Source organism: Dendrobates tinctorius, unplaced genomic scaffold (genome assembly GCF_039654945.1).
Source record: "Dendrobates tinctorius isolate UK_male_01 unplaced genomic scaffold, ASM3965494v1 ptg000138l, whole genome shotgun sequence".
Classification (NCBI taxonomy): domain Eukaryota; kingdom Metazoa; phylum Chordata; class Amphibia; order Anura; family Dendrobatidae; genus Dendrobates; species Dendrobates tinctorius.
The window spans coordinates 2,390,314-2,526,027 of NW_027361806.1; the positions used below are offsets into that span (position 1 = coordinate 2,390,314).

At 47.9% G+C, this 135,714-nt stretch overlaps 2 protein-coding genes across 2 annotated transcripts; one reads left to right on the forward strand and one right to left on the reverse strand.

Annotated features, from left to right (window-relative positions):
• Positions 1–16,778: 16,778 nt before the first annotated feature.
• Positions 16,779–97,831, reverse strand: LOC141048624 (cytochrome P450 4A6-like). Its single transcript, XM_073544397.1, has 12 exons — positions 97,556–97,831; positions 94,800–94,944; positions 92,313–92,357; positions 92,018–92,145; positions 91,818–91,942; positions 48,900–49,051; positions 48,073–48,179; positions 31,357–31,547; positions 30,740–30,873; positions 29,538–29,602; positions 24,818–24,900; positions 16,779–24,489 (listed from the first exon to the last, which is right to left on the reverse strand). Exons 1-12 carry the CDS (start codon positions 97,745–97,747, stop codon positions 24,300–24,302), a joined length of 1,557 nt encoding a protein of 518 aa, XP_073400498.1. The 5' UTR covers positions 97,748–97,831; the 3' UTR covers positions 16,779–24,299.
• Positions 66,255–68,064, forward strand: LOC141048622 (uncharacterized). Its single transcript, XM_073544389.1, has 2 exons — positions 66,255–66,487; positions 66,598–68,064. Exon 2 carries the CDS (start codon positions 66,833–66,835, stop codon positions 67,988–67,990), a length of 1,158 nt encoding a protein of 385 aa, XP_073400490.1. The 5' UTR covers positions 66,255–66,487; positions 66,598–66,832; the 3' UTR covers positions 67,991–68,064.
• Positions 97,832–135,714: the final 37,883 nt, after the last annotated feature.

Genomic DNA, 135,714 nt, shown 5'->3' on the forward strand with positions numbered 1-135,714 from the left:
ATTACCTCCTGCCACCACCAGAGGGAGCCTGGAAGAGAACTCACAACTCCTCTGTCAGCACAAACAGTTCCCTCACCAGAAACCAGAGGCAGACCAGAAAATGAGTTCACAACACATTACTTTACTGTGTTGTCTTGCCAGTTGGATAAATACACTGAGCTGCTATTGGGTCGCCCTCCCAGGGCTGTGGGGTACTCGGTACCGGGCCCGATGAGCTTCAGTGGGAGTTGTCATAGCAGCTGGGACCCGACCTGTGGCCCTGGGCGCCCATTGTAAAAAGGGGGAAATGTTCAGTGTGCTTATGATGATTAGAGTCGTGACGCCACCTGTGGTGTTTGGCAATGAAGATGTTAAGCCGACACTGCAGACAGATCCTCTGGGACAGATGGTGTGGTGCAGCAATGATGTTATAGCCCTACACAGGCAGGGCTGTAGTGCCAGGGCAGAGTAGGAGCAGTGACACGTAGATGGTGTAGTGTCGGGCGCAGGGGATGTAGCAGTGTCGGGCAGGTTGACGCAGGAATAAGTGGAGAACACCAGGGCATGTAGTTCCAAAGCTTTACTCACAGTCTGTTGTGGCACAAGAGCCCGCATCCGTGCTGTGTCCTCCGGGTCAGGAGCTCAGCAAACTTCCAGGCAAGATGAAGTACTCCTTTCCAACACTCCGCCAACATATGTGCCTTTTCTTAACGTCTTCCTCTTAGCGCATTTAGCAAAGTACTCACAGTACTGAGTTACACTGGAGTTCCTCCTGTCAGATGTTCCTATGAACTCTACTTACGGCAGACAGCTGTAGCCTGCTTCGGGGACTCCTTGCTACCTAGTCCCGATTCACACACGTTGCTGTTGTGCCCCCAAGTCTTGTGTGGGAATAAAGTGATGACAACTTCTATTCCTCCGGTGTCTGCTGCAGGACCATTAGTATCTATACAACCTCAGGGACCGGACACTGGACTTGCGCTTAGAACTTGGGAAGGGTTCTCCTCTAACCCTGATCCTTAGTTCTCTTCTCCTCACGTTCCGTACTAATTCTTTCCTTCTTATGGAGAGTCAGGCTTTCTATCAATGTCTCTCTCCTGTGCCAGCGGACCCAGGTCACTGAGGTCGGCTGCAGCACTTCCTTCATCCATCCCACTCAGGGGATCTCCTTTCACAGACTGACCTCGTCAGACTCCTGTGACTAACTCTCTCAATCCTATCCTCTTCTCGCTCTTTTTGGGCAAAACTAAACTTCACCCGCCTCCCAGCACACTTCGTGTTCCAAGCCGGGAGCCACCAAAGGGTGCTTTGCTACACTACATTGTTGTGTGGGATGCAGGTGTTGGAGTGTGGTCAGGTGTCTCCACCTTACCTGAATGGTGGGGTACCACACCTCAGGAGGAGGTGCAGTACCTCTGTGGCGACTGAACCCTCAGGGGTGCCACATAATAGTTGGTGCTCCGTGCTGTTTGACGGCCCAGCTAGAGACTATATTAAATTGTCTGTTTTCATTGGATACCCCTGTTTCTGCATTCCTTGCCTGTAAATAAATTAACCCTTTGTTGTTTGCACTTCATCTTGTGTACCGTAGTCTCCCTGCATTGTGGTGGTCCCCCGGTCATCGCTTCACCAGCACAAACATGAGGCAGAACCAGGCGGCCCAGGACCACAGATCAGAGGGACTAAGGGGAAGCACTCCAAAAAATACAGAGGATGACATGGCCGAGACGAAGCCTGAGCTCTGCTTTATTTCTCTGGATTGTGTTGCAGCAACAGACAAGCAGAGGATCCTGCTCTGATGAGGCAGGTTCATAGGACATTGTACAAAGGAGGAGGAGGCGGAAGGCAGCATGCCAGAGGGAGGGAAGGAGCCATAAACAGACACATGGTGATACATGTGTAAGGGGATGAGGAAAATCTGTTTGTAACGGATGTCTACTTATTGGTAGTGCTACACCACTATGGTGTGTTACCACTAGTTCCTTAATGGTATTGCTACACAGCTACGTGTATTACCATTTACTGTAAAATGTATGGGATATTAGAGTACAAAGATTCCACATCCATGGTGGCCAGGATGGTTCCTTCTGGTAGAGGACCTATTGCTGCCAGTTTATTCAATAGGTCAGTTGTGTCCTGAATGTAGCTGGATGTATCCTTCACCAGTGGTTTAAGAATACCCTCTACCCATCCAGATACCTGCTCAGTGAGGGTGCCCACACATGAAATAATTGGTCTTCCTGGATTTCCAGATTTGTGGATTTTGGGAAGCATGTAGAATGTCCCTGTTCTTGGAGTCTCTGGTATCAGGTCATCGCCAGCTCTTATGGACTGGTCAGGCAGACAAGAAACCAACTTGTTTAGTTCCTTGTAATAGTCCTGTGTAGGATCCGACTCCAATTTTCTATAGAGCGTGTGTCCATAAGTTGCCTGATTGCTTCCTTCATGTAGTCTGACGTATTCATCATGACTATTGCACCTCCCTTGTCAGCAGGTTTAATGATGATTTCTTTGTTGGTTTTTAAAGACTGTATGGCCTTTCTCTCCTGGGCACTGATGTTGGATGCTTGTCTCCTGTTAGTGTCTATGATTGTGGATTTTATCAAATGTCTGAAGGAGTCTATATATTTATCCAAATGAGGGTTGCGTCCAGGTGGAGGTGTCCAGTCTGACCTTTTCCTAGTTGTTACGATCCCTTTTCCTTCGGTCTGAGTGTTTTAACCCTTTGTTGTTTGCTAACACGGTACAAAGATATACATCTTTCCTGTAAAATGTATGACATGCATAATTATTTTATTCTTTGTTCTGCATGTATATCCTTTGTAATAATACTGTTTAATGTATTTATGTTCATTAGATAGGGACAGTGTACTACCCCGGATCGGCCACTAGATGGGGGGCATGTTTATGTTTATAGCTCACAGATAGTGTATGTCAGGATCCTAACAGCGCCAGCGTACAGCCTTCGCTGCGCAGGGACTCATCCGTACTGTAGGGGCCTTGGGGACAGGAACAGCTGGAAAGTACAGATGCACAGGACCTGAACGCTGAAGTTTTAGCAAGAAGGCACAGGACCTACAGTCATGTGACCACAAGGGGGCGGGGCTTAGCGTCCTGCTTACTGAGAAGGTAGAACTCTCAGAGTCGGGCAAACCGGAGGTCATACACAGTACGGGCAAACGAGGTACAGGAGGGATAAGCAGACGGGAGGTCAGACGAAGCCAAAGGTCATACACAAGAGGGCGGTGCGGTACCAAAGGAATGAGCAGAGAGCAGTCGAGTCACAAGCAGAGAGTCATACATGAGAGGGTGGTGCAATACAAGAGGGTCAGGCAGAACTCGTAACAGGGACAGAACCGGATCATAACCAAACAAGCAACAAGTTATCAGGCACAAGGCACACGTATACAAGAGGTCACTTAACTCAGCCGAGGGCAGGAGTATAACTGACACCGGACCTAGGTCCAGTGAGCATTAAATAGCCGCCCTCTGCCAGAGAGAGGCAGAAAAAATTAGCCCCCTGTCTGACCAGGACGGGCCAAAGCGAAACCCCATCCTGGATCATGACAGTACCCTCCTCTCAATGGGGGGCCACCGGACCCCCAGGTCTCTCAGGGTCCTTGGCGTGAAAGGCCCGGACCAACCGATCCACATGAACCGATCCAGCAGGAACCCACGAGCGTTCCTCAGGATCATAGCCTTTCCAATGTACGAGATATTGAAGGGCATGACGGACCAACCTGGAGTCAACAATTTGTTCCACTTCGTACTCAGACTGCCTGTCTACCAAAACCGGTGGCGGGGAAGCTGAAGATCCTTCCCCACCAGACCTCACAGGTTTCAAAAGGGCCTTATGGAAAACATTCGGGATCCGCAGAGATGGCGGGAGGCGGTAATTTCATAGGGACCTACTGTATAAACTTGGGTCCAAGCTTCGCCGAGGGGACCTTGAGCCTTATATTCTTGGTGGATAACCATACCTTATCCCCAACCTGAAACACCGGTCCCACGGATCGTTTTTTGTCTGCAAAAAATTTAAATTTATCCTGAGTCTTCTATTGTTACTCTGGACCTCCCGCCATACCTCCCCCAACCGCTGGATCGTCTCATCCGCCCCAGGACACTCAGAATTCAAACGGGAAAATTCTCCAAAATGAGGATGAAACCCATAGTTGCAGAAAAAGGGAGATGTACCCGTAGACTGGTTAATGCGGTTGTTAAATGCAAACTCGGCCAACGGTAACACATAACACCAATCATCCTGTCGGGCTGAGGTCAAGCAACGCAGAATTTGCTCCAGAGACTGATTGGTCCGCTCGGTCTGCCCATTAGACTCTGGGTGATAAGCAGATGAAAAAGACAGACCAATACCCAACCTCTTAGAAAAAGCCCTCCAAAATCTGGAAACAAATTGTACTCCTCTATCAGACACCACATTCAAGGGTACCCCATGCAACCGTACCACATGCTCAACAAACAGTCTGGACAATGTTTCTGCATTAAGTAGAGCTGCCAAAGGTACAAAATGTGCCTGCTTACTAAACCTGTCCACCACAACCCAAACGACGGTATTACCCTTGGAGGGGGGAATGTTGGTGATGAAATCCATGGACAAATGGGTCCATGGTCTCTCAGGAATTGGTAGTGGTACCAATTCCCCGGCCGGTCGGTTATGGGGGGTTTTTGCATGGGCACAAACATCACATGCAGACACCTATTCCCCAACATCAGAGGCTAAAGAAGACCACCAGAATACTCTAGCAATGGCCTTCCGGGTAGCCGAGATTCCTGGATGTCCACCCAGAACTGAGTCATGGAACTCTCGGAGGACCTTGAGACGAAACTGAGCTGGCGCGAAAAGTTTATCCACCGGCTTAGCCGGAGGTGCAAGAGACTGGGCTTCCCGAATCTCCCGTTCCAACATGTTAGAAACACCTGCCACCACCACCCCAGGCTGAAGAATGGAGGATGGAGGTTCTGGGGGGGACACCGGATCTAGACTGCGTGAAAAGGCATCAGCTCTGACATTTTTGGAACCTGGCCGAAAAGTGATCGAGAAGTTGAATCGGGAAAAAAAAAGTGACCATCTAGCCTGCCTGGGAGTCAACCTTTCAGCTGACTCAATGTAAGCTAGGTTTTTGTGGTCCATAATTACGGTTATAGGATGGACAGCCCCCTCCAAAAAATGCCTCCATTCTTCAAAGGCCAACTTTACAGCCAGAAGTTCTCGATTCCCAACATCATAGTTTATCTCCGCAGGGGAGAATTTCTTCGAGAAAGGCGCAAGGTCTCAAATTGGTTAAAGTGGTGGGTCCCTGGGACAATACCACCCCCACCGCCACCTCGACAATAAATGGTTCAGACGGGTCCGGTTGAACAAGAACCGGGGCAGACATGAAACATTTTTTCAAAAACTGAAACGCTGCTACCGCTGCGGCTGACCAATTCTTGATATCAGCCCCCTTTTGAGTCATGTCTGTGAGGGGTTTAACCACCTGTGAGAAACCCCTTATAAATTTACGATAATAATTGGCGAACCCTAGGAAACGCTGCAGAGCCTTCAAATCACAAGGTTGAACCCACTCGACAATGACCTGCACCTTATTAGGATCCATGCGATACCCTTCAGCAGACACAATGAACCCCAGAAAAGAAAGTTCTTGAACAAAAAATAAACATTTTTCAAGTTTAGCAAAGAGACAGTTATCCCGGAGCCTTTGGAGAACTGTCCGAACATGACCAATGTGAGCCTGTTTATCAGGAGAGTAGATCAGTATGTCATCCAAATATACCACCATAAAACGTCCAATAAAATCAGAGAACACATGATTTATGAAATTTTGAAAGACCGCTGGAGCATTGGTCAGGCCAAAAGGCAAGACCAAATTTTCAAACAACCCTTCAGTAGTGAGAAAAGCAGTTTTCCACTCATCTCCGTCCTGGACTCTGATAAGGTTATACGCTCCCCGTAGATCTAGTTTCGAAAACTACTTAGCTCCGGACAACTGGTTGTATAAATCAGGAATAAGTGGAAGGGGATACGTATTCCTCACAGTTATCTTATTTAACTCACGAAAATCGAGGCATGGGCGTAAACCACCGTCTTTTTTTTTTTTACAAAAAAGAACCCCGCCACCACAGGAGAAACAGAAGGACGAATGTGTCCCTTACGGAGACTCTCGGAAATATATTCCTTCATTGCAGCCCGTTCTGGACCTGAAAGGTTATACAAGCGGGCTTTGGGCAATTTAGCACCTGGAACCAGGTCAATGGCACAATCAAATGGGCGGTGTGGTGGCAAAACCTCAGCCTCTTTTTCGGAGAAAACGTCCGTATAGTCTTTCAGGCACTCCGGAATACCTTCCAGACCCACGGACGACACAGGCACAGTACCAAGACATTTTTTAGAACAATAGGGACCCCACTTAACAATGTCCTGAGATTCCCAATTAATCACTGAATTATGCACTTGTAACCAGGGGAACCCCAACACCAGCCCTGCAAGCAGGTTGTCCATAACAAAACATGAAATATGTTCCTGGTGTAAGGAACTCACTTTAAGGAGAAACTCTTCAGTATGAAACATAACGTCATTCTTAACCTTTGGTGTTTTGTCAATGGCAGCAATGTGAATAGGAGTCTCCAACCTAACTGTCCCTAACTTACACCTGGACACCAAGTCAGAGTCAATAAAGGTCAATGACGATCCGCAATCCACGAAGGCAGAAGTGGATGTGGAGGCACTCCCACAACAAAGTTCCACTTGCAATAACATTTTTGAAAATGCAGAAAAGGGTACCTGAGAGCCTGGGTGATCTCCACGATAATCACCCGGGCTCAGTCGCTTGTTGGTCAGTGGACAGGAGGGGCAATCCTTTTTCCAATGTCCAGAATCGCCACAGAAAAAACAACCTTTTCTCACGCGTCGTTGTCTCCTTTCTTTTTCTTTGAGGTCGATGGTTCCCAACGTGGGACTGGCTCCCCCTCCTTGGGAGAATAACGGTCTCTCAATCTGCATCACTCCCCTCTCCCGTAGCCTGCGATCCATTCGGATGGCCTGTGTCATAGCCTCCTCCAGGGAATCAGGCGGAGGGTGGACAGCCAAGACATCTTTCAGATGTTCAGACAGGCCTCTATGGAACAAAACCCCGGAGGGTGGCATCATTCCAGCAGACCTCAGCAGCCCAGCGTCTGAACTCTGAACAAAACCTCTCGGCTGAGTGCTTCCCCTGGCACACACTCATCACCATGTCCTCAGCCATACGTACCCGATCAGGCTCATCATAAACATGCCCCAGGGCCTCAAAAAAATGCATCCACAGTCATACGCACAGGGGCCGTGCCCAGAAGGAAGAAAGCCCAAGCCTGGGGGCTCCCCTTAACAGAGACATAATGACCCCCAGTCTCTAGCTTTCATCACCAGAAGAGTGTGGTCTCAAAGAAAAAAAAAGCCTTTGCTGCGCAGGGACTCATCCGTACTGTAGGGGCCTTGGGGACAGGAACAGCTGGAGAGTACAGAGGCACAGGACCTGAACGCTGAAGTTTTAGCACAGTTTTGGCACAGGACCAAAGGTCATTTGACCACAAGGGGGCGGGGTTTAGTGTCCTGCTTACTGAGAAGGTAGAACACTCAGAGTCTGGCAAACCGGTGGTCATACACAGTACGGGCACACGAGGTACAGGAGGGATAAGCAGACGGGAGGTCAGACGAAGCCAAAGGTCATACACAAGAGGGTGGTGTGGTACCAAAGGGACGAGCAGAGAGCAGTCGAGTCACAAGCAGAGAGTCATACACGAGAGGGCGGTGCAGTACAAGAGGGTCAGGCAGAACTCGTAACAGGAACAGAACCGGATCATAACCAAACAAGCAACAAGTTATCAGGCACAAGGCACACGTATACAAGAGGTCACTTAACTCAGCCGAGGGCAGAAGTATAACTGACACCTCACCTAGGTCCAGTGAGCATTAAATAGCCGCCCTCTGCCAGAGAGAGGCAGAAACAATTAACCCCCTGTCAGACCAGGACGGGCCAAAGCGAAACCCCGTCCTGGATCATGACAGTGTAGTTAGTGCAAGCACATAGTTAATTGCTAATTGCAGGAGGGGCTTCTGTTTCTTAAGCTTGAGAGAGTCTGAGGAGAAGAAAAGAAAAGTTTCAGCAATAGTTGTGAAATGGCATTAAGAATAGTCATTACACCAGCCAGATGATCTATTGTGCAGAGGTCGCTGGCATGAGGCTTCCCCTGGGCAATATTGTATATTGTATTGTACCCAGGTTAAAGGTAACAGTGCCAATTGCTAGTGAACTGGGTGTAAGTCAGCCAATGTATTCTAAAGCTGAGTCTATTCAGAACTCAGCAGTACGCCATATTAACAACATGTCATGAAACGTGTAACAAAAACCCCCCCGAGGAAGCGGTTTTGTATACCGCCAAACGCGTGTAGGGGTACACAAGTCGGCGCCTGCTACACACTAGGACATGATGGGTATGTTTATCCAGCTTATTTAAGCTTATCTTTGACCTTTCCCACAAGGTTTTTTGTTACACGTTTCATGACATGTTGTTAATATGGCGTACTGCTGAGTTCTGAATAGACTCAGCTTTAGAATACATTGGCTGACTTACACCCAGTTCACTAGCAATTGGCACTGTTACCTTTAACCTGGGTACAATACAATATACAATATTGCCCAGGGGAAGCCTCATGCCAGCGACCTCTGCACAATAGATCATCTGGCTGGTGTAATGACTATTCTTAATGCCATTTCACAACTATTGCTGCAACTGTATTATAACCTGTGGTATTTGTTTTTGGGGTATTCACACCCATCACAGGTCGTCCACTTGTTTTTTCTAGGATCGGGCCTCATGTGATTACCCATTTTACTGGTTTCTCTTATTATCCTGTATCTCTGATGTGTGTCTTCTTTTTGATAAATAAATATATGGTTGAAATGGATCTGGATTCTATGCTCTCCTTTTTTCTTATCTAATTGAGAATCGTCTCCATATTAATAGATTTAATGAGGCATTATCTATGTATTTTACTAACAATGGAATAAGGATGTTCTTTTGGAGTATTTTTTATATAATTGAGAGAGTCTGAGGTAGAGGCAGAGGGCCAGAGGTGCCCGAAGGGTCCACATGGGCTATAAGCCCAGGACTCGACAGCAGTCGCGCAACATTACAAGTGAGAAGCCCAGCCTTCCTCCGCACCAGCACAGCACAGCAATGGGCTAGTACAGCAGAATGTGGCAATTCAATGCTTGGGCACACACTTTTAAGACCGGGGCAAAACGGTCTGGGGAACCCACAGAATCAGTAAGTACAGATGGAGAAGAAGCAAGGCCAGTACAGAGAGCAGTACATCAGACCAGGGCTCATCCTCAGTGGCTACTGATTTCGGCGACTAATGATCTTGTGTCTGGGGGGAAACAGACCGAGGGATGCTTGGCCGTGGCTGAGCTGAATAGAGAGGAGACTGGGAAACTGTCAGGGATGGTCTGACCCGGGCCCGTGCAGAGTAACTATGAACGAAGGGTAGGGAAAGAGAAGGAACCTCGTTATGTGAAGTCTGTTGTAAATGCTGTGAAGTGTTTGGAAATGCTGTGTAATGAACCAACTAAAGAAGTCTTTGTTGAAGTTATGATGGACTATGTCTCAGTTGATGTGAATTTTCCTGGAAACAGTCTCTCACTGCATGGGGAGGACCCTGAAGGAGCTGAATCTGGAGACACAGGTATGCTGACTAGCGAGCATGATTTTTCTGTAAGGATAGGCCAGGACACCAGAGCCCCAGTTTCCTCGGCTACGACTACTCTCCTGGACCTCTCTTACACTTGGCGTAGTTGGCAGGATGCGACTACCTCGCAATGAGGAGAACCAGCGAAGAAAAGAGATAATGATGTTGTGTGTGCAACTTCTGTGCCCCTGAAAGATGGCAAGGAAGATGTGCAACTTGTTCCTGTGTTTAGAGAATTGAAAGAAGATTTTGTGAATATCGATGAAACACTGGATTTGACTGCTAAAGATTCTGTGGCTTGGCTTATTTTGTGAGAAAGTCTGACACCATTATTGCGACTAAGATGGCAGCTGTGGAATTGGCGGGAAATGGCGACGAACAAGGAGACAACAACAAGACCCTCACACTGCGTGGGTGTTACCATAAGGTCGTGGTGCCAAATCCACTTGTCAGTGTCCCCTGGTCTGCCCCTGGTGGGTGCAGATGAAGAAGAGTAAGCCTCGCCCTCCCCTTCAAAATTGCAGCAAATGTGTGGAGTTGTCAAAGGCATCCCCACCTGGAAATGGGTGGGGCCTAGAAGGAAGAGCCCGGCCTGCCAGACAGTGGGAAGAAATCACAGAGCACCCCACTTACCAGCGCCTGGAGAGTTCTTCAGAGCAGAGTCGGCAGCCGGCAGAGTCTACATCGTACCGCAGGCCAGAGACATGGTGAGCGGAGCAGTCCTCTTCACATTCACTGGAGCCGGAACATCTTGTGGAACCAGCGGCATGGCGCCAGGCAGAGGGAACCTGTCATCCGAAACCTTAATTGATAGCTTAGTGAAGACCAGAACTGGCGTCTGCCACAGAGGAACCGCTACCGGAAGCTGGGGATGAGCCAAAACTTTATCTCGCAGCCGTGGAGGGATCCGGCCCTGACTGAATGGGCGCGGCCAATGCCACAGCTGCTGAGATGGTGAGTGCACCTCAACCCCTGACCCTGGAGGCATGGTCCTCGCCACAAGTCCCTGTGGTGGAGGCTGTCGTCTTTCCCCGTGTCCATGAGTGGGGTTCTGCACCTCGGCCTTGTCCCTCAGAGGTTTGTCCTGTCCCTAGGTGCCTCCCACTTTCATTTGCCTGCGGAGGAGCCCGTACTGAAAGCCCCCACCGCAGCTACTACACCATGACAGCCTGTGTGACCTCTGAAGCTGCAGAGTCACCCCAGTCCCAAAACTGGGTCTGGGATTCTGTCTCTACTGGAGCAGGATGTGACGCGTGCCACTGAAGAAAAAATAAATTCTTTGAAACATATATCTTGTTGTGCCATTGCACTTAGGAGCATAAAGAAGGACTGTTCTGCGTCCTTCAGGGCAAAGGCAAAGCCCTCATGTTTTCTCCTCAGAGTATGGGGGAGTTGCTAAGCCAAAACTGGTCATAAGGACATTTTCTTTGTTTTTCATGTTTTTGGTTTTGGCCTAGAGGACTGCGAGCTGGGTGTTTTTATCTGGAGCCTGTGGACTCTTTTTGTTTTGTTGCACCATTGTGCCCATTCTGCTGAAAAGCAGGACTTTACTTAGGAACTGTGTTCCAGGGTACAGACGTACTATTTTCAATGGAAGTGGGAGGAACACCTCCCTTTGAGAAAGTTTATGGACTTGACTCATACGGAGTCCTGTTGCTATCATTATCGTTTGCATACTTGTTATATTTAAATTAAAGTTTTACCATGGTTGGGGACAACCACATTAAAATGAAGGGGGTATGTAAGGGGATGAGGAAAATCTGTTTGTAATGAATGTCTACTTATTGGTACTGCTACACCACTATGGTGTGTTACCACTAGTTCCTTAATGGTATTGCTACACAGCTACATGTATTACCATTTACTGTAAAATATACTGTTTAATTGATTATTTGTATCTTTGTTCTGCATGTATATCCTTTGTCCTAATGCTGTTTAATGTCTTTATGTTCATTAGATAGAGACAGTGTACTACCCCGGGTCGGCCACTAGATGGAGGGCATGTTTATGTTCATAGCTCATAGATAGTGTAGTTAGTGCAAACACATAGTTAATTGTAGGAGGGGCTGCTGCCTGTTAAGTTTGAGAGAGTCTGAGGTAGAGGCAGAGGACCAGAGGCGCCCGAAGGGTCCACATGCGCAATAAGCCCAGGACTCGGCAGCAGTCACGCAATGTTACAAGTGAGAAGCCCAGCCTTCCTCCGCACCAGCACACCACAGCAACGGGCTAGTACAGCAGAATGTGGCAACTCATTGCTTGTGCACACACCTTTAAGACCAGGGCAAAACGGTCTGGGGAACCCACAGAAGCAGTAAGTACAGATGAAGAAGCGGGGCAAGTACAGAGAGCAGTACATCAGACCAGGGCTCATCCTCAGTGGCTACTGACTTCGGCGACTAATGATTTTGTGTCTAGGGCGAAACAGACTGAGGGATGCTTGACCATAGCAGAGCTGAATAGAGAGGAAAATGGGAAACCATCAGGGACAGTCTGACCCAGGCCTGTGCAGAGTAACTGTGAACGAAGTGCAGGGAAAGAGAAGGAACCTCGTTATGTGAAGCCTGTTGTAAATGCTGTGAAGTCTTTGGAAATGCTGTGTAATGAACCAAGTAAAGAAGTCTTTGTTAAAGTTATGATGGACTGTGTCTCAGTTCATGTGAATTTTCCTGGAAACGGTCTCTCACTGCATGGGGAGGACCCTGAAGGAGCTGAATCTGGAGACACAGGTATGCTGACTAGCGAGCATGATTTTTCTGTAAGGAGAGGCCAGGACACCAGAGCCCCGGTTTCCTCGGCTACGACTACTCTCCTGGACCTCTCTTACACTTGGCGTAGTTGGCAGGATGCGAGTACCTCGCAATGCGGAGAACCAGCGAAGAAAAGAGATAATGATGTTGTGTGTGCAACTTCTGTGCCCCTGAAAGATGGCAAGGAAGATGTGCAAGTGGTTGCTGTGTTTCAAGAATTGAAAGAAGATTTTGTGAATATCGATGAAACACTGGATTTATCTGCTAAAGATTCTGTGGCTTGGCTTATTTTGTGAGAAAGTCTGACACCATTATTGCGACTAAGATGGCAGCTGTGGAATTGGCGGGAAATGGCGACGAACAAGGAGACAACAACAAGACCCTCACACTTCGTGGTGGTTACAACAAGGTCGTGGTGCCAAAATCCACTTGTCAATGTCCCCTGGTCTGCCCCTGGTGGGTGCGGATGAAGAAGAGTAAGCCTCGCCCTCCCCTTCAAAATTGCAGCAAATGTGTGGAGTTGTCAAAGGCATCCCCACCTGGAAATGGGTGGGGCCTAGAAGGAAGAGCCCGGCCTGCCAGACAGTGGGAAGAAATCACAGAGCACCCCACTTACCAGCGCCTGGAGAGTTCTTTAGAGCAGAGTCGGCAGCCGGCAGAGTCTACATCGTACCGCAGGCTAGAGATCTCGTGAGCAGAGCAGTCCTCTTCACGTTCACTGGAGCCGGAACATCTTGCAGAACCAGCGGCATGGCGCCAGGCAGAGGGAACCTGTCATCCAGAACCTTAATTGATAGCTCAGTGAAGACCAGAACTGGCATCTGCCCCAGAGGAACCGCTACCGCAAGCTGGGGATGAGCCAAAACTTTATCTCGCAGCCGTGGAGGGATCCGGCCCTGACGGAACGGGCACGGCCAATGCCACAGCTGCTGAGATGGTGAGTGCACCTCAACCCCTTACCCTGGAGGCATGGTCCTCGCAACAAGTCCCTGTGGTGGAGGCTGTTGTCTGTCCCTGTGTCCACGAGGGGGGTTCAGCACCTTGGCCTTGTCCCTCGGAGGTTTGTCCTGTCCCTAGGTGCCTCCCACTTTCATTTGCCTGCGGAGGAGCCCGTACTGAAAGCCCCCACCGCAGCTACTACACCATGACAGCCTGTGTGACCTCTGAAGCTGCAGAGTCACCCCAGTCCCAAAACTGGGTCTGGGATTCTGTCTCTACTGGAGCAGGACGTGACGCGTGCCACTGAAGAAAAAAATAAATTCTGTGAAACATATATCTTGTTGTGCCATTGCACTTAGGAGCATAAAGAAGGACTGTTCTGCGTCCTTCAGGGCAAAGGCAAAGCCCTCATGTTTTCTCCTCAGAGTATGGAGGAGTTGCTAGGCCAAAACTGGTCATAAGGACATTTTCTTTGTTTTTCATGTTTTTGGTTTTGGCCTAGAGGACTGCGAGCTGGGTGTTTTTATCTGGAGCCTGTGGACTCTTTTTGTTTTGTTGCACCATTGTGCCCATTCTGCTGAAAAGCAGGACTTTACTTAGGAACTGTGTTCCAGGGTACAGACGTACTATTTTCAATGGAAGTGGGAGGAACACCTCCCTTTGAGAAAGTTTATGGACTTGACTCATACTGAGTCCTGTTGCTATCTTTAATATTATCGTTTGCATACTTGTTATATTTAAATTAAAGTTTTACCATGGTTGGGGACAACCACATTAAAATGAAGGGGATGAGGAAAATCTGTTTGTAATGAATGTCTACTTATTGGTACAGTGTGTTACCACTAGTTCCTTAATGGTATTGCTGCACAGCTACATGTATTACCATTTACTGTAAAATATACTGTATAATTGATTATTTGTATCTTTGTTCTGCATGTATATCCTTTGTCCTAATGCTGTTTAATGTCTTTATGTTCATTAGATAGGGACAGTGTACTACCCCGGGTCGGCCACTAGATGGAGGGCATGTTTATGTTCATAGCTCATAGATAGTGTAGTTTTTGCAAACACATAGTTAATTGTAGGAGGGGATGCTGCCTGTTAAGCTTGAGAGAGTCTGAGGTAGAGGCAGAGGACCAGAGGCGCCCGAAGGGTCCACATGGGCAATAAGCCCAGGACTCGGCAGCAGTCGTGCAATGTTACAAGTGAGAAGCCCAGCCTTCCTCCGCACCAGCACACCACAGCAACGGGCTAGTACAGCAGAATGTGGCAACTCATTGCTTGGGCACACACCTTTAAGACCAGGGCAAAACGGTCTGGGGAACCCACAGAAGCAGTAAGTACAGATGGAGAAGCGGGGCCAGTACAGAGAGCAGTACATCAGACCAGGGCTCATCCTCAGTGGCTACTGACTTCGGCGACTAATGATTTTGTGTCTAGGGCGAAACAGACTGAGGGATGCTTGACCATAGCAGAGCTGAATAGAGAGGAAACTGGGAAACCATCAGGGACAGTCTGACCCGGGCCTGTGCAGAGTAACTGTGAACGAAGTGCAGGGAAAAAGAAGGAACCTCGCTTATGTGAAGCCTGTTGTAAATGCTGTGAAGTCTTTGGAAATGCTGTGTAATGAACCAAGTAAAGATGTCTTTGTTGAAGTTATGATGGACTGTGTCTCAGTTGATGTAAATTTTCCTGGAAACGGTCTCCCACTGCATGAGGAGGACCCTGAAGGAGCTGAATCCGGAGACAGGTATGCTGACTAGCGAGCATGATTTTTCTGTGAGGAGAGGCCGGGACACCAGAGCCCCGGTGTCCTCGGCTACGGCTACTGTCCTGAACCTGTCTTAGGCCCTGTGCACACGGTGCAGATTCTGTGCAGTTCTGCAGCAGATTTGGCCCTGTAGAACTGCAGCAGAACTGCACGTGATGTACAGTTCCATTTAAGGCTATGTAAAAACGCTGTGCACATGCTGCAGATTTTTCCGCACAGATTTGGTGCGGAATAAAAGAAGCAGCATGTCGCTTCTTTTGTGCGGTTTTGTTGCAGTTTTCCACCTGCTCCATTATAGAAATCTGCAGGTGAAAACTGCAGGGGAAATCCGCACAAAAACTGCACTAAAATTGCACGTAAAACGCAGGTCATTTTACCTGCAGATTTAGCAAAATCTGCGTGGAAAATTCCACAGCAGAATCCGCACCGTGTGCACATAGCCTTACACATGGAAAGTTGTTTATTTTTGCATCTTATGTGCAGATATTTCCTACAGAATTGCATTAGATGCAGAAAATCTGCAGGTAACATAATACATGTAAGCTGCAAATGACTGAATAGACAGAGTTTGTCAAGAATCAAAAAGGAAGCAGCTTTACTTAAAGCATGATAAAGAAAAAGAGACAAAAACTATAGCATTAAAAACATATAAAAAAAACCCCTCAATAACGCTATGAAAAGAACAAAGTATATCTTCAAACACTTTAATTAAGACATAAAAAGTGTGTACAGGGCAACGCGTTTCAGTCCTGATGCCTTCCTCAAATCAGTATACAACCACTAGATTACCCAAGAAGCATTAAAGGGAATCTGTCACCAGGTTTTTGCTGCCCCTTCTCAGAGCAGCATCATGTAGGGCAGGAACCCTGCATTTGTGCGATAAGACGAATACATGAGGTGTTGATGATGGTGATATGAATAAATTGAATGGTATGAAATCTAATAATAGTATGACTTAAGATAATTTTCATAGTTCAGGAGATCTAAGCTAAAAGACAGGTCCAATACACCATAATAATAATAATAATAAATATATGAAACATAAGGAATGACATTTTACAGTACTGTATACAAGTGTCTGGAAGTGCATTGGGGAGTGACGATGCATTTACAGCTCCTCATCCTCACCCTGTGTTTCCAACTTAGTAACATGCTCCTCTGGCTGATTAATAGGTCAGGGGCCATATACCAGAGCAAACCCTCTGTCAATCAGTCAGGGGAATGCTGCTAAGCAGGGAATACAGTGTGAGGCTGAGGAGCTGTAAGTGCATCGTCACACCCCAATGCACCTCCAGACAAGTATACAAAAGTTCAAAACGTGATTTCTCGCTGCTGGAGCATCGCTTTTGGGCTTATCTTTTAAAGGGCTACACAATTATGTTAATGGTTTTAGAAGGAGAGGGGGGAGAAGTTTCTGACAAGTTCTCCTTTAAGCCCTTTTGAGACTAGACAAGCCAACTTAAATTTCCAGCAGACATCTCACTGGTGGAGTTTACACAGTATGTTTGGGACGTTACATGGTATCCGTTCAATCGATGTTATGATGGTTTTGCTGAAATCATATTCACGTTCTAATGCAAAATTTCTGGAGACACAATGATTCAAAACAACTTTTATTGACCTTCGAGCAGTGTGTGCTCATGTGTTACCACAGTTGCTGGACAGTGCGGCCTACGTATTGAAGTGACCATGGACGACACTGCAGGAGATAGATAACATAGTGTGTACTACAACTAACAAATGTTCTGGTACATTCACGCTCATACGACTTGACCAAGGAAGGAAACTGACCTAGGTTTTGGATTTCTTTTTCCACAATGTGCTTGGGACCAATAAATTACAAAAGGGTGACCTTGTTCTTTATAATAATAATAAATTTTATTTCTATAGCGCTGACATATTCCGCAGCACTTTACATTTCAGAGGGGACTTGTACAGACAATAGACATTACAGCATAACAATAATCACATAGATCATAACAATACCAAGAGGAATGAGGACCCTGCTCACAAGCTTACAATCTATGAGGAAAAAAGGTAGACACGAAAGGTGGGTGATAAAAATTGCCCTGATTGTTTGGATCAGCCATATTGTTAAGTGTGTAACTGTTAGGAACGGCGGAACGCACTAAATAAAATAAATAATAAAGTGCGTTCGCCGCTCGGGGTCCACCGTGCCGTAGGTGTGAACACTGCTGCTAAGAAGTGACAGACGAGCAATATGGCAGAAATGCGCACGTGGGTTAAACGTCACCTAGGTGCGCAAAGCAATCAATGTTTACTCACAGAGATACCAGCAGAGGTAAGCACAAAAGGCTGAGCCTGTTAGCGTCACAGGTCTCAGGTAAATGCACACACGGTATCTGGTCACAGGTGCAGAACCCAAGGCAGAGGAACTGCGTCCGTCTAGACCTACCGTGCGTGCGGCGTCGCCACTGCGGACGCCAAAGAGAGCTGCAACTGCAGCGCGGCGTAGGACACTGCCGCTAGACAATAGTGCCGTGAGGCGTAGCACAATCGTACGCTAGTGTAGAGGCGCGGTGTGCACATTGGCCTAAGGCTTGCCACTGACTGGCGCTGACTGCTGCCAGGGCCAGACTGGGACTAAAATTCAGCCCTGGCATTTGAAGTTACACAGGCCCACTAGTCACATGGTGACTATATAATATCTTTGTCCACTTGTAGGTTACAAGAAGTGAGAGGAGATTAGCATGACTATATAACATGTAGTCACAGCTGTGCCCAGTATTTCAGCTCAGTCCTATTTATTGCTTTTAGGTACAGTACTGCGCCCAAAACCCTGTCCCCTTTTGTACGCATGGTAACAGAATTCCTGGCAGAACTGCTATCCATTGGCAACCAGACCCCCTGGTCACAGCCGCCCCTATCATACCTCCCAACTTCTGAAGAAGGGAAAGAGGGAGAAAGACAGCGGCGCGTGCAAATTTTAGGCCACGCCCCGGCCACATCCATTTCGCAACTAGTCACACCCATGTCCACACCCAACCGCACCCATTTAGCACTGCTGATCACACTGACTGGTACTGAGGGCACAGTGGCTGGCATTGTGGGCACACTGACTGGCACTAAGGAAGAGAGAAAACAGAGAGAGAGAAAAAAGAAAACAGAGAGAGAAAGAAAGGAGAGCGAGAGAGAAAGAAAGAAAGAACAGAGAAAGAAAGAAAGAAAGAAAGAAAGAGGGGAAAGAAAGAAAGAGCAGAGAGAGACAGAGAAAGAAAAGAAAGAGAAAGAAGTAAAGAAAAGAAAGAACAGAGAAAGAGAGGAAAGAAAAAGAAAGAAAGAGGGGAAAGAAAGAACAGAGAGAGAGAAAGAAAAAAGAAAGATTAGAGAGAGAAAGAGAGAACAGAGAGAGAGAAAGAAAATGAGGGAAAGACAGAACAGAGAATGAGAAAGAAAGAACAGAGAAAGAAAGAAAAAGAGAGAAAGAAATAAAGAGAGATTCACACGGCCAGCATCTCTGATTCCAAGGCGATCCTGCTGTCTGCGCTGTCGGGGGAGGACATGGTGATGGAATTGAAGCATTCCTAGTTCCGTCACAATCTCCTCATGAAATTGTCTAATTTCCGGTCAGCTTCCAGCATATCACTTCCGGTGGAACGTCATGTGTGAGTTTTAAAATGCTCCTCGGGGCTCTGCCGTGTACTCCTGTGTCTGTGGGAAAAGCCTGCTTTGTAGGCTTCGTACACACTTGGCTCCGCTCCGTACATCCCGTACACATAAGGCTCCACTCCTTACACACACGGCTCCGCTCCGTATACCCCATACACACGGCTCCGGTCCGTACACCTCGTACACGCGTGGCTCCTCTCCATACACCCCGTACACACACGGTTCCTCTCCGTACACCCCGTACACACACAGCTCCGCTCTGTACACCTTGTATACACGCGGCTCCTCTCCGTACACCTCGTACACAGCCTGCTCCGCTCCGTACACCTCGTACACACGCGGCTCCGCTCCGTACACCTCGTACACACATGGCTCCACTCCGTACACCTCATACACACACGGCTCCGCTCTGTACACTTCATACACACACAGCCCTGCTACATCTACCCTGTAAACCCCTCCTGACCCCACACATACTTACCTCATCCAGCACCATGACAACCAGCACAGCAGAGTCTGGCAGACACCAAGAGGCAGGGCTGTGCGCACAGGACCTGTGATGAGGTCACAGGAGGAGTGGAGTCAGGGGTCACATGATCAGTGGTCTGGACAAAGGCTCCTGATCATGTGACCCCCTGACTCCTCCCCTCCTGTGACCTCATCACAGGTCCTGTATACAGTGAAGAGATCAGGCAAGCGACGCTGTGAGTGGCGGCGGCGGCGAGGATGGCGTGCGTGGCGGCTTATCTCCCTGCAGTGCGCGCAGAGGGCCGGCGGCAGGAGCAACAGCCAGGCCAGTGGCCGCATCAGCTGGCAAGCGGCCAGATGAGTAGGCGCTGCCGCCCGCAGCCCACATGACAGCGGCCCAGTGGGAAAATGCCCGGTTCAGCATATTGCCAATCTGGGCCTGACTGCTACTCTAATTCCCTATCCACATGCGTAATATCAGAGGGAGGGGAATCTTAATGAGTTAGTCACCAGAATCATACATCCGTCACCATTCACACATCTAGCAAGTAAAGTCTATACTAGCGCATGGCCGAACGGCCATGTGGGCCTTTTATAGCTGTGCGCTGCCGGGACCGTCCAGATCTGAGATGGACCAATCAGATCTGGAGAAGGACCTGAGCATGTGACTCCCGACCTCCAATGGGACATCATCTCGTGAGCACGCTCAGTGGAGCGGCAGAGGAACTTAGCCTCAGGAATGGCTTGCTGCAGAGCAGCATGTGAGGCTCTGGATTCCTGTTGTGTAGCTTCAGGAATCCGACGCCTAACATTACCCCTCCTAGGGCCCCCTCCCCCCTGAGCCTTCCAATCCACCACCTTGTGCCCATCAGAGGCATAGACCTCAGACTCGGCCAAAGGCAAGTCTGATGTCCCGGCAGGTGACAAAACCGGGACACGTGGAAGGCATCAGAGGCGGCAAAATCTCCAGGTTTGAGAAGGGACACCTGAGAGACAACGGGAGCGGCAAAATCGCCAGAAACCGAAGTTGAAGTGGAACGCCGCAGAGTATCGGCAGGCGTCTTCACTCTCTGTTTAGGGGAGGTATTCCGAGCACAAGAGGCGCATGCCCAAATATATTTTTTAGTGTCCCGAACCCTGTGCGGCCACCAATAAGACCTTGCCAGGAGTTTTGTGGTCTGCATGTAGCCACAGTGACCACCCACCCTGGACGCATGTTCCCACGCGAGAATCTTCGGCCGAAGGCGAGGAGGGACAAAGGTCTTGCCCGGCGGCACAGAGGTTGGCCACTGCGGGACCCTGTTATCGTGGGGAACAGAGTGTTGACAGTGGTAACCGCAAGTGGAGCTAAGTGCCGGACGCGCCTCGAGACCGGCGCGAGACACCTCCATGGGCTCTGGCAGTGAACACTCTGGCCCGGGTGGCTCCAGAGGTTCAAAGAGGTTGGGAGCCGAAGTAACCTTCCGTCTGGATTGAGCATGCTCCAGCCCGTGCTCCGTAAAACGGAGGTCAATGCGGGTGGAAATGGCAATCAGCTCCTCCAGACTTGCAGGAACCTCTCTGGTAAATAGAGCATCCTTAACATGCGCCAATAAACCTCTCCAAAACACAGGGATGAGAGCAGAGGTAAACACAAAAGGCTGAGCCTGTTAGTGTCACAGGTCTCAGGTAAATGCACACACGGTATCTGGTCACAGGTGCAGGACCCAAGGCAGAGGAACTGCATCCGTCTAGACCTACCGTGCGTGCGGCATCGTCACTGCGGACGCCAAAGAGAGCTGCAACTGTAGCGCAGCGTAGGACACTGCCGCTAGACGATAGTGCCGTGAGGCGTAGCACAATCGGACGCTAGTGTAGAGGTGCGGTCTGCACAGTGGTCTAAGGCTTGACACTGCCTGGCGCTGACTGCTATTCTAATTCCTTATCCACATGCGTAATATCATGTGGGGAGGGGAGGGGAATCTTAATGAGTTAGTCACCAGAATCATACCTCCGTCACCATTCACACATCTAGCAAGTAAAGTCTATACTAGGGCATGGCCGAACGGCCATGCGGGCCTTTTATAGCTGTGCGCTGCCGGGACCTTCCAGATCTCTGAGATGGACCAATCAGATCTGGAGAAGGACCTGAGCACGTGCCTTCCGACCTCCAATTGGAGATCGTCTCGTGAGCATGCTCAGTGGAGCGGCAGAGGAACTTAGTCTCAGGAATGGCTTGCTGCAGAGCAGCATGTGAGGCTCTGGATTCCTGTTGTGCAGCTGCAGGAATCCAACGCCTAGCAGTAACAATACAGACACAGAGGGCTGATAAATGAATAAAGCATGTGGGAACATGATGCGGGGAACCTGGTTATGGTAAAACTTTTGACTGTGCCACACAGGGATAGTTAGGTTAATGTGTTGAGGCGGTAGGCCAATCTGAATAAATGCGTTTTCAGGGCACGCTTAAAATTGTAGGGATTGGGGACTAATCGTATTGACCTGGGAAGTGCATTCCAAAGAATTGGTGCAGCATGTGTAAAGTCTTGGAGACGGGAGTGGGAGGTTCTGATTATTGAGGATGCTAACCTCAGGTCATCAGCAGAACGGAGGGCACGGGTAGGGTGGTAAACTGAAATGAGGGAGGAGATGTAGGGTGGTGCTGAGCCATAGAGTGCTTTGTGGGTGAGGGTAATAAGTTTGTACTGCATTCTGGAGTGGATTAATATTAATTAATATTAATGGGTAGCCAGTGTAATGACTGGCACAAGGTCGAGGCATCGGTGTAACGATTGGAAAGAATATGATCCTGGCTGCAGCATTCAAGACAGACTGGAGGGGGGAGAGTTTGGTAAGAGGGAGACTGATTAGAAGGGAGTTACAATAGTCCAGACGAGAATGAATAAGAGAAACAGTAAGAGTTTTTGCGGAGTCAAAAGTAAGAAAAGGTCGAATTCTAGAAATGTTTTTGAGATGCAGATAACAAGAGCAAGCCAGTGATCGGATGTGGGGAGCAAAGGAAAGCTCGGAGTCAAATATGACCCCAAGACAGCAGGCATGTTGCTGGGGAGTAATAGTGGGACCACACACAGAAATGGCAGTGTCGGGTATAGGTACATTAGTAGCAGGAGGAAACACAAGGAGTTCAGTCTTTGACAGGTTCAGTTTCAGATATAGTGAGGACATGATGTTAGACACTGCATTTAGACAATCACTGGTGTTTTCTAAAAAGGCAGGCGTGTTGTCAGGAGAGGAAGCATATAATTGGGTGTCATCAGCATAGAGATGGTACTGGAAACCAAATCTACTGATTGTTTGACCAATAGGGGCAGTGTACAAAGAGAAGAGGAGGGGGCCTAGAACCGATCCTTGAGGAACCCCAACAGTAAGTGGAAGATCAGAGGAGGAGGAAACAGCAAAAGATACAGTAAAGGAGCGGTCAGAGAGATAGGAGGAAAACCATGAGAGAACGGTGTCCTTGATGCCGATGGAGCGGAGCATAGTGAGGAGGAGCTGATGATCCACCGTGTCGAATGCTGCAGAGAGATCCAAGAGAATTAGCATGAAAGAGTGACCATTAGATTTAACTGTTTATAGAGCATTAGAGACTTTAGTGAGGGCAGTTTATGTAATTTTGTATTTTTAGACTGATGCTCCTTTGGTATTGGGTGGCTCCGTTAGATGTGCCAATGCCGTGACAACATAGTTCAAATGAAGTTGTGGTCTGAATTATACGTGGTCAGAAAATGTATGCTGAAAAAGAGCGGTTTCACAATCACTCATTATGCATATGGTAGCTAGACACTAAGCCTGAGTATGTTTTTTGGCTGTATTAAGTACATCCGTGATGAGCTTGGAAGGATAATGTTTCTCCTGAAAGGAGTTGTGTAGCCTTGGGGCTCAAGTCTGCTATCACTTTATGTGATTTCAGACTTGTGAATGCTCACAGCGTGCAGTGTGTGTGCTGTCAGGAGTCTTCTAAGCTGATGGTGGGCGGGAGCTTGACCACAAATATGTGATTTGCATACATGTGGTCACAAGACAACTAGTCGTGCGTGGCCTCACTCAAGACAGGGGAATTGAGAGAGGCCAGACACGTCTAGTCGAATGCGGATGGAAGTATGAAAATCGCATACTTGCAGTTACGTGACAGCCAACTTCCGGCACCACAGATTCCTGACATCTTGCACTGTGTGCACTGTGAGGATTCACAAGTCTGAAATCACATATAGTGACTCTAGACCTGAGTCCTAAGTTTTTAAAATTTGCACCCTGTTCAGTAAATGTTTTCTTATTTGCTGATTTTTGCTGCACACTTTTATGTGATCAGATAGAATATTAAATAAGCAGGATGGGTAGTGGGAACTCCCTTGTTATGAGAAATAAATTGTCTGCACATGAAAAATTGGCCATCAAATTACATTTTTAGTACATGCACATTGTAGTGAGGGCAATAGAAAAGCGTGGTGGTGTGGTCATACAGGAAAGGTCAGAATACATGTCTGAGTCACTCAGATTCTTACAAACTACTTGACAAGAATCCCTGAAGACTCTAGCCATCTCTGGTTGCCAGCATCTGTTCTGCAGCTGAACGATCTCCATGCAGTTGCTGACTCGGCAATGCTATTCAAAAAAGTCATTGCAGAGTCATATGCAAGCTATATATATGTTCTAAGTCACTGGGTGCTCTGCAAGTAGCTAATACATTTCCCACATAAAGTAAAGGTAAAACTCTGGCTGCCTGCTGCCACCACTAGGGGGAGCAAAGCAACTAGTTGCATACATGGAACTCAATAATAAGTATCAGTAAGCTCCTAAACGCCCCCTAGTGTTGGCTGCAGACAGGCAGAATGTTATCTTTTAATGTTATCTTTTACCCTTATGTGTACACAGAGGATTTGGATCCCGGTAGGATATTTAATATTCATTTTCATTCATCCAGCTCATACTGTGAAGTTTTACTATAAACTTATCCTTGAAAATTTCTAAATTAAAAATAATTATAAAAATGATATAATGATATGAAGAAATGTATAACACATTAGATATTTTTTGTCTTGTCACAGTTTATCTTCTTCAGATAGATGTGTATTCCATTTATGGAGCGTAAAATTATTTGGTCTCGTTGCAATGGTTCCCTCTTAGGGTCCGGAAGTAACTCAAACTTTTGTAAGGTCAAAGCAGTGGCAACTTTCATTTCATTCATTGCAAAATTCTGTCCAATGCAGTTTCTGGGAGAGAGAATATAAAATTGTAAGGTACAGATGTATGTAATACAATGTATGATACATGAAAGCAGTGAGGAACTATGGGGGTACTAGACAACACTTGTGGGGGGGCTGGCAATGTTATGTCACAGTAATGGCTCCAATATCATCAGCAGAGGACAACCCCATTTGAAACTGGTTTTGCAGACATTCATGCCTTTTTGGGCCATGGATGCGTAGCAGAAGAGATAATTTGTACAGTCCCCCCTGAACAACAATTCATTAACATGCAAGTCTTTGGGGTTTTTTTCATTATCCAGGCTCCTATTTTTATTTAGCCTTCTCGTATTACCTTGATCCTGAAGAGAATGGCAGGAAGGCATGAGAGTGTCTTGACGCCGAATTTTCTGGAGAGAACCTCAGGGGTTCAAACACCTAAAGAGACACAGAATGAGTAATGTGAACACCAGCGCATATCACCCTTTCTGGACAAGTTAGCAACATGGAACTCTTGAATCGGACCTTTCACCAGTTTCAGTATGCTAAATGGGCCACATTATGGAATAGTGGCTGCAGAGCTGAGTAAAACACGTGCTTTATTTTTAATTCCTACACTCCATTGTGGGGATATTTTCTTGTAAAATTTAGGTTATAATGCATCTTATAGATCAACTGAGCATTAGATTTGTCACTGTGGGTGTGCACTTCTTCCCCTGCATGAGATTGACCAATCACAAGCAGGCAGTATCATGTAAGGAAGAAAAGATCACGCCCACCTCTCTCCAGTGATCTCTGCAGCTGCTGTGTAGAGATACAACAGAGCACAGTTTATCACCATATGAACAATAAGGTCCATGATCATCCATGATCTTTTTGTTACTACCAAACTCTCCTTCCTCGCCATCACCGAAACCTGGCTCACCCCTTCTGACACAGCCTCTCCTGCTGCACTTTCATATGGCGGCTTCCACCTTTCGCACACCCCCCGCCCCAGCAGCAAACATGGTGGAGGAGTTGGTTTTCTCCTGTCAGATACCTGCTCCTTCACCCCAATCCCACTGCCACCCTCTGTTACCCTCCCTTCCTTTGAGGTGCACTCTGTGCGCATCTACTCCCCCTCCAACCTCCAACTGGCTGTCATCTACCGCCCCCCAGGGCCAGCCACCACCTTCTTTGACCACTTCACCACCTGGTTACTTCATTTCCTTTCCGCGGACATCCCTACTATCATCATGGGCGACTTCAACATCCCCATTGACACTTCCCTCTCAGCTGCCACTAAACTTCTATCTCTCACTTCCTCCTTCGGCCTCACTCAATGGTCTTCTACAGCCACCCACAAAGATGGCCACACACTGGACCTCATCTTCACCCGCCTCTGCTCCCTATCTAACCTCTCTAACTCACCTCTTCCTCTCTCTGACCACAACCTGCTCACATTCTCTTCCCTCTTCACTCCATGTCTACAATCCCCACCCCACAAACTTTCACACCCTCGCAGGAATCTTAAACACCTTGACCTACACTCATTCTCTGAATCCCTCCTCCCTCTTACAGATATAAGTTCCTTACACAATGCGGATGATGCTGCCGCTCTATATAACACCACAATAGCTGTAGCTTTGGAATCCGCTGCCCCACTTACACATACCAAAACTCGCAAAATCAACAGACAGCCCTGGCACACCAGCCTGACCAAAGAGCTGAGGCGAGCTTCCAGGGCTGCTGAGCGCAGATGGAAAAGATCCCACTCCAACGAGCACTTCATCGCATTCAAACAGTCCCTCACTACTTTCAAGACCACACTCGCCACAGCTAAACAAACCTACTTCTCATCTCTCATATCCTCCCTGTCTCACAACCCTAAACAGTTATTCAACACCTTCAATTCTCTCCTCCGCCCCCCAGCACCTCCTCCCTCCCCACTCATCTCAGCTGAAGACTTTTCAAGCAGAAAATTGATAACATCAGGGACAGTTTTGGTCAACAACCCCCAGAGCCCTTCCTCCCGACTTCCCAGCCCTCCACCTTCAAAACCAACTTCTCCACCATTACAGAAGATCGACTCTCCACTCTACTCTCAAGATCACATCTCACCACCTGTGCACTCGACCCGATCCCATCCCACTTCATCCCAAACCTCACCACAGTCTTCATCCCAACCCTAACCCATCTCTTCAACCTATCACTAACAACTGGTGTTTTCCCCTCAAGCTTTAAACATGCCTCCATCACACCTATCCTCAAAAAGCCCTCTCTTGACCCATCCTCTGTATCTAGCTATCGCCCTATATCACTTCTCCCATACGCCTCCAAGCTACTGGAACAACACGTCTACCTTGAACTGTCCTCCCATCTCTCTTCTTGCTCCCTCTTCGACCGCTTACAATCTGGCTTCCGGTCACACCACTCCACTGAAACTGCCCTTACTAAGGTCACCAATGACCTCTTAACTGCCAAGAGCAAGCGACACTACTCTGTCCTCCTCCTCCTGGACCTGTCGGCTGCCTTTGACACAGTGGACCATTCCCTATTATTACAGACCCTCTCATCCCTCGGCATCACAGACTTGGCCCTCTCCTGGATCTCATCATACCTAACAGACCGGACATTCAGCGTCTCCCACTCACACACCACCTCCTCACCTCGCCCCCTATCTGTTGGAGTCCCACAAGGTTCAGTCCTAGGGCCCCTGCTGTTCTCTATTTACACCTTTGGCCTGGGACAGCTCATAGAATCTCATGGCTTTCAGTATCATCTTTATGCTGATGACACACAGATCTACATCTCTGGACCAGATATCACCTCCCTACTAACCAGAATCCCTCAATGTCTGTCCACTATTTCATCCTTCTTCTCCACTAGATATCTGAAACTCAACATGGACAAAACAGAATTCATCATCTTTCCCCCATCTCACGTGACCCCCCCTACGAACCTATCAATTACAGTAAATGACTGCCCACTCTCCCCAGTCCCACAAGCTCGCTGCCTCGGAGTAATCCTTGACGCTGATCTCTCCTTCAAACCACATATCCAAACCCTTTCCACTTCCTGCCGACTTCAACTCAAAAATATTTCACGCATCCGTTCATTCCTCACCCAAGAATCTGCAAAAACCCTAGTCCATGCCCTCATCATCTCTCGCCTTGACTACTGCAACCTCATGCTCTGCGGCCTCCCCTCAAACACTCTCGCACCCCTCCAATCTATTCTAAACTCTGCTGCCCGACTAATCCACCTGTCCCCCCGCTATTCCCCAGCTTCTCCCCTCTGTCAATCCCTTCACTGGCTCCCAATTGCCCAGAGACTCCATTACAAAACCCTAACCATGACATACAAAGCCATCCACAACTTGTCTCCTCCATACATCTGTGACCTCGTCTCCCGGTACTTTCCTGCACGCAACCTCCGATCCTCACAAGATCTCCTTCTCTACTCCCCTCTTATCTCCTCTTCCCACAATCGCATACAAGATTTCTCTCGCGCATCACCCCTACTCTGGAACTCTCTACCACAACATATCAGACTCTCACCTACCATCGAAACCTTCAAAAAGAGCCTGAAGACCCACCTCTTCCGACAAGCCTATAACCTGCAGTAACCACCGATCGACCAAACCGCTGCACGACCAGCTCTACCCTCGCCTACTGTATTATCACCCATCCCTTGAAGATTGTGAGCCCTCGCGGGCAGGGTCCTCTCTCCTCCTGTACCAGTTATGACTTGTATTGTTTAAGATTATTGTACTTGTTTTTATGTATACCCCTCCTCACATGTAAAGCGCCATGGAATAAATGGCGCTATAACAATAAATAATAATAATAATAATAATAATAATAAGGTCTGAACATGCTGGATCCTTTTTCCCTCAACATTATCTGTTGGGAAAGAATTAGAAGACCCCCAGACACATTAGACTGTCAGCCAATCCTACCTACATCGGTGGTTTCGGCCAACTTTAGCCTAATGTGTACAGGGATGTGAGCCCAGAAAAAAATTTATACTTGGTTTGCTAACATCCGGTTATGCTTTTTTTAATGAGTTCTAAGTCGGCGAAATGGATTCTAATACAAAGCAAGGGCAATTAGTGGCTTACTGCAAAGGATTGAAAGTATATTCAGAGATGAGAATTACATCCTTGGAAATTGGTGACTTTTCAGCTATTCAAACATTTAGCCCACATTCACATGTGCACTATCTGGTCAGTATTTTACATCAGTATTTGTAAGCAACAATCAGCATAGGAGCAATCAGAGGAAAAGTTTAATAGAAACACGTCACCACTTCTGGATTTATCACCCACTCCTGGTTTTGAATAACAAATACTGATGTAAAATACTGACCAAATACTGAATGCGTGAATGTGGCCTTATAGTAATAATCCAGGGAAGGCTTTTAAGGCAATGGATTCTCTTTGGGCTTACAGATGACATTGAACAAATTGTAACATATTAAGGAAAGCGTGATATTAGAAATTTTAAAGAGGCTGTTTACTACTTTTATATTGATGAGCTCTCCTTATGATAAGTCAATCAAATAATATCAGTGGAGGTCCGGCACACCCATCAATCAGTTCTTATCACCCCTGGAAGCCGGATGTATACAGTGTGGAACCGCACAGCTCTGTACCGAATGTAGTGGTCACTGCCAAGAACTTATTTCAATAGGGGCTGATCTGCAGCACCCGGCAGTGACCACTAAAAAGTGAATGTCAGTGCCGTGTTAGGCTCCATATACTACATGCAGATAACAACTGATCGGTGCAGCCAAGATCTTATATTGATGACCTATCCGAAGAATAAGTCATCAAAACAAAAGTGCTGGAAAAAAAACTTTAAGCATTTTCTTTATATAATGTTACAATAATTCCCCAGGACTGTGGGGAATTACTCACATCATGTCCAGACACAATGACCAACAACATCCCATGTAACACCTGTCCCATTATTGGGGCAGTGCCTGTGACATTTGGCTAAGGTAACGAATACTTATAAATGCCAGGTCCTGTTTAATAAAGCAGAATGGAGTTATAGGAGATGGATGGGAATATTACACATTTATAGTATTACCTCTGGATCCTCCCAGATACTGGGGCACCGGTTTATAAGATATATAGAGATGAGAACAATGGTACCTGTAGAAAGAAGACATAAAAATTCTCACATAGATAGATGATAGATAGTTGATAGATAGTTGATAGATAAATAGATAGATGATAGATTGATAGATAGTTAGATGATAGACAATAAATAGATAGATAAAAGATAGATAAAAAATAATATGTAGATAGATAATATATAAATAGATAATAGATAGATTAATAGATGTGTGGTACTAGCAGGTACGCAGGATGCAGTGTCGAGAAGCGAGACGGTTTTGTGTTTTTGGTAACAACTTTTATAGGTTTATAGGTTATCTGCAGGGATAGTCTAAGCAACCGACCAAAATAACAGGAATTGTCCTCGCAGGGACTCAATACAAGCCAACACGGAAAACTAAGAACACGACTAAGTCCGGCAAAGCCGGTCACTATAGGGCCGCGGTATGGCCGACTACGGGTCCTATATAGTGTCACTTAACCGACTCGACGTCCCTCGGCATCCCGGACGATGGCCCGGAGATAGGCCGCAGCCTCGGGCTGAAGTGAGGCGGCAGCGGCCGCTGGTGTCCGCGGGCAGTCCGCAGCCGCGGGCTAGAGGAAGGCGGCAGCGGCCGCTGGTCGATGCTGGGCAGCGGTTCTCGGACGGTCGTCTCGGCGCCATTCCACTGATGTCCAGGGGGAGTATCTCTCCTGTCTCTGGCCTCCTTCCTGGCTCCGGTGAGTCGCTCTGGCTCTCAGTCGCTCCCACGGTCTCCTGCTCCTTCTGTCTCGTTCTGCTGACTCACTGTGACTCGCGTTCCTCGCCCCTTTTATATTGGCTCCTCCCCCAGCCCACCTGTCAGTCTCCACGGTCCGTCCCTGAACTCTGTCCCCCGGAAAGAGTTTCCCCCGGAACCCAGGTGACGGTCCCCTTGGTTCCGACCCGGACACTCGGCGGGGACCCTCTCTCCCACAGATGGATAGATAGACAGATAAAATGCAGTACTTTTCCATGCAAAGATGAGTGCAAAGTCCCCAAAATTATCACTAAAATCTCTTGTATACAAAACTAGAAAAAAAAATAGAGGCAGCGTTCTAAAGTTAGATCATAAAAGAAAGGGTGCAGACTCCTTTTTTGGGAGTTTTTAAATGTAGATAAATAGAGTCACTTTTTGTCACGATGTCACCCACCTTTGGGCAGGCTCCGTCCATCAAAGAATGTGATTGGTTCTTTAAGTTGGCGAGAAACATGCGGTACAGGAGGAAAGAGACGCATGCTTTCCTTAATGCACATGGTGGTGTATGGCAGCTTTCCTAGGTCTTCCCTGGCATGCAAAATAAATAATAGAATATAACTTTCAGTCATGCAGACAGCTTTACATGATAAGGAAACGGGTTGAAAAAGATTTAGGCCATTTAGTTGGACAAAGTTTACTAAGGATTCATCATAATATGTCTTCAATTTTCAGGCAATTCCAAAAAACAAGGGTGTATGTACCATAGAGGCCGCCTAGTGGAGTGCATGGGTCATCTGGAGAAAGATGGTCCAGGTACGAGATCTGTCCAGCTTTAAGGGATGTATAGTACAAATGCCATAGGGTTATTTTACATAGAACTTGGCCTTTAAACTGTTAAATATTGGGTGGGTTTCATCAATACAGCTCATGAGAACAAGCAGAGCTGCAGTATAAAGCACAGGGAATGGTAGAGGGAAACATATAGAGAAAACGTGTGAGCCCCCTGACCTCCTCCGATATAATATATGACAGTAATCATGTACATAAGTGCTGAAAATGGGAAACACTCACCAGTCCACTGTGGTCCGATCTCCCAGGACCTCTCTGATCTCCTCCCGACATTTCTCCTGGTGCTCAGGATATTTAGCCATACAGTATAATATCCAGGAGATGCCGCTGGCTGTGGTGTCATGGCCTTCAAACATAAAAGTATCCACCTCTGCCCGCAGGTCTTCATAGGATAGACCCTGACCATTTTCATCCTGATAATAATAATACATGTTACGTATGAAGCTCAACAGGCTCCAGGCAATGATGAATTAGAGATGCTGGATCCCCGGTGACTGGAGAATGGGTTGTTCACTTGCAATAGCAAACTTTGGACCTACTATACAAACTAGGTTTTGAACTGTAGCCCAGCGGTCCAAGTCGTCAATGTCAATCTAATGAACATTATGGGGGGCACACAAGTTGCGTGAGGGAATAGGTCACATAGAGGATGTTGACCACAAGCCGGAGAGTACGGTAGACCCACACTGTGTGGTTCTTCATAGGGAGGAGGAAGATTCCCATTCCCCTTCTATCTAGGTCAGCTTCTTTTCCTCCATGACTAATGGACGATGCAGTCAATGTTAAACGGAGGGCGGTAGTAATTACCAAACCGCCAAGGGAATAACTACAATAAGTGCAAAGGTTGCAAAGTCTCTTTTGCCTATATAAAAAGACCAATGCTATTAAAGACTATGCAATAATTTGGAGTCCGATTGGAGCTTTTGCATTTGGACCCATCAGGTTCAAGTTAGACCACTGCTAACAGGACTAGTATCCTGATGAAAGGGAAACCCAAAATGCGTAGGTTTGACTTTTAAATGTGTTGTAAACGACTTTTTATCTAACAAACCCTGTTAGGTTCCTGCTTTGCTTGGTAATTACCTTCGCCCACGCATCCTCCATTGTTCATACAGGAGGAGAGGCTCACCTGGATGGAAGGGGGATAGGAATCTTCCTCCCCTCCCAGCTTGCATCTATCGCGGTCTCCGGCTGGCACTCCGGTTTTTGGTTTTTAGCTGCCTCATATTACAGCCCCTCATTAAGGATGTCTGGACCTGGTAGCAGCAGGCTGATTGAGTTTTAGCATGGTTGTTCACATTCATCATATCTAATATCCTTCCTCCAAAAGTGCTCCGTTTTAAGCCTCTTTTTCTTGTTTTTTTCTAATAAAAGCTATTATGTAGTGTGAACTGGCAAACTGTAGGGTGAGAGTACGCTAGCTGGACAGTAGAGGCTAGTTAGGAAATGTATACAGCTCAGATAAAAAATTTTCTCAAGCAGTTAGTTTGTGCAGGCAGCGGTCTGAAGGCCAGAGGTTAACCTGACAGTAAAGAGGGTTCTTGAAATTCATTACTGTAATTGCCAGCTATGCTATGCTAAGAGCTGCACTGAACTGTCAAAATAGGAAAGTATGCTGAAGGCGATGCCTCTACCGAAAAGTGGCCTGAGACACATCGAGGAGTTATGGACTGCTGTCTGATGACTACTTTGTACGGTGTAAGAGCAAAGCCCTGGCTTAAACTGTCACCCCTGGAAAAGTACAGCGAGTCTCACCCTGATCTACAGTGATTAACCATGCCAACCTGTTTACTCTTAAACCACCTTTGGTGAATTTAGCCTGGCCTGACAGTAAAATGGATGGTGTGATAGCAGCTGTGCCCTATGATGACTAGCTTTGCTTTCCCCAGAGATGGTGGACTTCATTATGGCCTGTACTGGGAGCATGCTATGACCTAAGAGAAAGAGGAGGGCCGTGGCCTAGGAGTGCGACTCCAAATTCAATTGTATCCTGCACCTATAGAGACACTGCTTCTAGATATAAGCCACTGTGGACTTCTAACTCTCTTTGCTAGTGAAAAGGTTCCGGTTGTATACCACAACCACCAAGCTCAGTGCTCCAGTATGTCTGGGTTATGACCAAGTTCAGAACTACTATACTCTTGTGTAAATGCTAAGCTCAGTTCCACTGTATTGTCCTTAAACCTTCAAGCTCTGTGCCTTAATGTTGAAATGTAAGCATAAAGCTTTACATTTTCGCTTTTATGCAACCACTGACAGCTCTGTGCTACAATAAAATGCCTAAAGAGTGGGTATTGTGTCTCTATGTGGAGAGTGACTCCTTAAACCGCAATAAGAGGCCTCTCATACAATTAAATCAAACCTCTTAGGCTATGTGCATGTGGGAGGAACGGCCCCCGTCGAGTGTGACAGACAGATGGGCTGGGGGAGGGACCAATATAAAGAAGGTGGGAAATTCCCGGGGCGATGAGTCAGCAGACCGACACAGAGAGAGCAGGAGACAGTGGGAGCGGCTGCAAGGGAGAGCGACTCACCAGTGCCAGGGAGGACGCTCACCGAGGACTCCAGAAGGACGGCACCGAGGTGACTATCCGGGACTTGTTGCCCCGCTCCAGCCGGCGGCCACTCCGGCCCCAGTCCAACCCGCGGCCGCTGCCGCTTCCCCTCAGCTCGCGACTGCGGCCTGCTCGCGGTCACCCGCGGCCGCTGCTGTCCTGCCCGCGGCTGCGGCCTGTTCCCCGCCGCCAGCAGCCGCCCTGTTCTCACGTGTGGCCACGGCAAGTACAGCACCGCCGACGGCCATCACTGTCCCGCTCCGGTCCGCAGCAGAGGCCAGGCCTCTGCTGACCGTGGATTCCCCATTGCAGCCATTAGCTGCTCAGGTGGCCTGCCCTTCGCCACCACACATCGCTGCCGCTTGCCCCAGGCCAGGGGCTGTGGCCTAACCGTCCAAGGACCCCGCCAGAGCCTGTGGGGCTCCAGTGTCATCAGCGCGCCGGAGTGCGCGAAGACTTCGTCATCGTCTCAGCAACTGGGCCCAGCAACTACTACGCCGAAAGACCACCAACCCGAACGGCGAGGGACATCTGGACGGCTAAGTTGACTTTATAATTAAGGACCCGTAGTCGGCCATATCGCAGCCCTATAGTGACCGGCTGTTGCCGAAAGTAGTCATGTTCTGTTTTGTGTGTGCCTGTATAGAGCCCTTGCAAGGGCAACCCTTGTTACCCCTGTTTTTGGTGATCAGGCCGGGACTGAGGAAAGTTCCCTCTGGCCCTATAATCGTTAATACAGACTCGTCACTGCATCCTGCGCTCCTGCGAGTACCACATGCACACGCTGCGGATTCACCTGCTGGTTTTTCCACACGGATCCACAGGTAAAACCGCATGTAAAGTGACCTGCAGTTTTCCTGCGGTTTTGCCCTGCGGTTTCACACCTCTACTATGTTAAAGGTGTGAAATCGCTGCGGAATCCGCACAAACAATTGATATGCTGCGGTTTGTAAACCGCAGCAAAACCGCACGGAAAAAAATGCAGCGTGAGCACAGCGGATTTGAAATGCCATAGGCTAACATGGTACTGTACCATTTCTGCGGAACAGCTGCATTTCCGCAGGGCCAAAAACGCTGCAGAAACGCAGCAGAATCCGCAACGTGTGCACATAGCCTCACTGTGCACGGAGGAGGGGCAAACACCCTGAAACACATTTCTACAAATAGACATTCTGATTTGACTTGTATCCCAAATCATGTGGCAAGGCTCGATAAAGGGTTATTATTATTATTATTATTATTATTATTTATTGTTATAGCGCCATTTATTCCATGGCGCTTTACATGTGAGGAGGGGTATACATAAAAACAAGTACAATAATCTTAAACAATACAAGTCATAACTGGTACAGGAGGAGAGAGGACCCTGCCCGCGAGGGCTCACAATCTTCAAGGGATGGGTGATAATACAGTAGGCGAGGGTAGAGCTGGTCGTGCAGCGGTTTGGTCGATCGGTGGTTACTGCAGGTTATAGGCTTGTCGGAAGAGGTGGGTCTTCAGGCTCTTTTTGAAGGTTTCGATGGTAGGTGAGAGTCTGATATGTTGTGGTAGAGAGTTCCAGAGTAGGGGTGATGCGCGAGAGAAATCTTGTATGCGATTGTGGGAAGAGGAGATAAGAGGGGAGTAGAGAAGGAGATCTTGTGAGGATCGGAGGTTGCGTGCAGGAAAGTACCGGGAGACGAGGTCACAGATGTATGGAGGAGACAAGTTGTGGATGGCTTTGTATGTCATGGTTAGGGTTTTGTAATGGAGTCTCTGGGCAATTGGGAGCCAGTGAAGGGATTGACAGAGGGGAGAAGCTGGGGAATAGCGGGGGGACAGGTGGATTAGTCGGGCAGCAGAGTTTAGAATAGATTGGAGGGGTGCGAGAGTGTTTGAGGGGAGGCCGCAGAGCATGAGGTTGCAGTAGTCAAGGCGAGAGATGATGAGGGCATGGACTAGGGTTTTTGCAGATTCTTGGGTGAGGAATGAACGGATGCGTGAAATATTTTTGAGTTGAAGTCGGCAGGAAGTGGAAAGGGTTTGGATATGTGGTTTGAAGGAGAGATCAGCGTCAAGGATTACTCCGAGGCAGCGAGCTTGTGGGACTGGGGAGAGTGGGCAGTCATTTACTGTAATTGATAGGTTCGTAGGGGGGGTCACGTGAGATGGGGGAAAGATGATGAATTCTGTTTTGTCCATGTTGAGTTTCAGATATCTAGTGGAGAAGAAGGATGAAATAGTGGACAGACATTGAGGGATTCTGGTTAGTAGGGAGGTGATATCTGGTCCAGAGATGTAGATCTGTGTGTCATCAGCATAAAGATGATACTGAAAGCCATGAGATTCTATGAGCTGTCCCAGGCCAAAGGTGTAAATAGAGAACAGCAGGGGCCCTAGGACTGAACCTTGTGGGACTCCGACAGATAGGGGGCGAGGTGAGGAGGTGGTGTGTGAGTGGGAGACGCTGAATGTCCGGTCTGTTAGGTATGATGAGATCCAGGAGAGGGCCAAGTCTGTGATGCCGAGGGATGAGAGGGTCTGTAATAATAGGGAATGGTCCACTGTGTCAAAGGCAGCCGACAGGTCCAGGAGGAGGAGGACAGAGTAGTGTCGCTTGCTCTTGGCAGTTAAGAGGTCATTGGTGACCTTAGTAAGGGCAGTTTCAGTGGAGTGGTGTGACCGGAAGCCAGATTGTAAGCGGTCGAAGAGGGAGCAAGAAGAGAGATGGGAGGACAGTTCAAGGTAGACGTGTTGTTCCAGTAGCTTGGAGGCGTATGGGAGAAGTGATATAGGGCGATAGCTAGATACAGAGGATGGGTCAAGAGAGGGCTTTTTGAGGATAGGTGTGATGGAGGCATGTTTAAAGCTTGAGGGGAAAACACCAGTTGTTAGTGATAGGTTGAAGAGATGGGTTAGGGTTGGGATGAAGACTGTGGTGAGGTTTGGGATGAAGTGGGATGGGATCGGGTCGAGTGCACAGGTGGTGAGATGTGATCTTGAGAGTAGAGTGGAGAGTCGATCTTCTGTAATGGTGGAGAAGTTGGTTTTGAAGGTGGAGGGCTGGGAAGTCGGGAGGAAGGGCTCTGGGGGTTGTTGACCAAAACTGTCCCTGATGTTATCAATTTTCTGCTTGAAAAATGAGGCAAAATCTTCAGCTGAGATGAGTGGGGAGGGAGGAGGTGCTGGGGGGCGGAGGAGAGAATTGAAGGTGTTGAATAACTGTTTAGGGTTGTGAGACAGGGAGGATATGAGAGATGAGAAGTAGGTTTGTTTAGCTGTGGCGAGTGTGGTCTTGAAAGTAGTGAGGGACTGTTTGAATGCGATGAAATGCTCGTTGGAGTGGGATCTTTTCCATCTGCGCTCAGCAGCCCTGGAAGCTCGCCTCAGCTCTTTGGTCAGGCTGGTGTGCCAGGGCTGTCTGTTGATTTTGCGAGTTTTGGTATGTGTAAGTGGGGCAGCGGATTCCAAAGCTACAGCTATTGTGGTGTTATATAGAGCGGCAGTGTCATCCGCATTGTGTAAGGAACTTATATCTGTAAGAGGGAGGAGGGATTCGGAGAATGAGTGTAGGTCAAGGTGTTTAAGATTCCTGCGAGGGTGTGAAAGTTTGTGGGGTGGGGATTGTAGACATGGAGTGAAGAGGGAAGAGAATGTGAGCAGGTTGTGGTCAGAGAGAGGAAGAGGTGAGTTAGAGAGGTTAGATAGGGAGCAGAGGCGGGTGAAGATGAGGTCCAGTGTGTGGCCATCTTTGTGGGTGGCTGTAGAAGACCATTGAGTGAGGCCGAAGGAGGAAGTGAGAGATAGAAGTTTAGTGGCAGCTGAGAGGGAAGTGTCAATGGGGATGTTGAAGTCGCCCATGATGATAGTAGGGATGTCCGCGGAAAGGAAATGAAGTAACCAGGTGGTGAAGTGGTCAAAGAAGGTGGTGGCTGGCCCTGGGGGGCGGTAGATGACAGCCAGTTGGAGGTTGGAGGGGGAGTAGATGCGCACAGAGTGCACCTCAAAGGAAGGGAGGGTAACAGAGGGTGGCAGTGGGATTGGGGTGAAGGAGCAGGTATCTGACAGGAGAAAACCAACTCCTCCACCATGTTTGCTGCTGGGGCGGGGGGTGTGAGAAAGGTGGAAGCCGCCATACGAAAGTGCAGCAGGAGAGGCTGTGTCAGAAGGGGTGAGCCAGGTTTCGGTGATGGCGAGGAAGGAGAGTTTGGTAGTAACAAAAAGATCATGGATGTAGGAAAGCTTGTTGCAGACAGAGCGAGCGTTCCACAGAGCTCCTGTTAGTGGGACTGGGGAAGCGGGGGCTGGGTGAATGGGTATAAGGTTGGAGAGGTTACGGAAGGTTGTGATAGAGTGTGGATGGGAGGTAGAAATGACTGTGGGAATGTGGTGAGGAGGACCAGGATTTGGAGAGATATCACCAGCAGTGAGAAGGAGCAGAGAAAGTGTTACCAGGTGGGAGCAGGAGAGGGCATGAGGGGGCTGTCTGTGTTTGGAGACAGAGGATTGTATGTTAAGGAACAGTTTTGAGGCGGAGGTGAGGTGGATGGGGAGGATTGAAGAAGAGATGAACAGTTCCTTACTAGGAGTAGGGATTAGGGGAATTAGCAGAAAGTGAAGGATTATTGGGGTGAAAGTGAAAACAAACAGAAACATTGTTTACAGTGACTGTGTCCAGTTACCTTCAGTTCCCTTCTGGTTCAATTCTGGTTTTAATTCTTAAATTAATCTTCACACTTCTAGCACACACTTATAGCAATCACAATGCAGACTGAAGTCTATGCAGACTTGTACTCTGCAATATATGTACAACTAAGTGCAGTCAGGTGTGAAGCAGAGCGGAGTGGTCTCTGCTCATCTTGGCCAGACAATTAAGAGTGGACCAGATGTATATGATCAAGCCAGAGTAAACAAGGTCATAAATAACACTGGGGTAAGCTGGGGTTAGCTGAAAGGCATACCATGTGAATGCTAGGTGCAGAGGCAAGTCTATGTGCAAAGCTGGGTGATGCACTGTGTGTCCTTCATAGACAGACAGCAGGAGAGCAGGAGAGCTGGGTGGATGGACATACCATGTGAATGCTAGGTGCAGAGGCAAGTCTATGTGCAAAGCTGGGTGATGCACTGTGTGTCCTTCATAGACAGACAGCAGGAGAGCAGGAGAGCTGGGTGGATGGACATACCATGTGAATGCTAGGTGCAGAGGCAAGTCTATGTGCAAAGCTGGGTGATGCACTGTGTGTCCTTCATAGACAGACAGCAGGAGAGCAGGAGAGCTGGGTGGATGGACATACCATGTGAATGCTAGGTGCAGAGGCAAGTCTATGTGCAAAGCTGGGTGATGCACTGTGTGTCCTTCATAGACAGGGTTGATATTGACTTTTAGGATTGCTACTTCCACTAGGTGGCACTAGAGTTCTAGTCTCCTTTTTTTTAAAGAGGCAATCTGCACAATCAAATGTGTAACCATCAAGTGTGTGGCCTCATTGGAAGACTGTAACAAATCACTTTTCTGCCTCAAGTTCAGTAAAAATCAGTTTCAGTTTCTTCTTTCAGTGTCTGTGTCCATCACTGCGCCAGCCTTATGTGGAAAGGGGTCCAAAGCCACGCATAGAAAACTGACCCAATCGGCAAAGGGAGGGGAGAGGGTAGTAATCACACACTTAGTGCTGACATAGAAAAGACCGCTACATTATTTTACTGCCAGCTACCTGGACAAACAGGATCAAGAGAGAGACTCTTTTCTCTAAAGATAAAAGCCTGATATTGCCTGGGTATGTTTAGTCAAGCCAAGCGTTTGTAATGGTGTTCTGGGGTCAAACCATGCCCTGCATCCCTTCCTGGTAAAGTGGGTACGTTTTAGGTGTAAGATGGTGTATTATGTGAAGAATCTATAATTAGTGAGAATTACTGTGTGATATCTGTGACTGAACTAAACTTGCTGAGTAAAGTTTTGTTAAAAATGGACTTGAACTCTGGTAATCAGTGTGTGACGATATCTGGAACTGGAACCGTGCAACCTGAGGTGAACTCCAATCTAAAAGTGAGTGACTTGTGGGTCGCCCTCCCAGGGCTGTGGGGTACTCGGTACCGGGCAGGTGTCAGCGGGATGTGTCACAGCAGCGGTGACCCGGTCCGTGGCCCTGGGCGCCCAAGTAATGGGGGAATGGAAATGGTGGAATGTAGTTAATGGAATAGTTTGTGACGCCACATGTGGTGTTCGGCAAGTGAGATGTTAAGCCGACGCTGCATGCAGATCCACTGGGATGGATGATATGGTGCAGCAAAGATGTAAAAGCTCCCCACAGGTGAAGCTATAGTCCCAGGGCAGTGTAGATGTGGCTGGCACGGAGATGTAGCAGTGCCGGAAGGGTAGGAAGCAGACAAAGACACAGCGGGGTGCAATTTCTGTACCTTTACTTGATAAACGCAGTCCAGGGTCCTGATTACAGATGGTACAAGAGCAGGCTAGCCTTGAAGCAGCTCAGGATTCTCTCTCAGCAGAAGGGCTGTGCAGTCTCCTTCCTAGCGCCTATTTGGATGAAGTACTCCTAGTACTGAGTTACACTGAAGTTCCTCCTAATTCTCTTCTACTAGCACTCCTCGTATGGCAGACAGCTGTAGCTGAATTCCTCTCTTGGCTCACTCCGTGCTGTTGTGCCTCCGAGTCTTAGATGAGAGTAGGGCATTTACAGCCTCCTACTCCTCTGGTTTCTGTTGCAGGACCGTTAGTATCCGTACAAATGTGGAGACCAGGCTCCAGTTCATGCGCTCTCACTGTGAGGGAGCTCTCTTTCCTCAGCTCAACCTCCAGCTTCTCTCCCCACGTCTGCACACGTGGACCTCCTCACACTAACTGACCACTCCTTCCTCTTGGCCCTCAGAGGGCACTCCTACCCTTAATCCTGGTTCAGAGCCCCCCCTGCTGGCCTGGAGTGGAACTGTGTTGTATGCATAGGTAAACTGCTGGAGAGACCCTTCACTGCTTCCAAGCATGACCTCACCCTCCCTGGAGGAAGGCAAAGTCACTGTGGCGGCCATACTCCTGGGGGCACCACATTCCCCCCTAGTGCAAGTCAGCACTCCTGGGCTGAACAAAACATGAAAACATATGAACAATTAAGCAATAATAATTGTACAAGATTTAAAAAAAATGAAAAAGTTACAAAAACCAAATGCTTCAAAAATGGTCCTACGATGATAAGTCCAAGCATCAATGTCCATGGTCCATTCCTGGACAAATGGTGAAATATATACAAGTTGGTGACCACACAAGTCCTGTGGTACAATGTCCATAAAACAAGGGAAACTCTTACAGGTTACCTGAAGGCACAAAACTTGAAAAAAAAAAAAACAGTTCCATATATACACAATTTCAATAGTCATATCACTTTATATGCGGAACCTAATGGGTGGTATACCTTGTGTGGTGCGGGTAGACCTGTGTAATACTGGTGTAGTGGGTAATGTACACTACTGGGGGTTCTGCATGGCACAGGGATCCTAGATTGTCTGTGAGCTCTTAGACTCACCATGGGCATAACAGGTTCACCACTGGCAGGGAGAGGGTTCTCTGGCTCCACTGCTGGTGTGGCATCTGCTGCCTGATTTTCCTGATCTTCAGGATTTTCTTGAGTCACGTCCTCCTGTGCTACCAATTGGGGAAATGTCAACACCGGCACCACTATAGCATCATTTACTTTAGTCCAATTCGCAGGGAATTCTCCAAGTATTGTGCTGACCTTCTCTTCTTCCACTATGGGTTGGATGTTATCTGGTTCTTCCACTCTTTCCTTCAACAGGTCAGGACATAGTTTCAGGTGATCTCTTGATATTGCCGCTGAGATTTCTCCTCCATCTTTGCTAATAAGGCATACCTTGGTATTATCAAAGTTTGAGGGTAGAATGGTATAAGGTTCAGCTTCCCATTGATCGTCCAAATTGTGCAATCTTCTGTTCCTTTTTAAGACTTGTTCTCCCGGTGACAGAGGAACAGCAGGTGCATTTTGATTGTAAAGCTTCTCCTGCTTTTGTCTTGCCTGGGCCAAACTCTTTTCCACACATTCTTGTACTCTTCTGTACTGTTGCTGCCTCTCTGTGTCCCAGTCAGCATCTGGTGACGTTACATCAGGTGTCAGGACTCCCATGTCCAAATCAATAGGCAGCTTACCAGGCCTCGGTCTCATTAGGTAGGCTGGGGTACAGTTAGTGCAGTTCACTGGAATATGGTTGTAGAGGTCTACCAGATCAGGCAACTTCTCTGGCCACAGATTTCTCTCCTCCAAGTGCAAAGTCTTCAGGAGGTCAATCACTACCTGGTTCATCTTCTCACACATGCCATTGGTCTGTGGGTGGTATGGCATTGTCCGGATCTTCTTACAACCATACAAGTTACAGAATTCTTGGAACACTTCTGCCTCGAAAGCTGGACCTTGATCGGTAAGCACTCTTTCAGGATACCCATGTGGTCTACAGAAGTGCTGTTGGAATGCTCTGGCTGCTGTCCTGGCTGTTTGATCTTTGACAGGCACAACTACCAGGAATCTTGAGTAGTGGTCCACAATGGTAAGAGCATAGATGTAGCCTGACCGACTTGGAACCAGCTTCACATGGTCCAGGGCTACCAACTCAAGGGGCTGTTTGGTGATGATTGGCTGTAGAGGAGCTCTCTGGCTGTTTCGATCCTTTCTGTGCAGGTTACATTGTCCACACTCCCGGCACCATCTCTCAATGGCTTTCCTCATACCAGCCCAGTAGAACCTCTCCCGGAGCAAGGATTCCAACTTCTTCCATCCGAAGTGTCCAGCTCCATTGTGGTATGCTTCCAGGACCATTGATGCCTCTCTCTTTGGGACTATCACCTGCCACACCAGCTCATGAGTGCGAGCATTGATACTCCTCCGACACAGCTTTCCTTCATAAATGAACAGCCGACCTCTCTTCTTCTACAACTGCTGGGTTTCTTCAGGAGCATCCGACTCCGGGCGTGAGTCAACTTGTGACAGCAGCTCCTTCCAGGTGGACAGCAGGGTCACTATCTTGTGTTTCTGCCCAGTCATGATGGGGCAATGGATTCAGAGTGACCTCCTTCAAGCCAGACCATCTGTTTCTCACTCCTTGAGCGCGCTGGGCTGCAAGTGGCCAGTGGAAGGGAGGTAACTCTATTTCTTCAAGAGCCTCAGAGTCTTCTCCTGCATCTGGCAGATTAGGCATCCTGGACAGCGCATCAGCATTGGCATTCTTGTGCCCTGCTCTGTACTTGATAGTAAACTCATAGTTGGACAGCCGAGCCATCCATCGCTGCTCCAGTGCACCTAGTTTTGCAGTGTCCAAGTGGGTCAACGGGTTGTTGTCCGTGAAGATGGTAAACTTGGCTGAAGCTAGGTAATGCTTGAATCTCTCAGTCACAGCCCAGACTATGGCGAGGAACTCCAGCTTAAAGGAACTGTAGTTGTCTGGGTTCCTTTCAGTGAGACGCAGCTTCCTACTGGCGTAGGAGATCACTCTCTCTTTTCCATTCTGTACCTGCGACAGTACTGCTCCTAGGCCCACATTGCTGGCATCTGTGTACAGCACAAAGGGTTTGTCATAATCTGGGTAGGCCAGAACTTCATCTCCCGTGAGAGCCATCTTCAATCTGGTGAAGGACCTCTCCAACTCCTCAGTCTATTCAAACGTGGAATTCTTCTGTTTGGCTTTCTTGGACTGCCCCACCAGGAGATTTTGCATAGGGATGGCTATTTCAGTAAAGCCTTTGATGAATCTTCGATAGTAGCCTACCAGTCCAAGGATTTGGCGTATTTCATGGAGGTTGCTGGGCTTCGGCCAGTCCCGGAGGACTGTGACTTTGTCCGGATCTGGTGCCACACCTTCTGCACTCACCACATGTCCGTGGTACTGTACCTTGGGCTTCAGGAGGTGGCATTTGGAAGGCTTCACCTTCAGGCCAAAATTGGACAAAGCTTCAAACACTTCAGTCAGGTGTTCCAGATGATCTTCATAGGTTTTGTAGAAAACAATGCCATCATCCAGGTACAACAAGACCGTCTCAAAGTTCATATGTCCCAGGCAGCACTCCATCAGCCGTTGAAATGTTCCTGGAGCAGTGCAGAGCCCAAATGGCATATAATTGAACTCACAGAGACCCACTGGAGTGGTAAATGCTGTCTTCTCCTTGTCTGCCTCTGCCACGGGAACTTGTCAATACCCACTGGTGAGATCCAAGGTGGGAAAGTAGTTAGCAGTTTTAAGTGCAGCTAAGGACTCTTCAATTCTGGGTAATGGGTAGGCATCTTTATGTGTAATGCTGTTAATTTTCCTGTAATCAACACACATTCTCATGGTACCATCCTTTTTCTTTACAAAAACTATTGGAGCTGCCCAGGGGCTACAACTGTCTTTGATAACCCGAGCTTCCTTCATCTCTATCAACATACTTTTAGCACACTGGCATTGTGTTGGGGGTATAGGTCTGTACCTCTCCTTTATGGGTGGATGGTCTCCAGTGGGGATATGATGTTGAACTCCTTTTGCCTGCCCAAAATCTAGTGGGTATTTGCTGAATACCCGCTCATACTCTTGTGTCACTCTGTAAACCCCATTTTTCTGGTATGAAGGTGTAGAGTCAGTCCCCACCTGCAGTTGCTGGCACCACTCCTCCATCTGCTTCACAGAGCCATTGTCCTCCACCTGATCGGATGAGACCAAGGGCTCCGCTGCCTGCAAAGAGTTGTTATTAACAGTGAGCAGCTTAGCAACTGTGGCGTACCGAGGTATTGTGGCCTCCTCCTCCCCACAATTCAAAAGGCGTACAGGTACTCTCCCTTTTCGTATGTCAACCACCCCTCTGGCTGTTAGGACAGTGGGCCTGCTATCAGAGTATACTGGTTCTACCAATGCCTGGTAATCCTTCCCTCTGAGACATATAGCTGCCCCACACCAAACCAACATTTCACATCTGGGGGTATTGCAATGGGGAAGGGATCACTCACTCTGACACTGCCAATTTCTCTGCCAGAGAGTTCTACCTGTTGTCTTTGCATCAGGGCTCTGATTTCCTTCTGCAGGGCTCGTTACTCACTGGAACCAGCAGTTTCAGCCACCTGTTGCAACAAGACAATAACCTCGGAAAGACAATTTTCAATTATATTTGTACCAAGAGTCATCATGGGACTACATTCACGTCGATCAATATCAACAACTATCAGACCTTGAGATTTTAGCTCTACCCGACCCACTTTAACAGTAATCTCTTTACATCCAATCTGCGGCAAAGACTGACCATTACTGGCAACTACTGTCAGTTCATCAGTTGGGCCACGGGTAAGTTCAGAATCAGCCCAATACCTCTTGTAAAGAATGTACGGCATAGTGGTCACCTGAGAGCCAGTGTCCAGCAAAGCGTTCATGGGGATACCGTCAATCACCACTGGAAGGATCAGTCTCCCTCCCACATACTTGGCTCGCCAGTTCCTTGGGCCTTGTGGTCCTACTCCTGAGGGTTGGCCCTCTGCCCCAGGGGTTGCTCGTTTAAAGGACAAAATCTTGCAAGATGACCTGCCTTGTAGCAGCGACGACAGATGGGACGTCCGTCCTGGTCATAGCGATCGTTGTTCCTCCCTCGAAGTGGCGGGGCTCTCCTGCTCCGGAGCCATGGGACATCCTCTGGACTGGAAGCAAGCTGGATCTTTTCTATGGAGGACACTTGCAGGGACTGCACAGTTTTAGTAAGCGCAGCCATTCCTTTGGTCAACTCCTGGACCTGAAGACGCAGCTCTTCAGTTGGATCTTTATCCAGAGTCTATGCATCAGCCTCCACAGGGATGGAAGAAAAAGACGTGGTGATCGCTGGGGGCCTCAGGGGTGCTGGACGGCTGTCAGTGGGTTCCTGCAGTACCCGTATAGCCCTGTCCTTAAAATCAGCAAAGTCCAGATCAGGGTCTTGCAGGGTCATGATGCGTAACTGTCCCCTGTGTGTACTGGATAGAAGTCCTTCAATGAACTGCTCTTTTAATAGTTTATCTTCCTCCTTTACACTGTCAGGATCAACTTGCTTAACTGCTCGCAGCGCCTCCTGCAGATTGAGAGCATAGTCCCTTATACTGTCCTGCACCTTCTGTTTACAGTCAAAGAATCGCATCTTAATTTCAGCTGTAGTGCAAGTGTCAAAGGTGCTTCTCAGCTTGGCCAGGATCTTTGCAACATTCTCTTTATCAGTGTCCTGCCAGGCTTTCACCTCTCTCTGTGCTGCACCCGTTAGCTGTCCAATCAGGATATTCACTTTCTGGCTTTCAGACAGAGGGTATACTTTAAACAAACTGGACAGTCTCTCTTTAAATTCACTCAGGGTGTGTGACTCACCCAAGTACTGCGGTAGCCAGGCCGCTCCCGGTATGTAGGGCATGGACAGCGGCATTATGGGGACCACTGCGGCTGGTGCTTCTCCTTGCGGTGCTGCGGGGTTGGCAACGGCGTCCGCCGCTGCATTGCCGTGTGGCGTGGACATTCTCTTCCCCCCTTGTTAACGTTAGCCAGGGTCGGGGGTTGTGTGAGCTCACCGGCAGCCGCTTCGCAGGCCCGATGCTCCGGGCTGTAGGCCTCAGCTCCTCCCCTTCTCGCACTCTGTCCCCTCTTCCCGCGCGGCATTTCACTCCTTCGCGCTCTGTGGCAGGCTCCGCCCCCAAAGGCCCGCCTCTTTTGGTTCCCGCATGCGCCAAGCAGCGCGGCAATGGCTGCAATTGGCGCCAATTTCACACACAGCCTTTTACACCAACACAGTCTATGGCACACAGGACCCGGGGGGTACTGGGCTCCGATATCCTGTTCATGACGCCAAATTGGGTCGCCCTCCCAGGGCTGTGGGGTACTCGGTACCGAGCAGGTGTCAGCGGGATGTGTCACAGCAGCGGTGACCCAGTCCGTGGCCCTGGGAGCCCAATTAATGGGGGAATGGAAATGGTGGAATGTAGTTAATGGAATAGTTCGTGACGCCACCTGTGGTGTTCGGCAAGTGAGATGTTAAGCCAACGCTGCGTGCAGATCCACTGGGACGGATGATATGGTGCAGCAAAGATGTAAAAGCTCCCCACAGGTGAAGCTATAGTCCCAGGGCAGTGTAGATGGCTGGCACGGAGATGTAGCAGTGCCGGAAGGGTAGAAAGCAGACAAAGACACAGCGGGGAGCAATTTCTGTACCTTTACTTGATAAACGCAGTCCAGGGTCCTGATTACAGATGGTACAAGAGCAGGCTAGCCTGGAAGCAACTCAGGATTCTCTCTCAGCAGAAGGGCTGCGCAGTCTGCTTCCTAGCGCCTATTTGGATGAAGTACTCCTAGTACTGAGTTACACTGAAGTTCCTCCTAATTCTCTTCTACTAATGCTCCTCGTATGGCAGACAGCTGTAGCCGAATTCCTCTCTTGGCTCACTCCGTGCTGTTGTGCCTCCGAGTCTTAGATGAGAGTAGGGCATTTACAGCCTCCTACTCCTCTGGTTTCTGTTGCAGGACCATTAGTATCCGTACAACCGTGGAGACCAGGCTCCAGTTCATGCGCTCTCGCTGTGAGGGAGCTCTCTTTCCTCAGCTCAACCTCCAGCTTCTCTCCCCACGTCTGCACACGTGGACCTCCTCACACTAACTGACCACTCCTTCCTCTTGGCCCTCAGAGGGCACTCCTCCCCTTAATCCCAGTTCAGAGCCCCCCCTGCTGGCCTGGAATGGAACTGTGTTGTATGCATAGGTAAACTGCTGGAGAGACCCTTCACTGCTTCCAAGCATGACCTCACCCTCCCTGGAGGAAGGAAAAGTCACTGTGGCGGCCATACTCCTGGGTGTGCCACACTTGCATTGCACACAAATCACACAACAGATGGGACGTTGTGTTTTCTTTGCGGGGTGCCAGAGTGTGTCGGAACAGCAGCCCTTTGCCATGATTATCACCCTGGCCACCTCATACGTTACCAAGAAACGTATAAGATCATATACTGTACGGCAATTTTCTGGGAAAAGGAAACCTTGACTTTAGGTCATGGTGGACAATGGGGTGGCAGCCAATATGGAAGATTAGAGAAGGGTGGGCTCTACCTAAAGTTTGCTGAATGGAAAACATCAATTCCTAACCCTTATGATCAATTCTGGCTCTGCAGGTTGAGAAAGGTTTGTGGGGGCCCTTCTCTTTTTGGAGAGGGTTTGCAGTAAACAGCAACCTTGTGCCCTTTTTTCGTATGCCATTCTGCACTTATTTTAGTAGCACAAGAGGGTTTTAAAAACTTTCAAAAAATTACAAAGTAATCATTCAAATACAGGCAGGAATGTAATACACAGGGACACTGAGCACATGAGAGTGCAAGCCACTGTTATTTTGTATCTCTCCAGTCCAGGTAATACATGGGGTGCTATTATCTACCTTAGCACAGAGCAGAATATCAAGGAAGTCCAGGTGCCTCTTCTTCTGGATCTTCTCCAGCTCTGTATCTTCCTTTAGAGATAGCTTTCTCTCTTGAATCACTTTATCTAAATTTAAGTACCATACATAATTAATGGAGATTATTGCCCTAGTCTGTCATCCTCAGATCAATGCCATTGTAATACTTTTTGTCTGGAAATTTTGGCAAAGTCCAGTTTATTAGATTTAGCTGCAACTCAAAGTTCATGACTAATGCAAACAAACATTGTGGCAATCAATAGGTGATGGTTATAAACGAAAAGCACATAAAGTGAACCTATCATCTTTATTTTTTTATTATTGTATCTACTCTTACACTCACCATCAATCGGTAGATGTCCAGGTCCTGAGACCACCACCAACTGCTCAAAAACAAAACGTTCTGGAACACACAACTCATCAAGCCGAAGGACTCAACTCCTGCATGGAGCTTGTTTGGAGTGGTGTACGGGCTCAATACAAAGTCTCTGAGCCCATGGACAGAGCGGTGTACAGGCTTACAAACTCTCCATTGAGTCCATGCTCCACTCCATGCACTTCAGCCTAATGAGCTGCATGTTTCAGAGTGTTTGGGTTTTTTTTACAGATTTTACCAGAACAATACATTCACCGATCAGCAACATGGGTAAAGTGAGATAATAAAATGATTAAAAAGAAATATTATAAGCATACTTTAAATCTAAAAAAATGCAATTTCTCATTAAATCATCTTTTGCTATGCTTTAACCCTCTTGCACCAGGTTGGGGAAAGCATCGAGAGTTATCCGGAATCTAGATGTTACACTCACCCGTGTGTCCATGCACTATCCTTAAGGCTCTGCGAAATTGGAATCCATGGGGGCTCAGATGGAAAATCACATCATTATGATATGGGAAAAAGAAGAATCTGTGGTTCACCAGATATGATAATTCATATACAGCTTTGATGTAAGCACTTTCACTATAAGATGAAAGATCAGAATGTTATCATTGTGACCAATTTTAGGATAATCTATTTATATAAATGCCTTGTAATGTTTTAATTTCCTGCTCTGTCCAGATGTCACCGTATCCCAGAATTCCAAGTGGAGGATGTTCACGGACCGGCATATTGGGTCACCCAAGCTTGTGCCCTCTTCGTCTGCATCTGCTCCTCCTACCTGCGGTTCCGTCCTGCTTTGCCTACCTGCAGTTCTGTCCTGCTTCGCCTACCTGCGGTTCTATGCTGCTCCACCTACCTGCGGTACCGTCCTGCTCTGCCTACCTGGGGCGGTTCCGTCCAGCTCCGCCTACCTGCGGCGATTCTGTCCTGCTCCGTCTACCTGCGGTTCTGTCCTGCTCCGCCTACCTGCGGTTCCGTCCTGCTCCGCCTATCTGCGGTTCCATCCTGCTCCACCTACCTGCGGTTCCGTCCTGCTCCGCCTACCTGCGGTTCCGTCCTGCTCCACACACCTGCGGTTCCGTCCTACTCTGCACACCTGCGGTTCCGTCCTACTCCGCACACCTGCGATCCGTCCTACTCTGCACGTCTGCTATTCTGCATTTTTGCTCCGCACGTCTGCAGTTCTGCTTTTTTGCTTCGCACGTCTGCGGTTCTGCCTTTTTACTCCACACTCCTGTGGCTCTGCCTTTTGCTCCGCACTCCTGCGGCTCTGCCTTTTGCTCCGCACTCTTGCGGCTCTGCCTTTTGCTCCGCACTCCTGCGGCTCTGCCTTTTGCTCCGTGCTTTTGCTGCTCTGCCTTTGCTCTACACTCCTTGTGTTTCAGCTCGCTGCACTGCAACCAGCGACTCAGTTCTGCTCGCCGCTCTTCCAGGCTGAACAGGTCCCTATCAGTCCCGACACACTACTCCTACCTGTCCATGTTTCTGTTGTTCCCGAGTCCATCCCTGCTTCTCCAGTCTGAACAGGTTCCTACCTGTTCCCATAAACCACTCATTCCAGTCCATGTCTCTGTCCTTCCCTATTCAGTCCCAGCTCCTCCCCTTCCAGTATCTCACTCGTACCTGCCTATGTTCCTGTCTTACCCATACCGGTTCCAATCCTGCTAGCCATGCCAGCCTGTCCTGCCAGAGTGTCAGCCATGCCCGCCTTTCCTGCCAGAGTGTCCTGCCATGCCTGCCTGTCCTGCCAGAGTGTCAGCCGTGCCCGCCTGCCTGCCGTTGTCTCAGCCGTGCCCGCCTGTCTGCCAAGAGTACCAGCCGTGCCCGCCATTGTATCAGTCGTGCCTGTCTGTACTTGTCCGCACTAGACATAGTGTTTTGTTCCCCAGTGGGATCAGCAGCCACTGCCAGACACCACTCTGGAGTGGTACATTGTAGCTACCTGCCGCATAAGCCTGACCTCACTAGCAGAGGCTCCAGTGAACACCAAGGTAGCTGCTTAGTGTCATGATTTGTAGTCTTGCCCTGTCCTGTATTTTGTATAATAGGTCATTTAACTTTCCTCTGATTCATTTGCTGTAAATTAACCATGTCTCCTTCCCCCAATACTTTGCAATGTCTTGTGATGTACCTGGACCATAATCTAATTTAGGCTTGTGTCAACAGCTAGTGGAACTTTGGCTATTGTTTTCCTAAGCAGAAGATAACCTACAATACACATCCTGTAGACTAAGTGGAGCCCTTACATTTCTAGAATCTTCTGATGGACCAAACCATTGAATAGTAGGTGTGACCCCTACCCCCCTTCAGATGGACTGATCCCAGGAGCCCTGACAATACATTCTTGCTTTAAGATCAGATGTGAGTTGGATGCTAAAAGAGAAGGGCGAGGCTGTCTGAGGAAGCTTCGGCCTCTGTGTGATCGTGGTGGATTTCTGGGACTCTTAAAGGACTATGGTTTTGTGATCTGGCACAAGGATTGTCGGGAGGTGCCCCCGAATCAGTTTCCTGTGGACTTATTTTGGGACTCTGCAAATTACCTTCGTGTTGTTCCTGTTTTTTGGTCTATAAATCTGTTGGATTATTCCCAGGCCTGTTGTCCCTCCTTGCTCTGGAGAATACTCCCGTCACAAACTGGTTGGCAGCGGTGGGATCAGAGCAGAAGAAATGGAGGACAACGGCCCATCAACTTCTGGAACCAGAGCCTCAGAGTACAAGAACTGGACTGCAAAGAACCTACAAACAAAGGCCCGTGAACTGGGAGTCAGCTGCAAGGGACTCTCCAAGGAGCAGCTGATTGAAGCTTTGGAAGCAGTTCGCCTGCAAGATGATGCTGAGGAAGGATCCTCACAGCAAAGAGAGGAAAGGCGGCAGTCGGAGGTAAATACCCAAAAAAGTCAGTGGGTTGTGTGGTACGAGGAGGAGATGGCCTTACTGGGAGAAGAGGCTACCATAGAAGATAAGAGGGAGGTCATGCGCACAGCCAAGGAGAGGCAGCGCAGGATGGAGGAGAGGGCAATGCTGGAGAGGGAGATCGCTTTGGAGGCAGCGAGAAGCTCCAGACAGACTGTACCCACAGCATCCCCCATGAGGGAACTCCCCAGAGTGTCCCGCAAAGACTTCAAGCCGTTTAATGAGGCTTCCGGTGACATTGAGGGCTTCTTCCTGGACTTTGAGCATCAGTGTCGATTAATGGAAGTCCCGGAAAGGGAGCGCGTCCGACATCTTGTGGGGCTCTTAGAGGGTGGAGCTGCCGCAGCCTATAGAGCTATGGACCCTCGGTGGAACTGTGAGTATGCAGAGATTAAACGGACTGTTCTAGAACATTATGCTGTGACCCCAGACACTTACAGGACCCAGTTTCGTACTTTAGCCTGTAATGAGGAAGTGTCTTTCAAGATGTATGCCCACAGACTCAAACAAATATGTAATCGCTGGCTGGAGGCAGAGGAGGCCTTCACCTGGAACACCTGTCTCCAGGTTATCCTAAAAGAACAATTTTTTGCCCAGTGCCCCGCTGAGATCAGGGAATGGGTGCGTGAGAGGAAACCTGCTACAGTGGAAGAAGCTGCATCTCTCGCTGATGAGGCTCTCACCATCAAGCCTCGGTGGAGAGTTCTGTTGGAGGATGGAGAGAGGCCTACCAGCTCCACAACACCGGTGGCCCCCAGTTCTTCTGTCCCCATTGTTCCCCGTTCCTCTGAGCCACCACCTCGTGTTGATACCTGTGTTAATGTGCCTCCTGTTGCTTCCACTGCGTTTTCTGGAATACGACGAGGAGAGGAAGTAGCAGAGCGCAGGTGTTATGGTTGTGGGCATCCGGGGCATCTGCAGGCCTCATGTCCAGCCAGCTCATGGAGGAATCGTCCTCAAACCCCTACAGCACCTTCAGGTGGGAGCCGACCGGCAGGTTCCCTTACTCCTCGCCCAAGAGGACGCATTGGATGGAGTGAGACACAGCACAGATGCTATCGATGTGGGCAGCCTGGGCATCTGCAAGCCTCCTGCCCAGCTGTTCAAATGAGGATTGATCCTGTACCCAATCATATTATTAATTATGTACAGCCAAGTGCCATGGAGGAAGACGTGTCACCACTAAGTGAGGACTGGCCTAGTGCCTCACCCACCCATGTTGCACCACTAGGAGTTTATGGTGTGCGACCCGCAGCTATGACGACTTCAGCTCATCGAGGTAAGCACTTGCAGGAGGTCGTGCTGGATGGACAAAGACTTGTTGGATTTTGTGACTCAGGGGCTTTCCTCACGCTGGCTGATCCCCGAGTGGTTCGGCCTGAGGCAATCCATAGAGGACCTGGAATTGTCATTGAACTGGCTGGTGGACAATGGAGGACTATTCCCACAGCCACTGTGGATCTGAACTTTGGTTTTGGGGTCAGGCGATGTTTGGTTGGGGTGATGGGTGGTCTGCCTGCAGCTGTTCTCCTGGGCAATGATGTGGGAAAGCTACGATGCCAATTCGTGGCTGCATGAAGCCACATGTAAGTTACGCCATGCCTGTGTGTACTTAACCAGTGACCTGTAGAGGTCCCTAGTACGTACACAAATTAGGAGGGGAAGGGATTGTCATGATTTGTAGTCTTGCCCTGTCCTGTATTTTGTATAATAGGTCATTTAACTTTCCTCTGATTCATTTGCTGTAAATTAACCATGTCTCCTTCCCCCAATACTTTGCAATGTCTTGTGATGTACCTGGACCATAATCTAATTTAGGCTTGTGTCAACAGCTAGTGGAACTTTGGCTATTGTTTTCCTAAGCAGAAGATAACCTACAATACACATCCTGTAGACTAAGTGGAGCCCTTACATTTCTAGAATCTTCTGATGGACCAAACCATTGAATAGTAGGTGTGACCCCTACCCCCCTTCAGATGGACTGATCCCAGGAGCCCTGACAATACATTCTTGCTTTAAGATCAGATGTGAGTTGGATGCTAAAAGAGAAGGGCGAGGCTGTCTGAGGAAGCTTCGGCCTCTGTGTGATCGTGGTGGATTTCTGGGACTCTTAAAGGACTATGGTTTTGTGATCTGGCACAAGGATTGTCGGGAGGTGCCCCCGAATCAGTTTCCTGTGGACTTATTTTGGGACTCTGCAAATTACCTTCGTGTTGTTCCTGTTTTTTGGTCTATAAATCTGTTGGATTATTCCCAGGCCTGTTGTCCCTCCTTGCTCTGGAGAATACTCCCGTCACAAACAGTCATGCCCCTTCCAGGGTAGTCTGGTTTGTGGCACAGTGGGGCCACATCCCCACACTCACGCCAACCAGTCAGGGTGCGAGCATTACAGATTGCTCAGGCCATGGTCCCCGCTGAGTCCCATGTCCTTTCGCTCTCAGAGCAAGATGAACTTACTTCTCTGCGGTGTGAGTGGGTCGCCCCCATCCCAGGGCTGTGGGGTACTCGGTACCGGGCCAGTGTCAGGGGGATGTGTCGCGGCAGCGGTGACCCGGTCCGTGGCCCTGGGCGCCCAATATCAATGGTGGTTGATTTTGTGGTTTAATGTAATAGTAGTTCGTGACGCCACCCGTGGTGTTTGGCAAGTGAGATGGTAAACCAACGCTGCTTGCAGATCCACTGGGACTGATGGTATGATGCAGCAAAGATGGTATAGCTCCCCACAGGTGGAGCTGTAGTCCCAGGGCAGTGTGGGTGCAATGGATGAGGAGAGGCCCAGGATGGTGTAGACGCGGATACCCAGATGTAGCGGTGCTGGTGCGGGAATGAATGGAGGACACCAGGGCTTGTAGTTTTAAAGCTTTACTCACAGTTCGTAGTGCACACAGGTGCCCGCTTCAGTACCGTGTCCTCCGGGGCAGAGGCCCAGCCAACCTCCAGGCGAGATAGGACTCTCCCTGCCAGCACCCCGCCAACATGTGCCTTTCCTGAACGACTCCTCTATTCCCTTTTAGTGTGAAGATCTCCAGTACCATGGTTCCCTGAAGTTCCTCCTGTCAGATGTTCCTAACAAATCTACTTGTATGACAGACAGCTGTAGCCTGCTTCGGGGACTCCCTGCTCCTGAATCCCGGCTCTCTATTCGGTTGCTGTTGTGTCCCAAGTCTTTGATGGGAGTAGTGCATTTACAGCAAACTACTCCACCGGTGTCTGCTGCAGAACCATAAGTGTCCATACAACCTCGGGGACCGGGCCCCGGCCTTGCGCTGAGAACCTATAGGCAGGTTTCCTATCCAACCCACTCCTCCTCTCTGTTCTCTCTCCTCTTCGTTCCGTACTTGTCTTTCTCTCTCTTATGGAAATGCAGGTTACAGTTCTACGTCTCTCCTTCTCCTTCCTTTCCAGTGCCAGCTGGCTCAGGTCACTGAGGCAGCTGCAGCACTCCTTCCTCCATCCCTTCCAGGGATCCCCCACTCCTCACTGAGTGGCTTCCTACTCCGCTGACCTTCTGTCAGACTAGCCTAAGACTCACCTAAATCCTATCTTTCCCCTTCTTTTATACTAACTCCACCCACCTCCCAGCACATCTCGTGTTACGAAGCAAGGATCCACGAAAGGTGCTCTGCTACCCACTAAGCATTGAGCTGCAATCTGGTCCTCTGCTGAACTATCCTGTGTGTGGGATGCAGGTGTTGGAGTGTGGCAAGGAGTTCCCACCTTACCTGAATGGTGGGGCATGACACCTTAGGAGAAGGTGCAGTACCTCTGTGGCGACTGAGCCTCAGGGGCGCCACATGAGCAACCGAGAAAATGTTTTACCTGATCCGAAATCCAGGCCTTCTCCAAATTTCCAGCTCAACTTATAGTTCCTGCACATGTAATTTCTCAACCTGTATCTGTCCCAGTTGATCTGCCAAGGTACGATGGGGATCCAAAGCTGTGCTGTATGTTCTTGAAGCGGTGCCTGCAATACTTCAAGTGGCATGCTCCCCATTTTGCCTCTGATCAGGTAAAGGTAGGATTCCTAATGTCCTACCTAACAGGAGATGCCTTGGAGTGGCTTAACCCTCTCTGGGAAGCAGGGGATGCCATCACCACGTCTTCCGGCTTTCCTGGTTCCCTTCTGCAAAGCCTTTGATATGCCTAGTACGGCGTCTCCTGAAAAGTCTTCCCCCCCAAGCTTCCAGAAACAGACTAGACGAAAGAGACCCATTTGGAGAACCGTCTCATGACCGTCCATGATTCTCCAGTTCCACAGCCTGCCCAGATGGCCTCCCTTGCAAGATCCAAGAGGTCTAATAAAAATAGGCTGGCAAAGCTGCAGCTGGAGTCCAGTTCTGAGAAGGAACATCCTGGCGGCTTCTGCCCTGTGAAGCCTCTACTCCAAAACCTGGGCCAGTAGGAGAGGCGGCCCTTGGCGAGAGTACTCCCTCTCCATCAAAATCAATGACTGTTTCTCTGCCTTCTGGGAGCTTTGGTGTCATCAAGCCACCAGCCACATGGAGTCAGTGTGTGATCTCCATTCTTCAGCTCCAGAACCCGGTGTCTGGTGATGGTCGAGGCCTACTCAAGAACAGTCTAGTCCTGCAAGAACAACTACAACTGCAAGTCGGAGCATTATACTCAAAGAAGATCATCTTCCATATGCTGTCTGGTATGCCCATGGAAATTCAGACAAAAGTTAGGACGGTCACAGGGGAGCACCAGCCAAGCGCAGCTTTAAGTGATTTGATGCAGCTCCAGCCGGGTGCCTCGGACGAGGAAGGGAGGTGCAGAGTTGGATGAAACCCAGTCAGTAGAAGCACAAAAACAAGGGCTAAATTAGTAATAAATCTTCTTTTATTAAATCCACAACGCGTTTCAACAGGTAAGGCTACTTTCACATTAGCGTTTTTTAGCGCAGCGCTTTGTGCGCAATAGAAACGTATGCAAAAAACGCATCATGCATTTTGCATGCGTTTGCGTTTTTTAGGCGCAAGCATTTTAACCAGTTTCAAGCCATGTTAATTCTTAAAATGCATGTGTGCCCATAGACTGCAATGCGTTATTTTGTTGCATTCCGTGCGCAAGTGTGCGCATGCATTTTTTTTGCGTCGTTGGATGGACCCAAAATTGCAACAGGTTGCGTCTGGCACGCCTGGGCGCACATCTTAAAAAAACGCATGCACACGAAAACGCATATGAACGCGTGCAAATGCTAGACCATGCGCCCCCCATGTTAATCATACTGTAGGGACGCATGCGCATGGACGCGCACGATGCGCTGCGCAAAAAAACGCTAATGTGAAACCAGCCTAAATCTGTCTTCCTCAGGTGGCAATGTCATTGCTCATCTCTGCTTTCTACCAATCTGGAGGAAGAGGCACAGGTTATTGTGGAGGCTGACCTCGTCGGGAACAAAGACACTTGGCATTCCGTGACTCCCTGATGGCACGCCTACTTCACTTTACCCGAAGGATGCTGTGATGGTCTGGACTGTGTGTGGTCCCATATTCCTTCTGCAGGTCATTCTGGCAGGCTTGAAGAAGAGGGGCCGTAAAGAAGGGGGTACTGTAACAACCCTGCCGGCATCACTGCATGGCCTCCCATCCCCCACCTGCTTTACTCACTACTCCGGGCCATGCTGTGGGTTCTGTCTGCTGTGGCTCCATGCTGTATGCCTCTTGTCTCCTGCCTGCTCTCTGCATACTTCCTGGCTGTGTGCATAGGGGAGCGGCACCAGCACTCTCAGGTTCTTATAGAATCAGTGTGTACCTGCCTATGGTGTCCCCAGCCAATTACCAAGAAGCCTCTGGTATTTAAGGCAGCTCCACCCAGTGGAAGCTGCCTGACCAACTATTTCACTCAGTCAGTGCCTTGCTGCTGAGGTGCCAGGTCCTGTCCTGTTTCTGCCTTCTCTGGGGCCTGCATACCCAGATCTGTTTCCGTGCGCTTTGTGTCTTGTTTCTGCCTTCCTGAGGGCTGCATACTCAGGCCTGTGCCCTTGTCCTGTATTTGTGTCCATCCCTGTGTGTACTGTGTTCTATTCCTGCATATTATCTTGTTCCTATACCTCACCTTGTCTGTACTCAGTCCTTATGGGTCGCCCGCCAGGGCCGCGGGGTACTCACATCCGGGCCCCGTTGATCTCAATGGGAAGTGTCACGGCAGCGGTGACCCGGTCCGTGGCCCTGGGCGTCGATTGTAAAAGGGGAATAGAGTGGATGATGATGTTTAAAGTTTATAAGTGAATGATTCGTGATGCCACCTGTGGTGTTCGGCAATGAAGGTGTTAAGCCGACTCTGCAGACAGATCCTCTGGGACAGATGGTGTGGTGCAGCAATGATGGTGTAGCCCTCCACAGGCAGGGCTGTAGTCCCAGGGCAGTGTAGATGGAGAGCTAGTGAGGAGAGCGTAATGATGCAGTGTTAAGCACAGAGATGTAGTAGTGCTGAGTGGGTTGGCGCAGGAATAAGCGGAGGACACCAGGGCATGTAGTTCCAAAGCTTTACTTACTGTCTGTTGTGCATACAGGTGCCCGCATCCGTGCCGTGTCCTCCAGGTCAGGGGCTCAGCCAACCTCCAGGGAAGATGAAGTACTCCGTTCCAACACTCCGCCAACATATGTGCCTTTTCTGAACGTCTCCCTTCTAGCACCTATTTGAAGTACTCACAGTACTGAGTTACACTGGAGTTCCTCCTTTCAGATGTTCTTAGAACTCTACTTGTACGGCACACAGCTGTAGCCTGCTTCGGGGACTCCTTGCTACTAAGTCCCGGCTCACTCACGTTGCTGTTGTGCCCCCAAGTCTTGTGTGGGAATAAAGTGGTGACAACTTCTATGGTCTGTCGCAGGACCATTAGTATCCATTAGGGTTGAGCGATACCATCCGATATTCAGAAATATCGGATCGGATTGGATTGGCCCGATACAAAAAAAGTATCGGGTATCGCCGATTCCGATCCCGGAAGTCCCATTCAAGTCAATGGGACAGAAATATTGGAATTAAAAAAACCCTTTCTTTCCTTGTACATCCTGTTCGGGAGGGGGGAAGAGTGTGGGCGGTGCGTGGGCAGACACTGTGCGTGTCTGTGTGTGCGGCCGGGGCCTGTACAGGCCTCTTGTGGGTCTGTACAGGCCTGTCGGGGGCCTGTGCCGGCTGCCGGTGGTCTGTACGGGCCTCTCGGGGGTCTGTACAGGCCTGTCGGGGGCCTGTGCTGGCTGCCGGTGGTCTGTACGGGCCTCTCGGGGGCCTGTGCCGGCTGTCGGTGGTCTGTGCCGGCTGTCGGTGGTCTGTGCCGGCTGCCGGGGGCCTGTGTCGGCTGCCGGTGGTCTGTTCGGGCCTCTCAGGGGCCTGTGCCGGTTGCCGGTGGTCTGTGCGGGCCTGCCGGGGGTCTTGTGTGTGTGTGCAGGCATCGGGCGATGCCTGCTACAATGACAGTGATTGACACATTAGTCAATGATGGGACAGTAGTAGTCCCATCATCCGGCTAATGTGTTGAATGTAAAAAAGAAAAACATACTACATATATACTACATTCACACAACATACATATTACATACATGCTACATATATACTATATTCATACAACATACATACATACTACATACATGCTACATATATATTACATTCATACAACATACATACATACTACATACATGCTACATATACACTACAGTACATTCATACAACATACAAATATACAACATACTACATACATGCTACATATATACTACATTCATACAACATACATACTACATACATGCTGCATATATACTACATTCATACAACATACATACATACTACATACATACTTCATATATACTACATTCATACAACATACATACATACTACATACATACTTCATATATACTACATTCATACAACATACATACATACTACATACATACTTCATATATACTACATTCACACAACATACTACATACTACATACATGCTACATATATACTACATTCATACAACATACATACTACATACATGCTGCATATATACTACATTCATACAACATACATACATACTACATACATACTTCATATATACTACATTCATACAACATACATACATACTACATACATACTTCATATATACTACATTCATACAACATACTACATACTACATACATGCTACATATATACTACATTCATACAACATACATATATACTACATACATACTTCATATATACTACATTCATACAACATATATACATACTACATACATGCTACATATATACTACGTTCATACAACATACATATATACTACATACTACATACATTCTTCATATATACTAGATTCATACAACATACATACATAATACATACATACTTCATATATACTACATTCATGCAACATACATACATACTACATACATGCTACATATATACTACATTTATACAACATACATACATACTACATACATACTACATTCATATAACATACATACATACTACATACATACTTCATATATACTACATTCATACAACATACATACATACTACATACTACATACATGCTACATATATACTACATTCATACAACATACAAACTACATACTACATACATGCTGCACATATACTACATTCATACAACATACATACATACTACATACATACTTCATATATACTACATTCATACAACATACATACATACTACATACATACTTCATATATACTACATTCATACAACATACATACTACATACATACTTCATATATACTACATTCATACAACATACATACATACATACTACATACATATTTCATATATACTACATTCATACAACATACTACATACATGCTACATATTTACTACATTCATACAACATACATACATACTTCATATATACTACATTCATACAACATGCATACATACTACATACATACTTCATATATACTACATTCATACAACATACATACTACATACATGCTACATATATACTACATTCATATAACATACAAACATACTACATACTACATACATACTTCATATATACTACATTCATACAACATACATATATACTACATACTACATACATGCTACATATATACTACATTCATACAACATACATATTACATACTACATACATGCTGCATATATACTACATTCATACAACATACATAAATACTACATACATACTTCATATATACTACATTCATACAACATACATACATACTACATACATACTTCATATATACTACATTCATACAACATACTACATACATACTTCATATATACTATCCATACAACATACTACATACATGCTACATATATACTACATTCATACAACATACATACATGCTACATACATACTTCATATATACTACATTCATACAACATACATACATACTACATACATACTTCATATATACTACATTCATACAACATACATGCATACTACATACATGCTACATACATACTACATTCATACAACATACATACTACATACTACATACATGCTACATATATACTACATTCATACAACATACATACATACTACATACTACAAACATGCTACATATATACTACATTCATACAGCATACATACATACTACATACATGCTACATATATACTACATTCATACAACATATATACATACATGCTACATATATACTACATTCATACAGCATATATACATACTACATACTACATACATGCTACATATATACTACATTCATACAACATACATACATACTACATACATACTTCATATATACACTACATTCATACAACATACATACATACTACATACATACTTAATATATACTACATTCATACAACATACATACAGTACATACTACATACATGCTACATATATACTACATTCATACAACATACATATATACTACATACTACATACATACTTCATATATACTACATTCATAAAACATACATACATACTACATACATACTTCATATATACTACATTCATACAACATACATACATACTACATACATGCTACATATATACTACTTTCATACAACATACATGCATACTACATACTACATACATGCTACATATATAATACATTCATATAACATACATACATACTACATACTACATACTTCATATATACTACATTCATACAACATACATACATACTACATACTACATAAATGCTACATATATACTACATTCATACAACATACATACTACATAGTACATACATGCTACATATATACTACATTCATACAACATACATACATACTACATACATGCTACATATATACTACATTCATACAGCATACATATACTACATACTACATACATGCTACATATATACTACATTCATACAACATATATACATACTACATACTACATACATGCTACATATATACTACATTCATACAGCATACATACATACTACATACTACATACATGCTACATATATACTACATACATACAACATACATACATACTACATACATGCTTCATATATACTACATTCATACAACATACATACTACATACATACTGCATACAATACATTCATACATTCATACAATACATACATATAGACATACAGTACATATAATAGAGTACATACTCACCATCACTTGTCACTTTGATCCCCGAAGCCAGTGTCATCTGTGGAAAAATATGAAAATAACAAACAAACAATATACTCCCTGATCCGCAGAAATCCACGCGTGTGTGTCCCACGCTGATCTCCCGTGGAGAACAGCAGCATCAGCTGATGCGACCGCTCTCTACGGGGCTCCAGGAATCCAGTGACGGGAGTTAGGTATCCTTCCGCACTGTATTCCTCCGCCACTGTAAAAAAATAGTCCCTGGTCTCACTTTATGGCAAAAGCTGCGTGGGAACTTTCTCACACAGCAATGCCAAAAGTGAGACTAGGGACTATTTTTTTACAGTGGCGGGGGAATACAGTGCGGAAGGATACCTACCTCCTGTCACTGGATTCCTGGAGCCCCGTAGAGAGCAGTCGCATCAGCTGATGCTGCTGTTCTCCACGGGGAGATCGGCGTGGGACACACACGCGTGGATTTCTGCAGATCAGGGAGTATATTGTTTGTTATTTTCATATTTTTTACAGTGAGAATGACACTGGCTTCGGGGAACAAAGTGACAAGTGATGGTGAGTATGTACTCTGTTATATGTACTGCATGTCTATATGTACAGTATGTATTGTATGGATGTATGAATGTATTGTATGTAATATGTATGTAGTATGTATGTATGTATGTATGTATGTTGTATGTATGTTGTATGTATGTTGTATGTATGTTGTATGTAGTATGTATGTTGTATGAATGTAGTATACATGTAGTATGTATGTATGTTGTATGAATGTAGTATATATGTAGTATGTATTATGTATGTATGTTGTATGAATGTAGTATATATGTAGCATGCATGTAGTATGTATGTGTGTTGTATGAATGTAGTATATATGTAGTATGTATGTAGTATGTATGTATGTTGTATGAATGTAGTATATATGAAGTATGTATGTAGAATGTAGTATGTATGTATTGTGAGAATCATGTGGGAATAGTGGATAAGGGCAGGTATATCTCGCCCAGATACCTTTCCTATGTGGCCTAGTCTGGTCAGTATCTCACCTGGTTACTAATGAATAATGGGAGGGCGGATATAAAAGGCTGCCAGGTGGAGTGTCTCAGCCAGGGAACACAGAGAGCCTGTCTGTGTGAGAGACACACGTGAGTGAAAGCAGTGCCCACTGTAACTGTGGTTTGGCTGGACGGGAGAAGCCCACCAGTTGGTAGTTAGGTTGTACTTTGTTTAGTTAGCGCCGGACAGGCAAGGATTTGTTTAATGTTTTTTTTCTTTATGCATTGCTTTCACCTTTAATAAACCTGACCCAGTGTCAGTTACACCCGGACCCCGGCTGTGCGCCTGAGTTTCATGCTGAACGCACGTGACCTTTGACCCCAGCAAAGGCGATCCCGGAGTGTTTTATCACATTGTGGTGGAGAACGCGGGCATCACGTTGGAAGCATGAGCATGGAGGACGTGGTGAAAGCGCTGGTACAGTCCACCGCCGTCTAGCAAGAAGCTAATCGGGTGATGATGGCCCAGCTGAAGGAGTTGGTGGACATGACAGCTACCGATCGTTCGCTTCTCCAGCAGGTGGCGCAGCGTCTGGCAAGCTTACCTGAGGTTAACCTGGAAGCCGAGTCGAGGCATACCTGACCACGTTTGAACGGACGGCGGTGCGAGAAAAATTGCCGAAGGCACGATGGGACGGCCTGATTGCCCCGTTTCTTTCCGGTGAGGCCCAAATGGCTTATTATGACTTAGAACCTGAAGCCGCGCAGGACTTTGACAAACTGAAAGCCGAGATCTTGGCCCGGCTGGGAGTGACGACCGCTGTCCGTGCACAGAGAGTGCATCAATGGACTTATCAGCCGGATAAACCACTGCGGTCACAGATGTTCGACCTGATCCACGTGATGAAGAAGTGGCTACAACCCGAGGTGTTGACAGCGCCAGAGATAATCCAGAGAGTCGCATTGGACAAGTACCTGAGAGCTCTACCGCCAGCCCTGAGGAAGTGGGTAAGGCTGGTTTCACATTTGCGTTTTTTAGCGCTGGAAAAAAACGCATACGTGCGCATGCGTTTTTTCCCCTATATTTAACATGGGTGCGCATACCTGCGCGCTGGCATGCGCACGTATGCGATTTTCATGCGCTGCGTTTTTTTGGGGTGTGCGTTGGTATTTTCCAGACGCAGCATGTTGCATTTTTTGGCCCTGGAAAAAAGCGCATGCGCACGTATGCGCACGTTTTGCGCTAAAAATGGCCATTATAGCCTATGGATGCGCATACGTGCGCACTGGCATGCGCATGTATGCGTTTTTTTAGCGCTGCGTTTTTTTGGTGGTGTCCACTTGTTGTCCTAGTTATAATCTTCTAAAGTCAAAAAAAAAAAGTCTATATAAAGGAGGTGCCTGCCAAAACTCTGCCACTACTACACTGACAGATTGAAGAGCAGACAGTCAACCAAGAACCCATTATATCAGCGAAGAATGTGAGTATATTACATTATATGCCTGTCCTTTTAAATTATGTATGTACTAATGATTTTTATTATTTTTACATGCAGTATGTCTTCAGAATCAGAGTATTCCCCATCGCGGCAGGAATTGGCGCAAGCAGACCGTGAGGTGATTATTTTCGTGCATCTGGTAAGTATATCTGCTGCTTCTCCAAATCTCTTACGTTTTTTTCAACTTTTTTAAGACATCGTCATCATCATCTTCTGCGGACGGGACTAGTGAGGGCGAAGAGCAGGAGCAGCGAAGCCAAGTCCCGGTGGTGATACGGAATGTAAGTATCAAATGATTTGTAATGTTCTTTATTTTTTATCTTCTATTTTTACTCTTTTTTATGTTTCTTTTTTTGTAACTTTTTATTCAATTTAAATTTGATTATTCTAATGAATGTGTTTTGTCTAGGTTCCACAACGGGATGAAGACGTCTACCTGGATAATGAGCAGCTCATCAGCCTGGTCCAGGAGCGTTCGCCGTTGTGGGACAGCCGTGACCGGCTGCACAAGGACATTGTGGTGACCCGGCGGCTTTGGAATGAGGTGGCCGCAGCGTTGATGGATGGCTGGGACAGCGCCACAGCATCCTCCAAAAAGGCGTTTAGTGAGTATTTCCCTGCTCTGTATTGTGCCGCAGTGACTGTTGTCCTTGACGGCACTGTTGGGTTTCGTGCTAGGCATATTCTAGCAGGAAACCCAACAGTGTCATCGGGGTCTACAGTGACTGCTTTGAGTATTGTATTGCTACATTGTGCCGCAGTGACTGTTGTCCTTGACGGCACTGTTGGGTTTCGTGCTAGGCGTATTCTAGCAGGAAACCCAACAGTGTCATCGGGGTCTACAGTGACTGCTTTGAGTATTGTATTGCTACATTGTGCCGCAGTGACTGTTGTCCTTGACGGCACTGTTGGGTTTTGTGCTAGGCGTATTCTAGCAGGAAACCCAACAGTGTCATCGGGGTCTACAGTGACTGCTTTGAGTATTGTATTGCTACATTGTGCCGCAGTGACTGTTGTCCTTGACGGCACTGTTGGGTTTCGTGCTAGGCGTATTCTAGCAGGAAACCCAACAGTGTCATCGGGGTCTACAGTGACTGCTTTGAGTATTGTATTGCTACATTGTGCCGCAGTGACTGTTGTCCTTGACGGCACTGTTGGGTTTCGTGCTAGGTGTATTCTAGCAGGAAACCCAACAGTGTCATCGGGGTCTACAGTGACTGCTTTGAGTATTGTATTGCTACATTGTGCCGCAGTGACTGTTGTCCTTGACGGCACTGTTGGGTTTCGTGCTAGGCGTATTCTAGCAGGAAACCCAACAGTGTCATCGGGGTCTACAGTGACTGCTTTGAGTATTGTATTGCTACATTGTGCCGCAGTGACTGTTGTCCTTGACGGCACTGTTGGGTTTCGTGCTAGGCGTATTCTAGCAGGAAACCCAACAGTGTCATCGGGGTCTACAGTGACTGCTTTGAGTATTGTATTGCTACATTGTGCCGCAGTGACTGTTGTCCTTGACGGCACTGTTGGGTTTCGTGCTAGGCGTATTCTAGCAGGAAACCCAACAGTGTCATCGGGGTCTACAGTGACTGCTTTGAGTATTGTATTGCTACATTGTGCCGCAGTGACTGTTGTCCTTGACGGCACTGTTGGGTTTCGTGCTAGGTGTATTCTAGCAGGAAACCCAACAGTGTCATCGGGGTCTACAGTGACTGCTTTGAGTATTGTATTGCTACATTGTGCCGCAGTGACTGTTGTCCTTGACGGCACTGTTGGGTTTCGTGCTAGGTGTATTCTAGCAGGAAACCCAACAGTGTCATCGGGGTCTACAGTGACTGCTTTGAGTATTGTATTGCTACATTGTGCCGCAGTGACTGTTGTCCTTGACGGCACTGTTTTTTTTTTATCAACAGTGGACAAAGTCCGAACACGTTGGCGTTCGATCAAGGACCGCTTCAACAGTGATGTTCGTGCTGAGGGCCAGGTTCGCAGTGGATCTGCGTCAAGGACCAGAACTAGATACTGTCACTATCACGCGTTGCAGTTCCTAAGACCGGTCCTTGCCACGAGATCGTAAGTATTATAAATTTTGGGTTTTTATTTTTATTAATCTGTGTTTTTCTAATCCACAGCTGATGCTTCTTGTAAAGGCATGGTAGTAATGATTTTCCTTTCTTCCACAGCACCTGGAGCAGCACCCTGCAACCTGGCCCTGGAGCGGTCCTTCCTCGGACGTCCTCTGACCCGTCCCAGCCATCCGACAGCCAGGAAGCACCTTGCAGGTCAACCACACACACAGCTGGTGACCAGGAAGCTGGGCCATCAGGTGTTCCCCTGTCCCAAGTCTCTGCCACTGGTTATGCGGGCACTACCCGCCAGCGGCAGAGGGCCTTGGACAGGAATGTCTTGCCCGAGTTTATGCATTTGAGCGAGACATTTAATTCCAGCCTCAAGTCACTGTCCGACAGAGTTGAAAGCGGTTTTGCACTCATGGAACGTGGTTTTAACCACTTTGAACACCGCTTCAATTCTGTAGAACAGCGCCTTGACCGTCTGGAGGCCGACCTCAACAGACCAGCACACCATTTTTTTAGTAAGATTGAAAAGGGCATGGCGGAACACCTTAGTCCTGATCAACAGCTGAATGTGCTGCAGGCCTGCAACAATGCTTTCTTGCAGGCTATGCAGCATAATCGGTACGGTCAGCAGTCAGTGGTGTCCTTTCCACCTGTGCCACCATTGACTCGCTTCACCTCACTACCGACTTGTGCTGCATACCACTGCACGGACACCTCTATTCAAAGCCAGGACACCCACCGTTACACCACCACAAGTCTGAGTGCAGCTGGTCACTTCACCGACACCACCATGGCAAGCGCTGCTCCTGTCTGGAGCACCACCGCCACTCCCATGCATGCGTGGAGCTCAGCCACCACTAGGCAAACATGGAACAGCCCTGCCGCTACAACAACATGTAGTAGCCCTGCCACCACCACTCTGCAAACCTGGACCATCACTGCCGCCACCAGTCCTCCTGCAAGGACGAGCACTGACAACGAAGAGCAGCAGCAGCAGCCACCTCAGCAGCAGCCACCTCAGCAGCAGCAGCCACCTCAGCAGCAGCAGCAGCCACCTCAGCAGCAGCAGCAACCACCTCAGCAGCAGCAACCACCTCAGCAGCAGCAGCCACCTCAGCAGCAGCCGCCACCTCAGCAGCAGCAGCCGCCACCTCAGCAGCAGCAGCCGCCACCTCAGCAGCAGCAGCAGCCATACCAGCAGACGGGGGACCTACATTCAATATTTGCCCCTAGTTCAAGGCGAAATCTATCAAGGCGGGCATTGGGCCAAAGTCGGTCCAGGCACACAAGCCTACGGCGACATGCCATTACAACTAATGTACCTGAACAGATTTCCTCTCCTCCAAGTGTTCCTAGTTTAATTCCCTTAACTGGACTACCTTCCCCCACAAGTTTTGTTGCCCCTTCCCCTCAAACACCGTCTTCAACTGCAAGTGTTGCATATTCCCTGCACACCCCCAAATTGAAACCATCTGCCCCCAAACGCCGGAAAAAATAATTTTTTGGTTTATTTTTGTGATAAAAAATAAATTAACATTTGTGGTTCACCATTACTAAGTTTCAATAATGTTGTTTGCGCCGCTCACACACACTGATGGGTAAATACATGTTAAAAACCAACCCAAGGCCTAGTATAGTCATATGTGAAATAACACGGACTAGTATAGTCATACCAAGGCCTAGTGTAATAACTCGAGTTTTACCAACTTGGATCTGGTTTCATGAAAAACAAACTGTTGAAACTTGTCTTAAAAATAAGTTTCTTTCTAGTTTCACCAGTTTGTTTTTTGTGAAACAAGATGCTAGTTGTTAAAAATCGAGTTATTACAGTAGGCCTTGGTATGACTATACTAGGCCGTGGTATTTCACATATTACTATACTACTAGCCCCAAGGCCTACTATACTCATATTTGAAATACCACGGCCTAGTATAGTCATTACAAGGCCTAGTGTAATAACTCTAGTTTCACCAACTAGAATCTGGTTTCATGAAAAAAAAACTGTTGAAACTTGTCAAGTTTCACCAGTTTGTTTTTCGTGAAACAAGATCCTAGTTGGTAAAATTCGAGTAGGCCTTGGTATGACTATACTAGGCCGTGGTATTTCACATATTACTATACTACAAGCCCCAAGGCCTACTATACTCATATTTGAAATACCACGGCCTAGTGTAGTCATTACAAGGCCTAGTGTAATAACTCTATTTTTACCAACTAGAATCTGGTTTCATGAAAAACAAACTGTTGAAACTTGTCAAGTTTCACCCGTTTGTTTTTCGTGAAACAAGATCCTAGTTGGTAAAATTCGAGTAGGCCTTGGTATGACTATACTAGGCCGTGGTATTTCACATATTACTATACTACAAGCCCCAAGGCCTACTATACTCATATTTGAAATACCACGGCCTAGTGTAGTCATTACAAGGCCTAGTGTAATAACTCTATTTTTACCAACTAGAATCTGGTTTCATGAAAAACAAACTGTTGAAACTTGTCAAGTTTCACCCGTTTGTTTTTCGTGAAACAAGATCCTAGTTGGTAAAATTCGAGTAGGCCTTGGTATGACTATACTAGGCCGTGGTATTTCACATATTACTATACTACAAGCCCCAAGGCCTACTATACTCATATTTGAAATACCACGGCCTAGTATAGTCATTCCAAGGCCTAGTGTAATAACTCTAGTTTTACCAACTAGAATCTGGTTTCATGAAAAACAAACGGTTGAAACTTGTCAAGTTTCACCCGTTTGTTTTTCGTGAAACAAGATCCTAGTTGGCAAAAATCGAGTAGGCCTTGTTATGACTATACTAGGCCGTGGTATTTCACATATGACTATACTAGTAGGCCCAAGGCCTACTATACTCATATTTGAAATACCACGGCCTAGTATAGTCATTCCAAGGCCTAGTGTAATAACTCTAGTTTTACCAACTAGAATCTGGTTTCATGAAAAACAAACTGTTGAAACTTGTCAAGTTTCACCCGTTTGTTTTTCGTGAAACAAGATCCTAGTTGGCAAAAATCGAGTAGGCCTTGTTATGACTATACTAGGCCGTGGTATTTCACATATGACTATACTAGTAGGCCCAAGGCCTACTATACTCATATTTGAAATACCACGGCCTAGTATAGTCATTCCAAGGCCTAGTGTAATAACTTGTAAGTTGGAATGGAGCAGATTACATTCATCCACTCAATGCTGACTTGTATTCCCCATGGACTTTCATTGGGGTTGGGTTTTGAGGGTTGTGTTTTGAGAAAATCACATACTTTGTTTTCAACTAGTTGCACAATTTTCTCTTGAAAAAAAATGGTTTCCTGATTCATGGCCTGCAGCTTTGCTCGTTCCAATATATTTCACGCAGACTAGCAATGCTGCATTTTAACTCATATGTGTATTTACCTGCCCAGGTGTGTGAACATCAAAAAATTCAGTTATACATGGGAAGTTTTTTATTTAATTGGAGTTTAAAAAATATAGTGCACTCAGTAATGGTATCAAATAAGGTTTTTTATTACCATAAACAAACAAAAACATTACACCATTTCATCTTGCCAGTGCACCCGTCCTACATCAGAAATAAAGTAGGCCGCAAATTGGTCCCTCATTTGGCCAACTTCAACGGATGACCTGAGAGTGTGCTGAGTGAATTCAGGCAATGGGTTAGGAGCATCATCGTCCAGTTCAAAGGTCGGGTGCTCTTTAGCCATCACAAAGTTATGTAGAACCACACAGGCCTTCACCACCTCATCGACTGTTTCAAGTTTAAGATTAATGGCCGTGCCCAGAATTCGCCATCTGGAAACAAGAATCCCAAAAGCACACTCGACAGTTCTTCTGGCCCTGGTCAGCCTGTAATTAAATATTTTTTTGGTGTGGTCCAAGTCCCGGCTGGAGTAGGGTTTCAGTAAGTTTCCGCACATTTGAAAAGCCTCATCGCCAACCATTACAAAGGGCAGTGGCGGAGCTTCGGTGTGAGGAAGAGGCCGTGGCATAGGGAAATTAAATTGGTTGCCATACAACCTCCGGCCCATGTCTGAGTTTTTAAAAGCCTGTGAGTCATTACCACGGCCAAATGCTCCAATGTCCACTGCTACAAACATACATCCGGCATCCGCAATCGCAATGAGTACTATTGAAAAGTACTTTTTGTAATTATAGTACTCAGATCCCGTTCTTTGGGGTTTGATGATCCGTATGTGTTTACCATCAACAGCTCCCAAACAGTTGGGAAAATTGCATACTGTCCAGAATTTGTCAGCAATTTCCATCCACTTTTCAGCGGTGGGTAGGGGCATAAATTCTGGGCAAAGAACATTCCAGAGAGCCCGGCAGGTGTCAGCAACAATTCCAGACAAGGTAGAGATTCCAATACGGTACTGGAAGTGTAGTGAAGATAGGGTTTCTCCAGTCGCCAGGAATCTGTGAACAGACAAAGAAGTAAAATTAATATTTATGTATATTATTTTAAAAAACTATAAAATAAAATATTAGTACATTCACGAAAACTAATTACCCAAGGTTTTGAATACTAAATTTAAAAAAAAAACATCAGACCGCACCCCTTGGTTTTTAAAACATACCGTAATGTCACCAGTAGCCGTTCCTCAGGAGGAATCGCACGACGGAGCTGTGTGTCCTGTCTCCGGATGGATTGTTGGACACGAGCAAGCAAATCCATGAAACTTTCGTGGGACATCCTGATATAATCTGTAAATTTCTCCGGGTTTGCCTGTAGCTCGCTGTAGAGGGTGTGGTATGCCCCACGGCTCTCCCGGAGTTCAACAATCGGATGTATCCACATACGCCGCCGTCTTCGCTGCCTCTCTCTCTTCCTTTGTTCATGGCAAGCAACTGCATACGCCTGAGCCATCGCGATGTCCAAATCCAAGTTGAAGTGAAAACTCTTCCAGCGCAGATCCATGGTCACGAGAAGAATCAAGCAAATGTGAAGAATACTGTAGACAGGGTCTATATATTAACATACCACACCCACAATGAAGTCCCATTGGTCTTGTGTGTTGTTGAATGGTTGTTTTTTCATTTTTGTGGGGTTTTTCCAAAATCTGTAAAAAAACGCAAACGCACAAAAAACGCTGCGTTTTTTTCCTGCATGCGCATAAAAATGCTTGAAAAAAACGCAGCGTTTGTATGCATTTGTATGCGTTTTTTTAATGCGTTTTTTTGCGGGAAAAACGCGCTGCAAAAAAAAGCAAGTGTGAAACTAGCCTAAGCCATGGAAATCCTACAATGGCAGATCAACTGGTGGATCTGGTTGAACGTTACTCCGTGGCGGAAGGACTCCGAGACGACGCTACCCCACCTCGTTCTTCATCATCTCCACGTGGAACCGGTAAGACTGTTCCAGGGAGTAGGGGAGAAGGAAAAATCCCTAAGACAGTGGGGGAGGAAAACGGGACTGCCCGCACTGCGAGGCCGAGAGTAACGAACTATGGTCTAAGCAGGGGGCCCCGTTAGGTGTTTCCGCTGCCAAGAAATGGGCCACATTGCTGCGAACTGTCCAGTCACTGCTGAACCCATGCAGTGCGACGTCACAGACTCTAAAATCCGCATGTCTATGGTTGCACGGGTAGTGAGTGTGAATGCCGGTCAAAAGGATGTGGAAAAACACTTGTGTGATTTAACTGTTGATGGCAAAAATGTGGTGGCATTGTTAGACTCGGGAAGTGTGGTGACTCTGGTGAAGGCCAGTCTGGTGTCAGCCCCGACTGGACCATCAGACAGATTTTCTGTAACGTGTGCGCATGGAGACACCTGTTCGTACCTCACCACGGTCATATGCATTACTACTTCCTATGGGTCTTTGCAACATAAAGTGGGACTCGTCCCTGCGTTATTGCATGATGTTATCTTGGGCCGGGATTTTCCCCACTTCTGGCAATTGTGGGAGAATCAGTTGATACCCCAGGGTAATAGTGTACATGATTCTTCTCCCAGGGGGCGTGTGGGTCCCGAACCCCTGGAAGAGGTCCCCCCAGAAGACTCGGAGGAAGAGTCTGCTGGAAATGACCTGCAGTTCCCGTTTTCAGTCATGGCGGGTGATACGGAGGAGACCAGGGAAGAGGAGGAGGCCGACCGCCGTCCACCTCCCCATTTGCCGGATTTTGAAGTTCAGAAAGATGACTTCCAAAGCGAGCAAATAAAGGATCCTACCCTTTCTCAGGCTAGGACAAATTAAAAAGTGATAAATGGGGTACCCGTAGAACCTGGCTCTAGGCTGGCATATCCTTACATGGTCCTGGAAAATGATTTACTCTATCAAATAGAGAAAAAGGGGGAAGACACGGTGCAACTATTAGTCGTGCCAAAACCCTACCGGCGGCAGGTGATGGACCTGGCCCACGGACATGTGATGGGAGGTCACCTTTGAGTCCAGAAAACCACCGAAAGGATATTACACTGTTTTGTTTGGGCAGGCATGCATCACGATATTCGTGTATATTGTAAGTCTTGTCCTGACTGCCAAGCCTCTGCACCTAAGCCCCGGTTCTGTAGCTCTTTGGTACCCCTACCTATTATTGAGGTCCCGTTTGAGAGGATTGGGATGGATTTAGTTTGGCCCCTTCCACGGTCTGCACGTGGACACCAACATATCCTGGTCATCTTGGATTACGCCACTTGTTACCCGGAGGCCATCCCTTTGCGTAACACGGCCACCAAGACGATTGCCAAGGAACTGGTGCATGTGTTTAGTCGGGTCGGTATACCAAAACAGATACTCACCGACCAGGGGACCCCCTTTATGTCCAGGGTAATGAAGGAACTCTGCCGGTTGTTACAAATCGAACCATTACGCACATCCGTGTATCACCCTCAAACAGACGGGTTGGTCGAACGGTTCAATAAAACTCTGAAGCAGATGCTGAGAAAGGTGATAGACAAGGATGGGAAGAACTGGGACTATTTACTTCCGTATTTGCTTTTTGCCATCAGGGAAGTACCCCAGTCTTCCACGGGATTCTCGCCTTTCGAGTTATTGTACGCCCGACGTCCTCACGGACTGTAAGACGTTGCAAAAGAAACCTGAGAGGGTCAGGTCACTCCGTTTAAAACGGTGATAGATCACGTAACACAAATGCAGGACCGTATTGCGGCTGTTATGCCTATCGTCAAAGAACACATGATGCAGGCTCAAGGAGCCCAAAAAAGAATCTGTGATAGGGGCGCCAAGATCCGTACGTTTGCACCCGGAGATAGGGTGTTGATCCAGGTTCCCACAGTGGACAGTAAGCTCCTGGCAAAGTGTCAGGGCCCCTTTGAGATTAAGGAAAGAGTTGGTGAAGTAAACTACAAAGTATACCAGGCAGGTAAACGGAAACCTGAACAGATTTATCATGTAAATCTGATAAAACCCTGGAAAGATCGGTCTGCCTTGTCAGCGGAGCTGGCCCGTCCCGTCTGCTCGCATACCGTACCAGAGGTACGGGTTGCAGAGACTCTCTCGGAGCGGCAAAAGACTGAGGTCAGGCAGTTTCTGCTTCACAACCAAAAGTTTTTCTCAGAAAAACCCGGGCAGACTACGCTAATGAAACATGACATCGTAACGGAACCTGGTGTCACAGTTCACGTAAAACCCTACCGAATCCCGGAAGCGCGCCGTGAAGCCGTTTCCCGAGAAGTGAAGGCAATGTTAGAGTTAGGAGCCATTGAGGAATCGCAAAGTGCTTGGTCCAGACCGATTGTGCTAATTCCTAAACCGGACGGCACCATCCGGTTCTGCAATGACTTCATGAAACCGAATGCGGTCTCAAAATTTGATGCCTACCCTATGCCCCGGGTCGACGAGTTAATAGATCGGTTAGGAAAAGCCCGGTATATTACGACCCTAGATCTAACAAAGGGGTATTGGCAGATCCCTCTGGCAGAGGCTGCCAGAGAAAAGACGGCATTCGCTACGCCGGAAGGTTTATTTCAGTATGTGTATATGCCGTTTGGACTGCACGGGGCACCGGCGACCTTCCAGAGACTGATGGATCGAGTCCTGAGGCCACATAGGCAGTAGGCTTCGGCCTATTTGGATGACATTGTCATTTACAGCTTGGACTGGGAGACTCATCTCCAGAAAGTACAAGCTGTGATTGACGACCTGTGGGAGGCAGGTCTAACCGCGAACTCCAAGAAATGTCATATCGGGCTAGAAGAAGCCCGGTATTTGGGGTATGTAATTGGGAGGGGTATTGTTAAACCCCAGCTCGATAAGATTCAGGCGGTTCAGGACTGGCCGCAACCTGTCAACAAGAAGCAGGTGCAAGCCTTCCTGGGGATCGCCGGCTATTATCGCCGGTTCATACCCAATTTTGCAGCCATCGCTACCCCCCTGACGGATCTTACAAAAGGGAAAGACTCCATCATGATTAAATGGAGTTTAGCGGCTGAAGAAGCCTTCCGTAGCCTAAAACGGGCACTTTGCTCTCAACCCGTACTGGTGACTCCGGACTTCTGCAGCGAGTTTGTGGTACAAACGGATGCCTCTGATACCGGTATCGGGGCCGTACTCTCACAAGTGAGGGACGGAGTGGAACACCCAGTCTTCTATCTCAGCAGAAAGCTGAATAAACATGAGCAAAGGTATGCAGTCGTAGAAAAAGAGTGCCTAGCCATTAAGTGGGCTCTAGAGGCCCTCAAATATTACCTGGTGGGCCGAAAGTTCAGGTTGATCACTGACCATGCCCCTCTCAAGTGGATGCACTTGCACAAGGAACGGAATAGCCGGGTGACCCGGTGGTTCCTTGCCCTGCAGGCCTACACTTTTATGGTGGAGCACCGCCCAGGGGCACAGATGGGGAATGCAGATGCCCTGTCACAGATGGGGAATGCAGATGCCCTGTCACGAGTGCACTGTTTGGCGGGTGTCATTGCTCGACCGGAGTGGTCTGAGCAGAGGGGGGGGATATGTGAGAATCATGTGGGAATAGTGGATGAGGGCAGGTATATCTCGCCCAGATACCTTTCCTATGTGGCCTAGTCTGGTCAGTATCTCACCTGGTTACTAAAGAATAATGGGAGGGCGGATATAAAAGGCTGCCAGGTGGAGTGTCTCAGCCTGGGAACACAGAGAGCCTGTCTGTGTGAGAGACACACGTGAGTGAAAGCAGTGCCCACTGTAACTGTGGTTTGGCTGGACGGGAGAATCCCGCCAGTTGGTAGTTAGGTTGTACTTTGTTTAGTTAGCGCCGGACAGGCAAGGATGTTTTATGTTTTTTTTTCTTTATGCATTGCTTTCACCTTTAATAAACCTGACCCAGTGTCAGTTACACCCGGACCCCGGCTGTGCACCTGAGTTTCATGCTGAATGCACGTGACCTTTGACCCCAGCAAAGGCGATCCCGGAGTGTTTTATCACAGTATATTGTATGAATGTAGTATATGTAGTATGTATGTAGTATGTATGTATGTTGTATGAATGTAGTATACATGTAGCATGTATGTAGTATGTATGTTGTATGAATGTAGCATGTATGTAGTATGTATGTATGTTGTATGAATGTAGTATACATGTAGTATGTATGTATGTTGTATGAATGTAGTATATATGTAGCATGTATGTATGTTGTATGAATGTAGTATGTATGAAGTATGTATGCTTTATGAATGTAGTATATATGTAGTATGTATGTTGTATGAATGTAGTATATATGTAGCATGTATGTAGTATGTATGCTGTATGAATGTAGTATATATGTAGTATATATGTAGTATGTATGTATGTTGTATGAATGTAGTATATATGTAGCATGTATGTAGTATGTATGTATGTTGTATGAATGTAGTATATATGTAGCATGTATGTAGTATGTATGTAGTATGTTTCTTTTTTTTTTTTTTTTTTTTTTACATTCAACACATTAGCCGGATGATGGGACTACTACTGTCCCATCATTGGCTAATGTGTCAATCACTGTCAGTGTAGCAGGCATCGCCCGATGTGACTTGTAGGTTCTCTTTCTCCCAAGGAGTTAGGTTGGTGGCTGCCTGTGCAGATGAGGTGGCAGCTGGTGGAACTGCTGCCTGTGGTACAGCAGGGGTAGCAACTTGTACCATTGGATGTTGCACTTTAGTGGATGTGGCCTGCCTGACCTTTTCAGGTACAACTACCACAGTTGGAGGTATCCCTGCTGGAGGAACATAGGCGTTTTCCCTCTTGTAGGCCGCTTTGAAGCCCTCCGGTATGTGGCGCACATTCAGGGCATACCAGCTACGTAGCCCCTCATGCCGGGTAAAGGTGACATATTCTCCCGGGTGCAAGTCGCGAGCAGGGTGTCCCCTCCGGAGGAGGGACTCTACATCCCTCCGGCTGAAGAAGAGGTCAGAGATCCTCTGGGGGTCTGAGATGAAGCCAATCTCCCGTTTTTGGTTGACATTAAGGACCTGACCCCATCCTGCTGAGTCCCGGGCACCATAGTGACCGACACGGACCCTTTCTTTCCGGTCCATGTCAGGGCCCAGCACAGCCATTTTCCGCTGTTCCCGTTCCCTCTGCTCGGCTGCCAGTTGGCGGAGGGTCTGCTGGCAATAGGACTCTTCTTCCTCCTCCACCTCTTGGGGCCGGCCTCTACTCACTGTGGACAGGGGCACTACTGCTAGGGGTTCAGGTGTTCCCCCCCCCAGGGACTAGAATCCCGGTCCCAGACCAAGTCCAATACGACCTGCCCGGACGCTGCAGCAGTCGAGCACCCTGAGACCTTCCCAACTGCAGGGGCGGCGGTCATACCTGAAACCTTCTGGCGGCATTGTGTCGGCTCCGGTGCAGGCATCGGGCAGCAGCCGGTGGCAGCGGTGGTGACTGGAGCTGCCTGGTCAGAGGCGGATGACAGTGGTGGAGCGGATGGCGTCTTCGGATCCGCAAGGGCCTCCGGTGGGACCTGCGCAGCCGCGCTAGGTCCAGGCAGGAGTCCAGCTTCTTCCTGCTCAGCTCCCGGGCCCTCCGGTAACTCCACCTGGCAGGCAGCGCTCAGCGGCGGTTGCAGCGAGATGGTAACAGGCGCTGCTGATGGCATCGCAGCAGCCGCGGGCTCCACAGATGCTGCCTGAGGGTGAACCAGTGCATCGGCGGTGGGTACCGGTGGTGAAGGTACCGCTGGTGTGGGCCCTGCAGGTTCAGGGTCCAGAGAACCTCTTGTCTCAGCCGCAGATGGCGAGTCAGCTGGGCAATCTCATCCTCCAGCTGCTGGCAGTCCATTGTGGAAGCAGGGTCGGAGCCTTCAGCTACTGCGCCGGGGAAGTTCAGCACTTCCTTCAATCCATCCCATTCAGGGGATCTTCTCTCACCGACTCTTAGTCAGACTGACTGACCTCGTCCTAATAATCTCCCGCTCTCTTGTGCAGACAAAGCTCCACCCACCTCCCAGCACTCTTCGTGTTCCAAGCAGGGAGCCACCAAAGGTGCTTTGCTACACTACTATGTTTTGTGGGATGCAAGTGTTGGAGTGTGGTCAGGTGTCTCCACCTTACCTGAATGGTGGGGGACCACACCTCAGGAGGAGGTGCAGTACCTCTGTGGCGACTGAACCCTCAGGGGCGCCACACTTACCTCGGTCTGTTGGTCTCCTTGTCTTTGGCTCCTTTCCCTGCTGTGTCTATTCTTGTGCCCTTCGTCTGCACCTGCTCCACCTACCTGCGGTTTCGTCCTACTCCGTCTACCTGCGGTTCCATCCTGCTCCGCCTACCTGTGGTTCCGTCCTGCTCCGCCTACCTGCGGTTCTGCCTTTTTGCTCCGCACATCTGCAGTTCTGCCTTTTTGCTCCGCACGTCTGCGGTTCTGCCTTTGCTCCATGCTCCTTGCGGTTCAGCTCGCTGCACTGCAACAAGTGTCTCAGTTATGCTCACTGCTCCTTGAGTCTGAAAAGGTCCTTATGTGGCGCCCCTGAGGCTCAGTTGTCACAGAGGTACTGCACCTTCTCCTAAGGTGTAGTGCCACACCATCCTGGTAAGTTGGGAACTCCTTTCCACACTACAACACCCGCACCCCACACAACAGGGTAGTTCAGCACATCCACAGTGAGGTCTCTCTCTCTCCTCCTATATATTAGGAGCACCTTTGGTGGTTCCCTGCTTGGAACACTGGATGTGCTGGGAGGTGGGTGGAGTTTAGATTCATATAAAAGATTGGGAAGGTTTAGAATTACAGGTCAGTCCCTTAGGGGAGTTCAGTCTGACAGAAGGTCGGCGGAGTAGGAAGCCACTCAGTGAGGAGTGGGGATCCCTGGAAGAAGGGATGGAGGAAGGAGTGCTGCAGCTGCCTCAGTGACCTGAGCCAGCTGGCACGGGAAAGTAAGAAAGGTGGAGAGACGTAGACCTGTAACCTAAGCATCCATACAAAGGAGAGACAAGTACGGAATGAAGGAGTAGAGAACTGAGAGGAGGAGTGGGTTGGATAGGAACCCTGCCTATAGGTTCTCAGCGCAAGGCCGGGGCCTGGTCCCCGAGGTTGTATGGACACTTATGTTTCTGTAGCAGACACCGGTGGAGTAGTTGGCTGTAAATGCACTACTCCCATCCAAGACTTGGGACACAACAGCAACACGGATAGAGAGCCGGGATCCAGGAGAATCCCCGAGCAGGCTACAGCTGTCTGTCATACAAGTAGAGATCTAGGAACATCTAGAAAGGAGGTATTCCAGGGTACCTAAGTACTGGAGTGCTTCACACCACAAGGCGCATTGGAAGAGTCGTTCAGGAAAGGTACATGTTGGCGGAGTGTTGGAGAGGAGCGCCCTGACTTGCCCGGGAGGTTGATTGAGTCTCTACCCCGGAGGACACGGCACGGAGGCAGGCACCAGTGTGTACCACGAACTGTGAGTAAAGCTTTGAAACTGCAAGCTCTGGTGTCCTCCATTCATCCGTCGCTAACACCTTCAGCACCGCTACATCTGGGTACCAGCATCCACACCATCCTGCACCTATCCTCATCCATAGCGCCTACACTGCCCTGGGACTACAGCTCCACCTGTGGGGAGCTACACCATCTTTGCTGTGTGGCGCCCCCAGGAGTATGGTCACCACAGTGGCTTTGCCTTCCTCCAGGGGAGGGTAATGCCAGGCTTGGAGACAATGATGGGTCTCTCTCACAGTCAATCCTTACATGCAACACAGTTCCACTCCAGGCCAGCAGGGGGAACTCTGAACCAGGATTAAGGGGAGGAGTGCTCTCTGTGGGCCAGGAGGGGGAAATAGTTAGTCTGCGGAGGGTGAAGTGTGCAGACGTGGAGAGAGAAGCTGGAGGTCGAGCTGCAGAAGGCGAGCTCCCTCAGCTTGAGAGAGCAAGAACTGGAGCCTGGTCTCCACGGTGGTACGGATACTAACGGTCCTGCCACAGACACCAGAGGAGTAGGAGGCTGCAAATGCCCTACTCCCATCTAATACTTGAGGCACAACAGCAAAACGGATAGAGAGCCGGGATCCAGGAGGTCCCTGATCAGGCTACAGCTGTCTGCCGTGCAAATAGAGTTCTAGGAACATCTGACAGGAGGAACTCCAGAGTAACTAAGTACTGGAGTGCTTCACACCACACAAGCGCTAGGAAGGAGACTGCACAGCCCGTCTGTGAGAGAGAATCCCTGAGTTGCTTCCAGGCTAGCCTGCTCCGTTACCATCTGGAATCAGGACCCTGGACTGCAGTTATCAAGTAAAGGTACAGAAATTGCACCCCGCTGTGTCTTGTCTGCTTCCTACCCCGTCGGCACGGCTACATCCCCGTGCCAACCACATCTACACTGCCCTGGGACTACAGCTCTAGCTGTGGGGAGCTACACCATCTTTGCTGCACCACACCATCAGTCCCAGCGGATCTGCATGCAGCGTCGGCTTAACACCTCCCTTGCCGAACACCACAGGTAGCGTCACGAACTATTACACTAACCACAAACCACCCTTGGTTTGGGCGCCCAGGGCTACGGACCGGGTCACCGCTGCTGTGATACATCCCCTTGACACCGGCCCAATACCGAGTACCCCACGGTCCTGGGAGGGCGACCCAACTTGGCATCACAAACAGGATTACGGAGCCCGGTATCCCCCCGGGTCCTGTGTGCCATAGACTGTGTTTGTGAAAAAAGACTGTGTGTGAAATTTGGTGCCAATCACCGCCATTGCCGCGCTGCTTGGCGCGCGGGAAGAAGGGGCAGGCCTTCGTGGGCGGCGCCTGCCACAGAGCGTGAAGTGAAGTGCCGCACGGGAAAAGAGGATAGCGCGCAAGAAGAGGAGGAGCTGAGGCCTACAGCCCGGAGCATCGGGCATGTGAAGCAGCCGCCGGTGAGCTCCCATAACCCCCTGCCCTGGCTAACGTTAACTAGGGGGGGAGAGAATGTCCGCGCCACAAGGCGATGCAGCGGCGGACGCCGACGCCAACCCCGCAGCACCGCAAGGAGGAGCGCCTGCAGCAGCGGTCCCCATAATGCAGCTGTCCGTGCCCTACATACCGGGAGCGGCCTGGCTACCGCAGTACTCGGGTGAGTCGCATACCCTGAGTGAATTTAAAGAGAGACTGTGCAGTTTGTTTAAAGTTTACCCCCTGTCTGAAAGCCAGAAGGTGAATATCCTGATTGGACAGCTACAGGGTGCAGCGCAGAGAGAAGTGAAAGCCTGGCAAGACACTGATAATCAGACTGTTGTAAAGATCCTGGCCAAGCTGAGAAGCACCTTTGAAACCCGCACTGCAGCCAAAATCAAGATGAGGTTCTTTGGCTGTAAACAGAAGGCGCAGGACAGTATCAGGGACTATGCTCTCAACCTGCAGGAGGCGATGCGAACAGTTAAACAAGTTGATCCTGACAGTGTGAAGGAAGAAGATAAACTGTTAAAGGAGCAGTTCATTGAAGGACTCCTGTCCAGTACCCACAGGGGACAGCTGCGCATCATAACCCTGCAAGACCCTGATCTGGACTTTGCTAATTTCAAGGACAGGGCTATTCGGGTTCTGCAGGAATCCACTGACAGCCGTCCAGGGCCCCCTAGGCACCCAGCGATCACCTATCATCAAGATGCAACATCCTTTCCTTCCATCCCTGTGGAGGCTGATGCACAGACTCTGGATAAAGACCCAACTGAGGAGCTGCGTCTTCAGGTCCAGGAGTTGACCAAAGGGATGGCTGCACTTACCAAAACCGTGCAGTCCCTGCTGGTGTCCTCCAAAGAAAAGATCCAGCTTGCTTCCAGTCCAGAGGATGTCCCGTGGCTCCGGAGGAGGAGAGCCCTGCCACTTTGAGGAAGGAATAACGATCGCTATGACCAGGACAGATGTCCCATCTGTCGTCGCTGTTACAGGGCAGGTCATCTTGCAAGGTACGGTCCTTTAAACGAGCAACCCCTGGGGCAGAGGGCCAACCCCCAGGAGTAGGACCAGCAGGCCCAAGGAACTGGCAAGCCAAGTATGTGGGAGGGAGACCAATCCTTCCTGTGGTGATTGACGGCATCCCCATGAACGCTTTGCTGAACACTGGCTCCCAGGTGACCACTATGCCATATATTTTGTATAAGAGATATTGGGCTGATTCTGAACTCACCCGTGGTCCCACTGATGAACTGACAGTAGTTGCTAGTAATGGTCAGACCATACCGCAGATCCGATGTAAGGAGATTACTGTTAAAGTGGGGAGGGTGGAATTAAAGTCTCAAGGTCTGATGATTGTTGATATTGATCGACGTGAATGCAATCCCATGTTGACTCTTGGCACAAATGTAATTGAAAACTGTCTGTCCGAGGTTATTGTCTTGTTGCAACAGGTGGCTGAGACTGCTGGTTCCGGAGAACAACGCGAGTCCTGCAGAAGGAGATCCGAGCCCTGATGCCAAGACAACAGGTGGAACTCTCTGGCGGAGAGATTGGCAGCGTCAGAGTGAGTGATGCTTTCCCCATTACAATACCCCCCAGATGTGAAATGTTGGTATGGTGTCGGGCAGCTATAGGTCTTAGAAGGAGAGATTACCAGGCATTGGTAGAACCAGTATACTCCGAAAGCAGGCCCACTGTCCTGACAGCCAGAGGGGTGGTTGATGTTAGAAAAGGGAGAGTACCTGTATGTCTTTTGAATTGTGGGGAAGAGGAGGCCCCAATACCTCGGTACGCCACAGTTGCTAAGCTGCTCACCGTTAATAACAACTCTTTGCAGGCAGCAGAACCCTTGGTCTCATCCGATCAGGTGGAGGACAATGGCTCTGTGAAACAGCCAGAGGAGTGGTGTCAGCAACTGCAGGTGGGAACTGACTCTACACCTTCATACCAGAGAAATGGGGTCTACAGAGTGACACAAGAGTATGAGCGGGTATTCAGCAAACACCCACTAGATTTTGGGCAGGCAAAAGGGGTCCAACATCATATCCCCATGGGGGACCATCCACCCATAAGGAGAGTTGCAGACCTATTCCCCCAACACAGTACCAATGTGCTAAGAGTATGTTGAAAGAGATGAAGGAAGCAAGGGTTATCAGAGACAGTTGTAGCCCATGGGCAGCTCCCATAGTGTTTGTAAAGAAAAAGGATGGTACCATGAGAATGTGTGTTGATTACAGGAAAATTAACAGCATTACACATAAAAATGCCTACTCATAACCTAGAATTGAACAGTCCTTAGCTGCACTTAAAACTGCTAACTACTTTTCCACCTTGGATCTCACCAGTGGGCATTGGCAGGTTCCCGTGGCAGAGGCAGACAAGGAGAAAACCACATTTACCACTCCAATGGGTCTCTGTGAGTTCAATTATATGCCGTTTGGGCTCTGCACTGCTCCAGGAACATTTCAACGGCTGATGGAGTGCTGCCTGGGACACATGAACTTTGAGACGGTCCTGTTTTACCTGGATGATGTCATTGTTTTCTCCAAGACCTATGAAGATCATCTGGAAAACCTGGCTGAAGTGTTTGAGGCTCTGTCCAATTTTGGCCTGAAGGTGAAGCCTTCCAAATGTCACCTCCTGAAGCCCAAGGTACAGTACCTTTGTCATGTGGTCAGTGCAGAAGGTGTGGCACCAGATCCTGACAAGGTCACAGTCATCCGAGACTGGCCGAAGCCCAGCAACCTTCATGAAGTACGCCAATTCCTTGGACTGGTAGGCTACTACCGAAGATTCATCAAAGGCTTTACTGAAATAGCCACCCCAATGCAAAATCTTCTGGTGGGGCAGTCCAAGAAGAGCAAGCAGAAAAATTCCACCTTTGAATGGACTGAAGAGTTAGAGAGGTCCTTCACCAGATTGAAGATGGCTCTCACAGGTGACGAAGTTTTGGCCTACCCAGATTATGAGAAACCCTTTGTGCTGTACACAGATGCCAGCAATGTGGGACTAGGAGCAGTACTGTCGCAGGTACAGAATGGAAAAGGAAGAGTGATCTCCCACGCCAGCAGGAAGCTGCGCCTCACTGAAAGGAACCCTGACAACTACAGTTCTTTCAAGCTGGAGTTCCTTGCCATAGTCTGGGCTGTCACCGAAAGGTTCAAGCATTACCTAGCCTCTGCCAAGTTTACTATCTTCACAGACAACAATCCGTTGACCCACTTGGACACTGCAAAGCTACGTGCACTGGAGCAGCGATGGATGGCTCGGCTGTCTAATTACGAGTTCACTATCAAGTACCGAGCAGGGCACAAGAATGCCAATGCTGATGCGCTGTCCAGGATGCCTAACCTACCAGATGCCGGAGAAGACCCTGAGGCTCTTGAAGAAATAGAGCTACCTCCCTTCCACAGGCCACTGGCGGCCCAACGTGCTCAAGGAGGAACAGACAGTCTGGCATGAAGGAGGTCACTCTGAATCCGTTGCCCCATCATGATTGGGCAGAAACACAAGATAGTGACCCTGCAGTCCGCCTGGTGAAGGAGCTACTGTCGCGAGTTGACTCACGCCCGGAGTCAGATGCTCCTGAAGAAACTCAGCAGTTGTGGAAGGAGAGAGGCCGGCTGTTTATCTGTGAAGGAAAGCTGTGTCGGAGGAGTATCAATGCCCGTACTCATGAGCTGGTTTGGCAGGTGGTAGTCCCGAAGCAAGAGGCATCAATGGTCCTGGAAGCATACCACAATTGAGCTGGACACTTCGGATGGAAGAAGTTGGAAGTATTGCTCCGGGAGAGGTTCTACTGGGCTGGTATGAGGAAAGCCATTGAGAGGTGGTGCCGGGAGTGTGGACAGTGTAACCTGCACAGAAAGGATCGAGACAGCCAGAGAGCTCCTCTACAGCCAATCATCACCAAACAGCCACTTGAGTTGGTAGCCCTGGACCATGTGAAGCTGGTTCCAAGCCGGTCAGGCTACATCTATGCCCTTACCATCGTGGACCACTACTCAAGATTCCTGGTAGTTGTGCCTGTCAAAGATCTAACTGCCAGGACAGCAGCCAGAGCCTTCCAACAGCACGTCTGTAGGCCACATGGGTATCCTGAAAGAGTACTCACAGATCAAGGTTCAGCTTTCGAGGCAGAAGTGTTCCATGAGTTCTGCAACTTGTATGGTTGTAAGAAGATCCGGACAACACCTTATCACCCACAGACCAATGGCATGTGCGAGAAGATGAACCAGGTAGTGATTGACATACTGAAGACATTGCCCTTGGAGGAGAGGAATCTGTGGCCTGAGAAGTTGCCAGATTTGGTAGACCTCTACAACCATATTCCAGTGAACTCTACCAACTGTACTCCAGCATACCTGATGAGAGCAAGACCGGGTAGGCTGCCTGTGGATTTGGACATGGGAGTCCTCACGCCGGAAGCCACATCGCCAGATGCTGACTGGGACAAGGAGAGGCAGCAGCAGTACAGAAGAGTACAGGAGTGTGTGGAGAAGAGTCTGGCCCAGGCAAGACAAAAGCAGGAGAAGCTTTATAATCAGAATGTTCCCTTTTTGCCGGGAGAACAAGTCCTCAAAAGGAAGAGGAGGTTGCACAAGCTGGATGATCAATGGGAGGCTGAACCTTATACCATTCTGCCCTCAAACCTTGATAATACTAAAGTATGCCTTGGAGGAGAGACCTCAGCAGCGGTATCCAGGGATCATTTGAAGTTATGCTGTGACCAGTTGAAAGAAAGAGCAGAAGAATCAGATAACCTCCAACCCGTAGAGGCAGAAGAGAAGGTCAGCACAGTGCTTGGGGAATTCCCTGCGAATTGGACTAGAATTAATGATGCAATAGTGGTACCAGTGTTGTTATTTCCCCAAGTGGAAACACAGGGGGACGTGACTCGAGAGGATCAGGAAAATCAGGTAGCAGAAGCCACACCAGCAGTGGAGCCAGAGAACCCTCGCCCTGCCAGTGGTGAACCTGTTGTGCCCCTGGTGAGCCCAAGAGTTCACAGACAAACATGTACCCCTGTGCCTTGTGGAATCCCTAGTAGTATACCCAGTACCTCACACACTACACCGGTAGTTAGAACCAGACAATCGGTAAGGGCCACTACAGCATCAGTGTTATGCAGATCTACTCGTACCACACATGGAATACTACCAGTTAGGTTCCGCATATAAAGTAAATGTGAATAATGAAATTGAATGTAAATATGTAACTGTTTTCCAAGTTTTGTGCCTACAGGTAACCTGTAAGAGTTCCCTTTTAACTTTTATGGACACTGAACCACAGGACTTGTGTGTGATCAAAAACTTTCTTTATAAATAGTTACCATTTGCCCAGGAATGGACCATGGACATTGATGCTGGACTTATCATCATAGGACCATTTTTGGAAACACCGCCACCACTGTGACACATTCTCCCCCTGACACCGGCCCGGTACCGAGTACCCCACAGCCCTGGGAGGGCGACCCACCTACCTGTTCCTACACACTACTCTTACCTGTCCGTGTTTCTGTCCTTCCCGAGACATTACATTACAGCATGGGATCACAGAGGATTCATTTTGTGAGGTAAAATATTTCACTGACTGTTTTTAAACAATATTTTACCTCACAAAATGTATCCTCTGCGATCTCCTGCTGTAATGTCAGTATTGTCTTTTGCTTCCTCCCCTTCCCAAGAGCTGTAGTATGTTCTGTACATGGTCAGACACAGGGGAGAGAGAGACAGAGCACAGGAGGGAGACAGCTTAAACGGGACAGCACATGAGGGGAGAACACAGCATAGGAAGGAGAGAGACAGCAGCAGGTACGGACTGGGACTGAAATTCAGCCCTGGCATTTCCAATGACACAGGCTCATGTTGTCCCCATCTCCAAGCACCAGATGTTGATACATAGCTCCCAACCTTCCCGATTCTCGTGGGACAGTCTTGTTTTTGACACCCCCCCACCCACGTCCCACCCGGGATTCTATTTTTTCCAGCACTGCACTGAGCCGCCACGCCCCCCCATACACCGACCCCATCCTCGCCTTCCCAGAAACCCACCGCAGCCTGCAATGACGTCCTAGGCTGTTCTGTGGCTGTGCACACAGGACCTGTGATGAGGTCACAGGAGGGGAGGAGTCAGAGGTCACATGATCAGGGCCTCCGTGTCTGCAGGACTCTGCTATGCTGGTTGTCATGGTGCTAGATGAGGTAAAGGTTCTGTGTGGGGTCAGGGGGGGTTTACAGGGTGGATGCAGCAGAGCTGTGTGTGTACAAAGTGTAAGGAGCAGAGCCCTGTGTGTACGAGGTGTACGGAGCGGAGCCGCGTGTGTACGAGTTGTACGGAGCGGAGCCGCATGTGTATGAGTTGTACGGGGCCGCGTGTGTACGAGCTGTACGGAGTGGAGCTGTGTGTGTACGAGGTGTATGGAGCGGAGCCACGTGTGTACGAGGTGTATGGAGCGGAACTGCATGTGTGCGAGTTGTACGGAGTGGAGCCGTGTGTACGAGGTGTACGGAGCGGAGCCGCGTGTGTACGAGGTGTACGGAGCGGAGCAGCATGTGTACGAGGTGTACGGAGTGGAGTCTCGTGTATATAAGGTATACGAAGCGGAGCCGCGTGTGTACGAGGTGTACGGAGCGGAGCCGCATGTGTACGATTTGTACGGAGCCGAGCCACATGTGTACGAGGTGTTCGGAGTGGAGCCACGTGTGTACAAGGTGTACGGAGCGGAGCCACATGTGTACAAGGTGTATCAAGCAGAGCAGAGTGTGTACTTGGTGTATGGAGTGGAGCCACATGTGTATGGCATGTGTGGAGCGGAACCATGTGTGTATGGGGTGTGCGGAGCGGAGCTGTGTGTGTACGGTATGTTCGGAGCGGAGCCAAGTGTGTACGAGGCATACAAAGCGGAACCGTGTGTATGAGGTTTGCTGAGCCATGCGTGTACAAGGTGTATGGTGGGGAGCATTCATACTGCTCAATGGTCCCGAATCCAGCGGGACAGTCTCGATTTTGAGAGTCTGCCCCGCTGTCCCGGTCGGGAGCTTACTTTTCCCGCGGACATAGGAGTACACAGCGGAGCCCAGAGGAGCACTTTAAAACTTGCACATGATGGTAAACACCGAAAGAGATATGCTGGAAGCTGACGGGAAATGAGGTAATTTCATGAGGAGAATGTGACGGAATCATGGTGGAGGCACTTCAAGGAATGCTTCAAATCCATCACCGTGTCCTCCTCCGACAGCGCGGACAGCAGGATCGCCTTGGAATCTGGGATGCTGGCCATGTGAGAGGATCATGATATGTCCTGCACCGGGAGGCTCAGGTGGGCATTACAATGGGAGGTGGGCAGCTATAGTATTTTTATACAGTTGTGGCCAAAAGTATTGACACCCCTGGAATTCTGTCAGATAATACTGTTTCTTCCTGAAAATGATTGCAAACACAAATTCGTTGGTATTATTATCTTCATTTCATTTGTCTTAAATGAAAAAACACAAAAGATAATGAAGCAAAAAGCAAAACATTGATCATTTCACACAAAACTCCAAAAATGGGCCAGACAAAAGTATTGGCACCCTCAGCCTAATACTCGGTTGCACAACCTTTAGCCAAAATAACTGCGACCAACCGCTTTCGGTAACCATCAATGAGTTTCTTACAATGCTCTGCTGGAATTTTAGACCATTCTTCTTTGGCAAACTGCTCCAGGTCCCTGATATTTGAAGGGTGCCTTCTCCAAACTGCCATTTTTAGATCTCTCCACAGGTGTTCTATAGGATTCAGGTCTGGACTCATTGCTGGACACCTTAGAAGTCTCCAGTGCTTTCTCTCAAACCATTTTCTAGTGCTTTTTGAAGTATGTTTTGGGTCATTGTCCTGCTGGAAGACCCATGACCTCTGAGGGAGACCCAGCTTTCTCACACTGGGCCCTACATTATGCAGCAAAATTTGTTGGAAGTCTTCAGACTTCATAATGCCATGCACACGGTCAAGCAGTCCAGTGCCAGAGGCAGCAAAGCAACCCCAAAACATCAGGGAACCTCCGCCATGTTTGACTGTAGGGACCGTGTTTTTTTCTTTGAATGCCTTTTTTTTCTCCTGTAAACTCTATGTTGATGCCTTTGCCCAAAAGCTCTACCTTTGTCTCATCTGACCAGAGAACATTCTTCCAAAATGTTTTAAGCTTTTTCAGGTAAGTTTTGGCAAACTCCAGCCTGGCTTTTTTATGTCTCGGGGTAAGAAGTGGGGTCTTCCTGGGTCTCCTACCATACAGTCCCTTTTCATTCAGACGCCGACAGATAGTACGGGTTGACACTGTTGTACCCTCGAACTGCAGGGCAGCTTGAACTTGTTTGGAAGTTAGTCGAGGTTCTGTATCCAACATCCGCACAATCTTGCGTTGAAATCTCTTGTCAATTTTTCTTTTCCATCCACATCTAGGGAGGTTAGCCACAGTGCCATGGGCTTTAAACTTCTTGATGACACTGCGCACGGTAGACACAGGAACATTCAGGTCTTTGGAGATGGACTTGTATCCTTGAGATTGCTCATGCTTCCTCACAATTTGGTTTCTCAAGTCCTCAGACAGTTCTTTGGTCTTCTTTCTTTTCTCCATGCTCAATGTGGTACACACAAGGACACAGGACAGAGGTTGAGTCAACTTTAATTCATGTCAACTGGCTGCAAGTGTGATTTAGTTATTGCCAACACCTGTTAGGTGCCACAGGTAAGTTACAGGTGCTGTTATTTACACAAATTAGAGAAGCATCACATGATTTTTCGAACAGTGCCAATACTTTTGTCCACCCTCTTTTTTATGTTTGGTGTGGAATTATATTCAATTTGGCTTTAGGACAATTCTTTTTGTGTTTTTTCATTTAAGACAAATCAAATGAAGATAATAATACCAAAGAATTTGTGTTTGCAATCATTTTCAGTAAGAAACTGAGTATTATCTGACAGAATTGCAGGGGTGTCAATACTTTTGGCCACAACTGTAGAATCTTTCTTTCTCTCTCTGTTTCTTTCTCTCTCTCTGTTCTTTCTTTCCCTTTCTTTCTTTCTTTCTTTCTTTCTGTTCTCTTTCTCTCTTTAATCTTTCTTTTTTCTTTCTCTCTCTCTGTTCTTTCTCTCTCTGTTCTTTCTTTCCCTTTCTTTCTTTCTTTCTTTCTTTCTTTCTTTCTCTGTTCTTTCTTTCTCTCTTTAATCTTTCTTTTTTCTTTCTCTCTCTCTGTTCTTTCTCTCTCTGTTCTTTCTTTCCCCTTTCTTTTTCTTTCTTTAACCTCTTTCTTTCTTTATGTTCTTATTCTTTCTTTCCCCTCTTTCTTTCTCCCTCTCTGTTCTTTCTTTCTCTCTCTGTTCTTTCTTTTTTTCTTTCCCCTCTTTCTTTCTTTCTCAATGTTCTTTCTTTCGCTCTCTGTTCTTTATTTCTATCTGTTCTCACTCTCTGTTATTTCTTTCCCCTCTTTCTTTCTCTCTCTGTTCTTTCTTTTTCTCTCTCTCTGTTCTTTTTTTCTGTCCCCTCTTTCTCTTTCTGTTCTTTCTTTCTCTTTCTTTTTCTCTGTTCTTTCTTTCTTCTCCCTCTTTCTTTCTATCTGTTCTCTCTGTTCTTTCTTTCCCCTCTTTCTTACTTTCATCTCTTTCTTTCTCTCTGTTCTTTCTTCTTTCTCTCTCTGCTCTTTTTTTCTGTCCCCTCTTTTTCTCTCTCTGTTCTTTCTTTCTTTCCCCTCTATCTTTCTCTCTCTGTTCTTACTTGCACATTCTTGCTCTGTTCTTTCTTTCTTTCTCTGTTCTTTCTTGCTCTCTGTTCTTTCTTTCCCCTCTTTCTTTCCCTCTCTGTTCTTTCTTTCTCTCTCACTCTCCTTTCTTTCTCTCTCGCTCTCCTTTCTTTCTTTCTTTCTCTGTTTTTTTCCTCTCTCTGTTTTCTTTCTTTCTTTTCCTCAGTACCAGTCAGGGTGCTCACAGTACCAGCCACTGTGCCCATAATGCCAGCCACTGTGCCCTCAGTACCAGTCAGTGTGATCAGCAGTGCTAAATGGGTGTGGTTGGGGTGGACATGGGTGTGACTAGTTGCAAAATGGGTGTGGTCAGGGGCATACCCTAAAATTTGCAGCGACGCACTGCGCACACCACAGCCGTTGTCCCTCTTTCCCTTCTTCAAAAGTTGGGAGGTATGGTTGATATATTACTAATATTAGCCTGGATGGATGAAAGCAAGATTTGCTACAAGTCCAATATTTCTAATGATACCTGTGGCCTGCTGGGGTAAGTGATGGAGTCAGCGACTTTGTGCTCTGTCACAACTGTTAACAGTATGGGTGTCTTGAGAATGCCGATACAGTTAACAACTTAGCAGACAAGGCAGTCCACAACCAGACAGGCCCCTCTGGCATTTGCCAAAATAGCCAGATAGCCAGTCTGGCCCTGGACAGCAGACAAGGGGGATAGCACATGGGGTAGACAGATCAAAGAAGAGAGCACAGACTGGAGAAGTCAGCACATGGGGAAAGAGGGAGTGGATAGGTGGGTGAGCACATGGGGGAGAGATGCTATCGCATCGGGACTCCATCTAGTCTAATATATTTAGGGAGTCATAACACTATTTCATTGCCTGTCATATTTTGGGAGGACTTAATAGGAGACGGGGCAGTCATTAGGACAGTAGATGTTACAACAACCCATACGCACTCCATGATCGTGTTGCAGTGGGATATGGGGTGACCGAGGGAGCCGACTTCCTCTGTCTAACCGCTTAGTTGCTAGGTTCATTATTGACTGCAGAAACTGCTTCATATGGAGTGGGTTCCTGAAGTTGTACAGGATTAGAAAAACATGGCTGATTTCTTCCAACTGTCCATGGGTTAAGTTTGGTGTTTCTCTGTTTTTGAGAGATGTCTGGTCCACACCTTGTGAATAGAAGTGGTGCCGTTGTTTGAAGAAAGCACCTGTGTTTCTGTAATTCTGTTGAACTCTTTTTTATCAATTGCAAATTCTTATTACCAAAAAGGGTTATTTTACAGGTTTTTGACAAACCTTTCCATCTGGCAGTTGCTGTGATAGCTAAAGGCGCATTTCATTATGGTGTCCAGTGCCATGAGGCTGACATGATGGAAAAGCTCCACTGGGCTGTCTTTGTTAAGAAGACGTTCCCATTTGTCCTAAAAAAATTAGAAAAGAACAGGAATGAGTTACAGAATGGAATAATATGTTCCTTGTTAAATTTCTGTCCTTACCAGCATGATGGTGACACAGTTGGACATCAGTCTGACATACGGCTTCAGAACATCATAGTGGAATCCCGGAGTAAGCAGCCGGCGGTGCTGAAACCACTTCTGTCCTGACAACACCAGCAATCCCTCCCCTAAATTACGAAAAAGTTAAAAATTAGCTTTATGAGGCTTTAAGATGTGGTCTAAGGTTTTGGAAGGGGGGTGATTGATGGTGCCCATAGACACAAAGTTAATCACTGTAAATCATCAACAAGCATCTATTGTCTACAGGCATATCAACTAGCTCTAGATTACATACCGATCCACGGAGTCAGAAAGTCAAAGTTAAATCTATCCTTTGGATCTGCAAAAAAAAGGGAATATATTTCAAGAGACTATAGCTGAAAAAAACATTTAAGAGTATGTGCATACTGAGTCTTTTTGTTGAGTTTTTAAATCGAAAACTGAGGAGAAACGCCAAGTATTTGAAAAATTTGATTAGGATTTGGAGAGTTTCCACTCAGTTTCTACTCTCAAAATTTCTAAAAAAAAAAAAAAATCTGTGTGAACAAACCCTAAGAGTACCAAAACGTGTGTGCAGCCTTTTGACCCTAAACAGGCCTCCCAGCTCTTAAATGGAGCAATGATCGACACAAAGATGGCAGGATTACCCTGAGCGAGACCGGAAAGTCTACCAGTAAGTCTTTTATAGAGAGAACAAGTTTAATGATCACACAGTAGTATGTAAGAATGTAGGTAAATGTGGGTCGCCCGCCAGGGCAGTGGGGTACTCGGTACCGGGCCGGTATCTCAGAGGGAAGTGTCACAGTAGCGGTGACCCGGTCCGTGGCCCTGGGCGTCCATTTAAAAGGGGTTAAGAGTGGCTGGTTAAAGTTTATAAGTGAATGATACATGACGCCACCTGTGGTAATCAGCAATGAAGGGGTTAAGCCGATGCTGCAGGCAGATCCTCTGGGACAGATGGTAAAAGGCAGCAAAATGTAATAGCTCCCCACAGGTAGAGCTGTGGTCCCAGGCCAGTGGTAATAGGTGTTGAGGAAGAGGGTGTAGTGTCTGGCACAGAGATGTAGCAGTGCTGGAGGGTTTGCAGGAAGAATGCAATGACACAACAGGGTGCAGTTTTGTTACCTTTACTGTGATTTGTAAGTGCAGTCCAGGGTCCAGATTACAGATGGAGCAGAGGCTGGCCAGCTTGGAAGCAACTTAGGAATCTCTCTATACAGATGGGTTGTGTAGTCTCCTTTCTAGCGCTTTCTGAGGTACTTGCAGTACTGTGTTACACTGAAGTTCCACTTGCTTGTTCTCTCTTAGAACTCCCTCGTATGGCAGACAGCGGTAGCCTCCTTCTTCTGGCTCACACGTTGCTGTTGTGCCTCCGAGTCTTATGTGGGAACAGAGCATTTACAGCTTCCTATTCCTCCAGTTTCTGCTGCAGGAACATCAGTATCCGTACAACCTTGGAGACCGGACTCCAGACCATGCGCTACAGTTAGAAGTGAGCCTGAACTCTGCTCAATCTTCCAGCTTTTCTCCTCACGTCCACACACGTTTCCCTACTCACACGAACTGACTAATTTCCCCTTCCTGGCCCCCAGAGAGCAGCTCCTCCCCCAGTTTTGGTTCAGAGCTCCCTCTGCTGGCCCGGATTGGGAACTGTGCTGTGTGTTGTATTTAACTGATAGAGAGACCCTTCATTGCTTCCAAGCATGACATCACACTCCCTAGGAGGAAGGTAATGCCACTGTGGCGACCATACTCCTGGGGGCGCCACAAATGCTCCCAGGGGTATTACCGAGGAAAAAAAAATATGCCCATTAGGGCAAATGCAAATTGCCTCATATTGGGGGAAAAATGCCTTCCCGACACCACATACAGCAAATCAGATTAGTTCCCTGGATCAATGCCCCATCACAGAGTCTTGTATCTATAACCTGTAAGTTATGTAACCCTCCTTGAACTTTTTTAGTAAATCAAACATTATAACAATCACATGGCAGAGAAGTTCATAATTAGAGATTAGGGAATATTTCAATATTCGGTTCGGATTACGATCACCGTATTTGCCATAATTGCTGAACATAGCCGAACGCCATTGGAGTCAATAGGAGTAGAGATGAGTGAATATGTTCGGAAACGATCATCAAACATAAAATCAGCACAAATAGGGTACCAATATGGCAAGAATATGGCAAATTCGGATTTAGCGATCATTTTCCGAACATATTCGCTCATCTCTTTTCATAATCTCACTGCTCGCACAGTAACTCACCAAATGGTGACTCTATGGCCGGTTGTGTTGAGTTTTACGAGGTGTGGTGGAGCCTGCGGCTTATACTAGGAAATTATTTTTTATGGAGCCTGTATGATGCCACATTTTGGGCATCTAGCATAAGTGACTTGAGGCCTTGAGCAAACCTGAAGGCCCCATAGTTTTGCCTATAATGTTTCTTTCAGAGAATTTAAAAGGGTTGTCTCGAGTTAACAAGTAACGACCTATCAACGAGGCATCTACTGATACCGAAATGGAGCTTTGGTGTGCCCAAGTTTAATGAACCAAAAGAAGCAGGACAGTTTCTTGCCATCAGGAAAGCTGGAGAAAGCCAAGTAGAGCACCTGGCTACCTCCGGCAGTCATATAGACTATGAACAATGTCATCGCTCCTTTCAAACTGGGTGCTTCAGAGTCCTGTTCTTGTTATCGGTGATGGTCTTGTGGGTTGGTGATACCTTTTTAATTTAGTACAAGACAGATGGTCAGCAAGCCGATGATCGATAAGGGCTCTTACCTTGTCTGGACAGGATCGCCTTTGCATAATCGGGGTGGCATATCGTCAGAACAGCAAAGAAATTTCCCAGCCACATTGGAAAGACGTACGGGTATTGTTCGGCAAAACGAATCATAATCTGCATGTCAAAGCCATTCTGAAGGAACTATGGTTGGGATAAAGACAGACAGGCTGTCATAAATGAGACAGTCACAATGAACAGCAATGCTTTGTGCAGTCTCCATGTCAGTCATGCCACCGAAATCACAGTCAGCCTCTTCGATAGCTGATAGCTGTCATTTTATGACAGGGACAAAAAAAGGAGACATCATATACTAGAGGTTTATTGTGACTTGAATTAGTGTTTTCTCATCTGGGACAGGGTATGTGTGGCGCCCCTGAGGCTCAGTCGCCACAGAGGTACTGCACCTTCTCCTAAGGTGTAGTGCCCCACCATCCAGGTAAGGTGGGAACTCCTTTCCACACTCCAACACTCACACCCCACACACCAGGGTAGTTCTGCACCAACCACATTGTGGCTCAGTGCTTAGAGAGTAGCAGAGCACCTTTGGTGGTTCCCTGCTTGGAACACTGGATGTGCTGGGAGGTGGGTGGAGTTAGGACATATAAAAGACCGGGGAGGTTTAGAATTAGGGGGTCAGTCTGCGATGTCGGTCCCTTATGGGAGTCCAGGGGGGAAGTCAGAGGAGGAGAGCCACTGGGAGAGGAGTGGGGATCCCTGGAAGAAGGGATGGAGGAAGGAGTGCTGCAGCTGCCTCAGTGACCTGAGCCAGCTGGCACGGGAAAGGAAAGAAGCAAGAGGGACACTGATCTGTAACCTAAGCATCCATAAGAAAGAGAGAATAGTACGGAACGAAGGAGAATAGAACAGAGAGGACGTGGGTTGGAAGGAAGCACCATGCATATAGGTTCTAAGCGCAAGGCTGGGGCCCGGTCCCCAAGGTTGTATGGACACTTATGGTTCTGCAGCAGACACCGGTGGAGTAGTTGGCTGTACATGCACTACTCCCATCTAACACTTGGGGCACAACAGCAATTGGATAGAGAGCCGGGACTCAGGAGAAGGGAGTCCCCGAAGCAGGCTACAGCTGTCTGCCGTACAAGTAGAGTTCTTGGGAACATCTGATGAGAGGAACTCCAGTGTAACTCAGTACTAGGAGATCTTCACACTTTAAGGCGCTATAGAGGAGACGTTCAGAAAGGTACATTTTGGCGGAGTGTTGGAGGGGAGCCTACCATCTTGCCTGGAGGTTGACTGAGACTCTGACCCGGAGGACACGGCCCGGAGGCAGGCACCTGTGTGCACTACAGACTGTGAGTAAAGCTTTGGAACTACAAGCCCCGGTGTCCTCCATTCATTATCGCGCCTACACCCTCAGCACCGCTACATCGGGGTACCAGCTCCTACACTGCCTGCGCCACTCCTCATCCATTACACCTACACTGCCCTGGGGCTACAGCTCCACCTGTGGGGAGCTTCACCATCTTGGCTGCCACATACCACCAGCCCCAGAGGATCTGCAAGCAGCGTCGGCTTAACACCTCACTTGCCGAACACCACAGGTGGCGTAACAAACTATTCATTCAAACTAACTACAATACAAATTCCCCCATTACTTGGGCGCCCAGGGCCACGGACCGGGTCACCGCTGCTGTGACACATCCTGCTGACATCGGCCCAGTACCGAGTACCCCACAGCCCTGGGAGGGCGACCCAACTGCCATAAATATCCAACAGGGACTAGCGCCAATATTGAAGAGGTAACAGTATACAATATGTGTGGCTCTCTCATTTTTATGGTAACTCCAAAAAATGGCCAAGGGCACTTACATGTGATGGTTAATGAACTGTGGCAAGAAAGCCAAAATCAAGAACAAGACAAGTGACATGATCAGGAAATGTGTATATCAGACTGAACATATATCAAACTTGTAAGAAGAAGTGTTCGAGAAAAGATTCCCTGTCTGCTCCTGAATGATGTTCCCAGGCCGGGCTGACCCACAGCACCATGGCACCTCTCACCTCTGGCTCTCCACATTATTCTCGGTGACCCAATATACAGCATTTCCCCAGACTATTCGTCACTCTTTTCCCAGTCTTCAGCCCACTGTCACGATAGATAAGACCACTGTCACTCCCACGAGGGACAAGCTTCGGTATAACCGTCCCCAGATACTTCACATGGACCAATGGCATTGGGACACTTGGCGCTAAACCACTCCCAGGCTTACCAAAATTTACAGGTCCATCAACGTAAAAGTAAAAAAAAGGTTAAGCATGTCACCACGCCATAAGTACCACTCAATGAACACAAGAAAATCAAAATCCAAATAACACTGACAAAATTACATTTTTTTTTACATTTTTACTCCATTTACATCTTCAGCACATTAAAATGTATAATACAAAACTACAGCTGGTCATGGAAAAAAAACAAGCCCTGATTTGGCTTTGTCGATGGAAAAATAAAAACAAAATTGGCTCTTGGAATAAAGGGTGGAAAAAAACAATGGTGCAAAACTGAAAAATTACCGAGTCCTTAAGGGGTTGAAGTGCAGGCTACAGATGGTGCCAAAATTATTATCCACTGAAACCTCCCATCAGACTTTCTGGATTATCAGATGCCAGAGTAATGGAATTTTACTGCACTTTTGCTCATAAAATAAGTGTGTTTGCTTATGGAATTGCTATGTAATCGATATGTTAATATTTAATAAAATCTTCCACAAAGTTAATCACATTGCACGCCTCTTACCTCCTTAGCGTTGCCAAACAGCCAGTGACGCTTGGGACCCTCAAATGGGCTAAAAGCTTTAACAAGCTGCTTCCTTTTTAGATACAGTCTCCAGCCTTTTACCAGCACAAACAGGAGGCAGAACCAGGCGGCCCAGGACCACAGGTCAGAGGGACTAAGGGGGACCAGTCCAAAGAATAGAGGGGATGACATGGCCGAGACGCAGCCTGAGCTCTGATATATTTCTCTGGATTGTGTTGCAGCAACAGACAAGCTGAGGATCCTGCTCTGATGAGGCAGGTTCATTATACATTATAGGACATTATACAAAGGAGGAGGAGGAGGAAGGCAGAATGCCAGAGAGAGGGAAGGAGCCATAGACAGACATATGGTGATTGGTGATAAATGTGTAAGGGGAAGAGGAAAATCTGTTTGTAATGGATGTCTACTTATTGGTACTGCTACACCACTAGGGTGTGTTACCACTAGTTCCTTAATGGTATTGCTACACAGCTACGTGTATTACCATTTACTGTAAAATGTATGACATGTATAATTGATTATTTGTTTCTTTGTTCTGCGTGTATAACCTTTGTTCTAATACTGTTTAATTTATTTATGCTCATTAGATAGGGACAGTGTACTACCCCGGGTTGGCCACTAGATGGTGGGCATGTTTATGTTTATAGCTCCTAGATAGTGCAGTTAGTGCAAACACATAGATAATTGTAGGAGGGGATGCTGCCTGTTAAGCTTGAGAGAGTCTGAGGTAGAGGCAGAGGGCCAGAAGCGCACGAAGGGCCCACATGGGCAATAAGCCCAGGACTCGGCAGCAGTCGTGCAATGTTACAAGTGAGAAGCCCAGCCTTCCTCCGCACCAGCACACCACAGCAACGGGCTAGTACAGCAGAACGTAGCAACTCATTGCTTGGGCACACACCTTTAAGACCGGTGCGAGACGGTCTGGGGAACCCACAGAAGCAGTAAATACAGATAAGGAAGAAGTGGGGCCAGTACAGAGAGCAGTATATGTCTGGGGCAAAACAGACTGAAGGATGGTTGGCCATGGCTGAGCTGAATAGAGAGGAAACTGGGAAACTGTCAAGGATGGTCCGACCCGGGCCCGTGCAGAGTAACTGTGAACAAAGTGCAGGGAAAGAGAAGGAACCTCGTTATGTGAAGCCTGTTATAAATGCTGTGAAGTCTTTGGAAATGCTGTGTAATGAACCAAGTAAAGAAGTCTTTGTTGAAGTTATGATGGACTGTGTCTCAGTTGATGTGAATTTTCCTGGAAACGGTCTCCCTCTGCATGGGGAGGACCCTGAAGGAGCTGAATCCAGAGACACAGATATGCTGACTAGCGAGCATGATTTTTCTGTGAGGAGAGGCCAGGACACCAGAGCCCCGGTGTCCTCGGCTACGACTACTGTCCTGGACCTCTCTTACACTTGGCGTAGTCGGCAGGATGCGACTACCTCGCAATGCAGGAGAACCAGCAAAGAAAAGAGATAATGATGTTGTGTATGCAACTGCTGTGCACCTGAAAGACGGCAAGGAAGATGTGCAAGTGGTTGCTGTATTTAAAGAATTGAAAGAAGATTTTGTGAATATCGATGAAACACTGGATTTGACTGCTAAAGATTCTGTGACAACACCAGACATAACTACCAAATTGGACTTGGCTTATTTTGTGAAAAAGTCTGACACCATTATTGTGACTAAGATGGCAGCTGTGGAATTGGCGGGAAATGGCAACGAAGAAGGAGACAACAAGACCCTCACCCTTCGTGAGCGTTACAACACGATCTTGGTGCCAAAATTCACTTGTCAATGTCCCCTGGTCCGCCCCTGGTGGGTGCGGATGAAGAAAAGAAAGCCTCAGCCTCCCCTTCAAAATTCCAGCAAATGAGTGGAGTTGTCAGAGGCATCCCCACCTGGAAACGGGTGGGGCCTAGAAGGAAGAGCCCGGCCCACAAGACAGTGGGAAGAAATCGCAGAGCACCCCACTTACCAGCGCCAGGAGAGTTCTTCAGAGCAGAGTCGGCAGCCGGCAGAGTCCACATTTGTTCTGCAGGCCAGAGACATCGTGAGCAGAGCAGTCCTCTTCACGTTCACTGGAGCCGGAACATCTTGCGGAATCAGGGGCACAGTGCCAGGCAGAGGGACCCTGTCATCCAGAACCTTGGTTGTTAGCTCAGCGAAGACCATAACTGGCGTCCGCCCCAGAGGAACCGGTACCAGAAGCTGGGGATGAGCCAAAGCTTTATCTCGCAGCCGTGGACGGATTCAGCCCTGACTGAACAGGCAGGCCAACGACACAGCTGCTGAGATGGTGAGTGCATTTCAACCCCTGACCCCGGAGGGATGGTCCTCACCACGGGTCCCTGTGGCAGAGGTTGTCGTCCGTCCCCGTGTCCATGAGGGGGTTCTGCGCCTCGGCCTTGTCCCTCGGAGGTCCGTCCTGTTTCCAACACCATGTCCCTGGGTGCCTCCCAATTTCATTTGCCTGTGGAGGAGCCCGGACCAAAAGCAAGGCCCCCATCGCAGCTGCTACACCATGGCAGCCGGCTGTGACCTCTGAAGCTGCAGAGTCACCCCTGTCCCAAAACCGGGTCTGGGACTCCGTCACTACTGGAGCGGCACGTGCCGCGTGCCGCTGAGGGAAAAAAAAATTTCTGTGAAGCATATATCTTGTTGTGCCTTTGCACCTAGGAGCATAAAGAATGACTGTTCTGCGTACCTTAGGGCAAAGGCAAAGCCCTAATGTTTTCTCCTCATTGCATGGGGGAGTTGCATGGCCAAAACTCATCATAAGGACATTTTCTTTGTTTCTTATGTTTTTGGTTTTGGCCTAGAGGACTGCGAGCTGGGTGTTTTTATTTGGAACCTGTGGACTCTTTTTGATTTGTTTCACCATTGTGCCCATTCTGCTGAAAAGCAGGACTTTACTTAGGAACTGTGTTCCAGGGTACAGACGTAATATTTTCAAAAGAAGTGGGAGGAACATCTCCCTTTGAGAAAGTTTATGGACTTGACTCATACTGAGTCCTCTTGCTATCCTTAATATTACCATTTCCATACTTGTTATATTTACATGAAAGTTTTACCATGGTTGGGGACAACCACATTAAAATGAAGGGGGTATGTAAGGGGATGAGGAAAATCTGTTTGTAATGAATGTCTACTTATTGGTACTGCTACACCACTATGGTGTGTTACCACTAGTTCCTTAATGGTATTGCTACACAGCTACGTGTATTACCATTTACTGTAAAATATAATGTATAATTGATTGCATCTTTGTTCTACATGTATATCCTTTGTCCTAATACTGTTTAATGTATTTATGTTTATTAGATAGGGACAGCGTACTACCCCGGGTCGGCCAATAGATGGGGGGCATGTTTATGTTCATAGATCATAGATAGTGTAGTTAGTGCAAACACATAGTTAGTTGTTATGAATGAGTCACCGGTGGAGGAAAAAACAAAAATACAAGCTAAGTCCAGAAAACCGGAGAGGTTGGTAGCTAGCGGATTGCAGACCCCTGATCCTATTCACAACAACTAACAGTAGCCATGGGGTGTTCCTACGGTGGTCCTAGACACCTCGTTCACAGCCGGAGATCTAAATAAACCTAAAGAAAGAAAGGGGAAATCTAAACTGCCCCAGAGCAGACCCCAAAGCAAAAGACAGCTCCCAACATGTATTGACGGTGAAAACAGATGAAAACACACAGACAGAAATACAGGCTGAGCAAACGATGGGGCCCTCACTAACTAGATAGGACAGGAAAGAAAAGCAACTGTCTGCAATCATGCAAAAACCCTGCCAAAAATAATGTCCAACACGTCTGATAGAAAAGGCCCTGAAGTCACTAGACTTCAAAATCACTACATCAGCACTCAGGTATATTCTGAAAACAGAGCAAAGAGATCAACTGATCAGAGACAAAAATGGAGTTCAGCCAGTCCCAACCAGGGCTGGCTGAACACAAACACTAAGTAAACCAGACAAAATCTCATGGAACAATAGCAGAGCAAAAACTTAGCTTTAGTAGACAGGACTAAACTGGAGGCCAGAGCTCAGAGCAGAGAGGATCACCAGAAACCCAGCAGGGCGTCGGCAGCCTTATATCCATTCAGAGATTCCGGATGTCCAGTCACACTCCACCTGTTCAGATGACAGGTTTTTCCCATCCAAATCAATTTCACTACCTCCTTTCACCAGCAGAGAGAGTTCATCGGATATCAAAGGTGAAGGAGAAAATGAGCTCATAACAGTTAGTTGTAGGAGGGGCTGCTGCCTCTTAAGCTTGAGAGAGTCTGAGGTAGAGGCAGAGGGCCAGAGGCTCCCGAAGAGTCCACATGGGCAATAAGCCCAGGACTCTGCAGCAGTCGCACAATGTTACAAGTGAGAAGCCCAGCCTTTCTCCGCACCAGCACAGCACAGCAACGGGCTAGTACAGCAGAATGTGGCAAATCATTGCTTGGGCGCACACCTTTAAGACCGGGTCGAAACGGTCTGGGGAACCCACAGAAGCAGTAAGTACAGATGGAGAAGAAGCAGGGCTAGTGCAGAGAGCAGTACATCAGACCAGGGCTTTTTTTCTGTGAGGAGAGGCCAGGACACCAGAGCCCCGATGTCCTCGGCTACAACTACTGTCCTGGACCTTTCTTACACATGGAAAGTTATTTATTTTTGCATCTTATGTGCAGATATTCCCTACAGAGTTGCATAAGATGCGGAAAAACCGCAGGTAACATAATGCATGTAAGCTGCAAATGACTGTTTGTCAAGCATCAAAAACGAAGCAGCTTTACTTAAAGCATGATAAAGTAAAAATACAAAAACTATAGCATTAAAAACATGCAAAAAAAAGCCACTGAATAACACTATGAAAAAAACCTAAGTATATCTTCAAACATTTAAATTAGGACATAAAAAGTGTGTACAGGGCAACGCGTTTCAGTCGTGATGCCTTCCTCAAATCAGTATACAACCACTAGATTACTCAAGAAGTATTAAAGGGAATCTGTCACCAGATTTTTGCTGCCCCTTCTGAGAGCAGCATCATGTAGGGCAGGAATCCTGCATTTGTGCGATAAGAGGAATACATGTGGTGTTGATGATGGTGATATGAATAAATTGAACAGTAAGACATCTAATAATAGTATAATTTAAGATAATTTTCATAGTCCAGGAGATCTAAACTAAAAGACAGGTCCAATACACCATAATAATAATAAATATGAAACATAAGGAATTACACTTTACAGTACTGTATACAAGTGTCTGGAAGTGGATTGGGGATTCATGATGCACTTACAGCTCCTCATCCTCACCCTGTGTTTCCAACTTAACACGCTCCTCTAGCTGATTAATAGGTCAGGGGCCATATACCAGAGCAAACCCTCTGTCAATCAGCCAGGGGAATGCTGCTAAGCAGGGAATACAGCGTGAGGCTGAGGAGCTGTAAGTGCATCGTCACACCCCAATGCACCTCCAGACAAGTATACAAAAGTTCAAAACGTGATTTCTCGCTCCTGGAGCATCGCTTTTGGTCTTATCTTTTAAAGGGCTACACAATTATATTAATGGTTTTAGAAGGAGGGGGGGAGAAGTTTTTGACAAGTTCTCCTTTAAGCCCTTTTGAGACTAGACAAGCCAACTTAAATATCCAGCAGACATCTCACTGTTGGAGTTTCCACAGTATGTTTGGGACGTCACATGGTATCCTTCTAATCGTTTTTATGGTTGTTTTTTTTTAATCATATTCATGTTCTAATGCAAAATATCTGGAGACACAATGATTCAAAAGAACTTTTATTGACCTTCGAGCGGTCTGTACTCATGGCAGTTGCTGGACAGTGCTGCCTACATACTGAAGTGACCATGGACACTGCAGGAGATAGATAACAAAGTCTGTATGACAACTAACAAATGTTCTGATACATTCACTCTCATGCAACTTGACCAAGGAAGGAAACTGACCTAGGTTTTGGATTTCTTTTTCCACAATGTGCTTGGGGCCAATAAATTACAAAAGGGTGACCTCGTTCTTTATGTAATTTTGTATTTTTAGACTGATGCTCCTTTGCTATGGGGTGGCTCCGTTAGATGTGCCAATGCCGTGACAATATGGTTCTAATGAAGTTGTGGTCTGAATTATACGTGGTGAGAGAATGTATCCTGAAAAGGAGCGGTTTCACATTCACTCATTATGCATATGGTAGCTAGACACTAAAGGCCCCGTCACACACAGCGAGACTGCTAGCGAGATCGCTGATTTGGTGACGCCACAGCGATCTCGCCAGTGATATCACTGTGTGTGGCACGCATCAGCGACCCCCCCCCCCTGCCGAGTATCGCTGATCGTGCTCTAATATCCTGGGACATTTTTTGATCGTTGGTCTCCCGCTGGCCAGCACGTACCGCTGCGTGTGACAGTGAGAGGCCAACGATCAGCGACGCTGGGAGCAGGTATCCAAGGTAAACAGCGGGTATCTAAGAGCCGCGCGGCTCTTAGATACCCGCTGTTTACCTTGGATACCAGCTTACTCGCTGGTCCTGATGGCTGGTGAGTCTGTCTATTTGATAGCTCACCAGCGATCAGCTAACTATGTCCCAGCGATCCCATCCACGTCGGATTATTGGTGGGATTGCTGGGACATTGAAGCTTGTAACGGGGCCCTAAGCCTGAGCATGTTTTTTGGCTGTATTTAGTACATCCGTGATGAGCTTGGAAGGATAATGTTTTTCCTGAAAGGAGTTATGTAGCCTTGGAGCTCAAGTGTGCTATCACTTTTTGTGACTGCTGACTTGTGAATCCTCATAGCGTGCAGTGTGTGCACTGTCAGGATTCTCCTAAGCTGGTGGCGGGCGGGAGCTTGACCACAAATATGTGATTTGCATACATGTGGTCACAAGCCAACTAGTCATGTGTGGCCTCACTCAATACAGGGGAATTGAGAGAGGCCAGACACGTTTATTCGGAATGCGAATGGAAGTATGCAAATAGCATACTTGCAGTTTCGTGACAGCTAACTTCCATCATCAGAGAATCCTGACATGATCTTGCACTGTGCGCACTGCAAGGATTTCCAAGTGTGAAGTCACATAAAATGACTGCAGACTTGAGTCCTAAGTTTTTAAAATTTGCACCCTGATCAGCAAATGTTTTCTTATTCGCTGATTTTTTCCTGCACGCTTTTATGTGATCAGATAGAATATTAAGTACAGTAAGCAGGATGGGTAGTGGGCACTCCCTTGTTATGAGAAATGATTTGTCTGCACATGAAAAATTGGCCATCAAATTACATTTTCAGTACATGGACATTGCAGTGAGGGAAACAGAAAAGCGTGGTGGTGTGGTCATACAGGAAAGGTCAGAATACATGTCTGAGTCACTCAGATTCTTACACACTACTTGACAAGAATCTCTGAAGACTCTAGCCATCTCTGGTTGCCAGCATCTGTTCTGCAGCTGTACCATCTCCATGCAACTGCTGACTCGGCAATGCTACTGAAAAAAGTCATTGCAGAGTCATATGCAAGCTATATATATGTTCTATGTCACTGGGTGCTCTGCAAGTAGTTAATACATTTCCCACATAAAGTAAAGGTAAAACTCTGGCTGCCTGCTGCCACCACTAGGGGGAGCAAAAGAACTAATTGCATACATGGAACTCAATAATAAGTATTCAGTAAGCTCCTAAACGTCCCCTAGTGGTGGCCGCAGACAGGCAGAATGTTATCTTTTACCCTTATGTGTACACAGAGGATTTGGAGCTCGGTAGGATACTTACTATTCATACTCATTCATCCAGCTCATACTGTGAAGGTTTACTTTAAACTTATTCTTGAAAATTTCTAAATTAAAAATAATTATAAAAATGATATAATGATATGAAGAAATGTATAACACATTAGATATTTTTTGTCTTGTCACAGTTTACCTTCTTCAGATAGATGTGTATTCCATTTATGGAGCGTAAAATTATTTGGGCTCGTTGCAATGGTTCCCTCTTAGGGTCCGGAAGTAACTCAAACTTCTGTAAGGTCAAAGCAGTGGCAACTTTCATTTCATTCATTGCAAAATTCTGTGCAATGCAGTTTCTGGGAGAGAGAATGTAAAATTGTAAGGTACAGATGTATGTAATACAATGTATGATACATGAAAGCAGTGAGGAAGTATGAGGGTACTAGACAACACTTGTGGGGCACTGGCAATGTTATGACACAGTAATGGCTCCAATAACATCAGCAGAGGACAATCCCATTTGAAACTGGTTTTACAGACATTCATGCCTTTTGGGCCATGGATGCGTAGCAGAAGAGATAATTTATACAGTCCCCCTGAACAACAATTCATTAACATGCAAGTCTTTGGGTTTTTTCTTTATGCAGGTTCCTATTTTTATTTAGCCTTCTCGTATAACCTTGCTCCTGCAGATAATGGCAGGAAGACATGAGAGTGTCTTGACGCTGAATTTTCTGGAGACAACCTCAGGGGATCAAACACCTAAAGAGACACAGAATGAGCAATGTGAACACCAGCGCATATCATCCTTTTAGGACAAGTTAGCAACATGAAACTCGACGCGGACCTTTCACCAGTTTCAGTATGCTAAACAGGCCACATTATGGAATAGTGGCTGCAGAGCTGAATAAAACATATGTTTTATTTTTAATTCCTACACTCCATTGTGGGGATATTTTCTTGTAAAATTTAGGTTATAATGTATGAATAGTTCAACTGGGCATTTGATTTGTCACTGTGGGTGTGCACTTCTTCCCCTGCATGAGTGTCATGATCCAGGACGGGGTTTCGCTTTGGCTCATCCTGATCAGACTGGGGGTTAATTGTTCCACCTCTCTCTGGCAGAGGGCAGCTATTTAATGCTCACTGGACCTAGGACCGGTGTCAGTTATACTCCTACACTCGGCTGAGTTAGTTGACCTTGTGCGTACGTGTGCCTTGTGCCTGATATCTTGCTTGCTTGTTTGGTTTTGATCCGGTTCTGTCCCTGTTACAAGTTCTGCCTGCCCCTCTTGCACTGCGCTACCTCTCGTGTTTGACTCTCTGCTTGTGACCCGACTTCTCTCTGCTCGTCCCCTTGGTACCACGTCGCCCTCTTGTGTATGACCTTTGGCTTTGTCTGACTACCCGTCTGTTTGTCACTCCTGTGCCTCGTTTGCCCGTACTGTTGTGACCTCCATTTTGCCTGACTCTGAGTTGTTGTATGGTGTCCTGTCATATCTGAAAGCAGGACACTAATCCCCGACCCCTTGCAGTCACCTGACCATAGGTCCTGTGCCAGCTTGCTAACTTCAGTGTCCGCAGGTCCTGTGCATCTTTACTTTCCGGCGCTGACTGGACCCTGACACTAATAATTTGAAGCACGCATTGTCACCTCTGCTGCCCTGCTCCACAGGTATCTTTTAGCACTGTTTCTGTACTCAGGACACGCGCACTGGCTCTGTGAGCGAGTGTAGTGCGGTGTCTCTGACATTATAACTGACCCATACCATTTTTTTTCTCTGCTCCCATTCTCCTGTGTATGCGATGGATCCTATGCACACTCTTTCTGAGCAGGTGAGGCACCTGACTCAGATGTCTCAGAAACTCCTTGGAGAACAACGAGTCCTGGCTCAGTCTCAGCAGCTGATCACTGACACTGTGCAGGGGGTATTCTTATCGGGGGCTCAGGATGTTACATCAGTTTCCCCTGAGTCTCCGGTTAAGTTACCAGATACCTTTTCTGGAGATAAAAGGAAATTCAGAGTTTTCAAGGAGGGCTGTAAGCTTTTTTTTTCATTGAGACCACACTCTTCTGGGGATGAAGGTCAGAGAGTGGGGGTCATTATGTCTCTGTTAAGGGGAGCCCCCCAAGCTTGGGCTTTCTCCCTTCTGACCACGGCCCCTGAGCGTATGAATGTGGATGCATTTTTTGAAGCCCTGGGGCATATTAATGATGAGCCTGATCGAATGCGTATGGCTGAGGACATGGTGATGAGTGTGTGCCAGGGGAAGCACTCAGCCGAGTGGTTTTGCTCAGAGTTCAGACGCTGGGCTGCTGAGGTCTGCTGGAATGACGCCGCCCTCCGGGGTTTGTTCTGTAGAGGCCTGTCTGAACATCTGAAAGATGCCTTGGCTCTCCACCCTCCACCTGATTCCCTGGAAGAGGCTATGACACAGGCCGTCCGAATGGATCGCAGGCTACGGGCGAGGGAGTGATGCAAATTGAGAGACCATTATTCTCCCAAGGAAGGGGAGCCAGTCATACATTGGAAGTCACGGAGATGAGAACCATCAACCTCAAAGAAAATGAAAGGAGACAACGGCGCATGGGAAAATGCTGTTTTCACTCTGGCGATTCTGAACATTGGAAAAAGGATTGCCCCTCCAGTCCACTGACCAACAAGCGACTGAACCCGGGTGATTGTCATGGAGGTCTCCCAGGCTCTCAGGTACCCTTTTCTGCCTTCTCTAAAATGTTGTTACAAGTGGAACTTTGTTGTGGAAGTGTCTCTACATCCACTTCTGCCTTCGTGGATTGCGGTTCATCATTGAACTTTATTGACTCGGACTTGGTGGCCAGGTGTAAGTTAGGGACAGTTAGGTTGGAGACTCCTATTCACATTGTTGCCATTGACAAAACACCACTGGTTAAGAATAACGTTATGTTTCGCACTGAAGAGTTTCTCCTTAAAGTGAGTTCCTTACACCAGGAACATATTTCATGTTTTGTTATGGACAACCTGCCTGCGGGACTGGTGTTAGGGTTCCCTTGGTTACAATTGCATAATCCTGTAATTAATTGGGAATATCGGGACATTGTTAAATGAGGACCCTATTGTTCTGAAAAATGTCTTGTTACGGTCTCTGTGTCGTCCGTGGGTCTGGAGGGTATTCCGGAGTGCCTGAAAGACTAGACGGACGTCTTCTCTGAAAAAGAGGCTGAGGTTTTGCCACCACACTGCCCATTTGATTGTGCCGTTGACCTGGCTCCAGGTGCTAAATTGCCCAAAGCCCGCTTGTATAACCTTTCGGGTCCAGAACGGGCCACGATGAAAGAATATATTTCCGAGAGTCTCCGTAAGGGACACATTTGTCCTTCTGTTTCTCCCGTAGCGGCGGGGTTCTTTTTTGTAAAGAAAAAAGACGGTGGTTTACTCCCATGCCTCGATTTTCGTGAGTTAAATAAGATAACTGTGAGGAATACATATCCCCTTCCACTTATTCCTGATTTATACAATCAGTTGTCCGGAGCTAAGTGGTTTTCAAAGTTAGATCTACGGGGAGCGTATAACCTTATCCGAGTCCGGGACGGAGATGAGTGGAAAACCGCTTTTCTCACTACTGAAGGGTTGTTTGAAAATTTGGTCATGCCTTTCGGTCTGACCATTGCTCCAGCGGTTTTCCAAAATTTCATTAATCATGTGTTCTCTGATTTCATTGGACGTTTTAAGGTGGTATATTTGGATGACATATTGATCTACTCTCCTGATAAACAGGCTCACATTGGTCATGTTCGGGCAGTTCTCCAAAGGCTCCGGGAGAACTGTCTCTTTACTAAATTAGAAAAATGCTTATTTTTTGTCCAGGAACTGTCTTTTCTGGGATTCATTGTGTCTGCTGAGGGGTATCGCATGGATCCTAATAAGGTGCAGGCCATTGTCGAGTGGGTTCAGCCTTGTGATTTGAAGGCTCTGCAGCGTTTCCTAGGATTCGCCAATTACTACCGTAAATTTATAAGGGGGTTCTCACAGGTGGTTAAACCCCTCACAGACATGACTCAAAAGGGGGCTGATATCAAGAATTGGTCAACCGCAGCGGTAGCGGAGTTTCAGTTTTTAAAAAAATGTTTCATGTCTGCCCCGGTTCTTATTCAACCGGACCCGTCGGAACCATTTATTGTTGAGGTAGACGCCTCAGAGGTGGGGGTGGGGGCGGTATTGTCCCAGGGACGTGCCACTTTGACCAATTTGAGACCTTGCGCCTTTTTCTCAAAGAAGTTCTCCCCTGCCGAGAGAAACTATGATGTGGGGAATCGAGAACTTCTGGCCGTAAAGTTGGCCTTTGAAGAATGGAGGCATTTTTTGGAGGGTGCTGTCCATCCTATAACAGTAATTACGGACCACAAAAACCTAGCTTACATTGAGTCAGCTAAAAGGTTGACTCCCAGACAGGCTAGATGGTCACTTTTTTTTTCCCGGTTCAATTTCTCGATCACTTTTCGGCCAGGATCTAAAATTGTCAGAGCGGATGCCTTGTCGCGCAGTCTAGATCCGGTGTCCCCCCCAGAACCTCTGTCCTCCATTCTTCAGCCTGGGGGGGTGGTGGCAGATATTTCTAATATGTTGGAACGGGAGATTCGGAAGGCTCAGTCTCTGGCACCTCCGACTAAGCCGGTGGATAAGCTTTTCGTGCCAGCTCAGTTTTGTCTCAAGGTCCTCCAGGAGTTCCATGACTCAGTTCTGGGTGGACATCCAGGGATCTCAGCTACCCGGAAGGCCATTGCTAGAGTATTCTGGTGGTCTGCTTTAGCCTCTGATGTTGGGGAATATGTGTCTGCTTGTGATGTTTGTGCCCGTGCAAATACCCCCCATAACCCGCCGGCCGGCGAATTGGTACCACTGCCAATTCCTGAGAGACCATGGACTCATTTGTCCATGGATTTCATCACCAACCTTCCCCACTCCAAGGGTAATACCGTAATTTGGGTTGTGGTGGACAGGTTTAGTAAGCAGGCACATTTTGTACCTTTGGCAGCTCTACCTATTGCGGAAACGTTGTCCAGATTGTTCGTTGAGCATGTGGTGCGGTTGCATGGGGTACCCTTGAATGTGGTGTCTGATAGAGGAGTGCAATTTGTTTCCAGATTTTGGAGGGCTTTTTGCAAGAGGCTGGGTATTGGTCTGTCCTTTTCATCCGCTTATCATCCTGAGACTAATGGGCAGACCGAGCGGACCAATCAATCTCTGGAGCAAATTTTGAGTTGCCTGACCTCAGCCGAACAGGTTGATTGGTGTTCGGTGTTACCGTTGGCCGAGTTTGCATTTAACAACCACATTAACCAGTCTACGGGTACATCTCCCTTTTTCTGTAATTATGGGTTTCATCCTCATTTTGGAGAATTTTCCCGTTTGAATTCTGGGTGTCCTGGGGCGGATGAGACGATCCAGCGGTTGGGGGAGGTAAGGTGGGAGGTCCAGAGTAACATTACGAAGGCCCAGGACAAATTTAAGTTTTTTGCGGACAAAAAACGATCCGCGGGATTGGTGTTTCAGATTGGGGATAAGGTATGGTTGTCCACCAAGAATATAAGGTTCAAGGTCCCCTCTGCGAAGCTTGGACCCAAGTTTATAGGTCCCTATGTAATTACCGAAGCAGTTAACCCGGTGGCTTTTCGGTTGCGGCTCCCGCCATCTCTGCGGATCCCAAATGTTTTCCATAAGGCCCTTTTGAAACCTGTGAGGACCGGTGGGGAGGGATCATCAGCTTCCCCACCACCGGTTTTGGTAGACGGGCAGTCGGAGTACGAGGTGGAACGAATCGTCGACTCTAGGTTGGTCCGTCATGCCCTTCAATATCTGGAACATTGGAAAGGCTACGGTCCTGAAGAACGGTCGTGGGTTCCTGCTCGATCGGTCCATGCAGATCGGTTGGTCCGGGCCTTTCACGCCAAGTACCCTGAGAGACCTGGGGGTCCGGTGGCCCCCCATTGAGAGGAGGGTACTGTCATGATCCAGGACGGGGTTTCGCTTTGGCCCGTCCTGATCAGACTGGGGGTTAATTGTTCCGCCTCTCTCTGGCAGAGGGCGGCTATTTAATGCTCACTGGACCTAGGTCCGGTGTCAGTTATACTCCTGCCCTCGGCTGAGTTAGTTGACCTTGTGCGTACGTGTGCCTTGTGCCTGATATCTTGCTTGCTTGTTTGGTTTTGATCCGGTTCTGTCCCTGTTATGAGTTCTGCCTGCCCCTCTTGTACTGCGCTACCTCTCGTGTATGACTCTCTGCTTGTGACCCAACTTCTCTCTGCTCATCCCCTTGGTACCACGTCGCCCTCTTGTGTATGACCTTTGGCTTTGTCTGACAACCCATCTGTTTGTCCCTCCTGTGCCTCGTTTGCCCGTACTGTTGTGACCTTCGTTTTGCCTGACTCTAAGTTGTTGTATGGTGTCCTGTCATATCTGAAAGCAGGACACTAAGCCCCGACCCCTTGCAGTCACCTGACCATAGGTCCTGTGCCAGCTTGCTAACTTTAGTGTCCGCAGGTCCTGTGCATCTTTACTTTCCGGCGCTGACTGGACCCTGACACTAATAGTTTGAAGCACGCATTGTCACCTCTGCTGCCCTGCTCCACAGGTATCTTTTAGCACTGTTTCTGTACTCAGGACACGCGCACTGGCTCTGTGAGCGAGTGTAGTGCGGTGTCTCTGACAATGAGGTTGACCAATCACAAGCAGGCAGTATCATGCAAGGGAGAAAAGATCACGCCCACCTTTCCCCAGTGATCTCTGCAGCTGCTCTGTAGAAATACAACAGAGCACAGTTTATAGCCAGATAGACAAAAAGGTCTGAAAATGCTGGATCCTTCACTCCCTCACCATTATCTGTTGGGGAAGAATCATAAGACCCCCAGACACATTAGATTGTCAGCCGACATCGGTGGGTTCGGTCAACTTTAGCCTAATGTGTACAGGGATGTCAGAAAAACATTTGCACTTTGTATACTAAAGTCCTGTTATAATTTTTTACGAGTTCTGAGTCTGCGGAATGGATTCCAATACAAAGCAAAGGCAATTGGTGGCTTACTGCAAAGGACTGAAAGTATGTTCAGAGATACGAATTACATCCTTGGAAATTGGTGTCTTTTCAGCTATTCATACATTTAGGCCAGGTTCACATGTTCAGTATCTGGTCAGTATTTGTAAGCCACAATCAGCATAGGAACAATCATAAAAAAAAGTTTAATAGAAACACGTCACCACTTCTGTATTTATCACCCACTCCTGGTTTTGACGTACAAATACTGATGTAAAATACTGACCAAATACTGAATGTGTGAATGTGGCCTTATAGTAATAATCCAGGGAAGGCTTTTAAGGCAATGGATTCTCTCTGGGTTTACATTGAACAAATTGTAACATATTAAGGAAAACTTAATATCAGGAGCTTGAATGTAATAAAGAGAATAATGGGAAGCTGCAGTCTAGGGCCAGACAGTGTTAGTGGATTTTAAAGGGGTTATTTACTACTTTTACATTGATGAGCTCTCCTTACGATAAGTCAATCTAATATATAAAGCTCAAAGTGTGTATGTGTGTGTGTGTGTATGTCCGGGATAGGCATCCGCACCGTCGCAGCTACAGCCACAAAATTTGGCACAGTCACACGTCTGGACCCCGAGAGCGTCCTAAGCTATGTTGTGAGGTGAAATTTTAACCCCGCGCGTTCCAATTCACCAAACAATTTTGCCCCTATCTACATACTGGGGGAAAAAGTGTGTGCGTGTCAAGCCCCGCCCCTCATTGTGATGTCATAATGCCCCTATCTACATACTGGGGAAGCAGTGTGTGCGTATCAAGCCCCGTCCCTCATTATGATGTCACAACGGTTGCCATGGCGACACTGATGTCATCAAAGGTCGCAAGCCCCGCCGCCGCTCATTATGATGTCATAATGGTTGACTATGTGATGGAGGATATGTTTGATGGGTATATGGGCACGGGACTATGGGATGGCGGATATGTATATGGGCACGGGACTATGGGATGGAGGATGTGTGATGGGTATATGGGCATTGGACTACAGGATGGAGGATATGTATGACGGGTATATGGGCACGGGACTATGAGATGGCGGATATGTATGATGGGTATATGGGCACGGGACTATGGGATGGAGGATATGTATGATGGGTATATGGGCACGGGACTATGGGATGGAGGATGTGTGATGGGTTTATGGGCACTCGACTATGGGATGGCGAATATGTATGATGGGTATATGGGCATGGGACTATGGGATGGAGAATATGTATGATGGGTATATGGGCATGGGACTATGGGATGGAGGATGTGTGATGGGTATATGGGCGCTGGACTATGGGATGGAGGATATGTATGATGGGTATATGGGCACGGGCCTATGGGATGGCAGATATGTATGATGGGTATATGGGCACTCGACTATGGGATGGCGAATATGTATGATGGGTATATGGGCACGGGACTATGGGATGGAGGATGTGTGATGGGTATATGCGCATGGACTATGGGATGGAGGATGTGTGATGGGTATATGGGCACGGGACTATGGGATGGAGGATAATTATAATTTGCTACAACAAACCACAGTTAGTTACTATGCCCGGGCAGCGCCAGGCTCTTCAGCTAGTTATATAATATAAGTGAAGGTCCGACACCCGGCACACCCATCAACCAGTGTTATCACCCCTGGAAGACAGATGTATACAGTGTGGAACAGCACAGCTCTGTACCGAATGTAGTGGTCACTGCCAAGAACTTATTTCAATAGGGGCTGATCTGCAGCATCCGGCAGAGACCACTAAAAAGTGAATGTCAGTGCCGTGTTAGGCTCCATACACTACATGCAGATAACAACTGATCGGTGCAGCCATGATCTTATATTGGTGACCTATCCAAAGAATAAGTCATCAAAACAAAAGTGCTGGAAAAAACTTTAAGCATTTTCTTTATATAATCTAATATATAAAGCTCAAAGTGTGTACGTATGTATGTATGTATGTATGTATGTGTGTGTATGTATGTGTGTGTGTCCGGGATAGGTATCCGCACCGTCGCAGCTACAGCCACAAAATTTGGCACAGTCACACGTCTGGACCCCGAGAGCGTCCTAGGCTATGTTGTGAGGTGAAATTTTAACCCCGCGCGTTCCAATGCACTAAACAATTTTGCCCCTGTCTACATACTGGGGAAACAGTGTGTGCGTGTCAAGCCCCGCCCCTCATTATGATGTCACAATGGTTGCCATGGCGACGCTGATGTCATCATAGGTTGCAAACCCCGCCGCTCATTATGATGTCAAAATGGTTGACTATGGGATGGAGGATGTGTGATGGGTATATTGGCACTGGACTATGGGATGGAGGATATGTATGACGGCGGCGACTCTGCTCCGATGTCAGGAGCTGCGCTGCAGTCAGCCCGGCACACAGCGGCGGGCGTAATATCAATATTGGTCTTTTTATATATAGATTATGTCAAGCCGCGCTCACCTGAGGGCGGGACCTCGGCCCCAACGTCATCTCTTCAGGAGCCGCGGTCACTCTGGGGGTCCCGCCGGGTGCGCACGCGCACCTCTCGTACCTAGGTCCCTGTCTCTTTCATGTTATGTCTGCACTTGCACACTTTTCTCAGTTCGGTCTCCAGGTCAGTCCCCTCTATGGTACTGGAGGACTTGACCCGGAAGCTCTCGTGATCATGTGCTATATCAGGCTACCTCTTCCTAGGGGAGGTGCCTGATTATTGTTGTGCTTCCTGGCTTGGTCTGCCGTGTCTCTGCCTGGCTGTGCGCTGTATTCGGGTCCCCTGCCTTGCACTCTGTTGTGCCTCTTGGCACACGCTCTGAACCTGCACTCTGCCTTGTACTCGGTTGTGCTTCCTGGCACACGCTCTGACCCTGTGCTCTGTCTTGTACTTAGTTGTGCCTCCTGGCACACACTCGGACCCTGTGCCTTGTCTCATACTCAGTGGTGCCTCCTGGCACATGCTCTGATCCTGTACTCTGTCTCTTACTCAGTTGTGCCTCCTGGCACACGTTCCAATCCTGCACTCTGTCTTATGCTCAGTTGTGCTCTCTGGCACACACCATGCTCCTGTACTCTGCTACACCTCCTGGCACACCTGCTGCCTGACTCAGTGCTCTGACGTGCTCCTTGCACGCATCCTGCTTCACTCACACCCGGACGTACGAAGTCTCTGTATACCACGTGTTCCCGTGTCCACGCTTTACACGTTCCTGCAGACACACTCACCCACTCGTGTCTCCTGTGAGCCGGCCGCCTGGTGCCAGCAGTCGTGGTACCTCACCCCCTGGGGCTTGCCCCTGACACTCCCTGTATAGGGGGTGGTCTTCACTAGGTCAGCTCGCCCTGGGAGGGTTGGTGCCACGATCCAGAGGGTCCACTCCAGGAGTCGTCACAGTATAATCAGGCCATGGACCCCGCTGGTACCACCGCCTCCGTCCAAAAGGAACTGGTGTTCCTACGGGAGAGTCAGACCAGGATCATGTCCTCTCTGAAATCCATGGAGTCCCGTTTGTCGGCCATGCAGTCCTCTGACCCTGGGAATGCTTCCCAGCTGGCCAGCCTCCAGCAACGTGACACCCAGGTCCATATCCTCAACTATATGGCGTCGGTAGACAGTCGGCTTCTTTCCATACAAGCCGTTTCTGCCCAGTCCTCGGCCCCGCACCCGCTGCCGCGCCTCGGCAAGCCACCCCGATATAGCGGGGACCCTAAGTTTTGTCGAGGATTTCTGAACCAATGCCGGTTACATTTTGAGCTTTTGCCGCAGCACTATCCCACTGAGCACGCCCAAATTGCCTTTATTGTTTCACACTTAGAGGGGGAGGCATTAGCATGGGTGAACCCCCTCTGGGAGCGCAATGACCCACTCGTCTCTCAGCCTTCCACCTTTTTGGACACCTTCCGCAAGGTGTTCGACGAGCCGGGTCGGCTGGCCTCTACCACCGAGTCTCTCTTTAACCTCCATCAGGGTTCGCTACCGGTGGGACAGTATGCCATCCGTTTTCGTACCTTGTCCTCCGAACTCGGTTGGAACAACGAGGCTCTCGTAGGGATCTTTTGGCGTGGCCTGTCCGGTCGAATCAAAGACGAACTGGCAGGTCGGGATACTCCCACATCTTTAGAGGATCTGATCTCTCTGGCGACACGCATTGACCTGCGGTTTCAGGAACATGCCCGTGAACCAGCCAGAGAGAGGAGCTCCTCTCACCTCCTTCGTTCCTGCCCCAAGAAGCCGGGAAACTTCTCTGCCTAGGGTTGGTAGGAGAGGCCTCCCTAGGTGTACATGATCCCTCACCTCCCCTGCTCGTGTCCGTGTTATTGAATCTCGGTGCCAAGCGTTATTCTGAGGAGGCTTTTCTGGATTCTGGCGCGGAGGGGAATTTTATCACACTCGAGGTGGTTAAAAAATACCGGATTCCTGTCAGATCCCTGGAGACTCCTCGGTCGATAGTTTCGGTCAATGGTACGTCCGTGCAGGAGACCGTTACCCAGGCCACCGAAGACATCGAGCTGCAGATCGGAGCCCTGCACCGGGAGAAGAAGATCTCCTTCCTCGTCTTGTCTACCATGTCTCACACACTTCTTCTACGTCTCCCTTGGCTACGGACTCATGAGCCAACCCTGGACTGGCGGTCGGGCGAGATACTCCGTTGGGGACCGTCCTGTCAGGAGAAGTGCCTGTTGCCCGTCCATCCGATGAACTCTGCCTGTCCATCCCCGGCACCTACAGGTCTGCCGTCGGCTTACTGGTCCTTTGCAGATGTCTTCGACAAGAAGGAGGCCGAGACGCTGCCTCTCCATCGGCCATATGACTGTCCGATTGACCTCATTCCTGGTTCTACGCCACCCAGGGGTAGGATATACCCGCTATCCCCTGCTGAAACCCAAGCTATGTCTGAGTATATCCAGGAGAACCTTGCGAGAGGTTTTATCCGTAAGTCCTCCTCACCCGCGGGAGCGGGATTTTTCTTTGTCAAAAAGAAGGACGGCTCCCTCTGTCCTTGCATAGACTACTGAGGCCTGAACAATATCACGGTCAAGAACAAGTATCCATTGCCATTGATCCCGGAACTCTTTGACCGGCTTAGAGGAGCTCGAATTTTCACCAAACTGGATCTTCGTGGGGCCTACAACTTGATCCGCATTCGTTCCGGTGATGAGTGGAAGACCGCCTTTAACACCAGAGACGGTCACTACGAGTACTTGGTCATGCCCTTCGGCCTCTGCAATGCCCCAGCGGTGTTCCAGGAATTCATGAATGACGTCTTCCGGGATATGCTGTACTCCTGCGTGGTAGTCTATCTGTATGACATCCTCGTTTTTTCTCCAGACCTCTCCGCCCACAGAAAGAACGTGCATCAAGTCCTCCAGCGCCTGAGGGAGAACCGCCTTTATGCCAAGCTCGAGAAATGTGCCTTCGAGCAAACGTCCCTGCCATTCTTGGGGTACATTATATCAGAATCAGGTTTAAGCATGGATCCGGCAAAGGTGTCCGCCGTCCTCGATTGACCACAGCCTCCTGAGGTGAAGGCAATCCAACGCTTCCTTGGTTTTGCGAACTACTACTGACAGTTCGTTCCTCATTTCTCCTTGTTGGTTCGCCCCATCTCGTCCCTTATCTGCAAGGGAGCTAACCCAAAGGCTTGGCCCTCTGAGGCTGAAGAGGCCTTCCAGTCGTTGAAACAAGCCTTCGCCGCTTCTCCGGCGCTTCACCGACCTGAGGTTAGTAGACCTTTCACTCTCGAGGTGGACGCATCCTCTACCGGGGCTGGCGCAGTCCTTCTGCAGAAATCCTCTTCTGGACGTTTTGTCACCTGTGGCTTCTTTTCTAAAGTATTTTCCTCCACTGAACAGAACTAATCCATTGGCGACAAAGAGCTATGGGCCATTAAATTGGCCTTGGAGGAGTGGAGGTACTTACTGGAAGGCGCCATACATCCATTCAAGATCTTCACGGACAATAAGAACCTGGCGTAAATCCAGTCCGCACAGAGGCTCAATTTTCGGCCCGGCGATAAAAACGTTAGAGCGGATGCGTTGTCAAGATCATTCCTGTCGTCTGATGCAGAGGAAGAACCCTCTCATATCATTGATCCATCAAAAGTAATTACCGTGGCTCCTGTCAAGTTAACCACGTTACCTCCGGGAAGAACCTTTGTGGCTGAGAATAACCGAAAACGAGTGTTAAATTGGGGACATTCATCCAAGATTGCCGGCCACGTTGGTGTCCAAAAGACTTTGGACTTAATCTCTCGCTATTATTGGTGGCCTTCACTCTCCCAGGATGTTAAAGACTTTGTGGCATCTTGCCCGTCCTGTGCCCAGAACAAGATACCCAGACAACCACCCTCAGGTCTTCTGCTCCCGCTTCCCGTTCCGTCGGCTCCATGGCAGCACATAGCCATGGATTTCATTACTGATCTGCCTTGTTCTTCCGGTTGTACTGTGGTCTTGGTGGTTGTAGACCGATTTTCAAAGATGGCCCACTTCATTCCTCTTCCCGGACTAACCTCTGCTCCTGACTTGGCGAAGATCTTCATTTCCCATATCTTCAGGATTCACGGATTCCCCCAGCACATCGTGTCAGACAGAGGGGTCCAATTCACCTCTCGGTTCTGGAGAGCTCTATGCGGACTCATGAAAGTGTCATTGGATTTCTCTTCCGCCTATCACCCCCAAACCAATGGGCAGGTGGAACGTACCAACCAGATCCTTACATCCTACCTCCGGCATTTTTCTAATGCTCATCAGAATGACTGGGTTGGTCTACTTCCTTGGGCTGAGTTCGCCTACAATAATCACTCCAGTGAATCGTCTACCAAGTCTCCTTTCTTCATCGTCTTTGGACAGCATCCCAATGTGCCTCTATCGGTACTTCCTGTCTCGGGGGTACCTGCTGCCGATTCTCTGTCTGTGGAGTTCTCCAGGGTATGGCAGGAGACCAAAACCGCTCTCGAGAAAGCACGGGACAGAATGAAATTACACGCTGACAAGAGGCGCCTGGACGTTCCTCCATTTCTCCCTGGTGACAAGGTGTGGCTCTCCACCAAATACGTCCGCCTTAAGGTACCATCTTACAAACTGGGTCCCCGTCACATTGGTCCTTTTGAGGTCCTCAGGCGGATTAATGATGTTGCTTACAAATTGAAGCTGCCTCCTTCACTCCGTATTCCCAATTCCTTCCATGTGTCTCTCCTTAAACCTGTGGTTCTTAACCGATTTCATCCTTCTCCAGGCCACACACCCCAGCCTGTTGGCTTGGGGGATGAGTTTGAGGTGAATGACATTTTGGCCATGAAGAAGGTAAGAGGGAGAACCATGTTCTTGATCGATTGGAAGGGTTTTGGCCCCGAGGAGAGGTCATGGGAGCCCAGGGAGAATATCCACGCACCCCAGTTTTTGTCTAAGTTCCTCTCCAGTTTTAGAAAGAGGGGGCGTAAAGGGGGGTACTGTCACGCCGCGCTCACCTGGGGGCGGGACCTTGGCCCCGACGTCATCTCTTTCGGAGCCGCGGTCACTCCGGGGGTCCCGCCGGGTGCGCACGCGCACCTCTCTGTTGCGAGTTCATTTTCCCCTTCACCATTGAGGTCTGATGAACTCCCTCTTCTGGTGAAGGAAGGTAGTGAGGCTGATTACCAAGCACCTGGACAGGATGATGATGACTGGGTGACGGCAATTACTGACTGGATATAAGGCAGCCAACGCCCTTCTGCCTTGCTGGTGATCTCTCTGAGGGATTCTAGGAGACCAGTCTGATTCCTGCTCCTCAAAAGCTAAGTTTTCTGCTCTACTTTTTGCATTTGTGTTTTGGTTTTGTTTTGCATTGTTTTCCTTGATTTCTGCCATTCCCTGCTGGGGTGAGCTGAATTCCTTTTTGCTCTGTCTTCAGAAAATACCTGAGTACTGATATAGTCTTTTTGAAGCCTAGCGTCTTCAGGGCTTTTTTCCCTATCAGCTGTTGGCTCTTGTTTTGATAGGGTTTTGGCGGATTACAGACAGCAGCTTTTCTATCCTGTCCTATCTAGTTAGCTTGGGCCCCATCATTTGCTCAGCCTATCTTTCTATCTGTGTGAGTGTTTTTTCATCTTGCTTCACCATCATTATATGTTGGGGGCTGCCTATTGCTTTGGGGTCTGCTCTGGGGCAGTTTAGATTTCCCTTTCTGTCTTTAGGCTATGTAGTTCTCCGGCTGTGATCGAGGGGTCTAGGGCACCGTAGGAACCCCCCCACGGCTACTGCTAGTTGTTGTTGATAGGTTCAGGGATCTGCAATCCGATAGCTGCCAACTTCTCTGGTTTTCTGGGCTTAGCTAGTATTTCTGATTTTGCCTCCTGCGGTGACTCACTCATAACAGAATCACCAGCCATTCCGCAGATCCTAGGGTACTCAATAGCAGGAAAGAATTGTAAAAAAAAAAAAAAGGTGTGTATATTTTTTCCTCTATATCTCTGAGGCCGTAGGGGGAATTTTTTTTTCTCTCAATGGAGATAAAGCAATTGTCTGATCGTGTGGAGCAGCTCGCTGCGGAAGTGCGGGGAATTTCCGCCTACCTTGCTCATTCACATGCTGCTGAACCAAAGATCCCTACTCCTGATGTGTTTTTTGGGGATCGGTCTAAATTTTTGAATTTCAAAAATAATTGTAAATTATTTTTTGCCTTGAAGCCTAACTCGTCAGGGAGCTCCACGCAGCAGGTTAAAATTGTCATCTCTTTGCTGCGTGGCGATCCCCAGGATTGGGCGTTTTCTTTGAAACCAGATGATCCTATTCTGACTAATGTGAACACATTTTTTCAAGCCTTGGGGTTGTTGTATGACGAACCTAATGCTATTGATCAGGCTGAAAAGACCCTGTTGGCATTGAGCCAGGGTCGAGATTCTGCAGAATTGTACTGTCAAAAATTCCGAAAGTGGGCGGTCCTTACTACATGGAATGATAATGCCTTGGCAGCTCTCTTTTGGAAGGGTTTGTTAGAAGCCGTAGAAGATACTATGGTGGGATTTCCTGTTCCCTCTGGTCTTGACGATTCTATGTCATTAGCCATTCAGGTTGATCGGCGTTTACGTGAACGCAGGACTGCATGAGAGGTGTTGCTACCTGTTGAACAAATGTCTGAACCTATGCAATGTGATAGAGTTTTGTTCAGGGAGCAACGTCAGGAGTTCAGAAGGCATAATAAGCTGTGGTTTTTTTGTGGCGATGCCTCGCATATTATTTCTGTCTGTCCTAAACGAGAGAAACGTTTTGCACACACGTTTTCTGTGGGTGGTGTTCAACCTAAGTTTCTTCTGGCAATTACTCTGATCTGCTCCCTGTCCACACTTTCCGCCAAGGCTTTTGTGGATTCGGGAGCAGCCCTTAACCTAATGGACTTGGATTTTGCTAAACGTTGTGGATTTCCTATGACACCTCTGCGGACGCCTATCCCTTTAAGGGGGATTGATGCTACTCCTTTGGCGAAAAATAAACCTCAGTTTTGGACCCAGGTGGTAAAGCGGGTCACCCCAGACTATCAAGAAAATTGCAGATTTTTGGTGTTGCATAATTTGCATGATACCATTGTTCTGGGGTTTCCCTGGTTGCAAATTCATAATCCAGTTTTGGATTGGAAATCTGTGTCTGTGGTGAGTTGGGGTTGTCCGTGTGCCCTTAGTGAGGCTCCGGTTTTTTCCACCTCTCCTCAGTTCCTCAGTCGCATGATGTTCCTGACTATTTGGCGGATTTTTATGATGTATTTAGTGAGAATGAGTCTGCGTCTTTGCCTCCTCATAGGAGTTATGACTGTGCAATTGAACTGAGCCCGGGGTGTAAATTTCCCAAGGGTCGGCTCTTCAATTTATCTGTACCCGAGCACGAGGCTATGCGATCCTATATTAAGGAGGCGTTGGAGAAGGGTCATATTAGACCATCCTCTTCACCCTTAGGTGCTTGGTTTTTTTTCATGGCCAAAAAGGATGGTTCATTAAGGCCTTGTATTGATTATCGTGCCCTCAACAAAATTACTATTAAATATCAGTATCCATTACCCCCGATTTCGGATCTATTCTCCAGAGTTAAAGGTGCTTGCTGGTTTACCAAGCTTGACCTCAGGGGGGCGTATAATCTTATCCGCATTAAGCATGGGGATGAATGGAAGACGGCGTTTAATACTCCGGAGGGACATTTTGAGTACCTGGTGATGCCTTTTGGGCTCACTAATGCCCCTTCTGTCTTCCAGTGCTTCATGAACGATATTTTCCGAGACTTTGTGGATAAATTTTTGATTATCTATCTGGATGATATTTTGATCTTCTCCAAGGATTGTGATTCTCATGTGGAAAATGTTCAGACTGTGTTCCAGATCTTGAGGGAGAATTCCCTGTATGTCAAAGGATCAAAATGCCTTTTTGGGGTACAGAGGATTTCTTTTCTGGGATTTATTTTGTCTCCGTCAACTAATGAAATGGACCCGGCCAAGGTACAGTTTTTGGGTTTTGCTAATTTTTATCGGAAATTTATAGCAAAATTTTCTAGTATTGCCAAGCCATTGACTGATCTGACTAAGAAGGGTGCTGATGTGTTGAATTGGTCTCCGGAGGCTGTTTCTTCCTTTCAGGAGCTGAAGCGAAGATTCACTTCTGCCCCGGTTTTGCGGCAACCTGATGTCTCACTCCCGTTCCAGGTAGAGGTGGACGCTTCTGAGATTGGTGCAGGAGCTGTTTTGTCCCAAAAGGATCCTGTGACATCTAAAATGAATCCCTGTGCTTTCTTTTCCCGAAAGTTCTCTCCATCTGAACGTAACTATGATGTGGGGAATCGGGAACTGTTAGCCATGAAATGGGCATTTGAGGAGTGGAGACATTGGTTGGAGGGAGCTAAACATCAAGTCGTGGTCCTCACTGACGACAAGAATTTAATTTACCTGGAGTCGGCTAACCACTTGAACCCTAGACAGGCTAGGTGGGCCTTGTTTTTTACACGTTTTGATTTTGTGGTCTCTTTTCTTCCTGGCACTAAGAATGTCAAGGCTGACGCACTCTCTAGGAGCTTCTTTGCTGATTCTCCTGTGGTGACCAAGCCTGCTACCATCTTAGGCGAAGGGGTAGTTCTTTCTGCCATCTCGCCCGATTTGAGACGTGCTCTGGAAGAGTTCCAGGAGGACAAACCTGAGCGTTGTCCCAGTGGAAAGTTGTATGTTCCTGACCAGTGGAAGAAGAGAGTGATGTCTGAAGTTCATTGCTCTGCATTGGCTGGTCATCCAGGTATTTTTGGTACTAGAGATCTGGTGAGTCGGTCTTTTTGGTGGCCCGCCTTGTCTCGTGATGTCAGGAATTTTGTGCAGTCCTGTGGGACTTGCTCCCGGTCTAAACCTTGTTCTCGCTCTAGTGGGTTGTTGATGCCTTTGCCGGTTCCCAGGAGGCCATGGACCCATATTTCAATGGATTTCATCTCTGATATGCCTGTCTCTCAGAGAATGACTGTTATTTGGGTGATTTGTGATAGGTTCTCTAAGATGGTTCATCTTGTACCACTCCCTAAGTTGCCATCTTCCTCTGAGTTGGTGCCCCTGTTTTTGCAACAGGTGGTTCGCTTGCACGGGATTCCTGAGAACATTGTATCTGAGTTCAGTTTGTGACTAGATTTTGGAGGACTTTCTGTTCCAAGCTGGGAATTCAGTTGTCCTTCTCCTCTGCTTTTCACCCTCAGACCAATGGGCAGACGGAGAGAACAAACCAGACCTTGGAGTCGTATTTGAGATGTTTTATTTCCGCTGATCAGGATGATTGGCTTTCATTTTTGCCCTTGGCCGAATTTGCTTTAAATAATAGAGCTAGTTCTGCCACTTTGATGTCACCTTTTTTTTGTAACTTTGGGTTTCATCCTCGATTTTCTTCAGGGCAGGTGGAGCCTTCTGCTTGCCCAGGTGTTGACACTGTGGTGGAGAGAATGCACCAGATCTGGGACCAAGTGGTGGATAAGTTATCTCGCTCCCAGGAAAAGGCCCAGCGGTTTTCCAACTGACATAGGACCATTGGTCGCCAGTTTAAGGTTGGTGATATGGTTTGGTTATCATCAAAAAATATCACTAAGAAGGTGGCTTCTCCTAAGTTTAAGCCTAGATTTATTGGACCTTACAAGATTTTGGAGATTATTAATCTGGTCTCTTTTCGTTTGGCTCTTCCTGTTACATTTAAAATCCATAATGTGTTTCATAAGTCCTTGTTGAAGAGGTTTGTCGAACCAGTAGTTCCTGGGGTGGCACCTCCGGACCCTGTATTGGTTGAAGGTAACATGGAATATGAGGTAGAGAAGATACTGGATTCCCGTCTGGCTAGACGGAGACTCCAGTATTTGGTTAAGTGGAAGGGTTATGGTCAGGAGGATAATTCCTGGGTCTCTGCCTCTGATATTCATGCCAAAAGATTGGTGCGTGCCTTTCATCGGGCTCACCCTGATCGCCCTGGTGGCATGGATGAGGGTTCGGTGACCCCTCCTCAAGGGGGAGGTACTGTTGTGAGTTAATTTTCCCCTTCACCATTGAGGTCTGATGAACTCCCTCTTCTGGTGAAGGAAGGTAGTGAGGCTGATTACCAAGCACCTGGGCAGGATGATGATGGCTGGGTGACGGGAACTACTGACTGGATATAAGGCAGCCAACGCCCTTCTGCCTTGCTGGTGATCTCTCTGAGTGATTCTAGGAGACCAGTCTGATTCCTGCTCCTCAAAAGCTAAGTTTTCTGCTCTACTTTTTGCATTTGTGCTTTGGTTTTGTTTTGCATTGTTTTCCTTGATTTCTGCCATTCCCTGCTGGGGTGAGCTGAATTCCTTTTTGCTCTGTCTTCAGAAAATACCTGAGTACTGATATAGTCTTTTTGAAGCCTAGCGTCTTCAGGGCTTTTTTCCCTATCAGCTGTTGGCTCTTGTTTCGATAGGGTTTTGGCGGATTACAGACAGCAGCTTTTCGATCCTGTCCTATCTAGTTAGCTTGGGCCCCATCATTTGCTCAGCCTATCTTTCTATCTGTGTGAGTGTTTTTTCATCTTGCTTCACCGTCATTATATGTTGGGGGCTGCCTATTGCTTTGGGGTCTGCTCTGGGGCATTTAGATTTCCCTTTCTGTCTTTAGGCTATGTAGTTCTCCGGCTGTGATCGAGGGGTCTAGGGCACCGTAGGAACCCCCCCACGGCTACTGCTAGTTGTTGTTGATAGGTTCAGGGGTCTGCAATCCGATAGCTGCCAACTTCTCTGGTTTTCTGGACTTAGCTAGTATTTCTGTTTTTGCCTGCTACGGTGACTCACTCGTAACACCTTTCGTACCTAGGTCCCTGTCTCTTTCATGTTATGTCTGCGCTTGCGCACTTTTCTCAGTTCGGTCTCCAGGTCAGTCCTCTCTATGGTACTGGAGGACTTGACCCGGAAGCTCTCATGATCATGTGCTATATCAGGCTACCTCTTCCTAGGGGAGGTGCCTGATTATTGTTGTGCTTCCTGGCTTGGTCTGCCGTGTCTCTGCCTGGCTGTGCACTGTATTCAGGTCCCCTGCCTTGCACTCTGTTGTGCCTCTTGGCACATGCTCTGAACCTGCATTCTGCCTTGTACTCGGTTGTGCCTCCTGGCACACGCTCTGACCCTGTGCTCTGTCTTGTACTTAGTTGTGCCTCCTGGCACACACTCGGACCCTGTGCCTTGTCTCATACTCAGTTGTGCCTCCTGGCACATGCTCTGATCCTGTACTCTGTCTCTTACTCAGTTGTGCCTCCTGGCACACGTTCCAATCCTGCACTCTGTCTTATGCTCAGTTGTGCTCTCTGGCACACACCCTGCTCCTGTACTCTGTTACACCTCCTGGCACACCTGCTGCCTGACTCAGTGCTCTGACGTGCTCCTTGCAGGCATCCTGCTTCACTCACACCCGGACGTACGAAGTCTCTGTATACCACGTGTTCCCGTGTCCACGCTTTACACGTTCCTGCAGACACACTCACCCACTCGTGTCTCCTGTGAGCCGGCCGCCTGGTGCCAGCAGTCTTGGTACCTCACCCCCTGGGGCTTGCCCCTGACAGTCCCTGTATAGGGGGTGGTCTTCACTAGGTCAGCTCGCCCTGGGAGGGTTGGTGCCACGACCTAGAGGGTCCACTCCAGGAGTCATCACAGATTATTTGTGGCAACAGTGTGGTCATCTGCTTAGGTTCTCTGGTTAGGGGCCCACTCAGAAGTTGCATAGAATCATAGAATCGTAGAGTTGGAAGGGACCTCTTGGGCCATCTGGTCCAGCCCCCTGCTCAAAGCAGGATTCGCTAAATCATCCCACACAGATGTCTGTCCGGCCTCTGTTTGAAGACTTCTGTTGAAGGAGAACTCAACACCTCTCGTGCGAGCCTGTTCCACTCATTGATCACTCTGTCAAAAAGTTTTTTCTAATATCTAATCTGTGTCTCCTCAAATTCAGTTTCATCCCATTGCTTCTAGTCTTTCCTTGTGCAAATGAGAATAAAGATGATCTTTCTACAATGTGACAGCCCTTGAGATATTTGTAGCCAGCTATTAAGTCTCCTCTCAGTCTTCTCTTCTGCAAGCTAAACATTCCCAAATCCTGCAACCTTTCCTCATAAATTACAAACCTCCAGTAGATTAAGGATTATGTACTCTAAACAGAACCACTATTTTCGGCATTGTGGGTGTGAGTGTGGGTATTTTTTGTGTCCCCTATTTTTGTATATGTAGGGAGGTCTAGGGCGTTACTAGGGACGCCGACGATGAGTGGGGGCGCCACATTGTCAACAACTAGGGTGCCAACCTCCACGGTCAGGAAGGGTCTTGGTAGGGCATACTAGGGTGAAGTAGTTTTTGGCCCTTAATGTCTGTGAATTATTGAACCATTTGGTTACCTGACCCTCTATCTATTTATCTACCTCCCTATGTATTGAGGTAATTTTACTGTATTATGCTTTTTAGTGATTGAATTAAAAGTTAATTTTTTGGGATTATTCTTTTTCTGGTAACCTTTCCTCATAAAACAGGGTTTGCAGAACGGTTACCATTCTGGTCGCTCTTTTCTGAACTTGCTCAAGTTTGTTGATGTCTTTTTTAAAATGTGGTGCCCAAAACTGGACACAGTATTCCAGATGAGGTCTGACCAAAGAGGAGTAGAGGGCAATAATGATTTTCCCCCCCCTGAACCAAAACCCTAGCTAAGCCTCTGGATAGAAGATAGATAGATAGCTAGATAGATAGATAGATAGATAGATAGATAGATAGATAGATAGATAGATAGATAGATAGATAGATAAAATAGAAGATACTGACACCAGAAAGTAGTAAAATATAAAAATATAGAAAAATAATAAAAGTATAAAAAACATAAATAATCAAATTCTCACTTTATATTTTATAATCTATCTGGTGCACAGTGAAAAAGTGGAAACCACTTAATATATAAAGAAAAACCCCAATACCAAGAGCATAGAGTAGCTAGAGAATTCCAGACAAGACATTTTTGTAATAACTAAGTTTATTAAGGTTTAACAAACAGGTTTGAATGGCATAGTGGAATTAAAAGTAAAAATATTTTTCAAAGAAATAATTGTCCTGTGTGCGCCCAGGATCTTAACCCCTTAAGGTATTTTATCCTATTTTTAATATAACCTCTGGCATATCTTTATCTGTACCTTATAATTATCTGACTCGTGTGTTCACATGATCCTATCATCTGAAGACATTGTGCCCTGTTTATAATATACCCTTTGGTATACTTTGTTATTTACACTTCGCATTTCTAGTTTTGTTTTGTTGATTGCAGCTTTGCACATTTTGTTAATTTCTAAGCTTTGCACTACTTTGCACTTTAATTTTTTGGAAACATTTTTTATGATTCCATCTATCCACTGCCATTATTGCTATTAGAAGTTTTTTATATGGACTTTTATAACCTTTATGGGTTACTATATACATCTTATTAGTACTGCTGATTTTATATGGTAATTTTTATTGATCCAGAAATGGCCAGAGTAAGCCTCCCAGCCCCCATAGGAGGTGTGGGTGGAGGCCATCATGACGGGGGGGTTGGAGGGTTTAGTGGGGGGAGCTGCTAACAAGGAGGGGGAGCTAAGGGGTATTTAGGAGCCGGTCGGGGGTGTTCCCGCCCTCTGTTCAGTCACTTACCTGGATGGCAGGAGTCGAAGAGGCCTTGGATCGGCTGTGGGCTGCAGCGCTGGTGCAGCCGCCGGGATGGCTGGAGGCACACGTGGCCGGCTTGCTCCCAGGTCCCTCCGGGCAGGCCGAGGTGAGGGAGCGCCGATAGAGGCGGGTGAGGCCTCTGGAACGGCTTTGACCCGACACCGCTCCCCGGGCCTCGCGTCGCCGCAGGAGCCCCTCCAGGTCGCGCGACGTGCAATCCTCCTTCGAGTACGTCGCGGCCTGGGAGGAATCCACGGTTGCGGCGAGGCCCTGCGGTGGTGTCTGGGCCTCCGCCTCGGTCCAGGAGGGGGGCGGAGCCAGCACGCGCCGAGCGTCATACTTCCCCTGCTGCTTCGGGGGGCCGCGGCGGCCTGCCTCCCCTGCACCGAGGACGTCAGCCGCCGGCAGAGTGGCGGCCTGGCGGGTGGCAGGACCTGATACATCGTCCCCCAGGGGTGTGGGGGCATCTGCTTCTGCGGGGGGCGCCGCTGCGCAGGCCCCGCAGCTGCGCCTGCCCCGGACATAGACACCGCGACTTCTGGCGCTGCTGCCGCTGCGCGAGTGGCAGGCAGCACGGCGGGGTTGGCGCCTGCTGCAAGAAGGGATGGAGGCAGGAGGACTCTTTCGGGCTCCCAGTTATCGTGGGGGGCCATGGATGCCCAACGGCGACAGGACGGCACACCGGCAGGAGCCCTCGGCGGGGGGAGCCAGGCGGCATCAGTGTTCAGGGTCCCGCAGCCTGGATCATTTCAGAGGCTCAGGCCTCCCACCCTGGTCCTCCCTGCGGGGATCTTCGGGGGTCAGCAACGCGCCGGCGAGTCCGTCATCGGGAGTCGTGAAGTTCTTGAGGCTTCGGGGGATCCAGGCTTTCCGACTGGAAGGCACACAGCCCCTTTGCAGCCCGGTGAGTATGTGTCCATGTCCCCTGTTTGTCACCCGCTTTTGTCTTCATCAGTTGTGGAAAGGGGCCCTTGGCTGAAGCTAGTAGTGTCGGGGTGGGAGCTGGGTTGAGCGGTCTAGGTTCAGCTGGGGGAGTAAGTGATATGCTTGCGGATGTGCGTAGTTTGCTGTCACGCTTGGAGCAGGGCTTTGTCGGGTCGTCGCCGGTAGCAGCTTGGGTTGGGTCTCAGGTTGGGGGGGTCGTCTGGTCAGAGTGGTTTGGAGCCGGGCCCCCGCTCCGGCGAGCCAGTGTCCGTGTCGGTGCAAACCGAAAAAGAAAAGGAGTGTCATGTGCATTTAGATGATCGGGCGCATGGCAAGGTGTATGTATGCTTTGAAGGTTCGTTGAGTGCTCATTTAAAAAAAAGAGGTGAAAGAGTGAATTTGGAAGGATGAGAATGTCGAAAAATTTTTGTTGCTGCCTCTTGAGAAGTTTAATTTAGACAAAAGCAAGAAAGAGGATAGCAAGAAGGAGGAGGAGGAAAAGTGCAGATGGCGTTTGGTTCCTCAGACGTTTGTGAATTGGCAACAAGCATTTTGCCATTTTGGCAAGCGTTATTGGGGAAAAGGCCCCTGCCAATTGTTCGGCGCTGTTTTGTTACCTGGACGCTATAGGGGAGGCTTACAGAGTGTATGGCGGTCAGGCGTGGCTGACATACGATGAGCAATTCCGTCAGAGAAAGGCTGTGCGTCTGGCTATTCGCTGGGACCAAAAAGATATTGGATTGTGGATGCGCGTGATTGCTCAGAATAAGTTTGGGAGCTCCTTTCGTGGGGGGGCTGGAAGCACCAGCCAGAGTAGTGGCAACTCCAGCTCTACGGGTGGTCAAGGGCAGACAGGAACGCACAAGGCGGGGGTGTGCTGGCAATTTAATGACGGCCAGTGTAAGTTCGGGGCGAATTGCAAATTCAAACACCTCTGCTCCAATTGTAATGGCGCCTCGCATGGAGCGTCGAAGTGTTTTAAGAAAGGGAAGCCCAGAACCGGGGGTGGAAATTCGCAAGGGGGAGACTCCAGTGAATCTGGAAAGGATGGTTCCCTATCTAAATAGGTACCCGGATAGGGAAAAAGCAGAGTTGCTGTATGCAGGTTTTAGGCTAGTTTCACACTTGCTTTTTTTTGCAGCGCGTTTTTCCCGCAAAAAAACGCATTGAAAAAACGCATACAAAAGCATACAACTGCTGCGTTTTTTTCAAGCATTTTTATGAGCATGCATGAAAAAAACGCAGCGTTTTTATGCGTTTGTATGCGTTTTTAGTGCGTTTTTACCGCGTTTGCGTTTTTTCCAACATTAGGTGGCCCCTCACACTAACCCAAACCATGACTTTACTAACCCTAACCCTAACCCTAACCCTGACCCTAACCCTGACCCTAACCCTAACCCTAACCCTGACCCTAACCCTAACCCTAACCCTAACCCTGACCCTAACCCTAACCCTAACCCTGACCCTAACCCTGACCCTAACCCTAACCCTTAACCAAACCATACTAACCCTAACCCTAACCCTGACTCTAAACCCTAGCTAACCCTAACCCTAGCCCTAAACCCCCTTAACTAACCCTAACTCTAACCCAAACCCCTAAATTCCATTGTCCAACTAATGGTAAAAAAAAAACGCATGCGCAAAAAAACGCATACATAAGCATGCCAATGCGCACATATGCGCACCCATAGACTTATAATGGGTGTCTTGCTGTAAAAAAACGCATTGCGCGCGCATGCGTTTTTTTGAGGCAAGTCGGACGCACAAAAAATGCAACAGGATGCATTTTGTGCGCCCGAGCGCATACCGCAAAAAAACGCATGCGCGGAAAAATGCATACAAACGCATGTGTATGCACACATAAGCGCATCCCATGCAAAGTATAGGAAAAAAAAGCATGCGTTTTTTAGCGCTAAAATCCCGCGAAAAAAAACGCAAGTGTGAAACCAGCCTTAAGGATGGTTTTCGTATACCTGGTCCTCCGTTTGAAATTCCGTTAGTTTTGAAGAATTTGCACTCAGCCATGGAGCATTCCGCAGTTGTTTCCGACAAACTCAGAAAAGAAGTTTCGTTGGGCCGCATGGCGGGCCCTTTCGTTTCCCCTCCTTTTCCAGACTTGGTGGTTTCCCCTTTGGGGGTGGTTCCGAAGAAGGAGCCAAATAAGTTTTGGCTTATTCAGCACTTGTCCTACCCACGGGGGAGGTCGGTTATTGATGGTATTGATCCGGAGATCTGTTCGGTGGTATACTCTTCGTTCGACGAGGTGGCTCGGTGGGTGCGAAAATGTGGTCATGGTGCCTTTATGGTGAAAACTGATGTCGAATCCGCTTTTCGTCTGTTATCAGTTCACCCCGAAAGCGTGAAGTTGCTGGGCTGTTTTTGGGAAGGCAGGTTTTTTGTGGATAGGTGTTTACCTATGGGTTGTTCGTTGTCCTGTGCGTATTTCGAGGCGTTTAGTTCATTTCTCGAGTGAGTTGTGTGTGATGTTTCTGGTTTCGACTCGGTTATTCATTATTTGGACGACTTTTTGTGTGTTGGTCCTGTGGATTCACCGCGTTGTTCCAGGATTTTGAAAGCCATTGAGTGGGTGGCTGATCGTTTCGATGTCCCTTTGGCGCCTGGAAAAATGGAGGGCCCTAGCACGTGTTTGCATTTTCTGGGGATCGTTATCGATACAGTTGAGTGGGAGTTCAGGTTGCCCGAGGACAAGCTGGTGGATTTGCAGTCTGAAGTGGTCCGAGCACGTCGTTTGAAGAAAATATCGTTGCACGATCTTCAGTCGCTGTTCGGGAAGCTTAACTTTGCTTGTCGTGTCATGCCGATGGGTCGAGTTTTTTCACGTAGGCTGGCTAGTGCTACTGCAGGGATTCGGGCTCCCCACCATTTTTTTAGGTTGTCATCGGAGCTCAGGGACGATTTGGAGGTTTGGGAGTCTTTTCTGGAGGAGTACAATGGTCGCTCTTTGGTAATGGTGGAGGTGGTAGGTAACGATGCACTGGATTTGTTTACGGATGCGGCTGGTGGGATCAGTTTTGGTGGCTATTTCAGAGGGCAATGGTGTTCAGCTCAATGGCCCGGCACGTGGGTTTCGGCTGGTCTGGTGCGGAACATCATGTTGTTGGAGATTTTTCCGATACTGGTGGCAGTGCATTTGGGGCGGCGGGATTTCAGGAACCGGCGTGTGTTTTTTATTTGCGACAACATGGGCGTTGTGAGCGCGATTAATGGCCTTACTGCATCGTCCCCTCCAGTCGTTCGAGTTTTGTAGCAATTGGTGCTACTGTGTTTGTCTTTGAATGCCCATGTGACCGCGACGCACGTTCCCGGCATCAGGAACGAGATAGCTGGTTCTCTCTCTCGTTCGCAGTGGGATCGTTTTCATTCTTTGGCTCCAGAAGCAGAGATCAAGGGTCTAACCTGTCCGGAGGAACTGTGGAGGGTGGCTTACTGGCCGCAGAGTCGCTATTTGAATCGTCTCTGGCACCAAAAACTTGGGAGGCTTAACGGGCAGTGTGGCAGATGTGGGAGGAGGTCCTTACGGCCGGCCAAACCAGTTGGGCCGGGCTTGATCAGGAGGGAATGTTGTTGTCATGGTTGGGGCGAGGTGCTAGTGAGGGTTGGTCCTGTGCAAAAGTTACGTGCTTATTGGCGGGTTTGTCATTTGGTTTTCGGTTGCGCGGGAGCAGGGATTTGACTAAAACATTTTTGGTCAAACAGGCGGCAAAGGGTTTCTGCCGTTTCAGAGGCGGGGGTGATTTAAGACGGCCTGTATCTTTCAATTTATTAGAGCAATTAGGTTGTGTTCTGGAGTCGGTTTGTTTGGCTCGATATGAGGTTTTGTTGTTTCGCCTGGCTTTTTCGTTAGCATTTTTTGGGGCCTTGCGGGTGGGGGAGCTTGTGTCCCCTAATAAAGAGTCGATGGGTGGCTTATTAGCCAAGGATGTGGTATTGACCTCACAGAGTGTAAAATTCTGGCTGCGACGGTCCAAAACGGACCAGTCCGGGAAAGGCCGCCGAGTGGTGTTGGGTGGCGTGTCTGGTTCCTTAATGTGCCCTGTTCGGTGTTTGAGTGGTTTTTGGGAGCTTTGTCCCAGTTTGAGCGGTTCCTTGTTGTGCCACGCAGACGGGGGTAGTTTGTCTCGGTATTAGTTTGGCGCGGTTTTTAAAAAATCCATTCGGTGTTTGGGGTTAGATGATTCCCGCTTTGCCTCTCATTCATTCAGGATAGGAGCGGCGACTGAGGCGGCAGCGTATGGTTTGGGTCCCTCTTTAATACAGCGCATTGGTGGGTGGAGGTCCAATCAGTATCGCAGTTATGTTCGGCCTTAATTTTGGAAAGGGGGGGTATGGTTGGTCTTGAACATGGGACTAATAGGAGTCTGTGTGGGTTGGTGTTAAGTTTATGCTGCAAGTATAATTTTATGTTAGTGTCGTTTTTTGCTTCAGGTGCTGAGCCGCTGCTGGTCTGGATTTTTGGTCACTCCTTCGTTTATTGGGGAGCATTGCGAGCCAATATCAGGAAAGAAGGCAGACAGCTGGGGATTCCCAGGGCTGTGGCGGTGGTGTGGTGGCTCGGTTTCAGGGGCCTGGTGTGGCGAAGGGTGTTGCCGGAGATACACGAATGCGCACGGTTGGACCGCGCACCAGATATCCTCGTTATTCATGCTGGGGGTAACGATCTGGCGGTTCAGCCTTTTCGGGAGTTGGTTAAGGACATTAAGCAGGATTGCTTAAGGTTGTGGTTGCTGTACCGGGGGGGTCACTATCGTGTGGTCTGAGATTGTGCCACGCAGACGTTGGCGGTCCATGAGATCTTTGGAAAAGGTCAATAGGGCCAGGATAAAAGTTAAGAGGGCGGTGTCTGCTTTTATTGTTAGGAATGGGGGAGTTGCCGTGCGGCATTTCGATTTGGAAAAGGGCGAGGGTGATTTTTGGTTGGCGGACAGGATCCATTTAAATGCAGTGGGTTCCGATATTTGGGCCCTCGCCCTTCAGGACAGCATTGAGAGGGCCGTCGCATGGTGGGTTGGGGGGGTCTCGGGTCGTTGAGGTGCTCAAGGCCCCCTCGTTGTGGCGGTTTTTGGAGGAGAGGGGAGTCCATGAAGTCGGTGGAAATTGGCTTTGGAGACTCGGTGTGTAGGGTCTCCTTCGTTAAAAGGTATGTTGGTCGTGATCTTGTGAAAGGTGGATGGGGGAGTTTTCTGTCATAAGTGGGCGGATCCCAAGTAGTTTGTGGACAATATTTATTGGTGTGCTGGTGCTCCTGAGCCTGTGAGGTAACGGCTGGGAGCAAATGGATGGGATTTGTTCACATTATTTTGGACTACTTCACCATGATCTTGTGGCTTCACGGACTCCTCCTTTCAGTGTTCAAGTCATTGTACTTATGTTATTTATGATACAGTGTTTATTGTTGTTTTTTGCTGTTTTAATAAAAGGCTGCTGTAGCCAGAAAACTTCCAAAGAAAAATTCTCGTGTCCGTGTCTTAGTTGGCGCCGGTAAGGGGGGTGGGTTTTTATGGTCACGCGGGGGTAACGGGGGAAGGCAAGATGCTTGGTCTCCCCTGAGGTAAACTGCTTGACAATACCAACGTCATGTACATGCGCACAATTGTTTCTTTTAAAGATATTTTTACTTTTAATTCCACTATGCCATTCAAGCCTATTTGTTAAACCTTAATAAGCTTTGTTATTACACAAATTTCTTGTCTGGAATTCTCTATCTACTTTATGCTCTTGGTATTGGGGTTTTAATTTATAGATGATAGATATATGTGTAAAAAATAGGACCAGCACAAAATACCTTAGAGCAGTGCACGCTTCTCCAGACACCTTAATGTCCTTAGATAATAGAAAAAAAAAGCAGCACCAAAATAGTAGTGGATAGATAGATAGATAGATAGATAGACAGACAGACAGACAGATAGATAGATAGATAGATAGATAAATAGATAGAAGATAGCAAGAAGATAGATAGATGATAGATAATAGATCGATACATAATAGATAGATAGATAGATAGATAGATAGATAGACAAATAGATAATAGATAGATGATAGATATAAGGTAAATATAAAGATAGATAATAGATACATAGATGATAAATAGATAACAGATAGATTAATCATTAACAGATAGATAATAGATAGACAGATGATAGAAGATAAATACCCGTATATACTCGTGTATAATCCGACCCCTGTATAAGCCGACCCCCCTAATGTTGCCACAAAAAACTGGGAAAACTTATTGACTCACATATAAGCCTAGGGTGAAAAATGCAGCCGCTACTGGTA

Excerpts from the sequence above, each read along its gene's own strand:
- LOC141048624 (XM_073544397.1), bottom strand. The coding sequence starts at position 97,747 with ATGTCATCCCCTCTATTCTTTGGACTGGTCCCCCTTAGTCCCTCTGAC. Across the intron at positions 94,945-97,555 it reads TGTTTGGCAACGCTAAGGAG|TTCCTTCAGAATGGCTTTGA; the intron begins GTAAGAGGCGTG and ends TCCCAACCATAG. Across the intron at positions 49,052-91,817 it reads AGCAACTGCCAGATGGAAAG|TGAAAGTGCTTACATCAAAG; the intron begins GTTTGTCAAAAA and ends TTCATCTTATAG.
- LOC141048622 (XM_073544389.1), top strand. The coding sequence starts at position 66,833 with ATGCATTTGAGCGAGACATTTAATTCCAGCCTCAAGTCACTGTCCGAC.